At 35.8% G+C, this 122,469-nt stretch overlaps 8 protein-coding genes and 1 long non-coding RNA gene across 14 annotated transcripts; 7 read left to right on the forward strand and 2 right to left on the reverse strand.

The window, feature by feature from the left end:
• Positions 1–11,196: 11,196 nt before the first annotated feature.
• Positions 11,197–41,352, forward strand: LOC120332280 (uncharacterized). 2 transcript variants are annotated; one of them, XM_039399488.2, is made up of 20 exons: positions 11,197–11,374; positions 16,658–16,806; positions 19,315–19,640; positions 20,363–20,543; positions 22,848–22,944; positions 23,210–23,300; positions 26,216–26,277; positions 28,548–28,692; positions 29,024–29,112; positions 29,219–29,700; positions 30,054–30,195; positions 30,423–30,556; positions 31,070–31,203; positions 32,302–33,591; positions 35,018–35,213; positions 35,992–36,157; positions 37,241–37,363; positions 38,171–38,320; positions 39,331–39,459; positions 40,274–41,352. In XM_039399488.2, the coding sequence occupies exons 1-20, from the start codon at positions 11,267–11,269 to the stop codon at positions 40,490–40,492; spliced, it is 4,413 nt and encodes a 1,470-aa protein (XP_039255422.2). In that variant the 5' UTR covers positions 11,197–11,266; the 3' UTR covers positions 40,493–41,352. The 2 variants fall into 2 exon arrangements, with proteins under 2 accessions (XP_039255422.2, XP_077975213.1); XM_078119087.1 differs by lacking the exons at positions 11,197–11,374; positions 16,658–16,806; positions 19,315–19,640; positions 20,363–20,543 and adding an exon at positions 21,610–21,628.
• A 2,123-nt stretch (positions 41,353–43,475) lies between these two features.
• Positions 43,476–53,640, reverse strand: LOC120333284 (uncharacterized). Of its 2 annotated transcripts, none has more exons than XR_013480000.1 (6): positions 53,113–53,640; positions 50,645–50,782; positions 47,204–47,270; positions 45,931–46,191; positions 45,201–45,344; positions 43,476–44,593 (listed from the first exon to the last, which is right to left on the reverse strand). It is a non-coding gene; the product is annotated as an uncharacterized LOC120333284 (long non-coding RNA). The 2 variants fall into 2 exon arrangements; XR_013480001.1 differs by having other exon boundaries at positions 46,114–46,191; positions 53,113–53,634.
• A 1,262-nt stretch (positions 53,641–54,902) lies between these two features.
• Positions 54,903–57,405, forward strand: LOC120332745 (uncharacterized). The gene is made up of 4 exons (XM_078119408.1): positions 54,903–54,926; positions 55,869–56,063; positions 56,712–56,783; positions 57,166–57,405. Exons 1-4 carry the CDS (start codon positions 54,903–54,905, stop codon positions 57,403–57,405), a joined length of 531 nt encoding a protein of 176 aa, XP_077975534.1.
• Positions 57,406–61,502: 4,097 nt separating this feature from the next.
• On the forward strand, positions 61,503–83,190 carry LOC120332744 (uncharacterized). Its single transcript, XM_039400059.2, has 26 exons — positions 61,503–61,719; positions 61,956–62,179; positions 62,520–62,636; positions 63,074–63,223; positions 65,480–65,542; positions 66,219–66,444; positions 66,545–66,705; positions 67,096–67,128; positions 67,278–67,317; positions 67,858–68,054; positions 70,668–70,811; positions 71,258–71,413; positions 71,572–71,631; positions 71,960–72,191; positions 73,164–73,354; positions 74,293–74,364; positions 74,444–74,635; positions 75,126–75,197; positions 78,853–79,050; positions 79,470–79,535; positions 79,818–79,886; positions 80,040–80,225; positions 80,790–80,861; positions 81,562–81,756; positions 82,265–82,336; positions 82,691–83,190. Exons 2-26 carry the CDS (start codon positions 61,988–61,990, stop codon positions 82,949–82,951), a joined length of 3,417 nt encoding a protein of 1,138 aa, XP_039255993.2. The 5' UTR covers positions 61,503–61,719; positions 61,956–61,987; the 3' UTR covers positions 82,952–83,190.
• Positions 83,191–86,715: 3,525 nt separating this feature from the next.
• Positions 86,716–89,654, forward strand: LOC144431323 (uncharacterized). Its single transcript, XM_078119317.1, has 5 exons — positions 86,716–87,082; positions 87,636–87,773; positions 88,181–88,428; positions 88,549–88,774; positions 89,320–89,654. Exons 1-5 carry the CDS (start codon positions 86,985–86,987, stop codon positions 89,381–89,383), a joined length of 774 nt encoding a protein of 257 aa, XP_077975443.1. The 5' UTR covers positions 86,716–86,984; the 3' UTR covers positions 89,384–89,654.
• Positions 89,655–90,819: 1,165 nt separating this feature from the next.
• LOC120332756 (beta-1,3-galactosyltransferase 5-like) lies at positions 90,820–94,715 on the forward strand. The gene is made up of 4 exons (XM_078119206.1): positions 90,820–92,598; positions 93,006–93,253; positions 93,374–93,599; positions 94,147–94,715. The coding sequence occupies exons 1-4, from the start codon at positions 92,483–92,485 to the stop codon at positions 94,682–94,684; spliced, it is 1,128 nt and encodes a 375-aa protein (XP_077975332.1). The 5' UTR covers positions 90,820–92,482; the 3' UTR covers positions 94,685–94,715.
• Positions 94,716–95,125: 410 nt separating this feature from the next.
• Positions 95,126–99,680, forward strand: LOC120332862 (beta-1,3-galactosyltransferase 5-like). 2 transcript variants are annotated; one of them, XM_078119205.1, is made up of 5 exons: positions 95,126–95,201; positions 97,276–97,413; positions 97,821–98,068; positions 98,189–98,414; positions 98,966–99,680. In XM_078119205.1, the coding sequence occupies exons 2-5, from the start codon at positions 97,298–97,300 to the stop codon at positions 99,501–99,503; spliced, it is 1,128 nt and encodes a 375-aa protein (XP_077975331.1). In that variant the 5' UTR covers positions 95,126–95,201; positions 97,276–97,297; the 3' UTR covers positions 99,504–99,680. The 2 variants fall into 2 exon arrangements, with proteins under 2 accessions (XP_077975331.1, XP_039256122.2); XM_039400188.2 differs by lacking the exon at positions 95,126–95,201 and adding an exon at positions 96,506–96,721.
• Positions 99,681–100,511: 831 nt separating this feature from the next.
• LOC120332489 (beta-1,3-galactosyltransferase brn-like) lies at positions 100,512–111,283 on the forward strand. 3 transcript variants are annotated; one of them, XM_078119211.1, is made up of 6 exons: positions 100,512–102,004; positions 103,728–103,865; positions 105,868–106,005; positions 108,057–108,307; positions 109,765–109,990; positions 110,555–111,281. In XM_078119211.1, exons 2-6 carry the CDS (start codon positions 103,750–103,752, stop codon positions 111,090–111,092), a joined length of 1,269 nt encoding a protein of 422 aa, XP_077975337.1. In that variant the 5' UTR covers positions 100,512–102,004; positions 103,728–103,749; the 3' UTR covers positions 111,093–111,281. The 3 variants fall into 3 exon arrangements, with proteins under 3 accessions (XP_077975337.1, XP_039255672.2, XP_039255674.2); XM_039399738.2 differs by lacking the exon at positions 100,512–102,004 and adding an exon at positions 103,237–103,429 and having other exon boundaries at positions 110,555–111,279; XM_039399740.2 differs by lacking the exon at positions 100,512–102,004 and adding an exon at positions 103,473–103,643 and having other exon boundaries at positions 110,555–111,283.
• Positions 111,284–114,006: 2,723 nt separating this feature from the next.
• On the reverse strand, positions 114,007–119,126 carry LOC120332759 (lysine-specific histone demethylase 2-like). Its single transcript, XM_078119288.1, has 2 exons — positions 119,109–119,126; positions 114,007–117,053 (listed from the first exon to the last, which is right to left on the reverse strand). The coding sequence occupies exon 2, from the start codon at positions 117,042–117,044 to the stop codon at positions 114,090–114,092; it is 2,955 nt and encodes a 984-aa protein (XP_077975414.1). The 5' UTR covers positions 117,045–117,053; positions 119,109–119,126; the 3' UTR covers positions 114,007–114,089.
• Between the last annotated feature and the right edge of the window lie 3,343 nt (positions 119,127–122,469).

Consider the following 122,469-nt stretch of genomic DNA (forward strand, 5'->3'; position numbering starts at 1 on the left):
ATAAATTTTAAAGAAGGCCCAATCAAATTCAATAATAGTGTTGAACAATGATAAAATGACCAATTGTTTAGACGAGGTGGCTGTTCAGAAGGCAACAGGAAATCACGTGACCAGCTTTTGTTTAGAAGAAATGTGATATCTTTTAGGAAATAGTTTGAAATCCTAGTCATTTGTTAATTCAACGTTAGCGTTAAACGTTGATTTTTACTGCTTCAACCGAAGAATACAATTTATTTTGGTGAAATAGAAAATTGATTGAAACTACATTACAATGATAGGGTTTTATATCATCATAATCCGCGATAAAATCGTGTCAGTCACTTTAACAACAAGGCTTGTTTGCACGCAAAATTATCTATATATACCTTTAATCCTTAGTGCAATGGGCTCAGTAGTTACGAAATTCCAAATCATGAGTCGTCAATAATAATATTTTTCGCTTCACGAGCAGAAAGAAATAAGCCGGTCAGTCGGTATAAGACATAAGAAAAGATATAAGTGACCAACTTAGCCGCAAATGTTACTATACTTGATTTGAACAAATGACCTTGCTATGTTATGGACCCATCTTATTTTTTTTGTATATAAAAGGCTCTTCATACTCCCTGTTATCAAATCTAATATATATATATTTATATAAACATCTTCCATTTTTAAATGTGGGTCAAACACTGCAATAGTGTACACTATGAGCATAAAGTGCCCTTCATACTTTGCTACAACACTTTACACGCCATGCCTTGTAGTATGGTGCTTTTCAATATCTCTACCTGGAAGAACGGTAACATAAAACACGAACGAATGTAATTAGAAAAAAATTTCGACGCTACTCGTTACCAAACACGCAGCAGCTGTGTCGCTCGTTTAAAGTTAAATAATTTGACAACATATTTTTCGATCCAAATTGGAATACAGATTTTTTTCACAGTGTTTCGCGATACGTACTACGATATTTAACGCTAGTGTTCAGAGGAAATTGTATTCATGGTACTGCTTTTTGTATGACGAATTGCTTATTTCATCGTCCTATTTGCTTTGCAATCACATTCTTGTCGAACACCAAATTTAACGACAAAAGACAAATCGCATCATTGCGCAACAAATTGGGGTTTTGAGTAACCTTCAAACGGCTAGAGCTTGAGGTGTAAAAAATTGAAAATAATTAGGCGGAACGACTGAAAAACGACACTTGTTTGTGGACCGGGGGCTGGAATACACTGATTCAGTAAAAAGTTATTATATTATATGTTAGGATACAACGCTTTCCAAAGCGCAGAAGCGCCAAAACAAAACTTATAGAAGAACTCTAACTTCATATCAATGCATGAAGCCAATACTACGTCAGCTGCTCATGTTCTCTTTATATTAATGTATAAATTAAAGGCGTTCCGAATATAACCTTTTCTATAATTTCTATTGTTAAATGTCAATACACGACGATGGCGCACAGTTTTATATTCAAAGTCAAACTTTAAATTAAAAATCATTGTTTTTTTTTTCGGTAAATGCTTCAAAATCGACTTGTCTACAAATTCTCAACGTAAGAACCATCGTTTTGTCTATTTTAACTCAGAATATACTGAAGTTTTACACATAATCATGCCGTTAAATTTCTAAAGAAACCCTATCTGACTTCACAACTTTTTGTTTGTCCGATCTCACTTTCCTCGACATATTCTACAGAAATACAAATAAATATTGATCAAAGCTTAAAGGAACGACCTGAGGCAGTTGCAGCGAGAAGAAAACTATGATTGAGTGTAGCTTGACCACTGGGTAACAATTGGAGCGAATACCATTTCGTTATTAACTTCTTATCTGCTTTGTTCTAATATAAGATGAGGTGACGAAGGTGCCACTTTGTGCCCAATAAAAAAAGAGTCCTCATACATTATTTCAGGAAGACACGGTCTATATAACAATAAGTGGGAATCGAATATCTTTCGTGGACAATCAGTTTCGCTATGTATGGCTGGAACCATTGTACCTTCTCGATTAAATAACACACATACACAAAGTACGGATCAACATTGAAAAATCTTGCGAACAATCTTTTCATGCTGTGACCAATTTAAATTGATATATGTTCCGAGTCACGGTAATAGTAGAATAACATGTTAAAGAAACAAAAAAATATCTCGTTCCGCTTTGCGGTAAAGGTAAAATAAAATGTAAAAGAAACAAAAAAAAAATTCTCGTTCCGCTTGCGGTTAAGGAAATATAACATGTAAAAGTACCGAAAAAAGAGAAAATTTCTGTCGCGGCCAACGATCCAGGTGCATCCACAGTGCATCTAATCTTCATAGTTTTGTAACAGTGTGAAGTGAATTTTGTTTTTTTATTCTGCCTTACTATCTCCAAATTTCTTTACATCTTCTATCGGGCGAAACTAAGATAAAATTCGGGCGCTTGAGAAGTGTGTGTAACCAGTATGGATGTCACTAATTTTGTTCGCCTACTTTACATCAAGTTTTGTAAAGGGACGGAAGCTTACGGAAGGGGGTATATTCATTAGGCTAACACAGACAGTCCCCGAACTCGTAATAAAACTAAAATACGAAAAAATCGGAATAAAATTATGGCCTAGCCCTAATCTGGTACACACACTACGGGAGTGGGCCTACCAACAATCGTACTTGGGCCGACCAACAATCAACTTGCAATTCCTTCTGAGTGGCGAGCTGCTAGGCTACTTTCTGTACTATAATAAGCCTTCGTGTACTCTAAAAGTATTACTAAAAATACTCCATATATATATATTTCTATAAGTATTCTGAATCTCGCCATTTCTGTATTACTAATCTTATTTATATATAACAATTTTAATTTAACACAAAGGAAACCTATAGAAAAGGGCAGTTATTCAACTCACTCGCGCTATATAAGCGGACAATACGATTATGCATCCACTTTGTATATTTAATAAGATGGACTATTTTTTTAGAGCAGACAGTTATGCGTGTAACGTTAATTTGAAAATTTCAAATTGTTGCGTTACTAGTGGGATGTACTAACTTTCATTTTGCTTGGCGATTGGTAACTGCGCTTTGGCAGAGTTAATATGATTCTCACACTTATGACACAAATTGGAAATAAAATGAAATTGGAAATGAACGTAGATGTATCTCAATTCAACAGCAATCGTTAAAAATTGTCAGTCAACAATCAAAGGGGCGCATTTTCAAATCTTTCGATGGGCGCTACTTTACGTATATATATATACGCCACTGATTATGGGACAAACAGAACTACTGCACATTTATTAGCAAAATACGACATTCTGGAAAAAAAAACAGGTTATTTGTATATAACCAGCTACGGAGTGATGTCCTGAATTCCTGGCGGACCGAAATAAATAAAAAAAACTGAACCGACATGCGGTTGTGACCATTGGTCTAGTAGTGGTTCTCAATCTTTATTCTGTTGTGGCCCATTTTTGTTGCACAAAATTTCCGTGGCCCATTAAATTTTCCATGTCAAGTTAAAACTACATTTTATGTTTTTTAAAGATTGAAAACGTAAAAGATCCTTCACGTTTGCTAAACTAGATTGAGCAGATATAAAAACGACAGCTCGATTATATACTTATACAAAGCATTTAAAATAAGAAACAGTAAAAAGTTTATAATAAATATTCAAATATTAGCTTTATTCAACACAATGGATGTTTTCCCGTCCCTTGACCCCAGAAAAATTCTCCCTTCATTTTATTATTTCTAAACTTTTGATATATACATATTTTGGGAGTGTTAGTCATTGTTACGAAAATAAACAAGGATGTCGATGGTCGGGGAAACATCCATTCTGTTAATTTCCGGGCGCACTAGGCAAATCGTGGTTGACTTGGTAGTATGTGTTTCCCCAAAAATAAGACTGGGCTTATTTCAATTTTCTTCCGAAAAATAACACCAGGGCTTATTTTCGGGGGATGTCTTATATTTTAATTTATCAAAAACAAATTACAAAGTGGAGAATTACGAGATTTTCGAATATACAAAATATGAAAACCGATATCCATTTTCTTATAAATAACACGTTTTTATTCAAAAAACTGGAAAACATAGATTACACTGGTGAACAAAACTTTTTTTCATGGTGCCTAAGATATTTTAACCGTTTTTAGCAAATTTGAAGGCGCTGATTCCGGAAATGCTGTTATTTTTTTCTTTATCAGATATCAGGTATATTTCTTTTCTATGGTATATCCCTCTCTGCAGGATACCGATGGTTACAATAAAAATAGGCAAATTGAAGAAACAACATTTTTCTGCAATTTTATTGAAAATATCCATGGAATCTCACCGAAATATTTATAATTAAGGCTGGAAGTTGTAATAAATGCTAACTAATAGATGTCATCAGCTATAAATTGACGTTTTACTGATTTTCTAGAATGAGAGGCCCCGGCACCATCGCGCTTGATAGACCAACAGTTGTGGTGGCATCACAACGACCTTGATAGCAAACTTCCATGCCGCTTATATCTTGATGAAAGGGCTCCCCTTGCACAATCATTCACACCACCTAGATTTTCTAAAAAAAGGGGAAAATGGCTGTTCAAAATATGATGCTTATATTTACCCCAAGATGACGGAGACTTGTGAGCAGTTTTTCAACAAGCTTTTCTAGTTGGGCGCCTCTGATTTTCTCAAATTTTTTTTTACTACATTTGTAAACGCCGTCCATGGATAAAAATACAGAAAGTTGCGTCATCCAATAACTTTCGAATCAGGGGTCCTTCAAAAATTCCAGCTTTTTAATTTTTCTGCGGTTAGACCTGGGAATTTCCTGCAAAAATATATGTTTCAAACAGTCGCCATCTTTCTCAAGAGCATTCACAAACTGTCAAACTTGATGTGAAGAGAAGAAAACACAATTTTGGAACGCTCAACCCAAGGAGGAAACAGAATTGTGAAAAAAAAAACTTTAAACTTTTTTTGGAACTGTTTATAGAAAGGCTCCAATGTCAGACACAAGCTGCCGCAGCAAGCCGGCAACGTCGTTGCAATATACTATATATGTCTTTTTCCTGAGTGCAATATGACAAGAATTCAATAAGGCGTTTTCTATAGAAGGTTATGAGAGTCTCCTCTTCGTGTTTACTGCACAGAAGTAGCAGTCATTGAAATACCAAAGCAGAGTGACTTTCTATCTTTTTTGTCCACCATGGAAGATGCTCAACTCATCGCGTAAAGTAAATTTTACTTTTACTTTTAAGGTGTGTGATGGCATAATCGTTTGGCATACATTACAATAAAAACCCATACTTGTGAATATAACGCTAAAATGCATATAGAAATACCTCTAATTCTAAGGTGAAAAAGGGGCGCTTGGGTAGAATGTGCACCAAGATGGCGCACACCGGGTTAGGATTATCAGGTTGAGCGCCGTCTTGGCGCACACACGACCCAATCACTAAAACGGTATAAAATAGCAATTATTGAACACGTTTAGTGGCCATAACGATCGTTTCAAAATTTTGTTGTTATTGTTATTTGTCTTCGTCTCCATTTTTAAAAAATCGCTTTTCTCTTCGAATACTGGACCAATTGCTTTGATATTTTCAGTGGTTAAAGATAAAATTTTTCTCCAGAAGGGTATTACTTTTTTTTCTCGCTATGACGTCATCAAAATTATTGCCACTGGGTGGCGCTACGTGTCCATATTTTTGAGCATAGCTCTCTTGTTTCAACAATTTGACCTGATGAGAAAAAACGAACCTCCAGATGATGTGCACCAAGATGTAGTACAACCTGAACATAGTATGTGTACCAGGTTAGGGTTCAGGTTGTACGCCATATTGGTGCACATACTTCAGGAGCGCTGAAAAAACTAGGATGATTTTCGTACTCAGCACTCCTAAATTAACCTAAATCAGCCTAGAAAACTTGGACACCAAAAAATGTTGTGTTGGCCAGTGTTATCAATCATTCAAAACGTATAGGAGAGATTTTTGAAATGAAATTCAGGGTAGGTCAGGGTTTTTGGGGTAACACGGTAGTGTGCAGCAGCGCCCTCTTTGGCAACCACTGAACTAAACAATTACTTTCTGCGCCTTAGCGCCTCCATTTGCGCTGTGACTAAAATCTAGCTAACGTTAGGGGCTTAGTTAGATTTTTCGACGAAAATTACAGTAGAATGTACGGCGATATTGGTACCGGTACCGGTAGCGCTACGGTACAGGGTAATACAGTAATAGGCGTTCTGAGCGATAGATTTCAGATTTCGCGATTGAATCGTTACATGAACAGGATACAGACAAAAGAATCCATACTTTGACCGTGGATATGTGTTTAACCATTCTTAGAATTTTGTCTCAAAGGTTTGTTTTGAGTTTGATTTTTTCATTGAAGATTTTGCAGTCCGGTACAGTAGTACGGTACGGTACCGTAGTTTAAAAAGATTTGATTTTGATGTGCTGTAAATTCAGTAATGCCAATTTTGAATGTGACAGTCCCGAGTTGCATTGAAATTAATTATAATTTATCACAAGTCTGCAAGTAGTATTATCTCAAGAATCCTCAAATACTAATTTAGACTATCGCAGAAGATGTGGACTGAATTTCCAAAACCGATTTCTGGATTTAGCTTGGGTTGTACAAAAATGTAGCCATTTTAGTCACTACCAAAAAAATTAGGCCGCTACAGCGCTAACTGAGGTTTCTAGTTTTAACTATTTAAAGACAGTAAAATCACATTTGCTAGGGTCATTCTTACTTTTTTTGAAGGTTATTATGACTTATTTTACTATCAATTCAGCAAGTTCATATTCTACATCTCAAATATGGAAATGGCTTCATAATATTAAACCATGTTACCGACTTTTCTCTCTTTCAGTCTTTACAGCCTTCGGAAAAATATGAATATTCTATCCTTTTAGGGTGGTGTAGCCAGTCTGCGGACGATTTCATTCAAACCGCTATAAAACAAAAACCAATATTTCTAACCCGTTAATTAATTTTGCATTGGCATTTATTCTACACGCTGAACTTCGAATTAACTTTTTATGACCAGGGGTTAAAGCTATACAAACCACCAAAGTACGACACTCTGAAGACGTATTTGCGACCGAACGACCAGTGTGCGATCACGGATTTCAAGCCTTGAACATCGTTTCTGCTGTGTCGAGACTAGGTCATACGCAGCCATGCGTGAAAAAATGGGCTTCTAATTGCATTTCTGACCGTCATATATTTTAAGAACACGGTTCTTTCAAACAAAATTCTTCAAATTATAAACAAAGCACCGCATCACAGCAATCAAACAGACAAAAACACGGTGGTCGCAAATTAGTTGACAAAGATATTATTGACGTATTGGAAATGCGCACCCCCCTACTCCCCCTTCTTTGGAGATAGAAACGCGAAACTTTAAAGATGGGTAAAAGAAACACAACTCTACCCACCTGCCAAGTTTCATCTCGTTATCTCTTATATTTGTATGGATTTTCCAGCTTTTTTGAAGGAACAATGGGTAGTTGGCGACATGGTAAAATGGTCCGTTTTTTTTCTTCGGTCAGGTTTTCGGTCGTAACTTTTTTATTTGTGGCCGCATTTTAGTGTGATTTCGCAGAGCTACGAGGGATAAGTGGACGATAACGCGTGAGAAATATTGGCGCGGTTCGTTATTTTTTTCGGCATTAATTTAATCGATGAAGTTGTTGGTCGCAGATAGGTCATGTCCGCAAAGTGGGTAAGCCACCCTATGCCACCTTTTTTACTGATGATCAGACACCCCTCTTTTGGGAGACGTCTGGACATTGATGTCCCTCAATATCGGTAATAATACAGTATTATGAAGTTGCGCAAAATACTACAAAAAAGCGCAATATAATAATGTCATCATTGAATTCCTCGCGAAAAAATAATCCGATTCACCGAAGGAAAAATTTTTTTACTGTGGCATGCGAGAGTTCTTAGAAAAAACGGCAAGTTTAGTCACGTGACAGCCGCGATTAATCCAGATTATTATTGAGACAAGCATGGCGTGAAGCATCTGGTGTGGTGCTAGACGCCCCTCGTTTGTGAGACAAATGGAGTGTTTGTTTGATTGAGCCGAATGGAGGGAAATTCTGTGAATTTGGATAGTGTGTCGTACTAAAATAAGAATTCCTGGCGTGCAAAACAACTGCGCCTGCGCCCCGTGGGCAACTGACTTTGACATTAGATACCTCTCAATACATCCGCAGAAAATTACCGGTATCGGAAAAAAAAATACATTGAATCAGAGCAGAAATGCACGTTTGACCTTTGACCCCAAACATTATTTCTACAGTTTGTCGCTAATTTTGAGAGTATTTGTGCGACTTTGGATACCGGTACTGTTCAGTGCATCCACGTAAAATTATTGGATAAAAAATATGTCAAATTAGAGCAAAATGGATGTTTGACCTTAGACCCCAAACATTATTTTTTATACTTCATCACTAATTTTTAGAGTGTTTGTGCGACTTCAGATACCGGTACTGTTCAGTACATTCATGTAAAATTATTGTATGAAAAATACGCTGAATCAGAGCCGTACCTGGCAAGCGTTGGTGCGGAGGCGATCTTTTCGTCCATAACTATTCTCACAGGATTCCTATCATTCAACACGGTATAGTGTCTTTTTTGCTTCGCATTTTTCGATCAGACCAAATCTTGCAAGCTAGTATTAGTCGACAATCGATTTATAATATTTTGGTATCTCTATATCACTGGATTATTGATTTTAAAACAATTTAAACCGATTTACATTGGTGAGCAATTGCAAATTTTCGGCGTGCAAAATTGAATTCGCTCGCGTGCATTTTTGCGAAGCTCTAGCGCCCTTGGGCGTGCACCTGTCATGGAATCCAGTCTGGCTTTTATGTGTGTATGCTTTTTATTATAATACCCTAATTACAATTATTAAAATCTGAAAAATTTGTTGTAACAATGTATTTCAGTAATTATAGTATTTTTATGACTCTCTCAACATGTCGTGGTGATATCCAGTTTAGATTGAGGTTAAAATTTCAATTTAAAAACAATTTCAGTAAAGGATTCAAATATAAAATTCTTGCAACAAATTGTAACAATTTTTCTGATTCTCTGAATCGTAGGGTCTAGTATAGTTATGCACCACAAATACTTCTATTGGGTCTAACATAACGAATTTTGCATATGTTATTTCTAACCTCCACCTTGCTATGCTCTCTAAAAATTACGTCACTACGATGTCACAATCACGTCAAAAAACTTGCCGAAATATAGCTACGATCAACTGAAATGGCATCTTCGGCGCCAATAACAAATTTACTAACTCCAGTTACCTCTCTCATATCTGGATTATTGCGACGAGAAAACGAGAGAAATAGCTTGCTCGATTTTGGGTGGTGATCTGCACATTTTGATTGACTATCCATGTATTCTGGAGTGCCTTATTACACTGATGTGACATCGCAGTGACATAGTCAGGTGGGGGTTAGGATGGACATATGCAAAAATTGTTGAGTCAGGCCAACTAGAAGTGCATGTGGTACTAAACTATACCAGACCCGAATATTATACCATTAAATTGCCACACCTAATTATATAAGAAATCAAATTGAGCGGCCATTAAGTAAAACAAATACAGAGGCCCAGAGTTGAATGAGGGTTCTTCGGGTTGAAAAGAGCTTCAACTGCATTAATTAATTCTAAGAGGTTTAATTTGAATAAAGTACTATAGCGTGAGAGTGACAGTGATCATTCATTCATTTTACTACTCTTTATTAGAATGTTTGAAATATTGTTTTTTTATGCAGTAATATTATTGTAAATTGGTTGAGGTAGGAACTAAAGAAAAATCATGTTTATGTCTTGTTTATTTTTTGTTAATATGATTATGAGAAAGATATCAAAGCTGAAGTTAATGTGTGTTTTCATAACTGGAGAAGGCCTCTTGCAATACTTCATTTGCATATTTCAAAAGTTTTCATTGTCACTGACTCACTGTATTGATTTGTGAATGGCAAGCTGGTGTACCAACAAGACATAAATATATAAATGAGTAATGTATGGCTACAGCCCAAAGTGTAGTTATGGTTAAATTTTTGTTTTCGTAGTATAGTAGTAGAATCTCAATTCTTTTTTTCTCATAAAATTTTGCAATAAAATATTTGTTTCAAATTATGTTCGTCCCTGATTCTGTTTATTATATTGTCTTTTTATTGCCAAAATACCCTACCTGTAATTTCTAAATACGGAATAAATTGTTTAAATGTTAGACCAGGGGTGGGCTAGTAAAGTAAAAGTAGAAAACAATAAGCCTTGTGCCAAAACTAGATTTAATCAAAATCTTAACAAATTCATTGGGCTAATTGGAAGGAAGAATTTACATATTTATTTAGGAGTCCAGCAATCCTCTCGCACATGATCATCCCCGCATTTTCAGCTAGAACATCAAAATTTGGTTTCAGTTTGGTTGTGGTGCTGCCAGACGGGCCAGATTGAATTACACAACAGGCCAGATTTGGCCCGTGGGCCGTATTTTACCCATGTCAGTGTTAGACTGAATTTTGTTGGCATTGCCGATTACACATCTATTGTTCAAATCCCATGCCCACCACCTCACCTACGTTGTAATAAATTGGGGAGACAACTCCGAGCAGAATGATTCCTGTTCTTCAAAAATAGCAGTTTCTTGCATATCGTCAGATATTAGTTGCAGCTTGTACAGAGCCTTGTTCGGAACGAAAGGCCACAAGTAAGCACCTTATAAAAGATTTCGTAATAATCTGTTGCTAAGCTATAAAAACCCATTACGACTTTAGTTTTCATGGATATAAATTTCCGTTGAAAATAACGAATAGTCAGCTACAATGAATATTGTAATCCCCATGTGTTATTCGCACCTGAATATGATGTGCAAAACGAGCCACTTAGCTCTAGTGTCTCTGCCTTATATATCAGCGTTTGGGTCGGCAAATGGATGTTTCCCTGAGCATCAATTTTCTTGTTTATTTCGGTAACCATGGCCAATCAGCAATAATTCAAAAATGACAACTTGCGGCTCAACACTTCTTTCGCTCAGACTGACATTCAAGCATGGGTAACAACATTGCCTGGTTTTGAATGTTGTTTGTAATTGCCCACCCTTGCCAAAGATGAACGAAATATCTCACAATTTGGTATTGTCAGATGCTCACAATTGCATGCTTTTTCATGATGACTCAAGAATTGATAATTTGTCATATTGTATTTCTTGCAGCTAGGATTTAATTAATAGTTCCACGTATGTAGCTTTTTAAACAATATTCGCATTCATGGAGAAACGGCGTGAAAGGATGGAGGTAACGCTGTGTGGCGGGAAGCCGTGGGGATTTTCTATAAAAGGTGGAACGGAAAGTAATAAATCTATCATTGTGTCAAAGGTTAGTATGATTTTGTTTATTATACTCCTATTTATTTTTGATTATTGAACACCTATGGATGTATGAAAATTTATTTGATTATTTCACTGTGGTAAATGAATTCCATTTTATGTCTGTTTCATGATTTTGGATACCGGTAAGTTATTGGAAGTGGTCAAATATTACCATTCTGTTTACTAATGTTTCTCAAACTTTTATCATCACGACCCACTAGGCATGTTCAAATTTCCTTCGCAAGCCTCCAGAACTAAAATAATGATGAAGGTGAATTTTATAGTACAGAGAATAGAAAGAAGAATTAATAAAATTACCAATACCGTTAATGAGACCGATTTGCTTTCCTATTCTTGCACAAAAGATCATTTCTTTGCTCCATTTCGGTTATGGTGGGTTTCAGTACTGGTTCCAAATCTTTCAAATTTGATCGATATTTTATTTTAGCATAAGTCTGTGTCGAAAAAAACTTTACTGCGACCCCCATTGAGCCCTTTTACGACCCACTGCGGGGTCAGGTCCTCCGATTTGAAGGGCTCTGCTTATAGTACCTCAATACGAGTCTCTTAATGTTTCACCGTTGTATAGGACTGCATGCTATAGAAACCTTCCTTATGTTTTGAGCTATGTGGACAAATTTTAGCAATCCTATGGTAATATTTTGCATGCATTGAATGCAATGGAGAGTAGGATAGTAGGATTTTAAAAAGTACTACATTGTTTATATAAAAATTGTAATTAGAATTGGTTGAAATAATCTGCCAAATTGCTGTCCATGAAATAGAGATGTTTTGTTTAGTTAGTTCAGGGTGGTCCAAACCCAGGCCCGCAGCTCCATTATCTGTGGCCCGTGTTGCAATTGTGGAAGGGTGAACAAAAAATCGCATTTAGTGGTGTTTCGTCATAAGAATAACTAGAAAAACATATTGCTACATCACTAATGTCACTGAATTGATTAATGTTATGGCAAGCTGAGGCAACCATCGAAGTTGAATAATGTGTTTGGCGAGTCTGAATTGTTAACTTTTTGGTAGGGAATATATGCTGACAAAATAGGGTTCATAGAAAACTAAAAATCGAATGAGGAATCTATTAGCCTGTGTTGGCTATGCCTGATAACGAAATATTAATAATGTTATGGACGAACAATATAATTCCTGCCGGGTGGATTTTTGCATGTCAGAAAATTCAGTAATTACCGTCCTGTATCTCAAATTTGGTAAAATTCTGTAATCAGTCAATCTGCAGTTATTTGAAATTTATTTTGTAATCATGAGTTTGAAAAGAAAGCTGACCAATTCAAACAGATTTTTGATTGGATATGGGAGGGAAAACACCATAATGCTTGCTTAATATGTCCGCAAGTTGTATCAGTGACAATCTAAAACAGCATTTTCTCCTTATGACACTTTCGTTATGAAGAGTTTGTAATCTTAACTAAAGTGACAGAATGTAGATATAGTAAGATTTTTGCAGGTTTAGCATGTTTTAGCTCAGATAAATGACAAATAATGGGTAATGTGTTTGGACAATAAAAGTGTTGTTTTGTATTGCACTGTTTTTCTTGGCAATATTGTGGCCCACGAGGCCTACAACCTTGGACCACCCTGAGTTAGATGTTGCAAGCAAGAAACTTTAAAAAGTAGACTTATAGAAATTTTAGTTAAATTAGAATTTCTGTTATTTTTGAAATTTCTGCCATTTTTGCTGTGGGCATATTTAAAATGGAAATAATTTGAGAAGCTTGGAAAAATTCTATAATACTTATTTATATATGGAACAAACATTCTGTCTATGAAGATATTATAGCTGTATCTAGCATGGGTGAACGCATCCTATATTATTCCATCCGCATATACAAAAATATAATTTCAACATGTATTTTGAATAGTAAATCATACCTGTGGAGATATTCAATCAAGCTCAACTTTACAATATTTTCTTTTCCATTATTATTTGTTCTGCTGGAGACTAGTCAACATGGCCATTGATCAGTGATTATGTTAAAATAATCAGACAATCAAAACAGCTTTTGTTCAAACCCAACCTTTTTCACCTACATTGTTACGGATGATTGAACATATCTATTTGTGAGTTTGAAGTGATCGAATGGTATTTCTGGTATGCTTTCATTATAGCACTACGCAATACTACATTAGTTCTCCATGAATTCTAATTCTGCCAAGGGCAATATTTTAGATCAGTGTTATTTTTGGAAATTTTCTCTTGATAAAAACATTTTGTGTCAATCGACGTTGATATATAAAGTTTAATAATACATATTTTTTCTAATTTGATTCATAAAATTAAAGTAACAAACACTCTGACGTTTATGAAGTTCATATACATGTTAATAACATTGTGAAATTTTTTTTTCTGTTCAACCAGTCAACCATTGTCCTCAAAAAGGCTATTTATAATATATATATATATATATCAGTAGTTGTTTGCATTTTTCACATTTATGATTGTAATCTTTATTTGTGATAACTCATTAGGTAAACCCTATAATTATTAATAACACTCATAATTTTACTTTGCATATTTCTTCAATCAATATTTTTTTAATATTTTTGTAAATAATTTCCAGATTTGCTGACAAATTTAACTAATTATAAATCAATCCATTTTACCTTTAATAAACATTGTAAATAACTTCAAGTGTATTGAATGAAATATTACAATATATTAAGTATAATATCTATGCAATGGCTTAGCTCTATAATCGTTGCCTCGAGCCGTCTTGTTACTCAATTATTGAGAGTTCTTTCTTATCGCGGTTTCTAGACATTTCCCGTGAATTTATTAGAATATTTAAAATATGTTGTCTGTACACCACAAAGGAATAGGCTATATAATTTTTCTGTAAAATATGGAATCACATATTATTTATTTTGTCATAGACATAAAAATGGTCGACTAGCTTAATTTTTTTTTCCTATTCTGTATGAAGTATTGGCCTATTATCATATAACAGAATGTGTAGTCTATGAAATCGGTCAGAATTGCCCACCTCTGTGATCTCTCATTTTGGTGATACATCTATCAGTTTTCACTCCTTAATTTGGATGAATGAGAAAAATTGACCCTACCAGATAATTCCATATCTACTACATTTCCTGATGCATGATCCATCATTCTCATATGCTTGGCCGAGTGTATTTTTACTGTCAATTTTACAATTCCTCTGTTTTTGTTATTAATATGATAAATGAGTTCTTTCTGGATCACTATTAGTAACTGAATATTCAGTAATTATTATGGGCCATACTTGAATTACCTTTATCTTTGTTCTCTTTGGATCAGTATGTGAGCTATTTGTTACTGAATAAATTATCCATCATTCTCTTATGCTTGGCCGATTGTATTTCGATTTTACGTTTCCCCTACTTTTATGTTATTAATATGGAAAAAGATTTCTTTTTGAATCAGTATGTGATCTATGTGTAACTGAATGTTCAATAATAATGATGGGCCATAATTGAATTACCTATATAAAAACCTTTGACTTTGTTTATTAATTTCTTTTTTGTTATTACTTATACTTTTCTCCCATTTCCAGTAAACCTGTTTTATAGTATTTTCTCATTGTAACCTTATCCTACATTCATTCTTTTTGTGCCAGTCAAAAAGTATTGGAATTTGTATCTAAAGTTTTTCTTCTCTAAATTTTTTTTGGTTCTTTCCCATTGCAACAGAGAAAAATTTTGCAGAAGTGTGAATTTCTAAGTAGGTCGTGTGAATTAAATCTGTTTGCTAACCAATATGTACTTAATTTAATTTGTACAATTGTACTTGATTGAGAGTTCCATGTATAAATGATCAGTTAAACTGACAAAAGTAGTAATTTCGCTTATATAACCGAGTACCACCTAATCTTTTGAATATTTAGGTAGAGTTGTTGAATTTTTTTTCAAAAATTATCTATTTATAAATGGTAAATGTACTGATTATTTTGGAATTGCTTGTTTTACACTGTTCTCTTTTTATTGCTTTTCATTATTAAAATCATATGAATACCTATTAAACTCATTAGATATTTCATACCATATAGGCTGCCCAAAAGCCATGATTGCCTCTCAACACTATGCTCTTCATTATAAACCTCCTTTTCAATTTTTTAAATTTATATCAAAATTTATATATTTATCGAAAAAAAAATATTAATTCAAATTTGCCAAGCTTGGGATTGATCAAATATTTTAAATCAATTAATTAGTGTTCTTTATTGAAGATTTTATTGATTTTATTTAAATCTTGGCTAGTGTCACAAATAGCTTGCTGTTGATAAGTACATTACTGTCTACAGGGATGTCCAAAACGGATCAAATATTCAATCATCAAATATTCAAATATTCAATTTAATTATTTGTTGGTAATATTTAGAATATTTATATTTCAAAAATTAGAGATTTTAAGCTGCCAGACAAGCAGATCAAAGCGTATGATATCTCAACTGATAACAAACAACACAGAGAAAACAATGCCATTTTATATTCATGTCATTTTAAATGTGATTAACATGAACATAGTAGTGATATATGTAATTTTCCTCATTAAACTTGCCCCCAATTTGGAAAGTATTCGATATTCCATATTCGCAAATATTTTTCCAGAATGTATTCTGAATTGTGAAATATTCAGTTTCGGCCATCTCTGACTGCCTACAAACGTAATAATAAATACTTATCCCAATCCACTATTAGAAAAGGTTTTGGAATTTATCGTAGATCACCAATAACAATTATCCAAGTGACGTAAAGTCCCAAAACCAAGCATTGCGTAAATGTGTACAATGTGGTGGATAATTATCTGGAGTGGTTGTTCTATTGTATTGAAGTGGCCCCTTTTTGGATTTCGTTTGAGAGCACCAATCAATTTTCTTGGTATTTGGCATTCTAATTCAATATAGCAACCAGACAATGACGCTGAATTCCTTTCTTGGTACTTCCGTAGTATGTGTATCAGGTTAGGGTTAGGCCATAATTTTATTCTGATTTTCCTCATTTTAGTTCTATTATGAGTTCGTGGAATGTCTGTGTTAGCCAAGTGAGTATACCCCCTTCCCATAGGTTTTGGATCCCTTTACACAACATGATGTAAAATAGGTGAACAAAATTAGTTACTTCCATTGTGGTACACACCCTTGCTTTCATATTTCCGAACCTATCCTTGGTAATATTTTATCTATGCCTGTTTAAAGCCTTTTCAAGTATTCATTCCAATTCAATACAAATGATTTTATTTGACTGGTTATGACTAAGTTTAATTACCGGTACTCTTTTACAGTTGGAGAATCGTGGCAAGGGTGAAGCGAGTGGACTCCGAGTTGGTGATATAATTATTTCTGTTAATCATGTTGTACTTGGAGGCATTCGCAGAGAAGCTGTTGAACTTATAAGAAGGGCTGGGGATCGTTTGATGCTTGAAGTAGAACGGTTAGTATGATAAGATTTGTTTCAACATAATATTTTGTTGTTCAGTAAATTGTTGAAGTTGTAAATGTTGTAAAATTGTTGGCCATTGATAGATTGCAATTTTTGATTTTGAAATTTGAATATTTCAAAATACGCAGATCTTTTACCATCGAGAAACTTGTTCACATCAATTTTTGTACTACCAGTAATTATATTTTTAGTTTGTGACTTCACTTTAAGTTGATATTTATTTTTGTACCATTCAATAAACAGAAGCTATGAAAAAGACGATGATGTCATCGCATTCCTTTTAACAATCATTTACACAGGTGTTGTGCTGTGCTTATTGCCAATCAAGTATGGGCATATGATAAAACGTGCATGAATTTCTAAAGTATCAATTGACCATACACGAACAGGCTATGGTATATTTATTCCATTTTTCTAATCTGACCATATAAGTTGTTAAATATGTTTGACATATCATTAAGCACACTGTAAACTTTGATGTATGTTTGGCAATTTGTATACCGATTTTGTTTGACTATCTCAGTTAATAAATTGACGATTGTCAGACGTCATCGTATTTATCATAAAACTATATTACGCAGCTTCATCAATTTATATTCTGATGCCACACAGGTGATTGTACCATTCGTTTTTATTACCTCTTTCAAACAGTTCCGTACATTTAGCAAACATAGTCGAATAGATAGCAACCAGAAACTAAAGAGGAGTTAGAATCGATTTTGTTTATTATCACAAGAAAGTCTATGCTGAAATAGGGCAGGTTTGGATAGTTTGTAAATGTTGATAGGTTTGGTGACTGAAATATAGTTTCAAAATGGATGCTGGGATTTTGTGTGATTGGCGGAGAAAATCATTTGCGAGGTTTGAAATATATTTTTTATTTGGTAGTTTTTTTAAATAATTTTCCATCGCTCGTTATTTTGAATTCATTTTTTTAATATTTATACTATATCTGGTACTCGGCTAGTATATGTACCAAGTTAGGGTTAGGCCATAATTTTATATTACAAGTTCAGGGACTGTCTGTGTTAGCCGAATGAATATACCACCTGCCCATAGGTTTCAGTCCCATTACACAACTTGATATAAAGTAAGCGAACAAAATTAGTTGCCTCCATATTGGTATACATACTTCTGGTGAGCCCTATATCAACCCAAACAACTTCCTTTTAATGATTTTAATCATTTTATCGAAGTTTCTATTATGAACTATCAAAACATCTTCTACAATATACGTTTTCTTCTAGAACATTGGTTTCTAATCTTTTAAGGCCACAGCCCACAAACCATTTTTTGGTGATATGCTTTAATAATGAAGTTTTTGACCCTTTCGATAAAAACAATTAATATTGGACCTCATTACAAAGCTCTTTGGAACGCTCTCTACCTTCTGTTGTTTATATATAAAATAATTCAGTGTTACACTGTGGCGAATGGTCACAGACTCAATTTGACCCTTGGGGTTTGGGGGTCGAAACCCCCGCTTTTGGAATGTGTAAAAACGACGACTAATAGGCGCGACTCGCCATGCGCCGAATAAGCGCATAAAACTTTATGGCTTCTGATGCCGTCGAGTAGAAGCGATGTGAATGTGACTGAATAAGGCGATTTATGGACCCTTCCCCGACCTTTGACCCCCGTAAATTTCTTCCTATACTTTGCCATCGCAAAATTTTCGGTGCTTATTTAAAGAGTGGTTTCTGCGAGTTGCCGCCTGTAAAATGGGGTATTTTTGCTTCAAACCATTATTCTGATTCGTAGCATTCAACAATCTGTTTTGTAAAAGTACTGGTGAAGAATTTTAGCCTAGTCTATTGCAGCTATTTCTACACTAATTTTTTCTTACTGCAGGTAAACTGAAACTTCCAAGAAGACAAAGTGATCATTGAATTATTTGATTTACATTTAAATATCTGAAACAGAACTAAAAATTAACGAATAGATTTCAAAAACGCGAAAACGAGGTAATGTTTACGACGAAATCAGTCTGAGCGAGAAAAGTGTCTGAGCGGATGCGAAACCACGTCACTCTTTGCATCTTGCTGATTGGCCGATGTCCCGAAGTAAATAAGGAAGTCGATGCTCGGGGAAACATCCATTCAGTCCGCAATTCCCATTTGATGCCCTTATTCCTGGCAACTCCTGACATATTCAGTTTCGATTTCTAGAAACATTCTGTATCACACATAGCAATTTTTAGAACATCAGTTCTCTTAGAAACTCGCGTTTTGAGGCCTCCGGCCAGACCACTTGTTGCTGTCAAACTTGGCAATTACAAATTTCGGCGCTCCGAAAGTATTCGGACCAAGATGACGCACAACCTGAACCCTAACCTGACACACATACTATTTTCAGGTTGTGCGACATTTCGTACACACCTAAATTTCATAATCCCCCCCCTTTGAAAATTCCTGGCTATGCCCCTGCCTTGGGGGTTCATGGACCATCGATTTGGAAACCCTATACTACAAAATATTATGTTATTTTATTTCTTTGCAGTGTATTCCCACCACACATGATCAACCCTCCGTCTCAGTCAAGATCAAGTCATTTCGAGAATGTGAATCCTGGATCTCGTATGCCTTTGGTGTCACGTTTTCAAGATGAAGAAATACTTGAATTGCAAAATAACACGAACAATATGAATACAAGTTATAATAATAATCAGCAACGTAGCAGGGAATATATTAATCAGAACCAAAATGATCAACGTCCACGTGGATATATATTTTCAGAAAAAAGTAATAGATTGCCAACATCGCCGCATCAACATTATGAAAAAGATACACAAAATAAAACTGCCTTTGCGGAAAGGATTGAAATAGGTGGGTAACTTTATGTGGTTTTTATACGTGATTTTATACACTTATTAATGATAATTCGACAAAAAGCCTTTCGGTAGTTGTGTGTGAATAACACTATTATGGTTGTAGTGTATGTACGGTATATGTGACCGAAAATATTTTTGTTGTGGAACAAGCATGTTCCTATTATTCATTGCAATGACAAGATAGCGATGCTCGAATATACGGACACAAAGTCACCTATCGTTACTGTTAGTGGTAATGTAAGGCGTGAGTTCGCTGAAGAGATGGGCAAGGCCGAGTAATGCAGAATAGAAAGTGTTCACATTTTATTAAAATAAACAGCAAACTTTTTAGTGAAATATTGGGTCTAAGGGAAATTCAAAAAACAAAATTCCCACTGCAGTATTACTTACATTGCGGTAATCACTTGATGTTCCTGTCCATATATGCTCTCTTGTTTGAATACCTGAATTTAAATTTTGAATATTCCAAATCTAAATTGCGCAGCTACCACAAAGCATAAGTTGTTAAATATAATTAAGTCATTCCATTTCAAAATTAGAAAATAGTTCATTAATAAAAACTGTTTTGAATTCTTTAATTCTTGTGAGAAAACTAATTTTAAAATCATCAATTTTGCATATTTTTTTTAACTAATCTATATGTCAAGCGCTCTTATCAGGTTTCGATACGACTAATCTTACTCTGACACGTTTATTCACATCGATTATTATTCTTAGATCATCATCAAAATAAATCGGGTAATGCATCACCGTCGCCACAAAAACTTGCCGAACAAGAACGTCGTGGAATTGCAAGCAGAAGAAGTGTAGGTCCTATATCATCTATGACAAATTCTAATGAAAGACTTGTAAATGATGAACCAGTGCCTCCTCCGAGACAAGTAGCTACGAGAAGAAGGTAAAATAGATTGAAAATAAATATTTTTTTTGTAGATATATAGATGCTAGCAACTCAAATGGTTAATAAAGCGTTCGTCCTAACAAAATTAGTGTGAGAGGTTGAAATATATGGTTCAAACTCATACCTATAACCAAGGCTTAATACCGGTAGATTAATAAGACAATGCTGAACCTGAAGAAATGGTTCTATGCCAATATAGGCGCTCCATAAATACTCTTGACTGCTTATTCATAATGAAAGCATGAAAACGCCACATAAAAAATTGGAAACGAAATGTCACATCCTTGTCTGAGAAAGTTTGACTTTAGTCAGACGAAACGTTACAGAAATACATTTTTGTTAGTGTGCAGCAGGACTCTTGAATTGGATAGAATATGTCACATGCCAGAATTTGCCTCACATGTTGAAAATATTTTAATATATACCGGTATATCCTATGGATATGACTTCGCCATTTATTCATTTTCAATTGCCTGACTATAACCTGATAAACTTTCCCTAAATTCAATTACACTGATTATACATAGTAAAAATTTCCTGCATGTCTGTAATTTTCTGTAGTTTATGCATCTTACAGTCTTCCACATAACTTTGCCATCATGATTTAGATTAACTTTCTAATCTTAGGTAGCGGTATTTATATATGGTGCTATGCTAGTTATTTCAGGTCTCTTGTAGAAAGCCCCCGCCAATAATGCAAAACAGTGAGATTTGAGAAAAACACCCGTTTTAAGTGCTGCAGATTGCACTCACCACGTTTTATTTGAGTACGGTATTTGCTTGTTAGCTGATTTTAACCCTGTCAGTGCTGAATTCCATCAATGAAAAAAAAATTGTATCTGTATAAATAATTTTTTATTTTTGAGCGGTTTTGTTTTTTTTGGGGCGGACTTCCTACAAAAGATCCAGTATTTTTTTTACCTTGAACTATGCCACAATTTTGCTACATCTTGGCCATTCAAACTAGGCAATTGTATAGTTATTCATCAATTACTGTGTTTTTATGTTATGTCAATAGATTAAAATTTTTTACAAAAACAAATCTTTTTCATCCAGATTGTTACAGATGAAATTTATTGACGGTATAATCGCATGTTTTTTTTTATTGTTTTCAATATCATTTCATTACAATTTGGTTTCATTTCGTTTTGTGAAGTGAGGTGCATGTTGCCACATTACAGTTGTGTTTATTATTTTTTTTCTAATTTGCCATTACCGCATTAAAAGCCTAACAACAGTATTAGCCAAGAATTTATATTTTTACCTTATTATTCGATGCTATTTAGGTTTATTGAGAAATAGGTATTAGAGAATTTGTTTTTCTATATTAAATCAAGATGATATTCTTAATTAATTCACAGTGTTTGAAATACCCTGGATTTTTTTTAATTCAACGACATGAAATATGAAATAACAGTTTTTGTAAAAATTTCATTTTTTCACTAAATACAATAAACATTGATAAACGGCTTTTAATAATTCTACTTGCTTTTTGAATATTTTGAATTGTATATTCTCATCTGTCCGCCATCATTTTTATCTGATAATAATTTTTTTTTGATCAATGAAAATAGCCTCATCTAGACCTATGTAGGCCTATACAAAAATGTTAGATATTATTATGAAGACCTTCCTACAATTATAAATTTTGGTTATGAACATTTCATATGTTTTTCATTTTTGTCATCCAAAGTAAATGTTTTATCTAATTCACACAATAAGCCCTTTGTATGCATTCATCGAGTTAATATACCATGATGTCATTGAATTCTCTCATTTCAGCAAGTTTATTGTGAAATTGACTCATATCTCATGTTTTATTTCAACTCCCTTTGTTTATCATGGAGCATGATATTATGGGTTGTAACTAGCTTATGTAGCCCATACTTAATCTTTAAAGAAAGGAACAGTTTTTTCTCTGTTTGGTTCCCAACTGATTGTAATGTATGATACCTTTATTTTCTACTGTTTATATTAGAATTGTGGTCCCAGTTTGTGTATAATGACAAGGTTATCAAATCTGACAACTAAATATAATTCTATTTAAAGCACTTTTGAATATGAATATTTAAGTTCCAAAAAAAAAAAGGTTTTCATTTTTTAGACTATTTTTCAGATGAAAAAATGCATTTCATTTTCGTTATCTTTCAATAGGCCTAATAAATATTTTATCATCTTATTAGGCAGAGCAATAAAAAATATATAATAAACTGAATTTATTATTGAGTCTATGATATTACTTATATTAAAGCTAAATGCAATCTTTATTTCTGATTAGAAATATTTTAAATTATTTCCCAGGCAACAACAACAAAATAAAAATCCTGAGCGTCCAAGATCATGGCATGCTTCGAAACATCCTGATGTTGAGCAGGAACTACGATCGTATATTGAAAAGGTTTGTATTTGACAAAAAAAATTTGTATTTGTAATGTCTGTATCGTGATTTTAAGTTTTTTTTTTAGATTAGTATGATGTTATATAATTATAGTCAAATCCATTGGTTGCATCGATAAATCATGCTTTTTGTTGATTAGTTTTTTGTGTGAAATTATGGTCATATTATGCTGTCGTCTAGTTGACCAGAAATTACTATCATGGTAGCTGTTTTTCATATAAAATTGAAATTACTAAGATTAGTTAATATTTAATTTATATTCCAGTCCACATCTCAAAAGATGACAAAAAGGAAATCTAAAGGCTGGCTAGAAACCGAAGACCTAAAATCAACACTAGAGGGAGATTCTACTGAATGTAAGTTAACGTCTGTTGAAATTTTTCAAAGATGTCGTAAATTCAGGCAATGCTCAACCGCAATACCAGCTCTCTACATAATGTTAGATATCAGTCAAAGCTTGGGCGCTCCAGAAGTGCGTGTACCAATATGGAGGTAACTAATTTTGTTCGCCTACTTTACATCAAGTTGTGTAAGGGAACTGATTACTATGAGCAGGTGGTATATTCACTTGGCTAACACAGACTGTCCCTGAACTCATAATAGAACTAAAATAAGGAAAAATTGGAATAAAATTATGGCCTAATCCTAATCTGGTACACATACTACGGGAGTACCGAAGCTTGTGCGAGGCCTTGTTTGGAGCCAAATACATTGATTCACTTGGCTAACACAGACTGTCCCCGAACTCGTAATAGAACTAAAATAAGGAAAAATTGGAATAAAATTATGGCCTAATCCTAATCTGGTACACATACTACGGGAGTACCGAAGCTTGTGCAAGGCCTTGTTTGGAGCCAAATGCATTGATTCACTTGGCTAACACAGACTGTCCCCGAACTCGTAATAGAACTAAAATAAGGAAAAATTGGAATAAAATTATGGCCTAATCCTAATCTGGTACACATACTACGGGAGTACCGAAGCTTGTGCGAGGCCTTGTTTGGAGCCAAATGCATTGATAAGCGTTGCATAAAAAAGTAGTAGTTCGTTGTTACATTTCAATATAGTTTGTAACTTGAGGATATGAATAAATTCCCCAGTGTCAAAATGTTGGATTCGCAATTTTTTCACATTAAACGAATTCATTTTCAAGCAGGTTGTAGGATTTGGAAAATCTTGTTTAGTACTATTTCCCATTGTCATTGCTTACCCATGGTTGTTAAGCTTGATTTGAGTAATGCTCGTTGTCATAAAACAGGGCTTTCACTAGGGATGGGGCGAGTCCGGCATTACAGAGATTCGTCGAATCCGAGTAATAAGTCAAGGACTCGAATCGAATCCTCCGAGTCCGTGACGTCACAATGTAAAAGTAGAAAAAAATGTTTTTATTAACCATACTACAGCATCACGCGCTCACAAACATACGTCATAGCTCATATTTTTCCCTAATATTTCGCAGATAGCTGTTGAATCAATTTAAAAATATATTTAAAAACTTGCGTCAATTCTGGGTGGCTATTTACAAATTCTTACATGTCAATATGAAAAATAAAAAGCTTTTGACTACAATGCTTATATTTCTAGTCGTCAATTTACTATGTCACGTGCGCGAATGGTAGAAAAATGCCACTTGTTGTCAAGACAATGTGGTACATCTGCTTGCAATTTAGTAGTTCATGAAAACTCTCCATGCTTTCCATTGCTCCCTTTATAGAGAAAAGATTGCACATAATAAACTCGATTGAAAAGAGGTATTGATGAGATTTCCCCTTGGGTTGATCCTGCACATGTTTCATATTTAATTACGCGAATCGAATGAAACTTCAAAATATTGCACTAACCCATATTTTATTGTGTACCACAGTGGTTCTCAACCTATTACTGACCGCGTACCACTTTACAGTTTTTTACTATGGCCGCGTACCATCGACAAAGCTCCTTTTTTGCGTGGGGATAAAGACACAAGAAACATGCTAAGGGAGTATTTTATAATGTGGCACTACATCCTTTGTGGCGTAACACGCAAAACGGACAAAAACATGCCCATATTGCTTCATTTAAGGTGGGCAATAGCGGACGAGGGCGATCTCTAAAGACAAGGACTGAAGGCGCACCAGCGCTATGGACGTTTCCCCGACCATTGACTCCGAAAAATTTCGCCTATACTTTACAATTGTAAACTTCATGCTTATTCTGAGAGTGTTTTGATGTGTTGGCGCATATAAAATGGTTTACGTGTTTAAAACCATCATTTTTATTGTTTTATTGTTTATTACATTTCGTTCTTTGTTATTCTAATATTATGTTTCCTTGATGTCCTTACTTTTGGGTTCATGTCGATGGCAGCCCTAGATATAGCTAAGTTTAGCTTTGTCCATCACAGCATTTGCGAGATTCAATTTCGATTACTGCAACTAAAGTAATAAGTTAATTAATTCACAGTCATTTTCTTGAAATACAACTGAAAAATATCACTCAAAACTACAAAAACGAGGCAATGTTTGCAACCATGCTTGAATATCTGTTTGAGCGACAAAAGTGTCTGATCGGCTGGGTGCAGAAATTGCAATTGTTACGAGCTGCGTCATTATTGACTTATTGCTGATTAGTTATAGTTACTGAAATAAACAAGGAAACTGATGCTTGGGGAAACCTCCATAAACGCTGTTCAGCGAATACATACAGTAAGGAAGATAAAGCGTTAGCCAACTGAAAGGTTAATTGTTGCAATAATTAAAATCTGCTCGCGTACCACTTGAAAAGCTCCCGCGTACCACACAGGTTGAGAACCACTGGTGTACCACATGTATACCAAAAAAAGTTAGATAATTTGAAGGCGACTGGCGGATCATTGTTATAAGTAATCAATAGTTTTTACCCTGCGTTGTATTATCTGGATATCTGTCGTCGTTTTTATTAGGAGTGTTCATAATACACACAAGTGATATTGTTACATATCTAACCTTGAATTTCAACTATTCAAGGTATGTAGTGAGATTTATAGGGGTAAAAGTACAAACATAGGCATAAATTGGTAAAAACAGAATTGATTATAGACTCGGTAAAAACAACGTGGACTCGAAATCGAATCCGAGTCCAAAAAATGCCTGGATTCGACCCTAATCCGAGTTCGGATCCGAATCTCGGCCCGTCCCTAGTTTTCACCCAATATGAGCTTTACCCAACTAACCTAGACACTGGGTGGGTCATTGACAAGAAATAATGATAATAAATATTACATTGTATGAGAAATTTTTTCTGTGGTTTTCAGCCTTGACTGGAAGGGAACAAAGATTTCAGAAGGAGAATAAAGCGTCTCAAGAACCTGCTAATGTAAGTAAATAAAACAAACAGAGAACAATGCTCAAATTTATTGATACAAAGGGTATCAAATGACTAATAGGGTAAACGCAATGTCATCAAATTTCTAGCTCTTTCTTCACAAGTTTATTTTAATTTATTACTTGTAAAACAGAAGAAGAGACATCGTTACAACGATGTATTTGAATGAGCTGTATTTTACAGACCACAAGGTGCATTGATTTATATGGCACACTGTTAATAAATTGCTTAGATTGTTTCTCTTTAATTAAACATGAGGCGCACTGGAAGATTTAACAGGTAATAGTGGTTTCGATTGTAGGCAATAAAAATCATGAAGCACTACTTGATCAATACTGGTTTAATTTTGAGAAAAAAATTATTTGAAGTGCGCCTTTATGGTTTGTAAAATATGATGGTTAATTTTTTTTATATTCATGTCCCGATATGACCAAGTCTTGCGAAATAAAGTAAGGATTTGGGTAAATTAGCGAAGATAGAAAAAAAAAGGTGTTGAAAAAATTGTTATTGTGCCCTTTGTTATTGAAGATATTGTGCTCTTTGCCATGTAGTATTAGAAAAATTTAAAAAAAAAGTAATGAGTATTTCAGCAATTTCTCCATTTTTAATTTAGTAATGAAATTTGAGAAACGATCAATGAAGGAGCCTCAATAATCCTAACTAGGGCTGGGAATGGTTAATTATTAATTACAAGCTGAAATTATAAATTATTACCCAAAACGTCACGCTGCGGTTAACCGGTTACTTTTACCCGGTTAACGGTTAAAGTGTTTTTCCTAAAATTCCCAGCACCAATTCCGACAACGATATTGCGCAACTATTCATAGGTTCTTTCCTTATCCAGTGAAATAGTTTTAATTTCATATTTCAAAAACACCTATTTAATAAAATGTTATCAATATACTTCAAACTTGTACAAACCAGGACGTAGACTTTATCAAGTTCATTATCTTGAATTTCAACTAAACTATGTTTTCCAACAACCTATGGCATTGAATTGAACCCTATTCAGATATTATTCACTTCATTTGTGTAATTTAGTATGGACCATGTGTAAATTTGTGCTCTCAGTAAATGACTCTTGTATGGCTGAGCATGGCAATATAAAAATTTTATGGTATTTGGATTCACATTATATGAACTATTGTTGGTTTATGTAATTGCCTTTTACCTTGTGTTCTGATTCTATTCATCGCCACCTGTGTAATACATTGTCAAAGAACTTCAAGATTTTATTTAATTGTTGAAATAGGAGTGTAGATTATTGTTGCTGTATTACTAGGTTATTCGAGATTTTTTGATTATTTTGTTTCATTGAGTTGCTGAGTACGCCAGGTGCTTTGACTTTTGTCATCTTTATTGTAAATAAATGAAAAAATTGGTTACATACAGGCAGGGATTTTCAAAACTAATAAATCTATGAATCAATAATGACCAAGAACTGAATAACTATTGTTACATTTCATTAAAATAATATTCTCATATAGGGGAAATTGGATAGGAGGAGACCAATTTAGTATATATCTGAATATGTACTAAAAATATAATATATTTTTTAGAGAATTTTCCCAATGTAAGGCGATACACACTAACTAACTAAGAAGTATTATAGACTTGTTGCTGACGAATAATGAAATGCCAATTGTAGATTATTTTGTTTTGACCATCCCTGGTAATCACATACTACTTAGTATTAGGGGTGGGCGCTTTGGATAGAATAATAAATTATTCGAATCAGTTTTGAAGAAAATTTTGAATCTTCACCATTTTTTTTTGTTCGGTAAAGGTCGAAGTGAATCTGTCAGTTTGATTTTTATTGAAGCCATATTTTTAAAATGCATTTCTGTAACATGACTTTTTCTTTCTAGTGAGTTATTGGTGAAACATGTTTCTTCTTATGGGTGAACAACTCAGGGAACTATCTGAATGATGAATTCTATGTTTTCAGTAATTTATGTGTCTAGGTGACGCATTACAATAAGAAGTCACATAAAATTACCTATCTTTCAACTATTCAATATTCAAATCAATTTTGAAATCATCCGATATCTGAAAATGCCCAGCCCAACTTAGTATGAAATGTGATATGTAACACCCTTCAAAACGATTATCTACTATAACATTGTACTAGGTTGCTATAATATGCTTAATGTAGCGCAAATTGATTTTATCTTTTGCACAAGCGACATATTTGTCAAACGATACTTTTATCTATTTCTATCAGTTTGCGGTTCAAATTTTACCTAATGCTCGAATTTCAGAAATTCCGTGGATCATGTCCAGACACTATGAATTATGAAGAGCTCGTAAATTATCGCTCGGAACCTGTTAGTTTGTCACGAAGTTCGCTGGATAATTCAAACAAATCAATAAATAATAGAACAGATAGAGAATCAATATCTTCAGGTAACTGTGAATTTTTAAAACTTTGAATGAAAGATTCTTGATTGTTTGTGAAATGCTAGGTTTGTTTTATGTTTATTATTTACAAATTGTGTTTAAGTTATGATGAGGTCAAATATGAAGATATGTGACTTGGTCATAATATAATTTAAATGAATATATCAGACCAATATGTTTTTTTGCAAAATGGTCTTCCTCCATATGTAAATTATATTTAAAGAAATATTTAATCAAATATTGTGCATATTTTTTTGCTAATAAATGTTGAGCTGCTAAATTTTGACCACCTCAAGTTCCTTTTTCCAGTATTTTTATGTTTCAATGCTTTTTTAAGAATCAAGTTGCAGTATGCGTATTGAAGGATCACTAGGAAATAAATTTCGTTCTTCCGGCAGATATGGAGAAATTTGGAAATTGCCTCAGGTATATTTATCTAAGATTTTACTATTTAAAATAACAACAACGTTTTACGCACATTTGGTTTTTAAAACCACTGTATCATGAATATACTAATAAACTCTTTATTTAGAATCAAGAACATCGTAGAGCGAGGTCGTTCGATGCATTATCGGAAGAACCAGCAAATCATAATTCAATGAATTCAACAGACGTTAAACGATCATCGTTGCGAAAATCTACTGGGTCGACAGGTTCAGAATCTTCGCCGCATATTCATCAAAATTTCGCATCGAAGCAAACGAGTCCGTCAAAGTCGAAACCATCAACTTACAATTTCGAACAACAAAGTGGGAAAGAGCAATTTCGCGTTACGCAACATTTTAACCTCGATAAGGGCGAATTATCAATATCCGATACGTCAAGTTCAAGTATGGAACAAGCTCCAATTGGAAATACTCCAAAACAACTTACTACGACGCCTGGTGAAATTAAATTTTCATATCAAAGTGACAGTATGGTCGTGAAATTATTACGAAATCCAACTACTGCGAATCCTAAAGCCGGAGATTTTAGCATTATTCAAACCAAAAGGCCAAAGTCTGCCTCATCTAAGTAAGGTTACTTTCTTCTTGTTAGTTAAAGTTAGATAATTTTCAAAATATGTAGACCTATATACCCTTTCATATTCTAAAACTTTTTTGGTATTTTGAGATTTCAAAAACTCTTGCTTCCCCTTCTCTGCTCACCTATCTAGGCTGTGTGTGTATAGGAATAGTTAAGCAGTATTTGTTTCAAATGCATGGACTTGATGGTGGAGTAAGCCATGAACGATCATTGGTTACGTAAACTACCCTGCGTTCTCGAAGAGTCCAGCTATCCTCTCACAAATAATCTTCACTTTGGGATTCGAATCTGCAAATCCACTTATGGTAATCAGAGGTGTGATGGTAAGACTAACTTTGCAGAATTCAACCTCATCTTTCAAGAACAAGTCTAAGTTCATTGGATGATTTTAACAATGCCGAAGATAAAAATAATGAAGAAAGTAACGCAATCATGCCCAATAATGATGAATATAAGAAAAACATCCAGGGAATGTCAAAAAAGGTTTGAAGTTTTGAATACTTTTTATGTGTAACCCATTATAAAAATCTAGAATACTAGATAAAACTGCTTTATATTATTAAATTTAAAAGACGAACTTTAACCACAGTTTATCTATTTATATCTTCCATCTATAGAAGTGAGTATATCATGAAACTCATTGAGTAAAGAATTGAGAATATTTTCCAAATTCTCAAATTTTATTTAACCAATTTTAACTAAATTTTCAGGTTTTGAGGGTGACATCATTTACAAGAAAAGATCTAGAATTGTCACCACCGTACCAGAGTTCATTGCAACCAGTGAAACAAGAGTTTGGTTTTCCAGCCTTGACTGTACAAAAGAGTTTCTTATCAAATAATGGGTGAGTTGGGCCTTGAGCCTTGGTTTAATATTGAGATTTTTTAATGTGACTGTCTATATATATATCGGCGGCGTGGCGGTGTGGCTCAACGGGCTAAGCGTTAGGAATACGCTCGCCACCGCACCTCTAATTACTCTGCGTGGGTTCGCAGGTTTGAATCCCATGCAGGGATCGTTATGTGTGAGAGGATTGCTGGACTCTTCGCCGTCGTTGGGTGGTTCACGTAACCGCTGGTCGGTTACGGCTTCCTCCACCACCAAGTCCATGCTTCCGAAAAACAAACAATATAACTAATCCCATACCCGACTTGGAATGGTAACCGGATGAGAGGCCGTGGTTCGCCATATGGATAAGATGTCTTATCGGCTTTCCTCTCCCCCGGGATAAATATGTAAATCCTATCCTATCTACATGGGTTGCACTCCACTATATGGAACATTAGCATATATCATACTGTGGTGTTATACAATCAATTCATTATTATAAAATTTCACACTTATTTTTATATTACAGAAGTGCTCCTGTTCGTTCAAAGTCAACATCTTCGTTACTTGAAAAACCTGTCATGTCTACCGTAGCAATCCCAATCACCCCAGATAAAACTCAGTATTGTGAGTCTGTATCTGCGTCACAGTCAAGGCCATATGGTAAGATTATTATCTAAGAATTATTATCTATCTTTATAAAATTTTTTGTCAGCATTGATTTTGGGTTTCATTAGTTTCTGCCAGGGATGTCCAAAATTAATCGAAAACATCCAATAACCATGAAAAATATCGCTTTTTTTGTTTAATGAGTTTTGTACTGTAACCCGATGCTCTTTGCGTCTTATATCAAGGTGCCTCTCATGTATCGACAAAACCCCAATTTACGCAATTTATTGACTGTGTGTCTTCCTGGTGCGGCCTATAATTGTTATAATTCAAAATATGTTATATTCAATAATTTAAATTCCTGATATTCGGAATAAGTACTGGTTATTTGGTTAAATATCATTTTGAGCGACGAAAATATCTCACAGTATGGCCTCCATATATTTCTCAAAATGGCAATGTTTGACTTCCATGCAGTTCCAAATTTAAACTCATCGAACATATTATACTCGCTTCAATTTGACTCTTGTTAAACATGATCTCATTTCGAATATACTCAATATTCCATATTTGAAAAGTATATTCCAGAATGCATTTATAATAGTAGGTTATTCAGCGGACTTCTGCCCTGTTGAACTATCCAGAATAGGATAGGATTTATCCCAAGGTAGAGGAAAGCCGATAAGCGACTTATTCATATGGCGAACCATGGCCTCTCATCCGGTTACCAGTCCATGACCATGTCCATGTCCATGAAAGCATGGACCCGATGTTGGGGGAAACCGTAACCGACCAGCGGTTACGTGAACCATCCCACGGTGGCGAGGAATCCAGCACTCCTCTCGCACATAACTATCCTCGCATGGGATTCGAACCTGTGAACTCACACAGGGTAATCACAGGTGCAGTGGTGAGCGTATTCCTAACGCTTAGCACGATGCGCCACATCGACGAGCCAGATTAGTATTTTTGTATCAGATTTTGAAAACAAGGGCATGAGCTGGTGTAAGATAATAACCCAATATAGTTTTTATAATTGTAATGCAAATAGTATATTCTCATTCTCTGCCAATTTCCACACCCATGACAAGTTTGAACAGTCTATTTTTGCAACATCTTTTTTGCAAAAATTGTTTATTTTTTCATTAACAGACAGTCCAAAAATGGCTCGGCAATCCAACACCAAAAAGATTGATGACAGTGACAGTTGGTGGATTAAACATACAAAAGAATCTCGGAGTAATAGCTTAAAGAAAGGATCTGTGCCGCGTTACGAGGATACACAGCAGCACGATCGGGATAGCATGAAGCAACGTCACGGAAGTACTAGCCCACATTTTGCACGTTCTCCACCAAAAGACAGAATTCCCCAACCTTCGTTCGGAGATAAATATGGCAAATCTGCGGATATTATTAAAACATCACCAATATCACATGACATTACTAAATCTCAAACACCCTCAACTGAAATAATTATACGAGATACAGAAACAAAAGTACGGGTCGAAGAAGATAAAATTTCAAGCAAAATTTCAGCAAGAAGAACTTCTCCTGCTTCTCGTGAATCCGCTAAGTCTCGGAAATTATCAGAATCTCGTTCAGCACAAATAAATAAACCTTTGAGTAGTAACTTGCCCATCAAGGATTCAATTTATAATAAAAGTTCCGCTCCAAAAGTTGGCATAACAAAAACAGAAGTTCCAAAAAGCAACAAACTATTCACCAGTAAAGGTATAATTCCATCATATTCAAATGATAATATACCACCTACAAGTAAAAACCTTGAAAAGAATTTCAAGCGCTCAAACTTCGATACTCCTCAGCCATTCCATGACACATCGAAAGCAAAAAGTATCAACGAAACTGCCACAGCCAAGTTGAAACCGCCATCGAGTAGAAATTATGGAAGCCCGATACATAGAGTTTCACCACCGAGTCCAAAAGCTTCTCATTCACGTGAAGGGTCAGGTGAAAGTTCACGAACTGGTAGTATATCACCTAAAGCCGCAACGAAGAGTACAGTTCCATTAGCAAAGACTACTTTATTACAAATGGAGACATCACCCTCTCAAGTTGAAGAGCCAAAAATAGAATTGGATGAAGCCTCAAAAATAAGAGTTTCAGAACCTTGTTCCACATTTTCAGTTCAAAATGAAAAGCCTGTTCTTCCAGACCCAATACAATTTTACGATGAAACTGTTCCCTCTGAGTCAAGTTCCAATGCTCCAAAGTCTCCATTATCTCCGATCAGAGATGATGTTTTTTCGGCCCAAGTTTGCAGACCAAGATTGAGTGATAGCTTAACAATGCTTCCTATCGATCGTGAAGATAGCACAACAGCAGTTAAAGTGTTGCTTGCCAAAAATGAAATGTTACCTACGCAGAAAGAAGTTGACGATGAAATGCAAACTGTTACTGAAACTAATGCAAACTTGCCCAAAGGTACACAGCAAATTCACATGCATTCAACTTTTTTTTATTGTGCTTTTTTATTCTCCCATCGGAATTCAAAATTTCCACCTTTTTCCAGATTTACTTCTTTAGGGTGTATCATGTAGTTTTCAAAACAAGAACTTTGCACTAAATTTAGCATTTGTAACTAATTATATTTGACTGTATTCACCCAAAAATTTTGCTGTTTTATTTTATTCATGGGAACACAGTTTTCATTCCACCCAGCGTGACGGCTGTCAAGGCTGTCTTTGTTTTGATTTTGCAAAGTCTGCTCCGTGTTTGCTCCGAAATGTTATTGTAGGGCACAATGGGCAAACGTGGAGAGTCTATAGTGTAGTGCAGTGGTCTTCAAACTTTTTGAGACACGACCCCATCTACAATATTATTACGTATGATAAGCACTCGCGACCCCAAGTTATATATATATGTTCACCTACAGACACGAAAAATATATTTATCAAATTAGGAAATTTATTAAAAGAACCCAACAACAACCATATTTAATCAGTGTGAAGAATGCGACTGCTTCCTTCCAACGAGATCTTGCATTCGTGGCTTAATGTTGCTTAAGCTCAAACGCAAATCTTTTCTACGTTTAATCGATTTCGGTGCTTTGATTTAGGCAGACTCATAGCACTAAAAGTCAAGCTTTCAAAAAGATTGATCGTACGATATTTTTCTTTTATGTTTATCAGCCATTTACTAAAAATTGTAATTATCAATATGACTGTAGCCTGGAAAATGAGGCTTTGCAGTAAAAGCAACGGCCACTGTACAGTACATTTAAGACACAATAACGATTTACTTTAAAATGTAAATTACTGTCGTTACGCAATAGCCTTATTATAAAAGAAGTCACTCCAATTCGAAATATCAAAACTTTCTAGCCTATGTAGCGTTATCCAACTTAACAATGCAGACTGCACACTGTTGTGTATTTGTGTCATGGAACGCTATTTTTCACACGGACTAAATTTGTGATTGTGATGTCATAATTAATTTATCGTAATTGCTCTTGATATTACCTGTCTACGTGCTTGTTATTCATTCTTTTGTTTGAAGTATCTAGTCACACACATAATAAAAAAAATAAAAGAAAAGACAACTATGGGCACTCGGCGACCCCAGAAATATTTAAGGCGACCCCACTTGGGGTCGCGACCCACACTTTGGTGACCACTGGTGTAGTGGCATAGCAGTGACTTTTTTTTTGGATAGCATAATCAGGAACATATGTCAGGAATGACATATGCAAAAATATTTACGCAATGCCCACTAAAAGTACTTGCAGTAAACTACACGGTTACACAGTGCCAGCTTCAAGATATGGTCTGGGTGAAATTGTGGGACAATGTGGGTAAAATATTTCGTTTTGGCATTTGTGTTCATATTGATCATTGCTTTCTGTTTACAGATACAGACCGTGTCGATGAAGCACCAGTGTTTGAAGAGACCTGTCAGCCGACCACACAACAGAGTATACTGCCTGTGAAACAATCCATGACTACAAAAACTAAACCGACAACTACCACTGATGTTACTACTGTCTCTACGACTGATTCTAGTTTACGAAATACGATTCTTAGCACCCCTGCACTTACTAATTTTAGGTACATTTTTTTACTAGAAAAAGTTTGTAAACAGTGAGTTTATTTTACTATTAGAGGTACTGTTTCAGTGTACCAGGTTAGGCCATACGTTTATTCCGATTTTCCTTATTTTAGTTCTATTGACTGTCTGTGTTAGCCAAGTGAATATACCCCCTGCCCATAGGTTTCAGTCACTTTACACAACTTCTCCAGAAGTAAGAACATAAGGCTCTTGTTCTTTGTTACATAATTTTGTAAATGTAATGCTTTTATGATTAGTTCAGGTTTTCTATTTTTTCTATGGCGCGGAACCCCAATGCTGTTCCCCGAGATTTGGGGAGCTCCTGTGCAATAGTTTTATTGTCTAAATTTAAATATAAAGCTTTGAATATAAATAAAAGCAAATCTAATACTGGCAAAACAAAACTATCTTCAAATTGTAGCAAGTTTAACAATAGTGGCAAACTTGTATGATGAAATTATGGCGCTCCAGACGTGTGTGTACCAATATGGAGGTAACTAATTTTGTCCGCCCACTTTACATCAAGTTGTATAAAGGGACTGAAATCCTTTGGGCAGGGGGTATATTCACTTGGCTAACACAGACAGTCTCCGAACTCGTAATAGAACTAAAATAAAGAAAATCAGAATGAAATTATGGCCTATTCCCAAAGGGACTGAAACATATGAATGCAAATAAAAGCAAACCTAATACTGCCATACCAAAATTATCTTCGAGGTGTAGCAGGTTTATTAACAATAGTGGCAAACCTATGAGATGAAATTTTTATTTTTGCAGCAATTTTTTCATGTCGCCGACATCTACGTTGCCAGCGTCTTCTACATATTACCAGACGTCAGCATCGAAAGGTAAAATAATAAACTTAATTCAAGAAAAAGTGGAAGGAGGTGAATTTATTGTGTCTGAATCTGATGAAACTGAAGACGATATGAATAATAAAAAGGTAATCGAATAATTCACTTTCTCAAGTACAGTCTATAACAGGGGTGTGCAGCCTTTAATACAGGAGAGCCAGATACAAAAAATGGGTAAAGTCGCGAGCCGCACCCTTATTTAACATAGGCTTTCTAGTAGTTGCAGGCACAAAAATTTTGATTATTGATCTTATGACATGCATTGTTTGCTTCGCACAAGCTAACTGTTAGGGCAGTGTAAGTGTAACATAGGTATAGATATTAAATTGGACTCAGGTATAGGCTTTGCATCACAAATTGGAATGGGATTGGAATACTCGCACATACTCGATTAAACTAAATTAAAAATTCACGGGCCGAACACCATTCAAAATTGGCACTTCTTCGTGGGCCACACTATTTTACCTCATGGGCCGCATTTGGCCCACGGGCCGCAGGTTGCACATCCTTGGTTTATAATACAATTTTCAAATATTGAGTATATTATAAATTTGGGTCAGGTTCAACAGAGACATCTCAGGATTATACTCTGAATAAAATATCCCTTTTTTAGTTCTTTCACATGGGTGTTACAAATAACACCTATAAAATTGTGGGTTGGTTGCTATTTTTTATTTTTATTTTTTACTGACAGCGAACAAAATATAACTATGCAAATTCAGTAAACTTTCTGAACGGATTGAAGATAGCTGTAAACAAAAAAACATTATGTAGTCACTAGTCTGCAACACCCTATAACCATGTTCTTCCAGTGTAAAACTTTCTTGATGCTTTGTAAGTGTAACATATTTGGCATCTTTGATTGGCTGCTACTATAGTCTTGTCAACCTCAAAACACCTATAGAAATAAGTAATTTTTAAAAGCTTAACATATAGAGCAGGCTCGCACAACGTACGGGACGCAGGCCAAATGGGCTGGTCAGTTACGGCTTCCCCCACCATCAAGTTTGGGCATCTGAAACAGATAACTGCTTAACTAATCCCATACCCAACATGGACTGGTAACCGGACGAGAGGCCGAGGTTCGCCATATGATTAAGTTGTCTTACCATCTTTCCTCTCCCCCTTTCGGATAAATATATAAATCCCATTCTATCCTTGTTGTGGTTTAGGTAAAGTTACTGACCAGCATTACAAATAATTTATCTGTTCTCCAAAAAAATAAAGACTTAATAAAAATGGATATAGAAGAAAACGAACAGTTGGGAAAAGTTGTGAGACAAAATGCTGAACAGGTATGTAGCAGAAATTTGTTACCTCTAAAAATATTGAATTTGCTCGGAGAAGATCACACATACTTTTCAAATGTACAGTTAGCTCTCTCTAGGGCAGTGGTTCTCAAACTTTTAGAGCCGCGCCCTATTTTTAGAAGTCAAGTAATAAGCTACAAATAATAGATAGTAAGGCGAAAGTATGTTTTATTCAAAAAACATGTTGAAAATATGTGGATGGAACTTAAATAATAAAATAAATGAAAAGTTTCAATACCAAATAAGTCAGGCAATATCGAATCTAACAAATATTTGTATTATTAATTAGCTTCGCGCCCCCTGGACAAATTGTCTATGCCCCTCTGTTTGAGGTCCACTGTCCTAGAGCAAAGATACAAATCTTTGAAATTCCAGAACATGCTTAAATCACAAAAACGAGTGAGCAATGCTCAAATGTTTAGGAATCATATGAAATTTGAAAAAAAAAGTATTAGTTTTTTAGTGATCTATATCTATACCATCTATAAACGATAACAATTTAAAATCGATTAGTCGATTAATTGCGGAGAATAGCGTCTTTTTCCAACAACGACAAGTATTTACCAAAATGGTCTATCTGTACGCTAATCATTCAAAGCAGTTTATCATAGCAGTATCGCACAAATCACTATATAAAAGTCCGCAGCTTTATTCTCATCTTTTGAAAGTTTTGTCGAAATCGTTGAAACATTTTACAATGATAATGGTGGATACTATGACAATAGATACTATTTAACATAAAACTGAAACCAATTACGATATTGTGTTAAAAAAAAATTTTGTTTTTGACAGCTTTGCACTCCCCGAGAACATGAAAAATTTAAAACTTTTGTTGAGGAGGTTGACAAAATATTTAACTTACTTTTATCGATCGGTGGACGACTAGCGAGAGTCGAAAATGCCTTGGCAACTCTAGATCCCGAAGCAAGCGCGGAGGAAAAGGTGATTTTCTTTATTCAAAATAAAACAACCTCATTATAATATCTCAACATGTATTTCCGGAATTACAAAATTTTTAGCAAGTGATTCAAATTCTTGTTGCACATGATCGCAAAAGTATTCCAGTAGACTTTTGATTTTCTGTGGCTGGACTTCTTCAGACAAGTGTATTCCAATTATGATAAAAATAGGGATAGCATGCATGTGTGTAATATCTATCTCATTAATTAGTTTGTTTTCAATTAAGTTTAGATTAAAAATTTTGACTTAAATTAACAACTTATTGAACTCAAATATCCGATTCCAGGTTCTAGAATTGGCTTTGACTCCTTAAATTACACTCTTGCTCCAATTTCATAAAAAATACAAGTCAGATTCCATGCTGTTGATTTTCCATTTATTTTCATAGAATGCCATTTTGGGAACTTAGACCAACATTTACGGATCTAATTTGTGCAGTTTAGTAAAAGACTAACTACTTGGGGCTTTATGATCGTATATACAAAAATTAGAAAACTACAAATTTTTGAGGCTGTGGTCTCCTGTTTATTACTTTATTAAATGGCTTTGAGGCTGTCGACTTTAGAACAATTTGAAGTTTATTCTAAATAATGATCCTAGGTGCTCCTGAAGTATGCGAACCAAGATGGCGGACATCGAAACGTAGCATGGGTAACAGGTTGGGGTTAGGCCATAATTTTATTCCAATTTCCCTTATTTTAGTCCCACTATGAGTTCGAAGACTAGTATTTGTACCTAAAATTATAGCCTAACCCTAACCTAGTACACATATTACATTCCGATGTCCGCCATCTTGGTTCGCATACTTCAGGAGCACCTGACCCTAATTATAATTAGGTTTATTGTTGAACTATAAATTATGTTTCATTGTACCACAAATACATCCAGCGATATGGACAAAATTACAATCTCGATTTAGCATATGACTAACTTGAAATATTATGTTTGTGTTGTTGTGCGCAATATTTTATATACAATTATTTTATTTACAGAATGGGCTTCTGGAGAAGAAAAGAAAATTAACGTTACAGCACGAGGAAGCACAATTATTGAAGGAAAACGTAGACAGAAGACAAAAATTAGTATCGGAAATTTTATATTCACACATGAGTGAAGAACAGGTAATCTTTAGTGGGAAGTTTGAGACACTTTTTGCTCTATTAAACGGATGCTCACAGACTAAAAATAAGTTTTAAGAAAGAAGACATAATGTTTCATATGCAGTACACATACTTGCATGTAACGTGTTGTCATACTGTTGTGTATACTAGTACAGGTATATGGATAATATCATACTGTCCTTGGATTAAGAGATATATCATCCTGTGTGTACATGAACCTCACTGCTTATGTATGTATGTTCATTTGCCCTCATGCAGCATTTACATAATTATAAATAATATAACAGACTTGCATTACATGGCCTTGCTGGCCTAAGACACAGTCGCGCAAGATGTATCTTTCACGTATATAGCAGCAGGTCTGCTATGTTGTAATTTGACAATATAAAATAAATATCACAAATATACAGCACAAGTTTCGTACTACCACTACTAGCTTCGCACCATTTTTCAACCTCGGGTGCATTTTATTATGGCTGGCATTTTTGAATACCACTCAGTCAATTTGCTGATCATTTACATACAATAAGAAACATGTCATATGTCAGAATTGCATTGTAAAATATGACTTGGCTTCAACAAAAAAAATGAGGAATTCATATAAACATCTGGCATCCAAATAAAAAACAAGATGTCATCGTTTCGAAATTTTCTTCTCAGCTGATTCAAATATTTTACTATTCGATTGGAAATACTCAGCTCTACATGTTGTCTCATCTGCCCAAAACAAACTTTCAATATTGATCCCACATTTATGAAATTTTTTATGCCGGTAATCATTTTCATCTACCTGAAATAATTTATTTCTTTCCAGTACACTGACTTCGAGCATTATATAAGAATGAAAACTCTTTTCATATCGGAGCAAAGGGAGCTTGATGATAAAATGAAACTCGGTGAAGAGCAATTACGGGAACTGTACGACAGCCTTCCAGAAAGTTTACAGGAAAGTCTTCCATTAGCGTTACAATACCAAGCGTATGCGCCGCCAGCAACAAATGAACAATCCACTGATTCGAATAAACCATCATGATGTTTTCTGTGAAAACTTTCTCATATAATTCATTTTACACAGCCAAATAAACACCATAGAAAATTAACGTTACTGAGTGGGCCAGGTCACTTTTAAAATTTATTTCCTAGAACCGCATTACGACTCACACAAGCAAAACTTTCGGTTATGTTAGACATCAATTCTAAGTTTAGGTTTTTGGACTGTGTATTACCTGCATTTTAAATATTTACATGACAAATGGCCTAATTGTTATTAGCCTACGCGATAGTTGGACTACAAAAATACGATTTGTGGTGAACGTTAAATAACCGAAAGAGAAGCTTTTGCCCATCATATGATTAAGCCATCTAGGTAATGGACATACTTGATTTGAAAACAAGCCAACTCGTTGGATTATCCACTGAGATGTTTCAGTTTTTGAGCATTGTTACTTAAAATGTCTTTTGGCATGTCCGATAATCAAACCTAATTTCTTATTCGTAATGGAGCCACAAGTAATCGAATATATTGTTCTTTCATTCCTCGCGCAAAAAATTGGGTATCACTGTTTTCTTCCGTGTGGGAAAATTTTCTGAACGTTAGCTATTATTTTTGATTTGTATTTTGACAGAATCCTTTATATATTGCTGTTTCCTTTGTTCCAAACGTTTTTTTTTTCATATTAATAATATTATTAGATGGTGCCATATGTTAATGATAATCGTGCCTGCTGTGATTGGCGTAATTTTTCACTGATCTTGGTGGTGGCTTAGGGCTGATATCATAGCCACAATTAATTGATATAATTTACATTTTTTTTTTCGTTCTGCATTTTTTTAATGAATTTGTACCAACACTTTATCACAGTGTTGTTTAATATATCATGAAGATATTGATGACTTACTGTCTTGTTTCAAAGTCAAGGTATAGGATTAGATAGAATAAGAGAATCAGAGTTTGAAAAATTGAATATCTTCATTCAGACTAGCAGATTACAGCAGCGTTTATTTTTAAGCGATGAAGTCACAAATTAACATCGTGAGCACAAAATCACAAATAAATCGGTTATTTCTCACTGAGAAATTTACCAGAAAAGTCGAGAAAATTAAATGAATGCACTATGTGCATAACATAGTGAACGTGTGGATAAAAAGTGATGTTTTTATTAATAAAAAAAAAAAAAAACATAGTGAACAGAAATATTACAATTAGTCGTTTTTCAGTTTATGTGATTGTGTGTTTGAAAAAGGTAATATTATTTATAGAAACAGGACTTTCGTTATTAACAGATATCTGGAAAAAACTGATAAATAATATTTATTGAATTCAATATCTAGCCCATCCATGGCCAATAGCTGGGGGAATAATTGGCTTTGGTCCTCGGCAACAGTGATTAAGTCCTGCCTGGAAATTTGCCTTCAGAAGAGTATAATACACATGTTTGTCAGTTTTGAAAAGACGTGCCCTGGTATACTTCACATTCTTCATATCCTCTCCATACAGCGAACAAACGGCTTTATTTATTAATGCATCGCCAACCTCGAAGGATCTTCATAGTTGAGAAAACAAATCAATAAAGTCCTCCAACATCTGCCTTGTTTTTAGCTATATTCAGTATTTTAATAAGTAAATGAAAAGCTCGCGAAGCCTCTAGGTTTCTCTAACAAACCCAAGGGGCTCCTTATGGAACATTTTAAAAACCTATAAATTATGGCACTGTCTTATAAGCCCTAAATAATAAATAAGTAAATGAGACAGTTTTCACTCGGATATATAAGAGAGCAGAAATGGGATTGAGTTTTTAAGATTCACGAAAACAGTTTTTCAAAGGTGATATCACTCCTAAAACGCTTGGTACGAGAAGAAGTTGATCCATATGTAAAAAGCTTCCATTTTTAGATGCACTAGAATCTTTAAGGCCTACCCTGTTCATTGCACCTTGCGTGAGGTGGTTTGATGGAAATCGAAGCTATCTTCAACCCCAAGGCAACACAGTGCCGTCCAATGCGTAAACACATTTATTGCCGCAATCCTAGATAGCAGGTTTCAACTCAATTAAAAATGTGTGCATAACTGTCTTGCAAATGGCCCAGCAAAGTTCACCAAAAGTAAGTTAGAGTAACTTAAATGACATACTAGTAGGCGGTAATTTAAGTGTTTCAATCTCAGTAGAAAGCGTAGCTCATGTAACCTAACTGAGGGTTCCTCCCAACTCTAGCAGTTCTCTCATTATCTCTATAGTAACAAAGGCGGGGTCATTAAACCCTAATAGAATAAAGAAATATTTCAATTGGACGAAAATCGGCCAATCAGAAAATGCTACGATCACGTGACCTGCGCAGGACCAAAACGGACATGCACTTGCCATGCGCGGAAATTCATCGTTTTTGACGGTTGTCAGATTTCAGAATTTCGTTTTTGAACGGTCTGATTCTGAATCAGACCGTTCAAAATATATCTGGCAACGGTCATTTTTTCAAAAATCTTGCGCATGGCAAGTACATGACCGGTAATTTACTGCGCAGGTTGAGAAATTTTGAATCAGCCAATGGGAATTAAGTATTTTCGTGCGCATGGCAATTAGGAACTTCCGGTAAGGAAGTTGAATTTCCTGCTATGATGTCTGTCTGCGCATGGCTGTAACATGGCAGATGGGGTTCTGCGCCGATCACGTGACTTGAAATACGCTTATGATTGGCTGTTAGTTAGATAGCGGTAAATATATAAGAAATCCTAACTTGGCGACATGTTCCTAATATACTCCTGTTCTGGTCTAATAATGGCGGAGGGACTTGGGAAAGTGTAAAGCTCAAGCTTACTAATTGGAAAATAATTACTCAATTAGAAGGCTTGTCGTCTCAACCTCTTCCTCTCTCACATAATAATCTTATTTCGCTCCTGGGCCTCACATTGTGGCATATGGAGGCTTGAAACATGATAATACCAGTGTAAAACATTAAAAGTGTATTTCTGCGGAATTAGCGTTTAAGTGACGTCATAATTTAACAAAAACACTCAGAAATTTCTTTTCCCAATTTATTTACAGATTCCTTTACAAACAATCAGTTTAAAGTACATTTTCAAATCTAATAAATTACAAGGCAAACAAAATAGCAAAAATTTTAATACTTCACATATTTTTCCCTATAAATATATAATTTATTTTTGCACTTTTTAGTTTGAGGTAATGTGTATTTTTGAGTATCAACATTGAAAACTGGGAAACATTGCTTCAAGGTAAAATGGCTTCATTTGATAGGCCATAATTGGACGGGAACTTATTGTCTCAAAGCAGGGGTCGGCAACCGTTTGTCGCTCGCAGGCCAAGGTTGCAAGTCATTGGCGGGCCGCACATATTTCTAAAAAGTAAATACCAAGCAGTGATACATATCTCGAATAGAATATAGATTTACTTCCTCATTGCATCTCATAAAATTCCATTTGAATATTTGCAGCGCCATTGAACCCTTTCCACATAGCATCAACTTTTCTGTGTTTTGTTGCCATTTGCTCAATTATAATTAAATTATATGCTCATTAAACGAGTAATCGGCGTAGCAAATACGATTATTTAATAAAAATCGCATGGAAAGGGTTAAGCATAACTAATGGAGGTAGATGAAAATGCCAATCTCACCAGAAATCGATGATGTGTGAATGGCCAGAATAATGTCATTTGAGTAAAGAGCTGATGCCGCTATTTTACACTTCAACATTTTAGACTATAACGAAGTTAAAATTCCAAAATAGATAGATATGTTATTCAAATATTCCATAATATACACAAATTATAAATGTAGAATTCTGGAGGGCGAGAAAAATCATTATCATTCTGTTCCGTTCTTTTATTTCTCCCGTAAGATATCACACCAATCCATTCCGGGTTGAAAATTCCAAAATTTACAAGACCCGCAAATAACGAAACATAGAACTTCAAGCTTTGTATCGATATTACAATAATAAAGTTAACTCGTCTTTCGAGCCAGTGTCTTTGTTCCAAGCGTAGTAGCTAGAAAGATGTCCACGGGAGCTTGCAATCAGGATAACGACCATAATATTTGGGCAGGCATATTTCATGATATTTTCCAATACAATCCAGGTTTGAATGAATCATTCTCTCTGTGTCATTTTCGAAGCTTGCTGAAAAAGAATAAATAAATAAGTTATTTGTCAAAACAATGTTTTACATGACATGTTTATACTCGTTTTGAGTATTACTTTGAACAAGGCTCCACACAAGCTGCCACTGCTTCATAAAGATTTGTTCTAGTTTGAAGGACTGGATTCTTTCTGGTTCGGCATTGCCTGCCCAATTCATTACACCTTTTACAGTGATGTGGTGGATGTAAGATTTTAATTTGTGATGACAATTTAGTTAAGTCCTACGCAACTAGGCATCCTTGCACAATGAAAAACATGATTGATTAGAAAGACTGTGTCTAATAAAGTTGCGGCCTGTGGTTTCACTCAGCTATTTGTATCTGCCCCCTCTGTATGAATAACAGTTGTGCACCTTGGCTTAATTCAATTCATTTATTAACCCGGATCGCTGCCGTCCATATAAAATAACAAAAACAAATAAACATGAGCAAAAAACAAATATAGAACAAAAAATATATAAAACAGATGGTACGACAATCAGATTCATAGTAAATCTCAAAAAAGAGTTAATACAGTAACCTATTAAATGAAGTCTTGCACTGAAAAGGTTCAATACAAAAATGAAAACAAAGTATAGAGCACTCACTCCTCGAGTTTGTAGACCCCAGCAAGTGCAATTGTTTCAAAAAGTGCAACAGAAACAAGACCAAATGTAGCTGAGTATACATCGAATATGTCGAGGAATTAACTCCCAGATCTCTCCGTAAAGATTGAACCATTACAAACATGCCTGAAAATGAGAATAAGTTATTATATTTTGTGAGTTGCTCTGCACAAGAGGCCATTGATACCAAACAGACTACTATTTTGGAAGAACCAGAATTTTTCGGTTTCAACATTGCCATTTCATACCCTAGGTCAGTGGTAGGGAACCCATGGCTCGCGAGCCATATATGGCTCTTTTCGTGACGGCATATGGCTCCCAAAAAAATCTAATATTATGAAGCTAAACTTACTATTGTTACAAGATTTCAAACTCTTTTATAGCCAAATTTGGCAGAAAATTTGCCAATACGTCTGAAAAGGCGCGTCCAGCGCATGTCTATGTTATGTAAGAAAATTACCAGATAGGTATTTTAACAAAACTAGGGGATTCTGGAACATATTTTGTGACATCACAAAGCGATAGAGTCACGAAGCAATAGAGAAAAGCTTTTCGTCCGTTTGTACGAACTGGTTACAGTATTTGTCACATTTAAATCGGACTAGCAAAGCTAGCTAGCTGTGTGTGGGCCACTGCTCTTGCCCCCTGCCATGGGCGCCATTTGGATAAGAGCGTACAACAGGCGAAACCTGATTTTGATAACACAACTTACTTTATAGTAATAATTAAAAGTATCTCAAAGCAACAAAGGGTCGTTAAAAAATTCAGTAAACGATCAAGGAGGCGCATTTTCAACTTCCACGCAGATACGCCACAGGTGGGGTAGGCGTTGATATCCGACAAACCATGGTAAAAGAATCGTCAAGGAAAAATTAAAATATTCCATTTTATATACTTATGAAGGACTATCAAGCCATTTATTTCTGTCGCCGTGTTGTCAATCTCTTCTTTGACCTTTCAATCCAGAACGCAACTGACATGTAAGAACAGATTCAACGCAAGACAGGACACTGCAGATGAGAGTAGATTTTGATTATTCAAAATGTTAGAAATACATATAAAATTAGTTTAACTTATACAACATGAGAGCGATGCTCAAATATATGGACACGAAAGCCAATAGAAGAAGTGAGGGTATGCAATCTATCACAGTAGACTACCGGTACTGTTTGACCACTAGATTGTTAACGCTCAAGCGGAACCTCCACAATGTGGGCAACTTCAATCTTGGGGACATGATGTCATCTAATTTTGGTGACGTCAACGGCATCGCACAAATGAATCACACACAGTACACAGAAATTTTTGAAATAAATAGAAGTAATTACTCTCCAGCTTTTTGAATTAATTTAATTTAAATTAAGTTCATACTTTAATTACTGAAACTTTCCAAGCAATTGGTCCAGTAGTTAGTAGAAAAATGCGATATTTTCACACCAACAACAACAACAACCTAATAACAAGACGATACGTATGTCTATTTCGTGTTCAATAACATCAGAAATAACGATTTCAGACTCCAGACCAGGCGACTTGAGTAGTTAAAAATTTAACAGCTAACTTGTGTACTCGGAGCTGCATATGGCAACAGTATAAATATATAAATTTATTTCCGTGGTTGCAGAATATAATATTTAGCAGCAGCAATAGACGAGGGAAAAAACTGAAACTTTGTTTACTGGAATATTAGCTCACCAATATCACTACATCGAGTCAATGACGGGACTTTGGCAGCCCATTTATCAGTCTCTAAATGAAATAATAACTTGTGGACTCGTCATGATCTATCCACCAGGCACCATTGACTGAATCGGATGACCCGTAAATTGGTTTTAGTACTTCGCCCAACAATGGAAAATTTGCACTAATTCTACAGGTACACAAGATCTGCTCAAAAGAAACGATCACATCGGTAATGAACCATTTCAATTTCAATATCATAGCGGATTCCATTGCCTTCTACGCACAATAATAAAAATACTTACAGACAGACAGATGATTTGTGAGATCCGTTGTCGCTGCAATCAGATTGTTCCGTAATCCGGACAGAACCTGCATGATAAAATAAAGTTAGATATCGGTCTTCAATAGGAATAGTTGCTGATCGTAAGCAGACCAGTGGGGATCATCCCACGAGGGGGGCGTATACAATTGTCTGAGGGTGCGTTAAGCTTAATTAAAAGTATAAATATGTTGGGATTTGATCTTGCCCGCCTTATTTTAGATATTTACATTTTTTTTATTTGTATACTTACGTCCTATCACCGTATTTTCATCGTGTTTTTGGAATAAAACATAATTTCGCCTTACTATTTGTTATAGTTATGTTGAGGTGGAGCGCGAGACAAATTACAAAAAAAAAGGGGCGCGGATCAAAATGTTTGTGAAACACTGATAGAGTTTCGTTTGAATGCTTGAGTAATGACTTGTGGATCAGGTATGAAATAAACGGATTCCGAGTCTGGGTTAAAATTTGCCCTTGTAGTGAATTTGGCCTAATTTTGAGGGTATATTAGCGATCAGGAAATTCTACAGCCAAAAATTTATCTTGAACAACCCAACAAGATTACATAGCGATAGAAAACAACGTTGGCAAGTGTACTTCAGGGTGAGATTATTTGAACAATGCATGGCGGAACGCTTTCATATGTTGAGATTTTTCCGCGAATTTACGAGTATTCTGCAAGTTTTGGATGTCATTTGTCCTGATATGAAAAGTAAATTTCTCACCACAATTATGAGCTTTGACAAATCAAAACTTTGGCCCAGACTGACAGATAATCACTTGAATGCGGTATTGCGAATACCATGTAGCCTACCAAATTGGAGTCACGTTTTGATCTCATTACGAGCAAACCTCAATTACACGTATCTGTAAACATAAACAACTAAACTATGTCGGCATTTCTCATATTTATAAGCATTGAGATGTTTTTGTCTTGCCAGATGAGCAAGTAGCTTCATTAGTCGTTATCAATTGCAAAGTCGTTCTTGTGATTCCTCGCGTATTCTATCACCTAACTATTTTACTTAATAATTTACAAACTTTATTACAAACAACGATGCTAGATGTATCTAAAATCATGCTTACGGCCTATTTAGTGACTATTTTCCAAACTCATACTCAATATACAAAACAAAAAGGATTTCCTGACAAATTATATTTATTACTTATTTGGAATGATCTTTTAGTGCAGTGAATCAAACCGGGTATGCTACATACCCAAGTGTATACCAAGTCAGATTCCGGGTATACATACAACCAGTAATGAGCTTGATAAATCGTAACAACCGGAACGCCCCAAATTCGCAAAAATGTAATATATTTACAATACGACGCAGACATTTACAGGATGTTTTGTCTGCCCCAAGATAGAGCCGAAGAACTGCAAATATGAATAAATTATCTGAAATATGTCGGTGTAAAATTACAAGAATATTCATAGTAATTCAATACAAATGTTATTATTAGAATGGGAGTATGGGATGAATTTCCAGGGGGTCAAAGGTCGGGGAAACATCTATTACACGTTACTGCTGTACTAATTATTTGCGTGATGTGATGTAAAAAGAATTACGAATTATGATGCAACAAAACATAAATTAATAACTAAGTTTACTAGAGAAACTAGACTTTTTGTACCATAATTTCATTTCAACAACAGAAACGCAAATGCATGAAAATGTCCAACAACCGGAACGCTGGCTACAGCTCACGACTGCATATAACAATTGGCATACGAAGGTATATAGCTATAGCCTGATTCGAATACATATCTCGGCCAGTTTTGTGTTTTTTAACGCGCACATGTCACTTTCTATACATCGGGACTCATTATCTCAAACTGTTTGTCTATCCATGGCCACGAATTTTGCAAAATGAAATACATGAGCGAGTAGAAACCAGAAGCCTCGTGCCAAAACTAAATTTAATCGTAATCACAATTTTTTTGAGCTATTTTAGTCGGAACATCAAAATTTAAATTGGTTGTGGCAACATCAAGAAGGCCAGGTTGAACCCAGCGGTCAGATAGGGTCATGTCAGAGTTAGAGTTGGAAAGAGTTCATGGCGTAAATTTATTTCATATGGCCTTCGTCGAAAGCCTGGAATAGCTCTACAGGGGTTCAATCGAACCCAGGCTAAGTAACCCCGCTATAGACAGTGTCGCTACCCAAGGGTTCAATCGAAACCAAGTTAAGTAACCCCGCTATAGACAGTGTCGTATTCATTACATCATATTCACTGGTTATTGCTACAGTTATTGGGTTGTTCGGAATGATTATTACTACATTTTTTAACGCTGAATAACGGTTTTGTCGGGGGCAGAATATTTAAATCCATGGCGCGATTATACGGAATGAAAATGGTGTGGTGCTAACAGACTTTGTCATAAAAATTATTTGCGCGCATTGGTGCTCAAACTGGCAAAAAGAGGAACGAATAAATGCAATTTTGCTGCTATATGATAAGCTTATACTTTATAGATAAAAAAGATAATTTGTTGCAGATTTAGCCAAAAATTACAAATATTACCTATTTGGAATGATCTTTTAGTGCAGTGATATTCAACCCAGTATACAATAATAGCTAAATGTTTAATTAGTCATATCCCTGGTATACAAATACCAATTGGTATACGATGGTACACTACAGCTATAAACCTGATTCAAATATATTTCCCGGCCCGTTATGTTTTTTCGAACGCGTTGAGGTGCCGTTCAACAACGGGACTCACCAAATCCATAAAGTGTTTGTCTGTTCAGGCCACAAATTTAGCGACATGAATTACACGAGCGAGTGAAACCATAATAGGCAAAAAATAATTGTTGACGTACAGATATACAGAAAAGTATGCGGTTACGTTATTCGGAAATTTCTGAGCACAAGCTATAGTCAATATAGCAAATCAATGTCAATTTTTACTTTTTTGGTAATTTAGCACACATAATATCTTGTGACCAGAGTAAGACCACTGTCATGACTTCACTAAACAACTTTTTTCCACTTTATATCATTAAATAACCTTTATTATTTGCGAGGTATATACGTAGAAAATAAAAATGGAAAAGATGTAACACATTGTAAAAGATTAAAAGACACTGTTTAAGTGTTTTAGATTGGAATCTTTCGTAGAGAACACTGGACACTAATGCAAAAATGTGAGACTTTATAAAAACACCTCCGCCGAGTTTTAAAATAAATCAATATTTATAAGTATGGGTAAATAACGATTTTAAAATGCAGCGCAATTTGCCTTCTCAACCCTAACCATATCCAGATAATTACAATTATCATATTTAATTTGTTACTTTGAACGCTAGCAGGGGTGTTTTGATTTTAACGGGAGGATTAGTACAAAAGATCCCTAGATTGAACCTAAATATGCAAATTAAATTGCAATAATCAAGAGAATTCGATTACATGCTTGCTTTGCTCTTCAGCTCTTCAGACTCGATAGGCCTCCATCTCAATCACTGATGAATACCAGACAAATGACAATGACAAATTTCTTCTGATGAAATGATGTACTGTCTTGCCAACTTTCAAGCAGTGTTCTAGGAAGCTGAAAATAAATGTATTTTTATTTCATTCTCAAATTAATAATCAGTGGCGTCTCTAGGGTATGGCAGTTATAGCCTACCTGCGGGTTCTGCGGGTCGAAACCCCCTTCCCCCCCCCCCCTTTTGGAATGTGTAAAAAACGACGACTAATGGGCGCAACTTCCACGCGCCGAATAAGCGCATAAAACTTTATGGCTCCGTCTCCGGATGCAGTCAAGTAAAAGCACCACGATTGTGACCGAATAAAGCGATTTTTGGACTTTTCTCCGACCTTTGACCCTCGTGAAATTCTTTCCATACTTCACCAGTGAAAAAGTTTCTGTGCTTATTTTAAGAGTGGTTTTGCCAGTTGACCCCTGTAAAATGGGGTATTTTTGTTTCAAACCATTTTTCTTATTCATAACATTCAACAATCTGTTTTTCCAAAGTACAGGTAGAGAATTTTAGCCTAGTCCATAACAGCTATTTCTACACTACTTTTTGATTACTGCAATTAAACTGAAATTCGTAAGAGGACAAAGTGATCATTGAATTATTTGATATATATTTAAATATCCGGAACACAACTAGAAACTAACGAATAGATTTCAAAAACGCAAAACGAGGTAATGTTTACGACTCGCCGGAAAATCTGTCTGAGCGAGAAAAGTGTCTGAGCGGATGCGAAACTAAGTCACTTTTTACATCTTGCTGATTGGCCAATGTCATGAAGTAAACCAGGAAGTCGATGCTCGGCGAAACATCCATTCAGTCCGCAATTCCCATTTGATTCCTTTATTCCTGGCAAATCCTGACATATTCAGTTTCGATTTCTAGAAACAATCAGTATCACACATAGCAATTTTTAGAACATCAGTTCTCTTAGAAACTCGCGTTTTGCGGTCTCCGGCCAGACCACTTGTTACAGTCAAACTTGTCAATTACAAATTTCAGGGTGCTCCCGAAGTATGTCTACCAAGATGGCGCACAACCTGATCATAGTATGTGTACCAGGTTAGAATTCAGATTGTGCGTCATTTTGGTACACATACTTCCGAAGCGACAATTTCAGAACCCCCCTTTAAAAATTCCTGGCTCCTACCATGGGCGACTTTGGATGGCGGCGCAAAAAGAGTGAAAGATTGTTAATTGCTGCAATAAAATAATTAAATATTTAAATAATTTTAACTGAAACTTCTTTTATGCCTAATCACAAATACCAAATTAAATAGCTAAACGTGAAAGTTGTAGTATAGTAAAGTTTACATAAATATAAAAATCTGGGTAATGAAAAGACTTCATGGCGTCTTATAAAGGATCTTCAACGAACCCCTAGAATAGCTCCACCAAAGGCCAAGGGTTCAATCGAACCCGGGTTAAGAAATGCTACTATAGACAGCGCCGTACTCATTACACCACATCCATTCGTCATTTCTCTAGTTCGGGGAACGGCAGCCTTTCGTCGGCCACGGGCCAAACTAAAGGGTTGCAAGTCTTGGCGGGCGGCACATATTACCAAAAGGATAAAAACCGAACAAACGGCCGATAAATCGCAATTTTTTCACAAGGATCAGATTGAAATTTTATATTTTAAGCATCGCGAAGACTGCGACAACTCGTGACGCAACTTGTCGTCTTACTTGTCGAAATCACAAATACTTTGCTACCATTTTGACGCCAAACCCATGGTCTGGTTCTAACGGGCTTTGGCACAAAAAATAATGAGAGCGCATCGGCATTTGAAACTGGCAAAAATGGGGAACGAAGAAATGCAATTTTCCGGTTTCAATTAAAATAAGCTTATACTCAATATAAAAAATAAAAAAAAATTTGTCGCAGATTTAACAGATTTCAATTATTTTGATATTTTAGAGAGGTGATATTCAACCAGTTATAACATATACCCAAGTGTATACTAAGTCAATTCCCGGGTATACAAATAGCTATTTAGAACGAGCAAAAAAATATTTATTGGCGGTTAGATACACAGAAAAGCCGGTACTCCCGATGTATGTGAACCAAGATGGCGGACACGGGAACGTAGCAAGTGTACCAGGTTAGAGTTAGGCCGTAATTTTATCCCAATTTTCCATATTTTAGTTCTATTAAGAGTAACCAAGGACTAACCAAGTGACTCCCGTAGTATTTGTACCTAAAATTATAGCCTAAGCCTAACCTGGTACACATACTACGCTCCGGTGTCCGCCATCAAAGCAATAGGTGAGACAACAATACAAATTTATATAGTAAGCAACAGAATTCGATAAACCGAAATTTTTTTTTTTTATACTTGTATAATTCAAAGGGAAAACAATATAACAGCAGTACAAACACTTGTTTTTATTTAGCTCACCTGAATATTAGTCCGAGCTTACTAAAGAGTTGGTGTAAGATTCTGGAACAAGCCTACGACAAAATCGACCGCACCCCACCTTGTACAATTGCTACTGAAGCGTTGTCGCATGTAGCTTCCCGCGCGAAAAAGACCGAAAACAATAATGATTTGTAACCAAACGTTTTTAATTGGTCCCGTTACTCCAGGTCAACCCTGGATCGCCTCAAGCCCATCACGCTTCTGACGCGTGATCACAAAACATAAACAATGCAGATAACAGTAGGCCTTTGCCTGATATTACTTGTAATTGTCTGAATGTCCAGTTTACACTAATTTCTTCTTCCAAACCAAACGTTGGAGACATAACATACAAAGCAACATAATCGGGTTACAAGTGAAGATCATATTTAGTTTCTCAAGCCAAGTGCGTACCGATGGAGACAATTGATAAGAACTCGATTTAGCGCAGAGCTTCCCAAACTGGGGTCGCGACACCACGTGTGAGACGCAGCAACGAAGTTTTGGGGTTACAAAGAATATCAGAATTTTACACACGAAGTACCGGTATATCTAATGTAAATTTTGTGCTTTTGATTCAAAACACAACTATTGAAACTAGAGCAACGTAAAAATCTCACGATTTTGAAAAATCGCATAGGTTCAGAAAAGCGGAGGTCTTGCATCAAAAAATAAAGGTTCGGAAGCCCTGATTTAGCGTCAACTCCTACATCAGTGATTCGTAACATTTTCGAGTCATCAGGACCCTTTTATAACTCGGGGGATTGCGCCAAACCCCAAAGTTTTGAACTATTGACACCAGGGTCGCAACCAGCAACTCTTAGGGGGAGTCAATTTTGTGAAAGATATACTATAGGTCAGTGGTTTCCAAACTTTTTTGTACCATCTCCCCCTACAGAACTTAATTGTATATATTACAGACCAAATGAAAAATTATCATAGTTCATAGTGTTTTTTCAATGAGATGGATGAGCTGGGTGGTCTTCAGCGAGTTTTTCAATATTTGGTGGCATTTTCGTCGGACACAATCTCAAATCACCTCGTTTACTGATGGAAAGGCGATTTCGTGATAGCAAGAGTGTCACGGCTGAAAACCCCTTTTCCACCAAGTGGTCGGAAATAAAAGAATCCAGATCCACGGTTCTACCTACTCAAAAATTGCCGGGTACTTGCCTGACCAATTAATTCCCCTAGGCCACGCGGACTACCTTGGCGTGAAATCCATTCGCATGTTATGACGCACACAAGAGTCAAACCTGCGAACGTACGTAGAGTAAAGTTATTAAGTGCACGATGCACCAGCTGCCGAACAAAAAACAGGTTTTGCAAAATCACCAACTCCCCCCACCACTATCGCATCTTTGACAACCCCCCCAGAGATCAGACGGTCAGTAGGCACAAGTTGATAAACCATCATGCAGTCTAAGTATTCCTCCGTTCACAGTCAGAAATGTGGTTTGCAAATTCACTCCTTTGAATTATCGTTTGCGTCTCGTAGTGACGCATTTTTTTGAAAAAAATGAAAGAACTAAAATGCACCAAAAATTTAAAACGGGATATCACGGGCATGACTACACCTGCTTCGAATAAACGCAGTATGTTCAATGTAATTCTCTCGGGGTAGTCTCGACGTCGGCTGCCAAGCGTGACTTCGTTAATTAAGTAAGATTCTGATCTAGCGGCCACCAGAAGTAGACAGCTGCAACATGGCGCGGGGGAGGGAAGGAAGCCGGAGAAAGACGACTCTTTAAACAATATAGGAAGGAGTAAAGGAAAGAGCAGAGGGTCGGATGGAATTGCCGCATGAGGCAAAAGTGAGTGAGGGTGAAAAACATCAGCGAGACCTGCCTGCACTAGGGACCTGCACTAAAAGAAGGAATTGGCAAAGCTCGCAAGAGCTAATCAATCAGGCATAAAAAATAATCAAATGCAAATACTTTATGAAATACCAGGGAGGAAGGGAGGCCGGAGAGATCTAAAAAATTAGCGATCAGTCCGCGCAATCAGTCATAAGAAAAGCAAAGTTTGAGTTACAGAGAGGGGCCAATTAAAGAAAGAGCGAGCCGAAAAGAACTTGCCGTCTGAGATAAAAAAAAATCGTCAAAGTGTATAACATCAGCGAGAGAGAGGGAACTAAACCGTGCACACTACACCTTTCGCTATGAAATATGTATCTGATCATTAGAAATAGGAACCAGACCAAAGCTCACCTGAAAAGTAGCTTATCGCCTTTTTTGCACATATTTTTCTGATATCACAAGATTAAAGTACTCTCTTAGAGTAACCCTCCATTTATCCACTATATTCTACGCCACAAGTTTCAGTGTTCAGCCGTTTCTCGTATTTTAAGCATTATCTGATGTCTCGGTAACTTTGTAGAACTTAATATTTATTCTAGCTGTTTCTGACTGTACTGGTGGTCATTTCTTGATCTGGCACTGAATATAAACTCTAACTAGATACACAGTATTTCGAATACATTTGTCGCCGAATGCAAATAAACAGTTCAAAGATATGACTGAAAAGCTAAATAAAATTGAGATAAGAGCACACGCATGGGATCCGTGATGACTACACAGGGATTCTGCAACTTTCAATGCAGGGATGATTCTTTTTTGACAAATTCAGGTACTCAAGTCCATGTATCTGAAATCAAATAACAGACTAATTAATCCCATACCTGACATGGACTGGTAATCGGTAGTGGTACACTGGTAGTGACTTGGTTTCATAATGTTGAAATTCAATTTTTTCAGATTAATGGTCTTTTCATCGGACCCGTAGCTTTGAACGCTATGGTGCAAAAGGCAAAATCAAAATTGACTGAAAAATTCAACGAAAGAACGAAAGACGATGAACAAAGAAATATTGTAGAGCGACATCGTATCGACTTGATTCGTAGTTTGGACTCAAAATGGGAGTTACTAAGAAAGGAAAACGAAAGAAATCGCGTATGTGACATTCTATAGAGCAGGGGTGTGCAACCTTTTTTGCAGGCGGGCCAGAATAAACTGGGTAAAATCGCGGGCCGCACCTCCATTTAACATAGGCTCTCTATTAGTTGCAGACACAAAATAGTGTCTTTTTGTTATTATGACCTTATGTCATTAGGGGTCCTTGCGGAAATGAGAGTCAAAACGTATAAATTTATGAAAACTGTTGTTCAAATTTATTTTTACACCGAATTTAAACGAATTCAAGAAAATATTTGCTGCTGGATTCTTTCCTCGACTACTTCCATCCAAATTTGCTTCAATGGAAGTGCTAGCAATTCGATATCCATTTTCAAGTCTTCGTCTTTCAGGCCCGCGGACCGCACTTTGCACACCCCTGCTATAGAGTATCCATACATTTGGAAGTAATTATGATCGCTATCTTGTGAGATGGATATAAAACTTCAATGTCCTCGTGAATGAACATGACTGAATTACTGCGTAATACTATATCATATTTAGTTTAACATATAAATGAACCGATAACTAACATCTCAAAGAGATGAGCGAGTTCGATATAAAAAACAAGCCTGTGATACACATTTAATTTGATCTTGAATAATACTATTTAAATTTTTATGATACAAATGTTTTTTCTTCTTGCAGGTTCATTACGAACTGTCAAAAACCGAACTGGAAATGAAATTGATTAAACAATACCACTCTAGCATGGATCAGGTGAGCAATTTCTATCGTTGTATATTATTCAGTCAATACTAGAGTGGTTCAAAACTTAGAACCTGTCGAAAAGCCATGTTGCAGATAATTTCCTATTCAAAATATCTGGCGCTTCAGAAGTGTGTTTACAAATATGGATGCAACTAATTTTTTTCGCCTATTTTACATCATGTTGTGTAAAGGGAATGAAGCCTATGGGCAGGAAGTATATTCACTTGGCTAACACATACAGTCTCCGAACTCGTAATAGAACTAAAATAAGGAAAATCGGAATAAAATTATGGCTTAACCCTGACCTGTTACACATACTACGGGAGTACAAAATATTCAATATATATATAAAGTAAACAATAATATAAAATAATATCATCGTCAAATTCAGCTTTTACAGAGCGGATATATTGTGGAAAAGAAATTGAAAAAATATCACGAAGATTTACGTCAAATTTTAATGCAAGAGGCTGAAAACGAAGAAATACCGCTTTACATCGCAGATGGTGGCAATAAAAATAGTTACGTCTCATACCAACAGTTCATAGGTTCTTTGCAAGCAAAGTTAAATGGTCTTTATGAAGAGAAAAAACCAAACAAAAAACGTGGAACAAAAAAAACCATGGAATGATTGTTAAAGCTCTCGTCAATTTTGTTGGTTAGACGAAACTAGAAAAATTCATAAACTGTGACGCTGTTACTCGTATCTGTTTCTAAAAAAATTGCCTAGTTGTGAATTCTGTAGTTTCCATGTTTTACATTCAACTCATAATATGTAGAAATGAGATGATATTGCAAAAAGTAGTGTGAAAAAAACATACAGTAATTCTTGAATCGACTGAACAGCATATTTGTCAAGTGTAACGCAATAAGCAGTGGGTAATGTAACGATCCAAAATGGCTCAAGCATTCCAGGGGAAGCACATATTCAGTTGCATAATTGATATGCACGAGTCGACTTGACGAAAGGGTTTTCAAAATGAGTCGTTGAAATTGCACTTTTATGCAAATCAATACGGTGTTGGGGATATCAGGTTGGGTCAGGGAGAATGATTGGTCATGGACAGTTTAAGTGTTTTTTAATATACGGAATTGAAAGTAGATGTGATAGATTGGTTCAATTGCATTTATACTATGCAACAATCACGCGACCAAAGCATATTGCTAGATCGAGGCTGCAGAAATGTATGTCTGCAATATCAATTAAATTCGAATGAGCAGTCCAAACATTATTTGAAATCTCCACGTGTCTATTCCACATTCCGGTGGAAGAAGCTGCGGAACATATTCAACTTGAAATCATTGATCTAGGCAACTACAAATTTGAGGTGCTCGTTCCTGAAAGATAGAAAATTTCTACAAAAGTTACTCAGGCAGATGGCAATGCATGTTGAGACGGCGATAACCTAATTGTATGAATCTTTTCTCTCATTTTGCGCGGTATAAAAAATGCAAATCGTTATTCAGTTGTACAAGAATCAGCAGTATTTCCTGGCTTTGTCACTGAGCTCAAGGATATTTTTCAAGCGATATCCAAAACCGTGACAATGGCAAGACTTAATGCGACTTCAACATGTTATCGCAGAAAGCTCTATTGTTGTCTGGCGAGTTAGAACAAGCCCAGGCTTTCGCTTTGTCTAACAACAAACTTTACTGAAAATCCTATGTTTAAACTTGATGTCAGTACTTAAACTTTAGAGGTCGGCAAATTTTATCAAGGGCATCGCCGGCTAGATAAGAGCAAACATGGCTTAGTTGGATATCCAAATAATCAAAATTGACAGAAGTAAAACGTTGCAAATATTAACTTCAAATTTGCTTTTTTTCACCTATGTTTTAAAAAAAACAATGAATCTTTCATAAATGACAATTTGAAGGGATTTCGGAAATCAAAACAAAGACATCAAAACATCGTGCTCACATATCTACGTATAAGAATAAAGTTTTGGAGGTATATGGTTTTACCTCGTTATCGTGGCTGACGCGAGCATTCTTGTTTGAACAATTCCTAATAAATTTCAACAAGATTTCCTTGAAAGGGTATATACAGTTATTTATTACAGGTATTTGAAAGCAAGCGATTCCTTAATTTGCGATTCCGATTCTCGAATCTCGATTCTTCGACATGTCTTACCGAATAAACCCACCTAAGCAATACCATATGAAATCCAACAAGAGCACGATGTTCAAATTCTGGACGGACAAGAAGGCCGAAACTAAGTAGTATGGGTATCCAATCTGTCACAGAAGACAAAATCGCACAAAAAAATGCTTCAGAACCCACAGAGATTTTCAAAATAAATAAACGTTAAAGCTTCCCAGCGAAATATATATATATATCATATACAGTGAAGTTTGCGGCGCCGTATCAGTAAAGCAGTTTATACATATATGTGAAGGAATTGCTACAAAACGTTACACATTGTTTGCAATCAAAGTTTTAAAACTCGAGAATCGATTCCAGTGCATCGGAATCGATTTTAGTCGATTCCGCGAAGAATCGATTCTGTAATCGAATCCGGACTCGATTCCGCCATCCCTAGTCATAAGTTGGACATCGTTTCAATTTCGAAAGATACTTAAGGCGCTCAATACATTTCTGAAATCTTCTTCAAATATTTGAACCTTCAATTCTTTTTTATGATCGTAAAATTTTATATGTTATTGCACTGGATCCGGAAATTTTCAAACCATATTTGAATATATATTTATCTTTTTAATTTGTTGTTATGCTCGTAAATACATCAACGATGCTAAAGAAAGATAGTTTGGCATGATAACCCCTATGACAAGATTTTTTTGCAAGTCTTTTGCCTTTGCAACTTTTGGATTGGACTATTTCGTCTGGTCATTGCAGCTAATGCCCATTGAAACCGTATTTGAGAGATTTCAAAAAAGGATATATCATGATCAAACCCTTAATTTAGTTTAGTGTTTGTACAAAAAAACTCAGTCATACCATGAAGGTAGTTCAAATATTTGGAAACGTTGGAAATTTACATACTTCACCAGTGAATACAAAAGTCAATATTAGTCTTTGGATGCTTTCCATACCCGGACTAGCAATGTCAATAGATTGAAAAAAATACCAAACGTCCCTATACATAACATTTGTGATAAAAATGCTAGGATGTCTCTAGGGCTAGGCCTTCCATCTTACTAATTTCTGCTCCATGTCAATGTATATATATATCTGGTGCACTAAAATAAATGTTTTTCAGATGAAATATTCAAATTTATACCCAAAATGTACGTGACATATGGCCATATGCGAGAATACAAGTACTAGTGTTATTACCCAATTTAAATCTAGATTTGCTTAAATATTTGGATCTTTTGTGGAAAGCTCCTGCCACAGTTGAAAGAAATGTGAGATTTGAGAAAAACACGTTTTAATTACTGCACTCGCGACGTTTCAAGTAATTGCGCGTTTACTAACCTTAACTTCGCTGAATTCAGTGCTGAACTCCATCAATAAATAAAAATTGGTGACTGGATAACTAATTTTTTATATTGAGAGGTGGCGGGGTTCTACAAAAGATACAAATATATTCTTTTCAGGGTATTCTGAGAGCATCAAACCACCTTTCACTGGCATTTGCACCCATCGACAATTGGACCAAATTATTTAGCACCCTCATACAGATTGTACCCATGAACATTTGCGCACTTAGACATTGCAGCAATGGCAATATGTATCCACGAACATTTGCACCCACGTAAATTTGCAAATTTCTCAAAGCACAATAAATGAATGGTTCAAATATCTTGCTTACCTTACACAAATTTTTATTCCGTAGCTCGCCTGGCGATTAGGATTTTGTTTTTTTATCAATTCTAAATAAAAATCGTGTTTTAAAACAAATGCTTGTTTTGAATCAATTTTTTCCTGTATTTCTTACTAAAAATACCCTTGCATGGCCGCGAAACTACGCCAAAACGTTGCATTCTGGCAGCTGCACACGCAGCCGGAATCATAATTTCAAAAGTGTAATTAAAAATTGTTATTTTGACTTTTACTTCTATTGCGTACATTTATCGCCACGTTTGTATCTTCATCAAAGTCATAAGATTTTAACCGAAATGTTTATCCGAGATATCAGAGAGACGTTTTGAGTAAGAAAAATCATGAAACTTAGCTCACGAGCCTACTATAAAAGCAATTAGATCAAGGGCAGGCTTCGGCAAAACGAGTGGGTTGCGATAATGAAGAATATGCTTACATCGGCGACAATCTACTGATATAGACGATGTAACATCCTAGCCCAGCCTATGCTAATTGTAAGAGTCTTCTAAGTCTAAATGCAAAGACGCCACTACTAGTCCGTTATGACGCATAATATGGATTTCGGATTCATGTATTGGCATTTTTCTCATAAAATGAAGGCATTATTACGGTTAATATTATCCGGTTACTTTATGCTTAGCATACTTTGTTTTTGAGGTTGAAGTGATAGAGTTTTACAAACTTTTCAAGGTTATACAAACTCATTTATTCGATCGCATTTCAATTTTTCAAGTGGTTTCGTCGTGGCAAAGTCTTTAACGTAATGGCTTATCAGTTGCGTCTTACTGCGCAAACCACTGAACTACAGCTTGAGAAGGTGTGTATGAGCCTCTAACAATATTTATTTATAAATTTAAACTGCCGTACAAGGAATAAGTTATTGTTGTTCTCAATCCACTGTACAGTTTAAATGCGGTTTGTTGAATGATATTGGATTTTCGAATCAAGAGTTTGGGATCAGATAACCCTGTTTACCTAATATGGCACCGAGCACGACTTGACCTTTATATTCTCGCCAAACTATTCTGTTGACGAAGGGTGGTGCGGGTGTTGTCAAGCAACCTATATATGAGATAAACCGATCGCTGCATATCAAAATCTATTTAGTTATCCGTAAACTCATTTTACCAACACAAATATCAAACGAACCAGCTCGAGGTAGGTTGCTAACGAAGAAGGGCGCTTTTTAGTTTTGTTCTTATAGATTGTGAAAGTGGAGCAAACGATATTCAACGACGATAAAAAATGGAGGTATACGAGTTCGGGTAGTTAGCGACTGCTACCATTAAACCTGTTGAGTATCAATATGGAAATTCATAACTAGCTATTTTGCTTGAAATTGTCATTATTTTTTGTCGTTCCGTTACTAAAGTACATCGAATTATAATTTCCAGATCTTCTGATTAAATTGTTCAAAAATAAAGCCATGGCTAGCGTTGTGCAGATTGTCAAAGTCGAAAAGGGAAAAGTGGTTTTGGATTCGAAATCACTCAAAAAGATCTTGAAAGATGCAAATGTCGGAGATAAACCTGTTGCAATCGTATCTTTGTGTGGCGACTATGGTAAAGGAAAATCGTTTATGTCGAAGCTATTTTTACAGTATTTAGGTTACTCCAAGGTGAGTTCGTGTATTTATCAACGACTTAAATTTCTTTATAGTTGTGCTATGTCTAAACAGAGTTTTTGTGAGTTCCGAAAACGGCCTTACTTTCGAACGTTAAACTACATGTACGTTGGAGCGACAAAAGAGAATAAGTCTTCTTCAAAATTATTCTCACGGCGTTGTCATCATTAGAAGAAAAAAAAAAAGAAAAAAAAATTAAAATGCTAAATTATAGAACGAATTGGGATGCCTTTATACAGTTTTATTGCGCCTAAGCCTATCTAATGTATAGGAAGTGAACTATATGCTTTAACCCTTATCATCCTCGATCCTAATGCAAAAAATGCTGTTGCAGGGGCACAGAGTCAGCGAAGAAGCCACTGATTGGTTGGACGACAAGATTGGAGAAGATTCCATACAAACGGATGAGCCTGGAATATTTCTGTATCGAAATGTTCATATTGTGAATAATGTAAGAACATAGTAATATTGAAAATTGATTTATGAATTGTAATCCATGAATAAATAGCGCCAAAAACATGGGCCATGGCATAAGAATGTCATGCCATTGATATTTTGAATAAAAGACTTCAATAACGTCGAAATTCTTGTGTCGAAAAAACTTTGCACGAGAAATCTTTACTTGAAGTTTGTACCGGGATCTGTTAGAACTGCCAACATCATAGCTATTTCTCTCAAAATCGATCATTCCGATAGATCACCACATCTGCCAGTGCTATAAGAAGAGCTGTTAGAAATGATGCTGGAATAGAATAGAACTTTGTTCGTAGATAGTAACCGTTCCATGGAAACGTATTCATAAATTGTTTTCATCTGCACCAAGCTTTACACATGTTTCGTAGTTTTCCAAAGTTCGCCTGATTTTTCCAATCCCCTGATTTTTTACAGACTGCTGTATTGATGATGCAAGTACAAGGAGCATTTTCAGCAACGCGACAAATATGTGTCGACATCTTTGCTCTTGCTTCATTGATAAGCTCTGTTCAGATTCTGAATTTACATTCTCAAATGCTGGGAAATGATGTTGAATTTGTAAAGGTAAATATATCGACACAAAAATTAATTTCTTTGTTTAAAATTGTGTGAATTTGCATTATTTCATTATATACTGCAGGGGTGGCCAACACGTCGATCGCGATCGACCGATCGATCGCCACGTCTCGAGTAGTCAATTGCGTCTGATGTTGAGTGAATTTAAGTGAAATACCCACCCAAAATTGCCTCAAACCAGTTGTGTGTTTTACAGCGGGAAGAATACAGTACTTTAAATGCGCAAAATACAATTTACACATACAGTATTTGATTCTGGTCAAGCCCAATACATAGGCTTACCATACGTCCCGCCGTCCCAACAAGTCAGCCAAGAAGCCCGCTTTTGCCATCAGCCATTCAGCATAACACACGAACATGTTCTCGTTACTGTTGTTGCTGTGTAGCGCAACGCTAGCGTACTTACTGAAGGTGAATGCGTCATTTTGTTTGTTTCGTTATTTCCCGCTAACATTGTTAGCGAACGTATCACATGTAAAATCAACTTTAATTGGTCCTGTTCGGACGTCCGAGTAATGTAACAGTGAACAACGTTTTTTTAAAGGTGGTATCTACAGAAAAGCATGCTTGGGCGAATAAGTAAATTCTCAATGCCTGAAAACGGCAGACTATTTCATTATTCTTTATTCCTTCTGCTGTACATAAATAAAATCTAAATTCGGATCATTTGTATCGTTAGCGGCTATTCCTTTCTGTTTTTCGAATTGAACTCGATATTTAGACATAGAATATGCGCATGAACTCTCGATGACACTATGATCAACAAAGACAGCCGGGATGGCTTAAATGTAGGCCTATGTAGTAAAATCGGAAACTGTAAAGTTACAGGAGGCGTCCCGCTTTGAAGTCAAAAAAATATGGTAATCCTACCAATAAAGCATATTAACAAATACAAGTCTTTCCGCTGCCAAGGTTTAAAAATGAAGTGCCAAATATCGCGTGTCTAGAGTCTAGACTGACAAACGATGTTACAACAACTTCTGCAGTATTAAGTTATTGTCTTACTCCAAGAGTAGTGCGAAGAATTTTATTCGCAATAGTGCCAGTGGCATCAAAATGCCCAATCTGTTCTAATTCTAAGCAAGCGAATAATCGCATTTGAAGTATATTGTAACCGCTAGTATTGCAGTATAATTCAGAGGTGGCCAACCTGCTTTCGACCGCGATCTATTTTAAAGATTCAGTCGATCGCGGTTGATAGCAGGTTGGCCACCCCTGAATTATACTGCAATACTAGCGGTTGATGTGGTGTGTTTGAAATTGTTACCAAATTATCTGCCAAACGTGATAATGAAATTTAACTTTATTATAGTTACAGCAACACACAGGCAACGTATGACAGATTTTAATGCAATATGGTCTCAATTTGAAGCTGTTTTAATATATATATAATGTGTCCATAAAGTGAAAAAACAATTTCTGATTAAAAACAGCAAACCCGGTTTAGATATATAAGTGTATGACATTGGTAGGTCGTTCCACAATTAGAAATGAACACACACGTATATAGGTTAATGGGGCACATGGATTGCTTTATGATTGAGGCTGATATGCAAAATAGCTAACACAGAATGTGAGATTATCAGACAAATGTTTAAACAAACGTAAAATTCAAATTGAAGTAAAATGAACGTATTCTAATCCTACTACCAGGTTAAAGCAAATTTATTTACATAATAAATAGGTTGCCAAAAACAAATATTTTAAGGCAAGCAATTCGTAAAATTATTTTCATACTTTGTCTGCATTTTGAAATCCCCTACCACTCAAATGTTTTCATTGTAAAATATTTTAATATTGACTCATTAGCAATATCCTACCTTATATGTGCAATAGATCAAGCAAGACAAGACTGTGTGTATGTTTAAACTTGGTGTTTGAACTAAAACGATAGGCGGTAATTTTTCTCATGAGACGCTGCCGTCTGGATAGGAACAAACATAGATTTTTATTTAGAATGTCAATGACTGATTACAGTGAAATGGTGCGAATGTGGAGATACGAAATCGTTTTATCTCTCGTATATTGCATATCCATCTAGATGCCACGCCTACAAATATAAATTACCTTGACATTATTGAAGTAAATTATAAATGTGAATTTGAATTGTTTTTGAAGATGAAAAACGTGTATAAATATTGTACTCGTACGTAACATCTACAAAAGAACAGAGTTTTGAAGGTCAATTTTTTACCCAATGACTAGAACTTCTATTTTGAGCAAGTTAATTTTTTTTTGTTTCAGGAATTTGTTGAAAGAGCAAGGCCAATAGCACCAGACCTGCAAATGTTTGAAAACTGGGGCCCAGTAAGCATTATATTTTCTAATCTCTACATATAAATAAAGTTTACAGTCGATAAGACTTTTTTTCTTCTACTCAAAATATAGGAGTGTTTGGCGAAAGTATCATAGAATGCCTTTAGCGAGAATGGATATTTGGAGAAGCCTCCTGTTTGATATCTTTACTTTGGAAAACCGCAAAAAGCTTTTTTCGCAAAGCTACTGGATTCCAATAGAACCCGATTTCCATTATGATGGATTGCAGAATGCTCACCTATAGTCCCGAACATAAAAATTTCTTGCATGCCATATAAACATGGTCAATATTCACTAGGTCGCGCAGACATTAGGGCAATATGTTTCTACCTTTATAATATGTTCGTGGGAAAATCAAATTACAAGTATATATTGACATTTTTACCAATATACAAAGCAGCAGTGTTATGTTGAACTCAATTCAACATATACATTTACCGAAGTAAGGATATTTGTAAATAATATATGTATATATATATATATATATATATAATGGAATTTTGGTCAAGTAAATGTAGCCTGAGAGAAATGATCGAAAAATGATAAATGACTGACGAATTGAACAGCATGCCCATTTTATGAATTACCGGTATGCAGGTCTACACGTTCAATGATTCCTTTATGTCTACCAATCTGGTCGAATATCACATTTAAACTTGTTTCACAGAACTTTTTGTTCCTGGTGAGAGATTGGCAACACCCAATGGAGAAAAGTTTTGGTAGAAAGGGAGGAAACGAATATCTTAACAGTGTATTGAAAAATATAAAGTTTAATAAAGATGAATGGAAAGATTTCAAATGGTACATGGAGCAACTTTTCAAAACTGTGAATTGCTTTCTTATGCCACATCCGGGCATGGGAACTCAAGGAAAAAGAAACGTGGAAACCGACGGTTTGTAAATTATGATGATATAGCTACTGTAATTTGCACATTTGTAACTATAACCAATTCGATAATAAAGTTTTCAATTTTTATGCTCAAATTTTTGTAGATCTATCTGCTCAGTTCAGGGACAATCTGCAGTCACTCGTCTCCTCGGCGCTTGGACCAAAATTTCTTCAAGCTATTGTAGTCCGACAGGATACACTATCTGAGGAAAAGTTTTTTTCTCATGTTGAAAAATGTGTTAAAGAATTGTCCAAACCGAAAAAAGTAAGTTTTTTTCTGTACTTCAGTATTGTTACAATCACGATGTCTGGAATATTTTGCTGTTGTGTATTTTATGTTCATCCCGTTGAGAAATAGATCGCCTCATTTAAGACGAATTTTGAAGTTGAAATAAAAAAAATTCATACCAAGTATCATATCAATATCAGTCCAAATTTTCATCACACATGATAAATGATAAAAAGTCTAACGGCTGGGGTATATAAAACACTTGGTACATACGTTGTGACTGAAGGCTTTTTGTCCCGAATTAAAAGAGCACAGTAGCTGTATATGTATATCACTGTCCTGTTGCCTAGATTTTCGTTCGTTTGGTCGAAAAGAGGTGGAAAAACTCTACGAAAAATGATTTACACACATATATATTTGTTTCAGGCACCGAAGACTGATGTTGTGAAAATAATTACGGTAAGTGGTGATGACGTAACTGACGTAATTTTGTGACATCATGTAATCCTTGGGATAAATGTTTCTTCTGACAATATTTAAATTTAAAAGTAATAATTAAATCCAATATACTGGGTTTGTTGCAAGATGACTAACTTTTGTTTTTGCAGGGGAACCTAAGAAAGGATATTCAACCAAAACCACAATCAGGTACTTTTGTAGCTTTCATTGTTTATATTATTTAGTGTTAAATGAACATAAACAATATTTCGAAAAATTATAATGTTTTTACCAAAACCTCTCATACATATGTGTACTCATATATAATATTATATCCAATTTTGTATTCAACTTTTCTCTCTCATTTTATCCCAACACCAGGGTTGGGCAAGGTTTTTGGACCAAAAAATTTTGCCCACCTAGACTGACAGGCTATGTGAGTGTGATGTGAGAAGTTACATAATATAAACAATATTATCAGTATCACGAGAATAAAAGTGGGAAACAATAGGCTTCGTGCCAAAACTAAATTCAATCGCAATCTTAACAAATTTCTTGAGATATTTTTTAGCTAAAACATCCAGATTTGGTTTTAGTTTGGTTGTGGCAGAATCAGGCGGGTTAGATTGAATTACACAATGGGCCGGTTTTGGCCCGCGGGTCGTAGTTTGCCCATGTCAGACCTAGTGACACCCCGAAATAAATCAAACTTTCTCGATAATTTTATATTCGATCCGTTCGCAATTTTAGTGTCAAAACATTGCGCTGTGAAAGTAATTGACATTGAAGACGGAAAAGTTATTCTGAATTCCGAAGAATTTGAGAAAGTTCTCAATCAACCTGAGATTGGAAATAGACCAATTGCTGTCATTTCAATTGCTGGAACTTTTCGGAGAGGAAAATCATTCATTCTCAATTTTCTTCTGAGATACGTTCGTAATAAGGGTGTAAGTAATAGAGAGATTTCTCTTATGGGGTATTGATGCAATGGCCGTAGTTGTAAAATCAATGTCAAATCTTCGTCTCTCATATAGGTAAACACCATACATTTTCCAAATTCAATTCCATTTTCGATTTACATTTTCCAAATTGCGTTCATTCAAAAAAATAAAACAAAAAAAAATTACGTTTAAATACTGTTTATTTGACGTCATCTGCTGCTGTATACAGCAATTTGGGTGTCGCTGACACGTTAACTTCATAGTTTATTCGCGGCTCCTAGTCTATTGCAGCCGATTTATTGTACGTACGTCTGTTATTTTTTTCTCTCTCAATTGATTCATTTTCTTTTTTTTTCTTTGTACAGTATTTCACGCACAACCAGGGATGGCCATTTCCGAATACTAAACTATTCCGAATACATTCTAAAATAATGTTTTCGAATCTGGAATTCCGAATACATTCTAAAATCGAAAATAACACATTTTTGTTTTAGTTGATTAAAACCCAGTAAATTAGGAAATAAGCTTCAATAGAAATATCAGAATGAAGCCACAAAATTTTGAAGGAAGAGCTCGTTTTAAAAATAATTTTCAAAATTCAGGTTAGGTTTTATTTTCCAAGTCTATTGACAAAAATACTACTTGTATTCAGATAATTGTGTATATTTTCTGAGAGTAATAAAATTTATTGGCAATACAGGCAACAACAATCGAAAATCCATTATGCCTTTAAAGATTCTAATATTTAAGCCTAGAGTATTCTACTACTTACCAGTATATTTGTATATTAATTTATGTGAACCATATTGTTATTATGTGTAATATATTGTTGTGTTTGGAATTAAAAATAAATTACCGTAGTAGAGAATAGATGACCACCACTACCAGCGCGCAGCCAGGATTTTCGAAATCGGAAATTCCCATTGCCGCCTGTAACACCCACCGCGATTCCGCGCTCGTTAAAAGAGCCGTCTTTTCAGCGTATAATGATCATTCTGTTACGTAAAATATTCAATTCATGACAACTACGAGATTATAAAATATCTTTATATATTAATTTAATGTGTCCAACGTAACTCGCGGTTGCTTCTTCTTACGTCAAAAACGAAACATTACTATTCGGTCCACGGCGATCCGTGACCTAAAATTACGAGATACACTGCCTGATGTATTTAATTTTAATACGTATTTTTGCAATCTTGCCAACTCGTTATCGCCGTTAGAAAAATCTCAAATAATTATATAAAATCCTATTAGGTGTAGAGTATAATTCATTTCATACAATGAATATACATACAAAGTTTAGCAGTAAATTAAAAAATACATATTCATCGCCGCGATTATGCCACCTGTTAAAAGAGTCGACTTTTACAACAAATAATATAACAACGAATATATATTTTTCTGTTGTGCAAAGTGATGAATTCGTGACCGACACGGGCATATTTAAAATGTCTTGCTTTATTAATTTAATTGTCTTCAATTTAACTTGCGGTTGCGTCGACAAAATAAAATCCTCACCACTCTTATATACCATTGCAATCCGCGGTCATAAAAATAAAAACGTGAGGTAAACTGTCCGATTAAATATTGTTTTGATACGTATTTTGCGAATTCAGCAAATATTTAGATGTACTTGTTAACAGTGACTCCACTCGATCGAAATGCTGCCACTCTGATTATTTTTAGATAAAACTGTTCGAAAAATCCATAAATATGCTGTAATATCTCAGAGTAAAAATTATTTCATCAAAATAAAATTGATTGAATATACTTTAGATTAGTTATATTATATACATCCTCACAACCCGGGAAAAAGTCGCGTTTCAAACCTTGTATCGTGTTAACACGAAAATATTCGACGGCAATTTAAAGTAATGGATAATCAGGCAAATCCCGCCATCAATTAGTGACGATATGTTTCTAAACGCCGACCAAACATAATGTGTGCCAGAGGCACACGAAATTTTGCGATTTTCACAGCCTAGAAAAGCGTTTTTTAAATTTTCGCGGGCCTCAATAAAACTTATATTGTTTACGGTTTTATTTTCAGTATTTCAAATTGCCGCTTTTCAATCAAAAAGTTGCGTTGTCTTTAGAAACTCGCCGCCGATGAACGTATTTACCAGATTCACAATTCCGTGCGTGTACAAAAATAAAATAAATGTTATCGTTATCGTGGAACAAATTTGTGGAAAATTTTCGTTTTAGAGAAAATAACACAATTGTAAGGGCGTTTACGGGCCTAAATAACACGTTACGCTGATGAGTGATGAAAACAATCACGCGCAAGTTTTTATCGAGAATGTTTTCATTTAACGGAAACGTCTTGAAAGCGGCGTCGAAAATGTGTGACGTCACACAAATATCCGATATTCTTATGAACGTGAATTCCGATATTCGAATGACTAGATATTCGAATACATTCGAATACTTTATTCGAATTGGCCATCCCTGCGCACAACGGAAATAAATATCTGAATCCATAAATTGGAAATAGGTTTTCGTCCCATCACTGCTCTGCACGAGAATGAGCAATCTCAATTTATACTCTGCGCACAATTTTATTGCAAATAAATTCCCTGATTTTCAAAATACTAAACAGTTAATTCTATACAGTACTTGCGAAAAGACGATGAATGGATAGGAAATAAAAGTGACAGAATAGCCGATGGGTTCGAGTGGTGCAGCGGAAGTGCGGCGCACACGCAAGGAATAATGATTTTTAGCGAACCATTTATTGTAGCTACACCAAAAGGGGAGGTTCGTTGATTGATTTTAAAAATTCCTTTCTATTTTATCTCCGATTGAATCGATCTGAATATGTATTCAAATATGATTGCTCTTGGTTTTTCGAATGAAAAACATTTGTAGTTTCTAATATGCCAACCCAACCCATGTGTTTTTGATCATAAGTGTTGTCTATCACATTATGTATTTTGATGCATCATGCAAAAATGAATCCAATACAACATAAATATAACAATTTTTTTCGTTCTGTGAGATGGTGCACTCCAAACAACTTTGAACAAACAGTGATTGAAATGTAGGAATACGATAAGCTTCAATTTTGCTGAAACCGGCATATATATATACTTTAGATTTATTTAACTTATACTTTTTATCACACTGTATGTTTGAGATAGGACTTTTCTTTTATAAAAAGTGAAGCAACCCATAATCAGTTTCTTCACTTCAATTAAAACCAGGTTGCAGTTCTTTTCATGGACACTCAAGGTCTTTTCGATTCCAATACGAGCAAAACCCAAAATTTAATGATATTTGCTTTCAACACTATCATAAGTTCAGTTCAAATTCTCAATTTATCGGGAGATATCAACGAGCACGATTTGGAATTTCTACAGGTAAGTGGAAAATGTGTTTTCTTTATGTTTCCTATATATTGTAGTCCATACACCCATTTAATATGTGGACGGTTTATTAATTATTCAATATCAGTTTATTATCTCAAACGCACATTAAAAAAACGCATTTCAGAGGTAAAAGCTATTTCTTGTTTCAGTTCTTCACGGAATACGCACGGAGAATTACCCAGCAGAAGTCGGGCGGAGCTTTTTTGCAGGTTAAATTTACGCTTGGGACTCTTTATTTTTCTATTTCATTTTGAAAATGACTGTGTCTAGGATTTTGTTTCATGTATATATATATTCGATTAATACTAATGTTCGATAAAGAACCACAGACGACCCAAAGCTCTTTTTTTATGACCACACATATTTTTTTTAATGAACTGAAATACTGAGTCTAAGGGTAAGCGATTAGCTGTTTTACTAGCTTTATCTTAGAGACTATCAACATGTAACTGGGGACAATATAATATGTCACATGAAACGGCACATCGATAGGTCGTTGAAACATATGAACTAATCATTGCATTCTGTTATATCCAGGGATTAAAATTCCTGATACGAGATTGGCCCCATGTAAATGATCACGAGTTCGGAAGCAATGGAGGAAAGGATTATCTGGAAAAGTACATGGAAACAAAAGGCAAAATTGAGGAATTAAAAGTGGTGCGAAAATACATTTCTTCAGCTTATCGCAATATTAGCTGCTTCCTAATGCCACATCCCGGACTGACATTGGCGCAAGGACTCCCATACGATAAAGCAACCGTGAATGGTAAGATTTTGAGCAAATTATAGGTTTTATTTCGCAATAGCCGGACCAATTTCCTGCGTCCCTGGTAAGATTTGTACAGACTTCAGACTGACAACGTGTTGGTTTAGAGCAGGGCTCGGCAACCTTTTGTTGCTCGCGGGCCAAAATTAAGGGTTGCAAGTCTTGGCGGGCCGCACATATTTTTAGAAAGGTAAAAACCGAACGGACGGCCGATGAATCACAATTTTTTCACACGGATCATAAGTTGAAATTTCAGATTTAACGGCGCGCTCAGTCGTTTTATTGAAAGAAAAAAAATTACAAATGACATTTAATTTAAAAATGGGGTGACACTTGTTGCATCACGCTTGATAGCTTTTCGACATCAGGCGGCAAACTGGATGAAGTCAAGATTAGAACATTTTCTAAATGGACATCACTAATCCGAGTTCTCAGATTATTCTTTGTAATGATCATTTTTGAAAATAATTGTTCGCTAGTACTTCCAAACATCGATGTGAATTTTTTACGCGGGCAGGATTTAGGGGACGGGACGGCTCAATTCGTTACTCCGTTGGGATGCGATCTTAGCTGTACCTTTGGATATTCAGAACATTTTAATGATTCCGATTTACCAACGCGCTTTTTGTCTATTTTGATCTAAAACAGATATTTACCTAAATCTATGATACGTTTTACGTTACTTATAATACGTACGACTCGGAAAAAGCGAAAACAGGCCAATATTCATTTTTCTAACACACAACTGTTAAAACTATATTCTGGGAATTGTCAACCTACCTGTACGTCTTGATATCAGCAGTTCTTCGGCAGCACTGGGTCAATGCTGCATATGATCCGCATCACACCACGTTGGGTTCGCAGCGCTGTTTTTGTGTTATATGCCACTCCTTGCGTGTTAATTCTAGTCTATTTACTAATACATATGTAGGATATTTTCATGATCAAATTTTTAACTACTTTTTATAACAGACATTGATGAAAAATTCGTGCAGCAGCTAACTCCACTTGCTGAATCTGTACTTCATCCAGACAATCTCATCGTCAAGGAATTTTCGGATGGAAAACCTATGAATTATCGCGGTTTGTACGCAACAGCGACGAAATGTGCTGACGCCTTTGGAACTATTGATACCGACATTAAAGTTGACGACATATTGGAGGTGTTTATAATTTAGTTATTTGTGAATTTTGAATATAAATGAAATGTACTGTACATGGTAAATCAATGCGCCAACCAATGAGGGATAGTGTGAAAAATGAAATAGTGAAAACATTGCTATTATCGGGGTTTCAAACTATGACATACAAATAAAAACTGAAAATCAAGTGAGCGATGCTAAAATATATGGGCACGATGGTCAAAACGAAGGTGTGAGGGTATGTAATCTGTCACAGTAGACTACCGGTACCCACTACTAACAGGAACGCGGAACCACCACAATGTGCTCATTTTTGATGACGTCATTGCACACAAAAATCGATTCCCATAGAGCCCAAAAAGAATTTTGAAATAAATAAAATAGCCCTCTAACGAAAAAAATCTTTAAGCAATGACAATTTCGAAGCAATTGGTTCAGTAGTTAATGAAAGATAAACTATTTTTATAACAATAAAAAGGAAAATACCAACAAAAACAACATAACAATCCACAGGAACACTTCGTGTCCAATGAGGTGCGACAGAGCCTGGGCAAAATCTTAATTTGTTTTGCTAAAATTAAAGAGGTGATATAAAAATATTCATGGGTTGTTTGTTAGAAGTAAAAGGTCACGCTACAAACTTTGTTGTTGCATAATGATAATAAAAAACCCATACAGATCTCATCCGAACAAATTTCGATACTCCCGTTCTATGTTACCAGGTTAGGATATAATGGTATTCCGATTTTCCTTGTTTAATTTTTAATACTAGTTCGGGGACTGTCTGTGTTTGCCAAGTAAATATACCCTTACCTATAGGTTTCAGTCCCTTCACACAACTTGATGTAAAGTAGGCGAACAAAATTAGTTACCTCCCTATTGGTACACAGACTTCGGGAACCCAAATTTCTATATACTTATATATCTAATTAATAATAATAATAAGTATATGTATTCAGGTAATTGCGAGTGCCGAAGACAATGAAATGAGAAGAGCTTGTTTGAATCATTACACCGAGCTGATGAGCAAAGTATGGGAGTTCTTTATTGTGCGGTGAACTTAGCACATGCTACCTAATGAAAGATTTATTGATTGTTATTTTATTATAGTACATTGTAGGATGTGCTAGCGACACTGAAGCAAAGCTGAAGCATAACAAGGCGAAATCAGAAGCAATCGGTAAATTTTACTCTCGTGGTAAAGGCGGTAAAAATGAAAAGCGTGTGCAATCAAGAACTCACGCGGAAGGCGAAATCGATAAAGCCTACGCGAGATTTCTCGCAAAGCTGGGATACAATGAAGTATGTAAAATTACTGTCGCATGCTTAAATCTTTGTTCTTATTAAATATCTGCTTGAATCAAGATTACAAAAACCCAAGCAAAAGTTTGAAATCACTTTGAAGTAAAGTCAGAAAGACGGGTGGGACCATAGCTAATAGAACCCAGAGAATTAAGTATTTGTTCATAATGTTTTTCAATATTTAAGATTTTATCATTGCAAAAGAGTAACCAATCCACAAAAGATTGAGGGAGCTCACTGAGAATCGAAAACGTTTATTGGTGTATTTGTATTATCTGTTTATTAAAGAATGAATTAATATTTTTGGACGTGAACATTTACAGACTAACTAATCATTGTTGAAGTGTGTGACATAGATATAAGCCTGTGGCATTTTTGTCAAAGTATATTCGAACATCGTTGATTATACATAATACATTACTACTGCCTACATTTAGCGCGTTCCGTGAAATGCACTTTGTCAAATATTATTTAAATCTCTTTTTTCGAGGCGAAAGAAAAACATGACATGGTTTCCGGCTATCTTGATGCTATTTCGTCATACAAGAATAAAATGTCAATTGTGAGTCTATTACATATTATACAAATACATACATAGCCTAAAACTTATATTTTAAAAATACGTTTATACTTTTTTTATTATTGTGATATGAAAATTTTCACAATGTAATTCGTTCATATGTTTGAATATTGTGATTTGTGATACTAAGAAAAGCAATAGGAACTTTGAATTAACCCTGTTAACTAATTGCACTGATCTAATGGATTTACAAAGTTTGAATCCAACAAAATTTGTTTGTCATAGAGGCCCTATAGGTCATAGCATAGGCTACTATATTTGTGAATTCAGCATACCATAGGTTTTCAGGGTTTTTGGTTTCAGCACATGGTTACACAAACCAATTCGAAAAAGAAGAATTTCACCCACATCAGTATGAAACAAAAATGCGGCGTACAAGTTTTGCACTAAAGTAAATAGATTTTGAAAATTATAATCAGCTTCAGTATTGAGAATAGCAAACCTTTCCAGTATTCAGAATATTCATTTGAAACCCATGCAACGGGAAAAACAACACATTTAAAGACGAACGGGCCGCATAACATTCGCATTTGGCATATTTCCCCGGGCCGCACAATTTTCCCTTATGGGCCGCATTTGCCTCGCGGGCCGCAGGTTGCACACTCTGATATAGGCTAGTATATTTGTAAATTCAGCATAGCATAGGTTTACAGGCTTTTTGGATTTAGCCAAGTCACACATACTAAATGGGAAAAGAACTTATGATAAATTGCAGCCACAAAAACCATGCAAAAATGTTCGTATTGAGCTGGGCTGAAAATATTGAAACATTAATGCGACGTATACTTTTTTCACTAAAGTCAATTAATTTTTAAAAATACTTCAAACCCATGCAACGCAAAAAACAACACGTTCAAAAACACTTACGTTAATTTCATGAAACGTCGTCGCTTGATTGCATGGCAGTCTAACTCTAACTTCCAGTGCCTAAGCATTCTGTTTACAATGTAATATTGTTTAAATCTTTATGAAACTAAAAAATTTATGGAACCAGAATTAAATACAGAAAACAGAGGTTGATCCCCTTTCTCACGAATATACGATTTGCGTTGATACAAGTCCCGCGCAGAGTTCTCATTACCACTTATCAGAGGCCGTTTCCGAACCGCGGTCGATTTTTATTGAAGATGATTTTTAAACTTCGTCAGTAGAAATTATGTAAATAGTAAGCGCCAAGATACAAATAAAGTCTTCAAAATATATTTTACGCGAAAATTCCAATGACTAAATTCTGCGGCGTATACGTACTGGTTTACCGGTACCGTCTAATACACAAACATTCTCTAGAGAATAAAATCCATCGTTGGGAGCTCCAGGTCATGTCTTTCAAAAACCTAAAGACTAACCAACACTACTAAACTTTAAGTTATCTAAATAAATGTTACGTAAAAACTCACCCTTTGTGACTAAATATATTCCCTAACAACTATCGTTGCGGAGCTCCAGAAAATGTTTTTGAAAGACCTAACGACTAACCTACACCACTAAAAAACTTCAGTTTAGGTGTGGTCATAAAGCCGGTGTGTGCCGGTGTAGAAATACTGGATTAAATTAAGAAAATGGCACAACCTACCATTCATATGATCAAGAGTTTCTATTACATAAACAGTTATGTGAAATCACTTTTTATGTACCGGTAGCTAAGTTCAAAAACAATTAGGATACTGCAGACTACAATGTAGACCAGGGGTCACCAACGCGTTGCCCGCGGGCACCAAGTCGCCCGCGAAGACCATATGAGTCGCCCGCAGGTCTGTTCCAAACTAAGCTTAATAACGGCTCTTATAAGTAAGCTACATCAATTAAATTTTGTCCTTCTATTTTAGTATAAATCACACTTATATGGAACTGAGAATAACACTATATTGATTATTGTAACCATCAACCTTATTTTTATTTGACCCCAGTAATGTGACGGGTCAATTAACACTCTTCCAATTATGACATCACACTGAGATCACTTTCCACGAACCCGCGCTTTTTCTTGTCCGTTGGTTAGCGGAGCAGTAATAATACAATTATTGATTCCAAAGAAAAATCCATCATTTTCACGATGAAGGGTAGGTGTATATATTTATACCACCATAAAAACAGACTGCGTGTGTCTCATTAGTGGGGCGATTTTAGCGACGGCAAAGCCGAGAGATATTTCACATCTTGTCACGTAATCTTCCGCGCTAACTACCCACTGGTCAGCACAGTACGGACAGAAAAGAAAAAGCTCGCGATTCAAACCATACAGCAATCCTATTTTACGAGACCATCGTTTGTTTCAACCTATCCTTTCGAATCAACATTTTTGACAAACTCAGGATAGGAGGAGATTTACATATTTATCCCGGAGGAGAAGATAGCCGATAGGACGGCTTAACCATATGACAAATCAGGAAGGAAGCCTTAACCGACCAGCGGTTACCTGAACCACCCAAAGGCGGCGAGGAGTCCAGCAATCCTTTCGCACATAACTATTCCCGCATGGGGTTCTAACCTGCGAACCTAACGCTTAACACGATGGGCCATAGCGCCGCGACTCACTCCACCATGAACAAACATGGAACACGCCTCACTGATGAAAATCTGCAAGACTCGGTCAGAGTTACAGTGTCAAGTTACACGTCGGGGTATAATACTATGCAACATTTGATAGTACAACTGTTAAGTCCATTTTATCTTAGACTTGTGCAGAGTGTTTGTAAATAATTCAAGTACATTGTTGTTTCCTATGAAAATCAATTTAACACTCAGTTTTGAAATATGAGTGTTATTGATAGAAATTTATTTACAACGTTGTGATAATCGTTTGATTTCCTGAAGAATCCTAAAGTTTATTAGTGTCTATACTTCACTAAACACCAGTAATTATATCAATAATTGAAGCTTAATCGAGCAACTGATTTTTTTGGAAGTGTACATTGAACTGGTAGCCCGCAGCTTAATCTGTACCCTAAAAGTAGCCCTCGGCTTCGAAAAGGTTGGTGACCCCTGATGTAGACTATGTTGCTATTTTCGAAACGCGGCAGATAAGCACTAATTTTTAGCAAATTTTTACCCATAATTTTCTCGCGAACACTTTTATTTGGGGCTATTTCACATTTGATACGAGGTACTAGTAGTAGTAGGCCTACAGTTTTATGATATGCTAGGATACAGATAGGCTCAAGAGGAACAACATACCACTTCCTGCAAAAGTCTGATTTTCTTTCCAGTCCACTTGGATAATTTGGGCGCAAGATAGATCCACTCTCCACCAAATTAGTTAGGTAAATCCACTCGACTAACGTTGCAGTTGAATTTTCGCTATCCAACCGTCTTCTCAAATCGCGGCCTCGCGTACAAACTACGAATAGGCCGGAGCTGAATTTAGTGTTGCCAAATAGTGAACAAGCATAATTTCTGATATTGCAGTCAGATAAAACATTTTTTGTCCAAGATCAGAATTAGGCATAAGATTAAATTCTGACATTGGAATCAATTCTACTTAAATCCAATTTTAACATTTTTAAAGTTTTGATATTGGTCTAAAATTAAAACAATTTCACTTTTGATGGTCGAAGCACCATATTTGGCTACTGTATTTAACAGTAACAGTAAGGTAATACCAGCAAAGGATAAAATTCACATTGTTTCCACAACTCAGCTTGAAGATAAACCAGTACCACCAACTGAATTCGATACTTTCAACGAAACATGTTGGAAAGAGGCAATGGGCAGTACGGAAAAATATGGCAACGGCTATTCAGATCTCTCATCCGAAGATATGAAAAAAGAGAAAACTCGTTTCTACGAAAACTACAAAGAACAAAATCGTAATAGATATGAAGCGACTATTGAAAGAGTAAGTGTGACTGTTTCCATAATCCCCGTGAACTATAAATTTGGAGAGATTCAAATCGATGTGTTCATGTCGATTCATGTTATAATAAAATCAAACAGAAATCAGAATTTAACATCCAATCCAACTCTCCTAGATCCTCACTTAGAATACTCAGTCATAAATTATAGGTTGAGCTATACTTGGTCGGAAGATTGCTTCCACACGAATAGAGTAATTTTCTAAATTCTAATTTTAGTTGGGAATCATGGGTTGCATTGGCTTTGCGAAAGCCATTCAAAACAAACTTATTAAATGCATGTCTGCATTATGAAGTGATTTATAGTAAGTAAGTTGGTCTGGCGAACAAAATTTTATTCGTTTGATTGCGTCACGACAACAATCCCTCACATAAGCTAAATTACTATTTATCTTTTGTACAGCTTGAAATGCCGGGAAACTATATGGAAATGTGTCGCCATCATAGCACAAATGAAGTCGAAGACGAGGTACATTTATTAAAAACTCACAATTACGAGCAATACCACAAACGTTATTCAATTATACTGTTGATTCTATTTTTAAACGTTTGCCAGTTTAAAACAAAAATTAGGGTGTTCTACTTCCTTAGTTACTGAAATTGCAAGCAAGAGAAATATTTTTATTGGATACGTGAGCATTGAATACTGTAGTGTATAATATACACCGACTCTTTTGTAACGACAGCAAAGGCATCAAAACGAGACTTGACTATTCAAGTACTTTGATATATGATTTAAATATATTTTCAGAGTGAGGATCAAGATTTATATGCCACAATAAACAAAGTCGTCGACCAATACGAAAAAAAGATCAACGAGGTATTTTGGTAGTTGAAGTTACATAAATATATATTGTCAGTAGAGCGCGTACTGTGAGGCCGCAAAAAATCTGAAGAAATTAATACAATGCGTTGTTTATGTTTTTTCATTACGTCTGCTGTTTTATTCGTAAAAATAATTTTGTATTTATAGATACGAGAAGGTGGAGAAGTAAGTGAAGATTTTGTTCGAGAAAAAAGAGGTTCGCTTTACAGATCAGCCGTTCGGGAATTCAATAGTAGTAGTATCAACAGAAAAGGGAACTTTCGTTATTACATAAACATGTTGGAAAAAGCTGTGCAAAAAGTGGAACCTGTCCGAATTGCGCCAAGCAAAGAGGTAAGCAATGGTATTTTTATTCGAAATTCATGAAATTTGTATGAATCAGCAATGAAATAAAATGCAGAGAATAAGATCAGAACATTTTGCTAATATATTTTACGCTTTGGATTTTTTTTTCACTTTTCAAATACTTATCAGATCGCCAGCAGCCTTTGAGTGCGGTATATTAGACCAGATATAGTCAAAATCCCTCTACCTTGTTCGTCTGCACAGTAACTTTCTGTCTTCGTTTCATCAAAACATTTTTTTGTTGTTTCAGTGGATTATATTTACCACTCTAGAAATTGGAGCATTTTAATAACTCCTATGCTGAACGTATTTTGCTATGTGGAATTCATCTTCACCTATAGGTGTATAACTTGAAACTTTTAGGTTTTGTGCCAACCGCAATTTACTAACATTTATGCACAATTCTGACTTTCTTCGATCAAACGTGCCTAAATAACACAGATTTGCTCATTTAATTTTAAACTAGACTCCTTGTCAGATTTATACAATTTCCCCTTCTCGTGAACGACTGTTTTTTCTTCAATATTCTTCGATATGAACTTTTTATTTTAGCGTCTCCTGAACATGAAACTGAAAAATTATGTTGCTGATTCTAGTCGACAGTTTGATCAAGAAATGGAGCAGGTAGATGGCTTTATGCGAACACTCGGCAATGTTCCACTGTAGAGATCCACGTTATTGTGAAATATTCCAATCCATGTCACATTGTCCATATTCTGCCTCAAATACAGATATACAAACAACTAATGGCACAACCCTTTGCTCTTTGTTCTTTTTTGGATCTCTGACTTTTGTAATCAGTCGTTCTGTCTGTTTATATGTCTAGATTTAGCGCCTGAATGACTGGACAGACCCAGATTCAATTTTTCATGGGGGTTATCTCAATTCATTTAAAGTCGGATAAATGTTGCGTTTTCATCACAGCAGACAAACGGGGAAATTTACAAATTTTCCGTTAACTAAGTCCAAAATTAAAATTTCTAGAAGACGCGGTATTAATATTTCTGGACTGAATTTAAGCTTAATCCATGGTAATCCTCTGGCGGGACAGATCCTCGTCAGTAAAATTATTACGCATCGTGCGCTTACGATATCATAATACAAACTGTCTTGGTTTCAATGTAGGGATGATTTCTTTTTGTCAAATTTGGGTACTCAAGATCAAGTCCACGAATCCAAGTTCATGAAAACAAATAACTGGCTCACTTTTTTCATCCCCTGGATAAATATATATGTGAATCCTAATAATACCGTTTTTTGCACGACATAAGTTTAAAACCGATAATGACTTGCGCCTTCTGATGTTAGAATCCAATTTTTTCAGATTAATGGGCTTTTCATTGGACCTGTAGCTTTAAATGCAATGGTGCAAAAAGCAAAATTAAAATTGTGTGAAAAATTCAACGACAGAACAAAAGACGATGAACCAAGAAATGTTGTAGAGCGGCATCATAACGACTTAATTCGTAATTTGGACTCAAAATGGGAGTTACTGAAAAAGGAAAACGAAAGAAATCGCGTATGTTACATTCTATATCACCCAGGTCAACTGCAGCATGTTCTATGGGTACCGTATATAAATAAAAGTAATCTTGATCGTTATCGTTTGAGATGGAAATAAAACTTTAATGTCTGTGTAGATTAACATAGCTGAATTACTGCGCGATTTGTATTATATTTAGTTTAACATAAAGAAATAAATCGAATAACCAATAAAATCTCAATAAGATATACAAATTAAGTCGCTCCAGAAGTATGTGTTCCAATATGAAGGTAACTAATTTTGTTTGCCTACTTTACATCAAGTAGTGTAACGGGGCGGAGGCAGGAGGTATATTCATGTGGCTAACACAGACAGCCCCGAACTCGTAATAGAACTAAATAAAACTCGTAATAGAAGAAAAAACAAAATAAAATTATGGCCTAACCCTAATCTGGTACAAATGGTACGGGAGCACCCAAATTAATTTCATTCTAAATAACGATATCTAAATTTTTAAGATACATGGAATTTATTCTTTTTGCAGGTTCATTACGAACTCGCAAAAAACCAACTGGAAATGAAGTTGGTGAAACGATATCACTCTAGCATGGATCAGGTGAGCAATTTTTATCGTTGTATATTATTCAGTCAAGATCAAAGAGGTTTGAAACTTAGAACCTGTTAAAAAGCCATATCGCAGATAATTTCCTATTTAAAATATTTGGCGCTCCAGAAATGTGTGTACCAAAATGGGTGTAACTAATTCTGTTCGCCTATTTTACACCAAAGTGTGTAGAGGGACAGAAGCCTATGAGCAGGGGGTATATTCACTTGGCTAACACAGACAGAACCAAAATGAATTGAATTGGAATAAAACTATTATGGGATTAACACTATACTCACACTACGGGAGTACAAAATAATCAATATATGAAGTAAACTATTATATTAATGATACCGTAAAATTCAGCTTTTACAGAGCGGATATATTGTGGAAAAGAAATTGAAAAAATATCACGAAGATTTACGTCAAATTTTACTGCAAGATGCTGAAAACGAAGAAATACCGCTTTACGTCGCAAATGGTGGCAATAGAAATAGTTACGTCTCATACCAACAGTTCATAGGTTCCTTGCAAGCAAAGTTAAATGGTCTCTATGAGGAGAAAAAAACGTGGAATAAAAAGAACCATGGAATGATCGTTAGAGCTCTCGTTAATTTTGTTGGTTAGACAAACTTGAAAAATCCAAAAACTGTGACGTTGTTACCTTTAGAAGATGATACAAATACAAAGAGTAGTGTGAAAAAAGCATAGATTTTAATTCTCAAATTGTGTGAAAAGCATGTTTGCCAAGTGTAACGCAATGGTTCATGTTATACATTCAAATCATAATACATAGCAATGAGAACATAATAAAAAGAGTAGTGTAAATAAAGCATAGATTTTATATCTCAAATCGTGTGAAAAGCATGTTTGCCAAGTGTAACGCAATACGCAATGGGTAACGTAACGGTCCAAAATGGCTCTTAAGTATTCAAGGGGAAGCAAATATTCAACTGCACAATCGATATGCACGAGTCGACTTGACGAAAGCGTTTGAGATCGTCAGAGAAGCATGAGAATGAGTCTTTAAAATTACACTTTTATGCAACTCAATAGGGTGGTGGGTAGGGTTAGGGAATAATTGGACATGAAGAGTTTAAGTAGGGTGCAGTGTTTCCTAACCTGGGTTCGATGGAGCTGTTCCGGGGATTCGAAGATTCTCTGAGAGAATTGTATATCCTGGAACCCTATAACCCATACTACTAACTATGCAGAAATGACTATAGTTCAACGTAGATATACAACGTTAATCAACTCATGCACATTAAATTTCAGTACACTTTATGGAAAATTTATATCGCCACAGATGTTGTACGCTTGGGTGTACTTTTCTATTATAGCGCTCTTAGGTGCTTTCTGCTTAGCATCACGAAATATCATTTTCATGGGTTATTATGACTCTATTGAAAGCTAAATATTTTCGTGACCGACACCTGTGGGCCTATGGATCGTTTTGTCATTTTGTATTTTTTTTTTCGTTGTGAAAAAATCGCTTTTCTTATTAACTACTCGACGAATTGAAATTTGCAGTGGTTAAAGATTGTTGTTGTTGCTAGAAAGCTATTACTTTCATTTATTTTAAAATTCATGTGAGCTGTGTTCCATTAGTTTTGCCATTTGATGTTTTTGTGGTGACGTTAACAAATTCAAAAATTAATTGTAGCGGTTCTCGTGTTTAGCGAAATTCGCGAATTGTTTGGAGGGTACGGTAAACTGCGGTACTGTACAATATTTGATATTACAGTTGTGACTCGGATTATGGTATTTCAATTCACGTTGAGACGGGAAGCATGGCCTGGAAACGCTGGGACAGTTCTGGTATACGTCGGTATACCCCGATACAGTTACCGTACTTGTTCCACAGTTCTAACTTTGTTCAGGATATGATTTTTGGGGGGTTTGTGGGTAAAAAAAAAATCGTTTTGGCTTTCGTGTCCATATATTTGCTCATTTGAACTAGCAACATTTTGAGTCGACATATCATCTTTCAGGTTTCGCGTAACCAATCAACAAAAGAATCTGCCTCCTCCCCGACGCCGACAGCCGGACACCATTGTGATAGAATAATGGCTCTTTCCACGCATGTATTGGTATACTCGGTTACACCCCAATGATCATTTGGATATAGATGCTTTTTCAATAAGGCGGAATTGGAAGGTGTAATTGAAGTGAAGCAAAAGTAACATCTTAGCAATATAAATACATTGGTAAACAACGGAAGTGGACAGAGTATGAAGCGTATTTCGAACATATCTCATAGTGGTTGTACGGTTAAGTTTACACAGATGACTTTTAAATACGTATTGTGATATTTTGGGGATGAGGAAAAAAATCAGAACGGAACACTGAGGTCGAAGAAAACGGGTGATTGGCTAAAAATAGGTGGAGAGCAATTCATGGACAAATAAATTAAACCCTCGCAAGACATTACTCACGCAGCATTATTATAGTTGATTGTTGTTAATTTTACCGACGCAAATTTGCATTGTAAGAGGTCCGCAAAAAACGCGCCGAAATTCTTTCCAAAGCTTTAACATGCCGACATATTTATCCATATCTGATCCTGTTTCAGCAAATTCATCGTTCAATTCGGTCAATACAATATCAAGTAATAAGTTCTTCCCTATATCCAACAAAAATACGATCAATAATATCTTTATTCAATGCTCAATTTTGTTTGTCTTAAACATCGTTAAAGCATTGTTTCCAGGTGCTGAATACTGATATACTGAAACTACCATAGGTATACTATCAATATTTAATTCAGCCAGACTTTTACAACTTTAATATGACTTTTTTGTGTAGCTGAAAATCACGAATTGTCGTTTAGAAGCAAAGCAAAATGAGAGTAGATATTGCCTGGGGGTTGTTCCAAAAACTGTATCACGGTGGTGGATACTATGACTGCATGTTTTCAGAAGTCGTGATATTTCCAGTATTGAATTATTGAACTTTCCAAGCCGACAAGTTGTTGCTCGTATCTCTCGATGAGCATCAAATTTCTTTAACTATAGAACTAAACACAAACGGGGAAGCAGAAAGTCATAATGAATAGGCCACTACTACGTATTGCATAGTCGAACAAAAACAGTTAAAGAATGGCCTGAATATCAAGTGCTCAGCAAGCCTACCGTCGCGATTGTCATTGCATGCGTATGATAAACAGAGAAGAGACATTTTTGCGTAGCCTACTGAACAATTTGTGAATACCCGTAAAATAAGAGTAGTAAGTTGTTCGTAGCGTGACAGATTATACAAGGTACAGTCGACAGACATTCGAATTCTGGTGTCAATACTCAAGAGATGTTAAAACTGACTTTGGCATAACAATTTCTTTAATCAACAATTTATATTTATTGCTTGAACAGCACGAAAGAAATGTTCATTCACGTATACTGGAAGTAAAATGCTATTAAATTGCTCCTCCACATTCGGCTGTTATTAGTTATATATATGTTATTAGTTCTAAATATGTGCATGCCCCGTTTTCGGTGCTCCCGCGTAGTTTGTGAACCAAGATGGCGGACACCGGAACGTAGTATGTATACCAGGTTAGGGTTAGGCCATAATTATATTCCAGTTTTTCTTATTTCAGTTCTATTACGAGTTCGGGGACTAGCCAAGTGACTCCGGTAGTATTTTGTACCTAAAATTATGGCCTAACGCTAACCTGGTACACATACTACGTTTCGATGTCCGCCATCTTGGTTCACCTTCTACAGGAGTATCCCGTTTTCCCATCATTTATTTACCTTGCCTATAATAAGACCAACCAATTTATTTCTTAGAACTTAGAATGTTGTGATCTCATAGAATAAATATTCAACTATGCCAAAAACGTCTATAAAAATAATACGTCGACCACTCTCCAAGTGTTTTTTTGGCTGTAGTAGTAGTGTATGTTAATCATTAATGGATATTCGTACATGTAGAGAATGTGCCAGTGAAAAGCTCACTCTAAGCCCAGATAGGAACAGAAAAGGAATATTAATTGATAAGTTGTTTTTTAATATGAAAGAGTTGCTTCCACATCTATCTACGGATAATGCTCTGGTATATTTTGTGGAAAGCTTCCGTAAAAAAACACCCTCGCCATCGATCAAAATAAATGATTAGTAATTACTCAGTTAGGATAAGGAATACTGATTAACCTGGCAATTAAAATTCTTATATTCTCGATCCCTAACTGGATATTTACTCATTTTTTATTTTCAAACGTGTCGGAGGTGTTTTTCTCAAATCTCACATTATTGCATTAGTGGCGGGGGCTTTCTACGAAAGATCTAGGCTCTGTATAACAGCAGTCTCTTAGACAAAAGGAAGTTCTCCCGTTTTATGTGTACCAGATTACGGTGGGGCCATAATTTCAGGTAAAAGTACGACGGGAGTCACTTGGCTAGTCCCCGAACTCGTAATATAACTAAAATAAGAAAAATTGGAATAAAATTATGGCCTAACTCTAACCTGGTACACATACTACGTTCCGGTTTCCGCAATCTTGGTTCACATACTACGGGAGTACCCAAAAGGATTTCGAAGTTTTCAAAAAAAAAATGCGTGTTCGATGTAATCTATTGGGTGAAAAAATGACCGACTGAACATTTGAACTCCTTTCTTATACTTCAGGATACTAAACCAATGTTAGAATACAGAAGTAACCATGGCAACTAAATTGATAAAGAATTGTTTAACGATATTGATATCCTTTTCATTTTGTGGAATCATATACTATTTGTTTAAAACTTCTGCCAAAGAAAGGTATTATATAAATTGTATCGAGGATTACTTATTCATGATATGATTTTGAGAACGGATGGATTTCTGTCTAAAAAACAGTGTCACAAATTTATACTTTATTGAAATTGGAAGTGAAATTTAAAATATATTCAGTATGCATATAAGGAGTTATATAGGATTGCTATGGTTTTGTGCAGGGGCCAAACTTCTTTGCCGCCCAGTGCTAATTTCTGATAATGATGCCCCTCATACCCCACTTCAAAAATAATTCGGGGGATAAAGGTCAAGTAATAGTGAAATGTTTGTAATAATACTTAAATCATCAAACTAAGCAACAAACTCACATGTATATGATCAAAATCAATTATCTACAACCTGCTTCCCGATGTGGCTGCCCCTATGGCCCTTCCCTAGGCTCGGATTGTTGGACCGTTCCAGCAACCATTGCATCTGAAATCCAACTACAAAATGCAAAAATATAAATATTTAAAACTTTGATGTGTTGTTTCGGATATTGAATAAGAAATGTCAAAAATCCAGACGCATTTTATTTACAAGAAACTTTATTTTCTAGATATCAAAAATCAAATCTTCGCATGATCTTGTTGAATAGCGACTTGGGTGTAAAGGGATATGGTGATAAAAATGTATCAATGGAGTACACAACTGAAGCTACTTTCACTCATCCCAAACATGAACCGAGAAGCAGGAAGTAAGAATAAATAAACCACTACTTCGTCGTACATTGTGGAACAAAAGGGATAAGAATGATCTGAATGTCAAGTACTCAGAAAGCTTACCGTAGCGATTGTTAGACGCCGGTCACCAAACCGTTTCATGCGTTTAGTTAACAGAGATAAGAGTATATATATTATAGTATATATTGATAGTAAATTCATCGTAGCGTGACAGATATTCATGTTATTCTGATGTCAACACTCTCCAAGAAAGTTGTTAAAATTAGTTTCAAGATAACAACTGTATCTGAAATTTCGACTGCTAAATGCAATATTTTTTTTAAAAACGAAGTATTGACTAAGTCGTGTTGTTTCGGATGTGAGATAAATAATAACGGTAATCCTATCGCAGTTTTTATTCACAAGAAACCTTTTTTCCTAGATATCGACAATTAAATCTTGGAATGATTATGTTGAATAGCAGCGTGGATCTGAAGGAAGATGGCGATGTAAATATATCACTGGAATACTCCACTGAAGCTATTTTCACTCATCCTATGTCTACATTCAAACAATTTGGTCTCGAACAGATAGACTTTTTAAAGAGAATGGAATCAAAACGACCGTTGTTTAATATTACGATGGAACCTTGGAAAATTTTGCAAACAAAACATAGAATGGATTCAACAGGTCACTTTTGCTACCTATTGTATTTTAAATAAGCAAAACTGTTGAGTTATCGACCAGTAGGTATTTCTGAAAAAGAGTATACATGCGAATTCAATGTAAATTACCGATCATATTTTTCAGATTGTCGATGGCCAATGATTATTGCAGTAAAAACAGCATACTATAGGGTTGAACAAAGACAACGTGTCAGGAAAACATGGGGTTTCAACAAATTCTTCAATGGAGTTTGTTTAGATGTTGTTTTTGTTGTTGCAAGCACATCAACCGCAGAATCGAATGTTAAGTTAAGAAAAGAAGAATCGGAGCATGGCGATATTTTACAGATTGAATTGGAAGAAACCTATCGGTAAGTTTTTAATTTCCGAATAACGTAAAAACACCTTCCGCCGTCGTGTTTTTTGTCTCGTGCAGTATTTCAAAGTGAATTTTGGTTTCCACTTGAGTCAAATATTAAAGGACGACACCTAGAAATTTAGATGTTTTGCTACATATGTGGGCCATACTTCATGTAGTATGTCAACAAATAACATCCGCAATTTTATACGTTCTTGGGTACTCCCGTAGTGTGTGTACCATGTTAGGGTTAGGCCATACTCTTATTCCGATTTTCCTCATTTTAGTACTATTACGAGTTCTTGGACTGTCTGTGTTAGCCAAGTGAATATCAATCCCTTCCATGGGTTTCAGTCCCTTCGCACAACTTGATGTAAAGTGGGCGAACAAAATTAGTTACCTCCATATTGGTACACACACCTCCGGAGCGCTCGTTCTTGTCGATTTATATTGGGTTTCTTTCTGTAATTTATCAATTGAAAATTAAGTGTTTTCACGAAGTCAATTAAATTTTTGATTCATTCCAAATAAACTTTTTCAAATACAATATTTTAACAGGAACATTGGATTAAAAGCCCTGGCTTCGATGCAATGGGTGGCGGATAATTTTCCAAGCAACTGAATATATCCATCTGGAGATGATGACATGTTACCAGATTTCCCTCGTTTATTCAAAAATATAGAAAAATCAATACCCGAAGAAGGGAAATTTTCTACAAATTCCAGCAATTCTATCTTGAATCATCGATTAAACACGAAAAATTTCCCAATATTTTGCGGACATGGATATAGACCTACCTCAAAACCACATCGATTTAAAAGTAAATGGCATGTCAGCGTAGAAATATATCCCTAAGACTATTATCCGCCGTTTTGTTTGGGCGGATTTTATTCAATGTCAGTAAAGCACGCCAGCGCAATTTACTCTGTTTCAAGATGGTACCCCTATTTTTATTTGGATGATGTTTGGATAACAGGATTTATGAGACTACGTTTGTGTGATGTGATGACGGATCGGGATTTTGTATTCAATAAGAGGGATATTCACTGTGGGATATCTTCTATGAACGAGGTTGCAGTAAAGCACGATATCTAACTAAAGGGATTTCCCATTTTTTAAATATGTTCACTATTTGGTCCGCAAACATTGTTAAACGATAAGTATTTACGTTCGAATCCGTTTCGGAAATCACAGTGCAATGTGTAGGTGGATATATTATTATCGGCTTCAACAAATACAACCTAATATACAAAGCTAGATGTTAGATCCTGACACATCCGTAACTTTTTCGTTAGTGTATGTATGCAGCAAGTCGACAAATTGTTGATCGTATCTCTCGATGAGCATCAAATTTTATTAACTATAGAACTAAACACGAACGGGAGGGAAGCGGGAAGCCATAATGAATAAGACACTACCACGTCTCGCATAGTCGAAAAAACAGTTAAAGAATGGCCTGAATATCAAGTACTCAGCAAGCCTAGCGCAGTGATTGTCATCGGACCGTTGCATGAGTATGATAAACAGAGATGAGACATTTTTGCGTAGCCTACTGGAGAATTTGTGAATAACAGCAAAATAAGAGTTTGGTCGCAGGAGCACGTTGATAGCAAGTTGTTCGTAGCGCGACAGATTATATAAGGTACAGTCGTGAGTCGACAGACATTCGAGTTAATCTGGTGTCAATACTCTCCAAGATGTTAAAACTGACTTTGGCATAACAATTTCTTCAATCAACAATTTATATATATTGCTTGAACAGCACGAAAGAAATGTTCATTTACGTATACTGGAAGTAGAATGCTATTAAATAGCTTCTTCACATTCGGCTCTTATTAGGTATAAATATGTGCATGCCCTGTTTTCGGTGCTCCCGCGTTGTATGTGATCCAACATGGCGGACACCGGAACGTAGATGTGTACCAGGTTAGGGTTAGGCCATAATTTTGTTCCAATTTTCCTTATTTTATTTCTGTTACAAGTTCGGGGACTAGCCCAGTGACTCCCGTAGTATTTGCACCTAAAATTATGGCCTAACCCTAACCTGGTACACATACTACGTTCCGATGTCCGCCATCTTGGTTCACCTTCTACAAGACTACCCCGTTTTCTTATTATTTATTTACCTTGCCTGTAAATAGACCAACCAATTTATCTCTTAGAACTTACAATGTTGTTATCTCATAGAATAAATATTCAATTTTGCCAAAAACGTCTATAAAAATAATACGTCGACCACTCTCCAGTGTTTTTTTGGCTGTAGTAGTAGTGTATGTTAATCATTAATAGATATTCGCACATGTAGAGAATGTGCCAGTGAAAAGCTCACTCTAAGCCCAGATAGGAACAGAAAAGGAATATTAATTGATAAGTTGTTTTTCAATATGAAAGGGTTGCTTCCACATCTATCTACGGATAATGCTCTGGTATATTTTGTGGAAAGCTTCCGTAAAAAAACACCCTCGCCATCGATCAAAATAAATGATTAGTAATTACTCAGTTAGGATAAGGAATACAGATTAACCTGGAAATTCAAATTTTTATATTCTCGATCCCTAACTGGATATTTACTCATTTTTTATTCTCAAACGTGTCGGAGGTGTTTTTCTCAAATCTCACATTATTGCATTAATTGCGGGGGCTTTCTACAAAAGATCTAGGCTCCGTATAACAGCAGTCTCTTAGACAAAAGGGGGTCTCCCGTAGTATGTGTACCAGATTACGGTGAGGCCATAATTTCAGGTAAAAGTACGACAGGAGTCACTTGGCTAGTCCCCGAACTCGTAATATAACTGAAATAAGAAAAATTGGAATAAAATTATGGCCTAACCCTAACCTGGTACACATACTACGTTCCGGTTTCCGCAATCTTGGTTCACATACTACGGGAGTACCCAAAAGGATTTCGAAGTTTTCAAAAAAAAAATGTGTGTTCGATGTAATCTATGGGGTGAAAAAATGACCGACTGAACATTTGAACTCCTTTCTTATACTTCAGGATACTAAACCAATATTAGAATACAGAAGTAACCATGGCAACTAAATTGATAAAGAATTGTTTAACGATATTGATATCCTTTTCATTTTGTGGAATCATATACTATTTGTTTAAAATTTCTGCCAAAGAAAGGTATTATATAAATTGTATCGAGGATTACTTATTCATGATATGAGTTTGAGAACGGATGGATTTCTGTCTAAAAATCAGTGTCACAAATTTATACTTTATTGAAATTGGAAGTGAAATTTAAAATATATTCAGTATGCATATAAGGAATTATATAGAATTGCTATGGTTTTGTGCAGGGGCGCAGGGGCCAAACTTTTTTGCCGCCCAGTCAGTGCTAATTTCTAATAATGATGCCCCTCATACCCCACTTTAAAAATAATTCGGGGAATAAAGGTCAAGTAATAGTGAAATGTTTGTAATAATACTTAAATCATCAAACTAAGCAACAACCTCACATGTATATCAAAATCAATTATCTACAACGTGCTGCCCGATGTGGCTGCCCCTATGGCCCACCCCTAGGCTCGGATTGTTGGACCGTTCCAGCAACCATTGCATCTGAAATCCAATTACAAAATGCAAAAATATAAATATTTAAAACAAGGACTTTGATGTGTTGTTTCGGATATTGAATAAGAAATGTCAAAAATCCAGACGCATTTTATTTACAAGAAACTTTATTTTCTAGATATCAAAAATCAAATCTTCGCATGATCTTGTTGAATAGCGACTTGGGTGTAAAGGGATATGGTGATAAAAATGTATCAATGGAGTACACAACTGAAGCTACTTTCACTCATCCTACACATGAACCGAGAAGCAGGAAGTAAGAATGAATAAACCACTACTTCGTCGTACATTGTGGAACAAAAGGGATAAGAATGATCTGAATGTCAAGTACTCAGAAAGCCTACCGTAGCGATTGTTAGACGCCGGTCACCAAACCGTTTCATGCGTTTAGTTAACAGAGATAATAGTATATATATTATAGTATATATTGATAGTAAATTCATCGTAGCGTGACAGATATTCATGTTATTCTGATGTCAACACTCTCCAAAAAAGTTGTTAAAATTAGTTTCAAGATAACAACTGTATCTGAAATTTCGACTGCTAAATGCAATATTTTTTTTAAAAACGAAGTATTAACTAAGTCGTGTTGTTTCGGATGTGAGATAAATAATAACGGTAATCCTATCGCAGTTTTTATTCACAAGAAACCTTTTTTCCTAGATATCGACAATTAAATCTTGGAATGATTATGTTGAATAGCAGCTTGGATCTGAAGGAAGATGTCGATGTAAATATATCACTGGAATACTCCACTGAAGCTATTTTCACTCATCCTATGTCTACATTCAAACAATTTGGTCTCGAACAGATAGACTTTTTAAAGAGAATGGAATCAAAACGACCGTTGTTTAATATTACGATGGAACCTTGGAAAATTTTGCAAACAAAACATAGAATGGATTCAACAGGTCACTTTTGCTACCTATTGTATTTTAAATAAGCAAAACTGTTGAGTTATCGACCAGTAGGTATTTCTGAAAAAGAGTATACATGCGAATTCAATGTAAATTACCGATCATATTTTTCAGATTGTCGATGGCCAATGATTATTGCAGTAAAAACAGCATACTATAGGGTTGAACAAAGACAACGTGTAAGGAAAACATGGGGTTTCAACAAATTCTTCAATGGAGTTTGTTTAGATGTTGTTTTTGTTGTTGCAAGCACATCAACCGCAGAATCGAATGTTAAGTTAGGAAAAGAAGAATCGGAGCATGGCGATATTTTACAGATTGAATTGGAAGAAACCTATCGGTAAGTTTTTAATTTCCGAATAACGTAAAAACACCTTCCGCCGTCGTGTTTTTTGTCTCGTGCAGTATTTCAAAGTGAATTTTGGTTTCCACTTGAGTCAAATATTAAAAAGGACGACACCTAGAAATTTAGATGTTTTGCTACATATGTGGGCCATACTTCATGTAGTATGTCAACAAATAACATCCGCAATTTTATACGTTCTTGGGTACTCCCGTAGTGTGTGTACCAGGTTAGGGTTAGGCCATACTCTTATTCCGATTTTCCCCATTTTAGTACTATTACGAGTTCTTGGACTGTCTGTGTTAGCCAAGTGAATATCAGTCCCTTCCATGGGTTTCAGTCCCTTCACACAACTTGATGTAAAGTGGGCGAACAAAATTAGTTACCTCCATATTGGTACACACACCTCCGGAGCGCTCGTTCTTGTCGATTTATATTGGGTTTCTTTCTGTAATTTATCAATTGAAAACTAAGTGTTTTCACGAAGTCAATTAAATTTGTGATTCATTCCAAATAAACTTTTTCAAATACAATATTTTAACAGAAACATTGGATTAAAAGCCCTGGCTTCGATGCAATGGGTGGCGGATAATTTTCCAAGCAACTGGATATATTCATCTGGAGATGATGACATGTTACCAGATTTCCCTTGTTTATTCAAAAATATAGAAAAATCAATACCCGAAGAAGGGAAATTTTCAACAAATTCCAGCAATTCTATCTTGAATCATCGATTAAACACGAAAAATTTCCCAATATTTTGCGGACATGGATATAGACCTACATCAAAACCACATCGATTTGAGAGTAAATGGCATGTCAGCGTAGAAAAATATCCCTATGACTATTATCCGCCGTTTTGTTTGGGCGGATTTTATTCAATGTCAGTAAAGCACGCCAGCGCAATTTACTCTGTTTCAAGATGGTACCCCTATTTTGATTTGGATGATGTTTGGATAACAGGATTTATGAGACTACGTTTGTGTGATGTGATGACGGATCGGGATTTTGTATTCAATAAGAGGGATATTCACTGTGGGATATCTTCTATGAACGAGGTTGCAGTAAAGCACGATATCTAACTAAAGGGATTTCCTCTTTTTTTTTAAATATGTTCACTATTTGGTCCGCAAACATTGTTAAACGATAAGTATTTACGTTCGAATCCGTTTCGGAAATCACAGTGCAATGTGTAGGTGGATATATTAATATCGGCTTCAACAAATACAACCTAATATACAAAACTAGATGTTAGATCCTGACACATCCGCAACTTTTTCGTTAGTGTAAGTATGCAGCAAGTCGACAAATTGTTGATCGTATCTCTCGATGAGCATCAAATTTTATTAACTATAGAACTAAACACGAACGGGAGAGAAGCAGGAAGCCATAATGAATAAGTCACTACCACGTCTCGCATAGTCGAAAAAACAGTTAAAGAATGGCCTGAATATCAAGTACTCAGCAAGCCTACCGTAGCGATTGTCATCGGACCGTTGCATGCGTATGATAAACAGAGATGAGACATTTTTGCGTAGCCTACTGGAGAATTTGTGAATAACAGCAAAATAAGAGTTTGGTCGCAGGAGCACGTTGATAGTAAGTTGTTCGTAGCGCGACAGATTATATAAGGTACAGTCGTGAGTCGACAGACATTCGAGTTAATCTGGTGTCAATACTCTCCAAGATGTTAAAACTGACTTTGGCATAACAATTTCTTCAATCAACAATTTATATATATTGCTGGAACAGCACGAAAGAAATGTTCATTTACGTATACTGGAAGTAGAATGCTATTAAATAGCTTCTTCACATTCGGCTCTTATTAGGTATAAATATGTGCATGCCCCGTTTTGGGTGCTCCCGCGTAGTATGTGATCCAACATGGCGGACACCGGAACGTAGATGTGTACCAGGTTAGGGTTAGGCCATAATTTTATTCCAATTTTCCTTATTTTATTTCTGTTACGAGTTCGGGGACTAGCCCAGTGACTCCCGTAGTATTTGCCCTTAAAATTATGGCCTAACCCTAACCTGGTACACATACTACGTTCCGATGTCCGCCATCTTGGTTCACCTTCTACAGGAGTACCCCGTTTTCCTATTATTTATTTACCTTGCCTGTAAATAGACCAACCAATTGATCTCTTAGAACTTACAATGTTGTTATCTCATAGAATAAATATTCAATTTTGCCAAAAACGTCTATAAAAATAATACGTCGACCACTCTCCAGTGTTTTTTTGGCTGTAGTAGTAGTGTATGTTAATCATTATTAGATATTCGTACATGTAGAGAATGTGCCAGTGAAAAGCTGCCTATAAGCCCCGAAAGGAACAGAAAAGGAATATTAATTGATAAGTTGTTTTTTAATATGAAAGAGTTGCTTCAAAACTTATCTACGGATAATGCTCTGGAATATTTTGTAGAAAGCTTCCGTAAAAAACACCCCCGCCACCGATTAAAATAAAAAAATTAGTAATTACTCAGTTAGGATAAGGAATACAGATTAACCTGGAAATTAAAATTTTTATATTCTCGATCCCTAACTGTATATTTACTCATTTTTTATTTTCAAACGTGTCGGGAGTGTTTTTCTCAAATCTCACATTATTGTATTAGTGGCGGGAGCTTTCTACACCAGATCTAGGCTCCGTATAACAGCAGTCTCTTAGACAAAAGGGGGTCTCACGTAGTATGTGTACCAGATTACGGTGAGGCCATAATTTCAGGTAAAAGTACGACGGGAGTCACTTGACTAGTCCCCGAACTCGTAATATACTTAAAATAAGAAAAATTGGAATAAAATTATGGGCTAACCCTAACCTGGTACACATACTACGTTACGGTTTTGGCCATCTTGGTTCACATACTACGGGAGTACCCGAAAGGATTTCAAAGTTTTCAAACAAAAATGTGTGTTCGATGTAATCTATGGGGTGAAAAAATGACCAACTGAACATTTGAAATCCTTTCTTATACTTCAGGATACTACACCAATGTTAGAATATAGAAGTAACCATGGCAACTAAATTGATAAAGAATTGTTTAACGATATTGATATCCTTTTCATTTTGTGGAATCATATACTATTTGTTTAAAACTTCTGCCAAAGAAAGGTATTATATAAATTGTATCGAGGATTACTTATTTATAAAATGATTTTGAGATTGGATGGATTTCTGTCTAAAAAACAGTGTCACAAATTTATTCTTTATTGAAATTGAAAGTGAAATTTAAAATATATTCAGTATGCATATAAGGAGTTATATAGAATTGCTATGGTTTTGTGCAGGGGCCAAACTTTTTTGCCGCCCAGTGCTAATTTCTGATAATGATGCCCCTCATACCCCACTTTAAAAATAATTCGGGGGATAAAGGTCAAGTAATAGTGAAATGTTTGTAATAATACTTAAATCATCAAACTAAGCAACAACCTCGCATGTATAAGATCAAAATCAATTATCTACAACCTGCTGCCCGATGTGGCTGCCCCTATGGCCCTCCCCTAGGCTCGGTTTGTTGGACCGTTCCAGAAACCATTGCATCTGAAATCCAACTACAAAAAGAAAAAAATATAAATATTTAAAACTTTGATGTGTTGTTTCGGATATTGAATAAGAAATGTCAAAAATCCAGACGCATTTTATTTACAAGAAACTTTATTTTCTAGATATCAAAAATCAAATCTTCGCATGATCTTGTTGAATAGCGACTTGGGTGTAAAGGGATATGGTGATAAAAATGTATCAATGGAGTACACAACTGAAGCTACTTTCACTCATCCCAAACATGAACCGAGAAGCAGGAAGTAAGAATGAATAAACCACTACTTCGTCGTACATTGTCGAACAAAAGGGATAAGAATGATCTGAATGTCAAGTACTCAGAAAGCCTACCGTAGCGATTGTTAGACGCCGGTCACCAAACCGTTTCATGCGTTTAGTTAACAGAGACAAGAGTATATATATTATAGTATATATTGATAGTAAATTCATCGTAGCGTGACAGATATTCATGTTATTCTGATGTCAACACTCTCCAAGAAAGTTGTTAAAATTAGTTTCAAGATAACAACTGTATCTGAAATTTCGACTGCTAAATGCAATATTTTTTTTAAAAACGAAGTATTGACTAAGTCGTGTTGTTTCGGATGTGAGATAAATAATAACGGTAATCCTATCGCAGTTTTTATTCACAAGAAACCTTTTTTCCTAGATATCGACAATTAAATCTTGGAATGATTATGTTGAATAGCAGCTTGGATCTGAAGGAAGATGTCGATGTAAATATATCACTGGAATACTCCACTGAAGCTATTTTCACTCATCCTATGTCTACATTCAAACAATTTGGTTTCGAACAGATAGACTTTTTAAAGAGAATGGAATCAAAACGACCGTTGTTTAATATTACGATGGAACCTTGGAAAATTTTGCAAACAAAACATAGAATGGATTCAACAGGTCACTTTTGCTACCTATTGTATTTTAAATAAGCAAAACTGTTGAGTTATCGACCAGTAGGTATTTCTGAAAAAGAGTATACATGCGAATTCAATGTAAATTACCGATCATATTTTTCAGATTGTCGATGGCCAATGATTATTGCAGTAAAAACAGCATACTATAGGGTTGAACAAAGACAACATGTCAGGAAAACATGGGGTTTCAACAAATTCTTCAATGGAGTTTGTTTAGATGTTGTTTTTGTTGTTGCAAGCACATCAACCGCAAAATCGAATGTTAAGTTAGGAAAAGAAGAATCGGAGCATGGCGATATTTTACAGATTGAATTGGAAGAAACCTATCGGTAAGTCTTTAATTTCCGAATAACGTAAAAACACCTTCCGCCGTCGTGTTTTTTGTCTCGTGCAGTATTTCAAAATGAATTTTGGTTTCCACTTGAGTCAAATATTAAAAAGGACGACACGTAGAAATTTAGATGTTTTGCTACATATGTGGGCCATACTTCATGTAGTATGTCAACAAATAACATCCGCAATTTTATACGTTCTTGGGTACTCCCGTAGTGTGTGTACCATGTTAGGGTTAGGCCATACTCTTATTCCGATTTTCCTCATTTTAGTACTATTACGAGTTCTTGGACTGTCTGTGTTAGCCAAGTGAATATCAGTCCCTTCCATGGGTTTCATTCAGTCCCTTCACACAACTTGATGTAAAGTGGGCGAACAAAATTAGTTACCTCCATTTTGGTACACACACCTCCGGAGCGCCCGTTCTTGTCGATTTATATTGGGTTTCTTTCTGTAATTTATCAATTGAAAATTAAGTGTTTTCACGAAATCAATTAAATTTGTGATTCATTCCAAATAAACTTTTTCAAATACAATATTTTAACAGAAACATTGGATTAAAAGCCCTGGCTTCGATGCAATGGGTAGCGGATAATTTTCCAAGCAACTGGATATATTCATCTGGAGATGATGACATGTTACCAGATTTCCCTCGTTTATTCAAAAATATAGAAAAATCAATACCCGAAGAAGGGAAATTTTCAACAAATTCCAGCAATTCTATCTTGAATCATCGATTAAACACGAAAAATTTCCCAATATTTTGCGGACATGGATATAGACCTACATCAAAACCACATCGATTTGAGAGTAAATGGCATGTCAGCGTAGAAATATATCCCTATGACTATTATCCGCCGTTTTGTTTGGGCGGATTTTATTCAATGTCAGTAAAGCACGCCAGCGCAATTTACTCTGTTTCAAGATGGTACCCCTATTTTTATTTGGATGATGTTTGGATAACAGGATTTATGAGACTACGTTTGTGTGATGTGATGACTGATCGGGATTTTGTATTCAATAAGAGGGATATTCACTGTGGGATATCTTCTATGAACGAGGTTGCAGTAAAGCACGATATCTAACTACAGTTATTTCCCTTTTTAAATGTAAAGATGTTCACTATTTGGTTCGCGAACATTGTTAATTAAACGATAAATATTTATATTCGAGCCAGATTCGGAAAGCATTGTGCAATGTGTAGGTGTTATATTTTCTTTTACCAAAAAAAATATAAAGTAGAGAATTATACGAGATTTTCAAATATACAAAATATGAAAACCGATTTTCATTCACTTATAATTAACACGTTTTTATTCATAATAACCATAATACATGGATTATCAATCATTTAAAACGTGTAGGAGAGATGTCTTGCTATTGACTAGATCAAAAAATTCACGTTATTGACTAGGTCTTATTTAGGGAAGGGCTTATATTAAAATCATTTTTAAAATTCAGGCTAGGCCTTATTTTTGGGTTAGGTCTAATTTTGGGGAGACACGGTACTCACACTATTCGAAAGAGAATTCTACATGATTTCATATATTAGGTCTTCATATATTGTTTGTAATATGGATCGACTTCATCCATCTTAGTACTATAAATTTGATTGGTTCATTAGATGTGCAGAAAAGCGATTTTCTAAAACGATAACAATCACCCCAACAATCAGCAAAACGACCCGCAGGTCCATTTCGTGTCTAATAATTCTTTCTCAATAATATTAACGACATTCATGAGCAATCAGTCGTAAAACAGTGGTTGGCAAACTTTGTGTACACTCTTGAGTCAAATATCAACATGCCCAGTAATGTGCGCCCAGATTATTGTCTGCCTGCCTGTGAACAATCTTCCCATTAAACTTTATGATGCACCCGCAACGGTAGGTTCCGTAGTGTGTGTACCAGGTCAGGGTTAGGCCATAATTTTATTCCGATTTTCCGACGGGTTCCGGGATTGTCTGTGTTAGCCAAGTGAATATACCGACTGCCCATAGGTTTCAGTCCCAACTTGATGCAAAGTAGACAAACAAAATTAGTTACCTCCTTATTGGTACACATACTTCTGGAGCGTCTTCACAACTCCTATTACTGCATTTAACGCTGGTCTCAATGAGACGGGTGTGTTGCCGTTTTTCATTTCTCATTGAACATGTACATTGTTTACTTATCCTCAATGTAAAGGCTGGCGTTGATTCTGTGTGATAGCCAAAGCGTTAAAATCAACTGGCACCTTTGTTGATAACATCTGCAGCCTCATGTTTGCAGGCTTGCTTTATCAAGGAAATAACTTTGAATAATACTCAACAGAGAAATATTTTTCCGTCCGAAAACTTAGGAACGTTTATCCCTCGTCATCAACTTTTCTACGTTTCCCAGCCGTGTTCATGCCAAATTTTAAATATTAAACTGAGCTAAACTGGTAATTACAATTAACTGTAGGCACATTCCATTAACATGTGCTTTTGTCTACGCAACCTATCGTGTTTTCCCGAAAATAAGCCCTATCCTGAATTTTACCTAAAACTGTAACACGATGGTGGATACTATGACTGCGTGTGCTCAGAAGTCGTGATATTTCCAGTAGTGTATGTATGCAGCAAGCCGACAAATTGTGGCTCGTATCTCTCGATGAGCATCAAATTTCTTTAACTATAGAACTAAACACGAACGGGAGAGCAAGAAGTAATAATGAATAAGCCACTACTACGTATTGCATTGTCGAATAAGACTGTTATAGAATTGCCTGAATGTCAAGTACTCAGCAAGCCTACCGTAGCGATTGTCATCTGACCGTTGCATGCGTATGATAGACAAAGATAAGACTTTTTGCGTAGCCTACAGGGCAATTTGTGAATACCCGCAAAATAAGTTTAGTCGCATGAGTAGGTTGATAGTAAGTTGTTCGTTGCGTGGCAAATTATATAAGGTACATTCGACAGACATTCAAGTTATTTTGGTGTCAATACTCTCAAAGATGTTAAAACTGATTTTGGCATAACTATTTCTTCAATCAACAATCTATATATATTGCCTGAACAGAACGAAAGAAATGTTCATTTACGTATACTGGAAGTAAAAAGCTATTAAATTGCTTCTTCACATTCAGCTGTTATTAGTTATAAATATGTGCATGCCCCGTTTTTGGTGCGCCCGCGTAGTATGTGAACCAGGATGTCGGACACCGGAACCTAGTTTGTGTATAGGGATAATGTTGTTATTTTAGTAAGATTTTGTTTTATATAATAATAATATTATTATGAGTAATAACAGATAATTTAGACTTACTTAGAATTATAAGACGTCTTGTTTTGGTACTTACTACACATAATACATTTATATAGCCCAAAGCCATTTCTCAATGGCAAACCAGTTTTAAGATAATTTATCTATGTTCCATACTTGATTAGTACATTTTCAACAAACGTCTATAAATAGAATACGTTGACCACGTTCCATGTGATTTTTCTGGCTGTAGTAGTAGTGTATGTTAATCATTAATAGATATTCGATATTAATATATATATATGTAGAGAATGTGCAAGTGAAAAGCTCACTCTGAGCCCAGAAAGGAACAGAAAAAGGTTATTAATTGATAAGTTGTTTTTTAATATGAATATGAGGTTGCTTCAAAACTTATCTACGGATAAGGCTGTGATAAATAATTCCTAATCCGATCCCTAACTGGATATTTCCTAATTATTCATTTTCAAACGTGGCGGGAGTGTTTCAATTCAACAGCGTCTCTACCACTGAAAAATCAGCTTTTACATCAGGCGGGTATTCAAGCACCGGCCCTTATTTATTTTTATGTTCTGTTCACACGGGCGGCTTATCAAGATCGGGCGGTAAAACGAGCATATACGATAATTGCATTAGTGGCGGGGGCTTTCTATAACAGATCTAGGCTCTGTATAACAGTAGTCTCTTAGACCAAGGCTGCCAAACCCGCCGAACTTTTTTTGCGGTCCGCCCTATAAAGCTTGTAAGCAGACTTTTTATGTTTTTACTATGTTATATATCAATATATAGGGTTAAGTACGTTTCTGATTCTGGTGTGATTATTCCTGCCATCTATCTACATTCAAATGCCGGTGTTTATTATTACGTATGTGTCAAGTCTTGCATGTTACGTATGTGGACATCGACGTCAGTTTTTTTTATTTCTCGCAGAACTGAGCGTTCTGTTCGACAAACTCGAAATATATTGTGCGATCATTGAGGAGGAACGCTGAGCGCAAGTATAGGAATGAATTTGGAGCCTAAATTTGCAAATTAATTTCATTCTGATTTACTGCTATTCTAATATTCGACTAGATATTCGAATAATTCGCCAGCCCTACTCAGTGACCAGAAAACAGTAATTAAATTGATTGATTTGATGTTAATAAACTTGCCTTTTATTTATTATGCAAATTACCTACACCGAAATCAGAACTTTGCTGGTACAGTAATAATGTTTGGTACAGTAATAATGTTTGGTACAAACGTTTGCGGCCTGCAACGAATTTCGTCACTTGAAAGTGGCCCGCAAGACGAAAAAGGTTGAGCAGGCCTGACTTAGACAAAAAGAGGTACTCGCGTAGTATGTGTACCAGGTTAGGGTTAGGCCATAATTTCATTTACAAGAACTACGGGAGTCACATGGCTAGTCCCCGAACTCGTAATATAACTAAAATATGAATATTTGGAAAAAAAATTATGGCTTACTCTAACCTGGTACACATATTACGTTCCGGTGTCCGCCATCTTGGTTCACATACTACGGGAGTAACCAAAAGGGATTTCTACGTTTTCCATAATATATTTTGTTCGATGTAATCTATTGGGTGAAAAAATGACCGAATGAACATTTGAACTCCTTTCTTATACTTCAGGATACTACACCAATGTTAGAATATAGAAGTAACCATGGCAACTAAATTCATAAAGAATTGTTTAACGATATTGATTTTCTTTTCATTTTGTGGAATTATGTACTATTTCTATAACACTTCTGCCGAAGAAAGGTATTAAATAAATTGTATCGAGGATTACTTATTTATAAAATCATTTTGAGATCGGAAGTAGGATAGATTTCTGTCTGAAAAACAGTGTCACAAATTTATACTTTATTGGAATTGAAAGTAAAACTTTAAAATATATTCAGTATGCATATAAGATGTTATATAGAATTGCTATGGTTTTGGGCAGGAGCGTGAAAATGAATAAATTAAAGGCCAAGTAAGAGTGAACTGTTTGTATTGTTACACTCACATCCAGACAAAAATCCAGACGCAGTTTATTACAAAAAACCTTTATTTTTAGATATCGACTATCAAACCTTGGTATGATCGTGTTGAACAGCGGCTTGGGTGTAAAGGGATATGGTAATAAAAATGTATCAATGGAGTACACAACGGAAGCTACTTTCACTCACCCTACACATAAACCGGAAAGCAGGAAGTAAGAATGATACAACCACTACTTCGTCGTGCATAGTCAAACAAAATGGATAAGAATGATCTGAATGCCAAGTACCAAGCAAGCCTACCGTAAAATTTTATTTAAAACTAACTAGCTCATGTATTTAGTCATACTCAAGCCAAGCACTGAAAACGCTTTTTCACATCGTATGACGCCGCGAACCTTTTCTGCAACTTATTTAAATTCTATGGGTTAAATTAACTATGTCGCTGATACTTAGTTCTCAGGCTTATTCAATGAAAGTAGCATACGTTTTCATATTTAGCATGAGGCGCAAGAAAATCGTTACCGAACCCAGTGGCGACACTATTCATATTTGGGGGCGAACTTGCATCGCCAACCAAAAAAACACTGCGCCGTGTATCGGTACGTAGCAATAACTTTCAATGTTATTCTCTTAAGTATTATCATGTCATTTTACTTCTCATATTTCCAGTACCTGTTTCAATTCTTAGTTTTGCATAAAGCGCATCAACACCGTTTCGTATAATTAGAAATGTCAAACAAGTTAACAGATTATTGTGTGAAATTTTTCCCAAATTGGACCAAGGAATTATTATCTGACTAGTATTATTGTCGACTTATTCAATCATCATTTGAACTCAAAATAACATTCAGGATTCACGAAATGACTTTGCAGGATTTTTATTCACTATTTAATTCTAAAATGAAACAGCCGCAATAAAAAGATAAAATCAAGGAGGTCAACTATTGTCTTCATAAATATCCGCATTTAATAAGCGTTTTGATATAGTAAATGCTATGATCATTGCCATTAAATTATAATAATAGATATGTAGAGAATGACTCTCACTCTAGAGAATCACTCTAAGCCCAGAGAGAAACAGAAAAAAGATATTAATTGATAAGTTTTTTAATATTGAATAGTTGCTCCAAAACTTACCCACGGATAATGCTCTGGGATATTTTGTAGAAAGTCACCGTAAAAAACACTCTCGCCCTCGCTCAAAAAAATAGTAATTATCCAGGTAGAGTAAGGAGTACAGATTGAGCTGGAAATTCAAATTTTCACATCATTCCTGACTGGATATTTACTAATTATTTATTTTCAAATGTGTCGGGAGTGTTTTTCTCAAATCTCACATTATTGCATTAGAGGCGGAGGCTTTCTACAACAAAGATAGGCTCTGTATAACAGCAGTCTCTTAGACAAACGGGATTTCTGAGTTTTCAAAAAAAAAATTGTTTGAAGTAATCTATTAAGTGAAAAAAATGACTGACTGAACATTTGATTTCCTTTCTTATACTTCAGGATACTACACCAATGTTAGAATTTGGAAGTAAATAAAGAATTGTTTAACGATATTCATTTTCTTTTCATTTTGTGGAATCATGTACTATTTGTTCAAAACTTCTGCCAAAGAAATGTATTACATAAATTGTATCAAGGATTACTTATTTATAAAATGATTTTGAGATCGGAAGTAGGATGGATTTCTGTCTGAAAAAAGTCTCACAAATTTATACTTAATTGGAATTGAAAGTAAAAATTTAAAATATATTTAATATGCATATAAGGAGTTATATAGAATTGCCATGATTTTGTGCAGGAGCGTGCCAAACTTTTTTGCCGCCTAGGGCGAGTTTCTGATAATGATGCCCCTAATACCCAACTTCAAAAATAATTCGGGAGATAAACAAATTATAGATATTGTTATACATGAGAATAAATAAACTAAAAGTCAAGTAAGAGTGAAATGTTTGTATTGTTACACTCACTTGTATAGTATCAAACTCATTTATCTACAACGTGCGGCCCGGGGCGGCGGCCCCTATGGCTATCCCCTAGGCCCGCCCTAGCTTTAGGTTTGTTGTGCCGTTCCAGCAACCATTCCATCTGAAATCCCAACTACAAAAAAATATATATTTAAAACAAGGACTTTGACGTGTTGTGTCTGATATGGAATAAGAAATGGCAAATATCCAGACGCAATTCATTACAAGAAACCTTTATTTCTAGATATCGACTATCAAACCTTGGTATGATCGTGGTGTTAAACAGCGTCTTGGGGAAGGGATATATTAATAAAAATGTATCAATGGATTACACAACTGAAGCTATTCTCACTCATCCTACACATGAACCGGAAAGCAGGAAGTAAGAATGATTCAACCACTACTTCGGCGTGCATAGTCAAACAAAAGGGATAAGAATGATCTGAATGCCAAGTACTCAGAAAGCCTACCGTAGCGACTGTAAGACGCCCGTCACCAGACCGTTTCATGCGTTTAATTAACAGAGATAAAACATTTTTGCGTGCTGTAATATTTCTGAATACCTAGCAAAATAACCGTTTTGTCCCTTTAGTATATATATATATATATATTGATTGTAAGTTCGTCGTGGCGTGAAAGATATTTATGTTATTCTGATCTCAACACTCTCCAAGCAGGTTGTTAAAATTGGCTTTAACACAACAACTGTACTTGAAATTTCAACTGCCAAATGTAATAATTTTTTTTTAAAAACGAAGACCTTGACTAAGTTGTGTTGTTTCGGATATGAGAATAATAATCTGCCTGAATTATAGATGAAAACTATCAAACTCACCTTGTCTCATTTCCGCAAAAGTTCTCCATCAGACCTGGCACGAGAAATATGTAGGACATCAATTCATTTCGTTCGATAAAATCACATTAAAAATATATGGACAACAAACGGAGCCTAATTTATGAACAAAATCAAACGGCATCACAGTATAAAAAAATCTTTCCCAAATTTGATCCTAAATATCTAACAACGATCAATGAAACTAGACAACAAACTATGAACATATTCAGACTACACACAGGTCATTGTAAATTGAATAAACATTTTTCAAAAATCAATCGAACAATTAGAGAAAAATGTGACCAATGGAAGACGTAGAGCACTATCTCATACAATGTACAAAATATGAAACTTATATATAGAAAATTGACTAGAAATAATGCAAGAAAACTGAATGTGAACTTCAGTTCTGTGGGAAATATTGGGACAACACAAAATGAGGCACTCTATAAATATATTTGTGATACAAACAAAGAAAAGACTCTGAACAAATTATTCTAATTTAATTGTAACATTTTAGCCTACTCCTTTACTATTTTGTTCTTTATACTGATATATAAAGTCTATTACATTTTTATTTTCACATTTAGGTCAGTACACATAAATATTGTGTTTTCCATGATATGACTGTACCTTGTTACTCATGCACTTATTGTATTTAATTTCCACTATTTATATTTGAATTACCGCAAATACTAGCATAGGTGGTTGATATTAAAAGCACCGGGTCACCGGAGTCTCCGGTCCGCATGTGCAGGTCTATCATTTTGGTCTACGTACCTACGTACTAAAAAAAATATGGGCTACGTACCTTCCATACAAGGTACGAGTCGTCGGTTGTAACGTTTTGACTTCATACTTTGTTTTACTTATTACTGTGCTCCATTTAAGCAAGATTATTCCATGTTCGATTGCTCCCATTGTTGCTGTTGGTGTGTCGCCCACATCCTTGCATCAGTAACGTTCAGACGTTAGACCTAAATTATTCAAGTAAGCCAGAAATGGAAATTAACAGTTTTTTATTTTTTTTTATGTCAATGCTGTAAACAAGGTCTAAACTCCAAATAGTGCACATCATAGAAAATATTAAACGAACCATAATTTATTGATTTGTTACCGTATTGCCGTACGGTAATTACCTGTCTACGTACCGGTAGCTAGTCCAATAGTTCAGCCAGTCAGTAGTTATACACACCCTACAGTCCTATCCCAATACGGTACTTTAACATAGCCTATGTAGTTTCTACATTTTTCAATTGAGTAAATATTGTGCTATCAATCTGTATGTCACTATTTTCACTCAGCATTACGATACCGGTACTTACCTTCCAAAGTTATCCTCGGTGACGTACCGTGGCCTCCATGGTAACCACTTATAACTGTACACAAGGAACCCTCATGTGGTGCATAATTTTGCAATCATATTTGTGCTGTATATTCGATGATAAACGTACTAACTTATATTTATGTAAAGTGTGAATATTACTTGTCATGCACGAAATGCATTCATTGCGAAGTGCTTATGATATATAACAATAAAACAAAATATTAATAGCGGTAATCCTATCGCAGTTTTTTTATAAGAAACTTTTTTCTAGATATCGACAATCGAACCTTCGTATGATTGTGATGAATAGCAGCTCGGATCTGAAGGAAGATGGCGATAAAAATAATTTATCAATGGAAAATTCCACTGAAGCTATTTTCACTCATCCTATGTCTACATTCAAACAATTTGGTCTCGAACAAATAGACCTTTTAAAGAGAATGGATTCAAAACGACCGTTGTTTAATATAACGAAGGAACCTTGGAGAATTTTGCAAACAAAACATAGAATGGATTCATCAGGTCATTTTACTACCTATTGTATATATTTTAAGCAAGAGAGCGATGCTCAAATATATGTACTGTACACGTAGAACGAAACAAATGGCCTGATATTCCATCGCGGAACCGTTTGAAATAAGTTAAAAACAGTTTTCCCATGAGTAGGGGAAAGTGGGGAAGGCTGGGACACTTTTTTTCTTTTGCATATTTTGAGCCGTTAATTCTGCATATTCTCTTAAGTTTGCGGGACTAATGCATAGAGGGGTAAATGTAGTTTTTATTCAGCAACAAAGAAATTCCCTTGCGACACACATCTTACTACCAAAATGCTTTGAAAAACGTCTGTCAAGTGTCCCACTGTACCCCACTTGTGGGGCACAATCGGACAGACCCTGGGGCACAATGGGTCAGTCTGTCAAAATTCAACGAAGTATGCCCTTAAAAATAAGCAATTAATCAGCATAATCGTCTAAAGTACGGGGAGACTTCGAATTTGAAGATTTAATATTTTTAAAATCAATGTTCAACTGAAATAGTTCAGATATTTTGACAAAACATTTTGCAAAAAAATGTGATTATTTCTTTCCTCGAATCTAAATCTGGAAATATTATTGATTCTCGAATATATTCCATATTGGGCCATGGGTCGAAAGAAACCATTATGTTACACAAAATATAACGAATCTCTAAGCACTTATTGTATCAAACACTGTCGAATTGTGTCCTGTAGAGCATGTCCCACTGTACCCGGTCCATTGTTCCCCATAGGAAACAAATATTTTCAGACCATCCCACGGCAAAATTCGGAAGGCACAGCCACTCGCTAACGTTAGGAATATTTTACAGTGGATTGACGCTGAAGAATATCAGACGATGGTTTGTCTCGTTGGAAAGGCTAAACTGAAAAAAAAAAACTGGAACGGTGAAATTTTTTTTTCAACCTCCCTAAACCAATTTCACCCCATAGCTTGCGCCAATCTACCCGTCCGTTGTCCGTTCGCGGGGACGTTGTAACTCACCAAAGGGCGGATTGGAACATCGAGCCGCGGACAGGATTGCGGATATAGTATCAGTGTGATAGCTGATTTTCCACTGTGCCCCATGTCCCAACGTACCCCACCTTCCCCTAAACGATAATATAACGGACATTTCGGATGAAATATCAGATCTCATAAGATTCATAGAAAATTTGGGAATAATTAAAAGCAATAGCCTTCTAGCGAAATATTCAATATTTAACCACTGAAAGTTTCAAAGCAATTGGTCCAGTAATCAAAGAGAAAAGCGATTTTTTTCATAACGATAAAATTCTATGTTAAAAAACAATAACAACATAATCAGATCCATAGGTCCACTACGTGTCCAACAAGCAAAACTGTTGTATATATATCGAACAGTTTGTATTTCTGAAAAAAATGTAACTGCGAGTATAGATGCTTAGTGCGAATTTATCGCAAATTACCGATCATATTTTTCAGATTGTCGATGGCCAATGATTATTGCAGTAAAATCAGCATACTATAGGGTTGAACAAAGACATCGTGTCAGGAAAACATGGGGTTCCAACAAATTCTTCAATGGAGTTTGTTTAGATGTTGTTTTTGCTGTTGCAAGCACATCAACCGCAGAAGAGAACGTTGAGTTAGAAAAAGAAGAATCGGAGCATGGCGATATTTTACAGGTTGAATTGGAAGAAACCTATCGGTAAGTTTTTAATTTCCAAATACCGTAAAAACACTTTCCGCCGTCGTGTTATTTGTCTCATAACGCGCATTATTTCAATGTGAATTTTGGTTTCCACTTGAGTCAAATATTGAAAGGGACGACACCTAGAAATTCAGATGTTTTGCTACAAATGTGAGCCATACTTCATGTAGTATGTCAACGAATAACATTTGCAATTTTACACGTTCTTGAGTACTCCCGTAGTGTGTGTACCAGGTTAGGGTTAAGCCATACTTTTATTCCGATTTTCCATATTTTAGTTCTGTTACGAGTTCGTGGACTGTCTGTGTTAGCTAAGTGAATATACCGCCTTCCCATAGATTTCAGTTCCTTCACACAACTTGATGTAAAGTGGAAGAACAAAATTAGTTACTCCCATATTGGTACACACACTTCCGGAGCGCCCGTTTTCGTCTATTTATATTGGGGCCATCCCTTTCTGTAACTTATCATTTGAACATTAAAACATTAAATGTTTTCACAAAGTCAATGAAATTTGTGATTCATTCCACATAAACTTTTTCAAATACAATATTTTAACAGTAACATCGGATTAAAAGCCCTGGCTTCGATGCGATGGGTAGCGGATCATTTTCCAAGCAACTGGATATATTCATCTGGAGATGATGACATGTTACCAGATTTCCCTCGTTTATTCAAAAATATAGAAAAATCAATACCCGAAGAAGGGAAATTTTCAACAAATTCCAGCAATCCAATCTCGAATCATCGATTAAACACGAAAAACTTCCCAATATTTTGCGGACATGGATATAGACCTACCTCAAAACCACATCGATTTAAAAGTAAATGGCATGTCAGCGTAGAAATATATCCCTACGACTATTATCCGCCATTTTGTTTGGGTGGATTTTATTCAATGTCAGTGAAGCACGCCAGCGCAATTTACTCTGTTTCAAGATGGTACCCTTATTTTTATTTGGATGATGTTTGGATAACAGGATTTATGAGATTACGTTTGTGTGATGTGATGACGGATCGGGATTTTGTATTCAATAAGAGGGATATTCACTGTGGGATATCTTCTATGAACGAGGTTGCAGTAAAGCACGATATCTAACTAAAGTTGTTTTCTTTTTTTTTTTAATTTAAATATGTTCACTATTTGGTTCGCGAACATTGTTAATTAAACGATAAATATTTATATTCGAGCCAGTTTCGGAAACCACTGTGCAATGTGTAGGTGGATTTAATAATAGCGGCTTCAACAAATACAACATATATAAAGCCCATGTTAGATACTGACACCTTCGTGAATTTTTTACCCGTGAAAGAGGGTCTTCTGATATATACATTGATAACTTAAGATAGGAAGATCTTTCAGCACTCAAAATATATACGCATTTATAATATTTCAGGCAACTTTACTAGTACATGAATCAGGCTACAATTGTGTCGCAGTAATTTTCGTACTATTTAAAAATGAGTCTTAGAAACGTGAGATAGACTTTCACACTATGCGAAAGAGAATCCTACATGATTTCATATATTAGGACAAGAATTGTTCGTAATATGGATCGACATTATTTATCTTAGTACTAAAAATTTAAAACGGTTTGGCCCATTAGATGCGCATTTTCCAACATAACCATCACTCAACGACAACAATTAGCAAAATGATCAACAGGTCCATTTCGTGTCTAATAATCCTGTCTTAATAACATTAACGACATTCATGATCAATCAGTCGTAAAAAGTGGTTGGCAATCTTTGTGTATACTCCTGAGTCAAATATCAACATGTCCAGTAATGGGCGCCTGGATTAATGTCTGCCTATAAACAATCGTCCTATTAAACTTGATGGCGCACCCACAACGCTACTCCCGTAGTATGTGTACCAGGTTAGGCCATAATTTTATTCCGAGTTTCCCGACGATTTACGGGACTGCCTGTGTTAGCCAAGTGAATATAACCCTTGCCTATAGGTTTTAGTCCCAACTTGATGTAACGTAGGCAAACAAAATTACCTCCATATTGGTACACAAAGTTCTGGAGCGTCCCCGCAACTCCTATTACTGAGTTTACCGCTTGTCTCAATGAGACGTGTATGTTGCCGTTTTCCATTTCTTATCAAATATGTACATTGTTTACTGAATTGATTACTTATCCTCAATGTAAAGGCTGGCGTTGATTCTGTGTGATAGCCAAAGCGTTAAAATCAACTGGCACCTTTGTCGATAATATCTGTAGCTTTATGTTTGCAGGTTTGCCTTATCAAGCAAATAATTTCGAATAATGCTCAACAAAACAATATTTTTCCGTCTGGGAACTTAGGAACGTTCGACACTCTCTATCAACTTTTCTACGTTTTCCAGTCATTTTAATGACAAAGTTTAAATATTAAACTGGAATGGACTGATTATACTCACAATTAACTGTAGGCACGTTCGGCGGCGCTCCAGAAGTGTGTATACCTATATGGGGGAACTAATTTTGTTCGATTATTTGTGTCTAGTTGTGTAAAGGGACTGAAACCGAGGGGCAGGGGGGTATATTCACTTGGCTAACACAGACAGTCCCAGAACTCGTAATAGAACAAAAATAAGGAAAGTCGGAATAAAATTACGGCATAACCCTAATCCTAGAACTGGTACACACAACCGTTCGGCAAGTAAACGACATACCACAAACAAGTGCTTCCGTCTAACTCTACGCTACTTATATACAACAAAACAATCGCCGTACAACAGCCACTATTACGACACAAATCCGTGTGTAGATAATAATAAATTTATAAGCAATTTTCGTTTTCATTCGATTAAAATGGATCGTTCCTAAGCTGCAAAAAATAATTTTCAGGCCGCAGTTTGCTGACAGGAGTCCCTGCCTTAAAATATTGTCGATATGAAGAAGATGTGACGTTGGAGAAACCTGATGACCAACGAACATCTGAGGGCACTGTGTTGTATCGCCGTAGTTAAAATTGAAACGATTCTCAAGTTTAGCATGTGGGTTGAATATAGTCACGATATTAGTGAATCTGTGAATATCCAAGGGAAGAATCGAACTAACTTACATGTAATTTTACGTTAACCTGTTTTCACTAATCTTGTCTGGGACTAAGTGGAACAGTGGGAACAGTCGAGAAAAAAAAAACGAAATAACATTTTTTAGATTCAATTTACCGTACCCTGTCGGTTGTTTTTGAATATTATGTACCGACATTATACAGCGGTATTACCAGACGTCTGCATGCCAAATCAAATTAATATTTAACCAGATAAATTTCAATTTCCCAGCAATGGGCTACTTTTCATCTATCTATGATGCCTTTACGGAGAAATTGTTGTTGCCTGGAGAAATCTATTCTCAATAACTAAACCGGGACAACGTTAAGCTAGCGATATGAACAAATGAAACCCCTCACTCAAGTTGAAAAATGATCATTTCACATCTATTCTTGAGGAATTGCGCCATAAAATCCAGAGCAAACAATACCAAAAAAATTCGATCAGAAGTTGATGTTTCATTGGGATGCTCCAAGCGATTTCAAATTAAAGCTGTCGGCGGGCTTTAATCAATGGAACTTGTCATAAATGTTTAAATAGCAATTCACTGTAACGTCAATACTGTTGAAAAAGCGTCAGTTTTTAATCGTTTAAATAGCATTTCATTGTAACTTTTATACTGTTAAGAAGTGTCAGTATTCAAACATTTTAAAATTACCCTATTTACAATGCCGTTCTCCCAAATGTACGTTATACTGTTGGCTGTGAATTAGCTGAGCTAAACAGCGGGCGAACATGGGTCTGTTGGAATACAAACAAGTTTTGAAAAATAAAACATCGAAATTTTGGTTTAAACCCCAGGTTCCAATTCCACGGCCAAATTTTGTCTACAGAATAAGGGGGTGCGTATTGAGCTTAACTGGCTAATAATTCTTACATTTTAATCTTAAATGTCTTAATTCCATTTGGCAGCATTGTATTTCCTAATGCAGAACTTCTAATGCTCAATCATTACATCAGTAAACATACATTGTTGAAAGAATTTTATTAACCAATACAAGAGTGCACTTAGTTGGATTTTACATGATTTGATTACGGATTGAAAATAACTATGAAGACTGTTCGGTTTTAAACACTGCAATCTTAGCTGCTTCTCTTAATCCACTAAGATAAGCACCAGTTACAGTCTGAGGAAAATGTCTGTTTGTTGCTTCACCAGCAAAGTACAATTTACCATCAATAGACTTTGCTAGTCTGTCGTAATCCTCACCACTGCTTCCAGTTTTAATGTAACTATAAGCCATTTGAGCATATGGATCAGTTTTCCATCGTGTCACAAAATATCGTATAGGCTGTGGAATTGATTTGTTTGGAAACATTGCACGCAAAACAGTCATAGCAATGTCCACAACCTCCTGTTCAGTCATTTTTGAAGCAGCATCAACAGAATCCCCTGAAATTACACTCATAAGAACATTTCCTTTTTCCATCGATACGCTTGGCATATCATAAAACATTGTGAAAAATCCCTTTTTTATTTTGTCTGAGGGTATATAACCGAAATAGTTTGCACCATTTATTTTGTCTTCCCAAAATCGCTCTGGAAATTCCAATCCTACTTTTTCTATACACCCACACCCTATTTTGCCCATTGCATCCTGTTTGAAGTTGGGTAGTTCTGGTTTGAATAAAATGCTTTTGGATTTTAAAACTGCCAAGGGTACAGTTATAAGAACACAGTCAGCACTAAAAATATCTCCAGTGTCAGTTTGGACTTCAACTTTTTCATTTGTATAGTCGATACTTGTAACAGGTGAAGATAATCGGATATCAAGATTATAAGCCAAGGATTTTAGAAGAGCAGAAAAACCATATTGTACCAGGGTATGATCACCCCCAAACTGAGCAAAGGTTTCGTTTTGATCCCAATGAAAAGCCGATACTTTATCCAAACAAGCACCGCATGCAAATTCAAGATTACCAACATGAAACTGCAAAAGTTGCTCCTCTAGTTCAGAAAATGTTAGTCCACTTTGTCTTTTCCACTCAGTGTGAGCCTCAATAATTTTCTCTCCCAGAGAAGAATCTGAATTTTCTTGCTGAGTTCTTCGCCAATCCGCTATTATGTCGAGCAACGCATTAAAATGAAAATCCATTCTCTTGTCACAGTGCATTGATATCGGAACGCCGTTGCTGTCATACAAATCACATTGTGGTCTTAGAACTTGCATCTTCAATCCTAACTGTTCTGAAATGAGTGCCATTGGATTATTCACACATCCATTGACAATTTGAGCTCCTCTTCCAACACAGGTACCATTCAAAGACCAATCATCATGCACTCTTCCGCCGATGCGATCTCTTGCTTCTAAAATTGTGACTTTTATACCAAAATTGTGCAGTTGCCTTGCACCCCCTAAGCCAGCTGGGCCTGCACCAATTATAATAACATCCTTATTCAAGTACTTATTTGGTAGCAAAGCGACACTGGACGGACTTGAAAGTGCCCCAATGTTTATTAAACCCTTATAAGTAGCGAAGCATAAAATTCTAGGCAAAAGATGTTCACACAAGAATATTCGTGTTAATCCTCTGAGAATAATATATTGACAGCATCGCTTAACAGTTAAGAAAGATTTTTTGTGAAGAGTCCATAGAGCAACCACGAGATTTCTAACAGCAAGGTATATTGATTGATCTTTTACAAATTCAGGGAATTCTTGTGCTTCGTCTAATTCCATTACATCTGGTCTCATACAAAGCGCTTTACCATGTTCAAATGGTTTATAAAAAGGATGAAAATACCCATTTACCGCTCCTGCAGCCCTGTTGGACTGGTTGATACTTTTTCTACCACCTGGCGACATCAACAATCTACTGTCTCCTTTTTTATTTATTGGCAACACAATATTCTGTGGCAGTTCTTTTGTTTCACTCTGCTTTGTGACTAATTCACAAATGTCAGGGGGTCGTGAAACATCATTCTCACCAAAACTAATGATATGAGGAGTTTCATCAATGTCTACTGCACTCATGCCAACTCCATCTGGATAATACGAAGTTAAGTAAGGAGCAGCGGGGCTGTATTTTAAAAATGGTGTGTAATTCAAACTAGACATCCAAGGAATACTTGGATCCAATACAGTTTCAACCTGTGTATCATGCTTTTGATAACATGTATATTTAACATGAGGCTGGCCTGTGCCCACAGTAGAGTCAGATAAAGTATTTTCCATGCTTCCCATCGAGCAAACATAAGTTTTATTTATATCAATAGATAGTTCAACTTCATTTACCAGTTGTCTCCAGTGTTCACATCGCGTACATTTCACCCAATACGATAACTTTTTTTCTGGAATATATGTTGTTATGTTTTTGAAAGCACTATCCGCTTTGCTATTATTCATCCAAGCTCTTTTCCATTCATGAAATTGTTCAAATCCATCATATTTGTTTCTATAGAATTGTTCAAAGCACGCATTACAATAATGCTCTTCCAAAGAGAGATGATACCATCTTGAAGAATAACCAGTGGCTTCACAACATGCAGCATCTGCCTTGACAGCGCAGCGTTGTATTTTTTTGCCACATCCTGCTTTCCTGCATATATAGATTCTTTCAGGCTCTTGAGACGACTTTGGTTTTCTTCCACGAGGATGAGATTTGATAGGATCAATTAGCTTCCCTCGTCCTCGTTGTTTCATAGTGGGTTTTAGCACTCTATTAACTTTAGATTCAAGCTGTTTTGTTGACGATTCTGTTTGCTGTGAAATGAGTTGATCTTTTGTGATCAACTCTCCCTTGACTTTATTTTCAGCATCAACTGTGCCATTGTTTTCAAGCAAACCATCCTTGAGGTCTGTGTCAGAGTGTAGCGTGTTTTCTGTAGAACTTTTAGTTGGATTGTTTACATCAGTCACTGAAGAAAAATCTTCTTGTATATCTGATTTAAATATTTTGTTTCTCGACGACTTCCCACCATCTTCAACATAATCCTGATAACTTTTTCGCTTGGGTTTACGACCCGAAGTTCGTACAACAGCGCCAGTGTTATTGTTGCTCATTTCTAATATCTGTAAAATGTAATGAATTATTAGTTGATATCAGGCAGCTACTGGAGCAAATTCAGAAATTTTTAGCCTATAATTTTGCCTATTTTACAGAATAATAAACAGCATTCATTTGATTCTATAAATATCTGGCTTCATGCCAGCAATAACAAAAATATGGCTCAAATGAGAATTTTATTTTATGAATTTTGGAAATTCGCAAAGATTAACTAAAAGCAGAGCAATTCGAACTTGTTGAATGAATGAAATTAACTGTCAAAGCAACTGAAATGAAAACATACTCTGGTACTACGAATGAATAATCCTAAATATTTTAATCCTTAGCCAAAGGAATCAAAATACAAAATTTGAAACCATTAAAATTTGAATACAAAATATAAAGACATTGAAGCAGATAACTACCATGAAGACAAGTGAATTTAAAGAGTTTTAGATTACTTTTACTGCAGGGTAACTTTGTGATGCAAGCTATGAACAAAGTCCAAAGCTGATGGCTTTGGTGAGGAAAGAGTTTAAAAAAATCTTGGCTTGACACTGTGACAGGGGTACTTCAGATCTTGCTAGGAATTAAAAACATACTTATAACCACACAACTGATTAGTCAGAGTGGGTTAGAATCCCATGGGTAATACCGGTAATAACTAAATAATCTGTGAACAGAACTGCTGGTCTTCCCAGTTTTCACATTCATGGAGTGGTTCTCAAAACCACACACAGCTTGCATGCATTTTTGTCTCTACCTGTTGCCGAGAGTTAAATAATCGGCGCTCCAGAAGTACATGTGCCAATATGGGGTCTGGTATAGTTTAGTACCACATCCACTTCTAGTTGGCCTGGCTCAACAATTTTTGCATATAGGATAGGATTTACATATTTTTCCCGGGGAGAGGAAAGCCGATAAGACGGCTTATCCATATGGCGAACCACGGCCTCTCGTCCGGTTACCATTCCAAGTCGGGTATGGGATTAGTTTTACTGTATTGTTTGTTTTCGGAAGCATGGACTTGGTGGTGGAGGAAGCCGTAACCGACCAGCGGTTACGTGAACCACCCAACGACGGCGAGGAGTCCAGCAATCCTCTGGCACATAACCATCCCTGCATGGGATTCGAACCTGCGAACCCACGCAGAGTAACTAGAGGTGCGGTGGCAAGCGTATTCCTAACGCTTAGCCCGTTGAGCCACACCGCCGCTGTCAATCCTAACCACCACCTGACTACGGTACGTTACCGAAAAATTACGTCATTCCCTCAAAGTGGCGTAATAGGGCCCAACGAAGTTTAGCACCACATGTACTTCTAGTTGACCTGGCCCAACAATTTTTGCATATGTCAATCCTAACCCCCACCTGACTAGGTCACCGAAAAATTACGTCATTCCGACATCACAGTGGCGTAATAAGGCCCACCGAAGTATGCGGTCTGGTCTTCCAAAACGCGCAGACGATAACCTGAAATCGAGCAAGCTATTTCTCTCGTTTTCTCGTCGCAACGATCACGATAGGAGAGAGATTGCCGGCTTTAGCAAGTTCTTATCGGCGACGCAGATGCCATTTCGGGCGATCGTAATTATACTTTGCAATCCCTATGACGTGATGGTGACGTCGTAGTGACGTAATTTTTGGATGGCATAGTCAGGTGAGGGTTAGGAATAACATATGCAAAAATCGTTATGCTAGGCCCACTGGAAGTACTTGTGGTACTAAACTATACTAGACCCGCGATCTCACTCCTATCGTGATCGTTGTGACGAGAAAACGAGAGAGATTGCTTGCTCGATTTCGGGTGCTCGTCTGCGCGTTTTGGACGACCATTCGCATACTATGGTGGGCATTATTACGTCACTGTGACGTCGAAATGACGTAATTTTTGGGTGACGTAGTCAGGTGAGGATTGACATATGCAAAAATTGTTGAGCCAGGCCAACTAGAAGTGCATGTGGTACTAAACTATACCAGACCCGCAGCTTCACTCACAGACCGTCCCCGAACTCGTAATACAGTACCGGTAATAGAACTAAAATAATGAAAATCGGAATAAAATTATGACCTAGCTCTAACCTGGTACACATACGACGGGAATACCAGAGACCAGAGTGACTATAAACCAATTGTGGACATGCATTGGTAACGTTATAAGCGCTCGTGTGACGCCACTCCAGCCACTTTGTGTCCAGAGTTCAATTGCTGCATGATCCTAACCAATGACATTAAACAACATGATGCGCAACTCCGGCATTTTTGTCCGAAGATCGTATTCGATAGCTCTACTTGACGAGACGAAAACGAGCGGATGTGTGCTGCTTTCAAGGCGTAGCACGAATGGTGTTCGTGCCTGCTTTGACAGTTGTTGTCGATTTAATGATATTTTGGAAAGTTAAGGTAAAAAGAAATCGGAAAAAGGTAAGGTAAATACTATTGTTGTATATCACACCCGGGCATCGCACTGTTAAGTACATGTGGGAAAGCCAGCCTTTGTCAAATACTACAAAGTTATTAATTCAGTACGGTACGTAGTTGCCCATTTGCCGAAATTACATATTTACTTACCCCTTATGGTTTTAAATAGTTCATGCACCTCCAGTTAGATTTTTTTAATCAGTGAGGATATATCAGTGGCGGCGCGTGGTCATTTTGACAACCGGGGCAAGCTACTGCGGGACCAAGTCACCCACATCTACGGGAACAGGATGAGCGCTGTAAGTTCTCCCATCATTTTATGAGTATAAAAACCATTCCATCGGTAACAACAAAAGCGACAATTTTTAACGATAAGAAAGTGTCTTTAATACCGGTCCAAGTCAAGGGATTAATAAATATAGACATAGTTTATTTTAAAACCTCTTTCAAAAGGAAAGGCAATATTTATCCAGATAAATACAATGACATATTAACAGAAACTTCGGGAAAGCAGACAAAACCTAAAATAAGGTTTAAAACGGTTCTATGAAGAAAGGAAAGGTAATGCAAAGATAAGGACATGCGTCGCTCACTCATAGATATATATGCTGCTAGACTTCTACTGCTTGAACATATATGCAACACGCCGCGGTTTCTTGGAAGCAAAATGCTCAATAACGCGCTGATTAAAGTCATGCATCCCAGAAATAACGTCTCTGTGAATGGATAAAACAGCCAAAAAAATTTAATCTATCTTGCTTCATTGTGTTTCTGGGATACGTTTTAATACGCTTCAGCGTGCTGAATGTTCGCTCTGCGTCGGCGGAAGAAATAGGCGTCGTCAAAATGATGTCCAGCAATTTGGCAGACGCCGCAAAGGTAGTTACTAGAGTGTTATCTATGAGGAACCCATAGAGCGCGCAAGTTGATGTGATGTTCAAAAAAGTTTGATTGGTGTATATACATCGCAATTCATTTTCCAATTTACCCACGTTTATCATGGGGTAAAATTTGGAGACAGTAGCCAACAAACGGATGGGAAATTGACGTGCAAATTTTGAAAAATTTTTGGGGTCCATCAAAGAGAACGCGGCAAGGTGTTCAGTGCGCAGACGATCGCCTATTTGATTCACCAGAATGTCACATCATTTCTTTGCAGACAAAATCAAACGCTGCGTTGTTTGCCGCGGCGTAAAGAAGCACTCCATGTGTCGTCGTATTTTATTGTTTCCCGGATACGAGATACAGCATCGCAGAAGTCTGAAATACACGACTGCACAGACGCTCCTTGACTCCATTAGCCTTGACTGCAATGCGCCGTATAATACATCCACGTGATAGAATATTGTGGAGAAAAAATGAAAACTCACCATCTTCTAGCAGACGCTTTAGACCTGCCGCCTCCCTCACAGAGCGTTCGTCCCAAACCGGAGAGCTCTGAATGCCATTGAAACACTCAATGAGCTCAGACCTAATTTCGGACACGCCCTGCACCACGCGTGATTGGAAGTTCCAACGTGTTGGTGCACAAGCTGGGAGACGGCGGCTACATATCTGGCGAAGGAGGCCAGAGCGCTTCGGCGAAACGGAAAAAAAATGAAGAAAACCCCGAAACATTTGCAAAAAATATACGGACGAGAGGGGTATCAAGACACATATTTTTAATAACGAGGTTAAATTGGTGTGCATAACAATGTAAAAAATGCGCATGAGGAAAATCTTCTTTTATATAAACTTGAACACCATGTTTCGACCCACTCATGACTGCCGCGCCGTCATAAGTTTGAGCTATCAATTTTGACTTCGCGTTGTAAGGCTGTAACACTTCTTTCAGTACAGCCGATATCCCGCAAGCCGTGCGATCAACGATTGGTACAAAGCTGTGAAATCTCTCGGTAGGTTTACCATCTTTCACAAACCAAAAAATCACAGCCAGTTGGTAAACGCACGTGATGTCAGTTGTCTCGTCAGACTGAATCGAAAGGAACTGGCAATTCTCAATTTCCAGAGCCAAATGTTGTAAATAAATTTTATACATTGAGTCGAGCAAATCAGTTTGGATATCCTTAGATGTCCCTTTCGAAACAGTTGCGGCATCAAGATGATCTCTCAATACTGTATCTAGGGCTGCGGTGTATTCCACCATATCCAAAAATACCCCTCTATTAGAAGAGCCAGCCCGTTCATCGTGCCCACGGAGGGACAGCTCGTGACAACCAATGAACTTCAAAACATCTATCAATCGACCGAAAACATGGCGGTTTTTCTCGACGTTTTGGTTGTGCCGACGAATAGAAACCGCGCGTCCTTCATCCAACTGTGCTGCAATATTAACATTTCCGAATGTTCGGTATTTTACTGCATTGTCCAGATGCTCCATAGAAGATTGATGATTCCTGGCACGCTCGGAAAGATGTTTAAGATCTCTAAAACCAAATTTACACCAACGTGAGTCACGGGCGGTAGTAAAAAGTAGGCAATAAAAACAAAAAAGTGCATTTTTGTCCTCGCTGTAACACAACCATTCGTTTTTTTTATACCAAGTTTCTGCGCAGAATGTACGCCGACGCTTTCCTCCGTCATGGGATTGTTCCAGTGAACAATTTTTTGGTTGATAAGGCCCAAGACGTTGTACCTCTAATTTTTGTTCCAGCGGCAGCTGCGAAAACGGAGTGCGAAGTAGTGCATCAACCTTATTCATTATGAGGTCTAAGGCTAAGAAATGCGAAGCCGGAAAGAAGTGAGGAGCTCAAAAGGAATGTGGAAAATCGAAAGCAAATGGACTAAAGGTCTCTATGGTGGCCCATCGTTGTCACGTGTAAAATTTAAAAAAAAAATGAAAAAATAAAATGAAAAAGCGAAAATAAAAAAATAGTTGTGAAAAAACATGAAAATAATTGAAAAAAAAAAAATAAAAAAAAATTTAAATTAAAAAAAAAATTTGAAAAATAAAACAAACAAAAAAATTTAAAAAAAAATTGAAATTAAAAAAAAAAATTAAAAAAAAAAAAAAAAAATTTGA

Source organism: Styela clava, chromosome 13 (genome assembly GCF_964204865.1).
Source record: "Styela clava chromosome 13, kaStyClav1.hap1.2, whole genome shotgun sequence".
NCBI classification, from domain to species: Eukaryota; Metazoa; Chordata; class Ascidiacea; order Stolidobranchia; family Styelidae; genus Styela; species Styela clava.

Bases quoted from the DNA above. Each gene is read 5' to 3' on its own strand.
- LOC144431323 (XM_078119317.1), top strand. From the start codon at position 86,985: ATGGCAACTAAATTGATAAAGAATTGTTTAACGATATTGATATCCTTT. The intron at 87,083-87,635 runs GTATTATATAAA...TTTATTTTCTAG, and splicing joins AAAACTTCTGCCAAAGAAAG to ATATCAAAAATCAAATCTTC. The intron at 88,775-89,319 runs GTAAGTTTTTAA...ATATTTTAACAG, and splicing joins GAATTGGAAGAAACCTATCG to GAACATTGGATTAAAAGCCC.
- LOC120332862 (XM_039400188.2), top strand. From the start codon at position 96,624: ATGGCAACTAAATTGATAAAGAATTGTTTAACGATATTGATATCCTTT. The intron at 97,414-97,820 runs GTAAGAATGAAT...CTTTTTTCCTAG, and splicing joins CATGAACCGAGAAGCAGGAA to ATATCGACAATTAAATCTTG. The intron at 98,069-98,188 runs GTCACTTTTGCT...CATATTTTTCAG, and splicing joins ACATAGAATGGATTCAACAG to ATTGTCGATGGCCAATGATT.
- LOC120332744 (XM_039400059.2), top strand. From the start codon at position 61,988: ATGGCTAGCGTTGTGCAGATTGTCAAAGTCGAAAAGGGAAAAGTGGTT. The intron at 72,192-73,163 runs GTAAGATTTTGA...TTTTTATAACAG, and splicing joins CGATAAAGCAACCGTGAATG to ACATTGATGAAAAATTCGTG. The intron at 74,636-75,125 runs GTATGTAAAATT...TCTTTTTTCGAG, and splicing joins CAAAGCTGGGATACAATGAA to GCGAAAGAAAAACATGACAT.
- LOC120332489 (XM_039399738.2), top strand. From the start codon at position 103,332: ATGGCAACTAAATTCATAAAGAATTGTTTAACGATATTGATTTTCTTT. The intron at 103,866-105,867 runs GTAAGAATGATA...CTTTATTTCTAG, and splicing joins CATAAACCGGAAAGCAGGAA to ATATCGACTATCAAACCTTG. The intron at 109,991-110,554 runs GTAAGTTTTTAA...ATATTTTAACAG, and splicing joins GAATTGGAAGAAACCTATCG to TAACATCGGATTAAAAGCCC.
- LOC120332745 (XM_078119408.1), top strand. From the start codon at position 54,903: ATGGAATTGCCGCATGAGGCAAAA. The intron at 56,064-56,711 runs GTATGTGACATT...TTCTTCTTGCAG, and splicing joins AGGAAAACGAAAGAAATCGC to GTTCATTACGAACTGTCAAA. The intron at 56,784-57,165 runs GTGAGCAATTTC...CGTCAAATTCAG, and splicing joins ACCACTCTAGCATGGATCAG to CTTTTACAGAGCGGATATAT.
- LOC120332280 (XM_039399488.2), top strand. From the start codon at position 11,267: ATGGAGAAACGGCGTGAAAGGATGGAGGTAACGCTGTGTGGCGGGAAG. The intron at 23,301-26,215 runs GTAAGTTAACGT...TGTGGTTTTCAG, and splicing joins AGAGGGAGATTCTACTGAAT to CCTTGACTGGAAGGGAACAA. The intron at 38,321-39,330 runs GTGATTTTCTTT...TTTTATTTACAG, and splicing joins AAGCAAGCGCGGAGGAAAAG to AATGGGCTTCTGGAGAAGAA.
- LOC120332756 (XM_078119206.1), top strand. From the start codon at position 92,483: ATGATCTTGTTGAATAGCGACTTGGGTGTAAAGGGATATGGTGATAAA. The intron at 92,599-93,005 runs GTAAGAATGAAT...CTTTTTTCCTAG, and splicing joins CATGAACCGAGAAGCAGGAA to ATATCGACAATTAAATCTTG. The intron at 93,600-94,146 runs GTAAGTTTTTAA...ATATTTTAACAG, and splicing joins GAATTGGAAGAAACCTATCG to AAACATTGGATTAAAAGCCC.
- LOC120332759 (XM_078119288.1), bottom strand. From the start codon at position 117,044: ATGAGCAACAATAACACTGGCGCTGTTGTACGAACTTCGGGTCGTAAA.